This window comes from Choloepus didactylus, chromosome 19, assembly GCF_015220235.1.
Source record: "Choloepus didactylus isolate mChoDid1 chromosome 19, mChoDid1.pri, whole genome shotgun sequence".
Classification (NCBI taxonomy): Eukaryota; Metazoa; Chordata; class Mammalia; order Pilosa; family Megalonychidae; genus Choloepus; species Choloepus didactylus.
Window position 1 is genome coordinate 29,265,255 of NC_051325.1, and position 123,895 is coordinate 29,389,149.

The following is a 123,895-nucleotide window of genomic DNA, read 5'->3' on the forward strand; positions in this document are numbered from 1 at the left end:
AAGTCTTTTTCTTTTCTCCCTGGCTCTTCCCACCACCCCTTTCTGCCTCTCTTGCTTTCTACCACTGCCTCTTCTTCTTACAACTGGATCATAAATCCTGGGAAGATTGGACAGTATTCTCCCTGGGTGTGAAGAAATTCCTAAAATCTGCAGCAATGATCCCAAACTTGTTATATCATGCACCCCAGGAGTAAAAATAAGTAAGTCACAATCCCAGTATTTATTTATACATCATATACATGTATATTACAAATTTTATACAAAAAAGAAATATATGCAAAAAGAATGATAAAGGACATAAACATTTAGTAAACATTTAGTAAAAATTTTTAATACACCTATTAATGAATAGTTCAATAGTTTATTATAATGAATAGTCCCACTAAGATAGTATCAAAATATTTTTATTAATAATATTTTTAACTCAATGTAATTGAGTTTTTTTTAAAAATGATTGGCTTAACAATTTGTGATAAAATTATTTGAAGGCCTCTTTCTTTCAACATGGTTTTGATTACTGTAATAGCTGGAAAATATTTTTCACCAAAAGTAAATGTAGTAAGGACATCATTGGATGTGCTCCCCTAAACTGTGATTCTTATTTTTCAGTCTTTTCCTCCACCAATTATGCAAAGATTCTTGTTGGCACTTGGTGAGTAAATCACCATGTTCCCTGATGTTCTTGCAGACTAATCAGAGGGTGCTACATTTTTATATTTTTAACAGTGGTTCAGCTCAAAACTTACTAAAACATTTCATTTGGAACCCTTTAAAACAGTTCAACAAGTCTGTTCCCAAATTTTTTAAGTATGGCAGCAAGAGAGTTTGTAGATGACCTATTTATATTTCTTTTATTGAGTCATCCTAAATTCTAAATGGAAATTTTCAAAATATTCTCTCCATATATTTTATTCCAAAAAAAATATTTACTTTCTCAAAGATGAAACATTTTCACGAGATTGTGTTTGTTTGTTCACTTTTTATTATAAAAATTTTTATTATGAACATTTTCAAACATACAGAAAAGTAAGAAAAAGTGATGTAATGATCTCACATACACTCATTACCTAAACTTAATTCTTAACAGTTTGCCAGATTTGATTCATCTAAATTTTTGCCAAAATATTTATAATAGACATTAAAACAATCAATAGACATTAACAGACATTTACTGTAATAGACATTAAAAAATTCACCTCAAAATACTTTCATATGCAACTCTAAAAATAGGGAAATCTTCTGTAACCAATAAACCATTATCACACCTAACAAAATCAACAATAACTCTTTTATATCATCTAGTACTCAACTCGTAATTCTAATTATCCCAACTGTTGCCAAACTGTCTCTTGCAGTTGGTGCCTTTGAGCCAAGATTGACACAAGGACTGCACAGTGCATTTGGTTGTTAGGTGTCTCAAGTCCCTTTCAGATCATAGACAGTTGGGACACGGGCCCCTGTTCAGCTCTGCAGCACTAAACTCAGAAACGTGTCTGGACAAGGCTGTGTCAGCCTGGGCAGGCTTAGGGGACACAGAAGGCTCTGGTCATGCCTGGGGACATTGGGATCTGTAATAATACTGTATATTATAAACTCTGAGAGTGAGGAGGTGCTCCTGGCCCAAGTGCAGAATTTCCAGCTAGGCTTCCAGAAGATCTGATTGAAACCTCATCTGTCCAGATCTTATCATCTGACACTGCAAAGCTCTAGGAGAAGATTCAGTGCACAAATCTGTACCTCTGTGTGTTCTAGGTAACGTTTCTAAGATCCTTGCAGTGAATTCTGATGATGCCAACTTCTAATGGATAGATAAGTGAACCTTGTTGATTTACTCATCAGTATTTGTTTCTGGACTTTGTGTCAATCTGAGCCCCGTATTGTCATTTGTCCATTCTATTGACAGTCCCTTGTCTTCTGAGAAGAGTTTGGCAAATTTGAAACATTTGTCTTGTTGTAAATCCATGATTCAAAAAGTTTTCTTAATAATTTCATTTTTTCTTTTTTTTCTTTTTTACCAAATCCTGGTCAGGTCTGATTAGTCTGTCATTGTTTTTAACTTTATAATTTATCCATACTAGGAATGGCAAGTGTCAGCTCCCCCATTTTCTTGTGGTCTGCTTGACTTGCCTCATTAGTATTATCTTCAAAAAACTTTAATGGCAAGAATCTTTTTAAGTCACTTACCCATTTGGAGAGTATAACCCATAAACCTAACTTGGCCGGCATATATAAACCAGAGAAAGTCTGAGGATGCCTCAGGCATCCCCTCCACGTTAGAGAACACCCTCTTTCCTTGGGATCCCCTACAGATGGTTCATGACCTGTGATCCAGCAAAGATGTCAATGCCAATCCATACTGCAGTGTTAGCATGGTTTTAAATACAAACAAGTACTCCAATACTTTAGGGGATCACTGAGCTAGAAAGGTTACCACTGGGGACCCACTGCCTGCAGCTGGCTGCCATCACTCCCTAGACCCCACCAGCACTGAGTCAGCCCTAGCCTGTGGGTGACAACCCAGCCTCCCTCCCTAGAGCCACATCAACAAGAAGCCACCTTCTCTCTCTGCTCTTCCCAAGTCTGCCTCACCCCACATTCAGTATACTTAACCTAACGTGCTCCTTTGGAGTCTCGGGTGCAGCATGTTAGATAATACTTCAGCGAATACTGGCGTTGAAGAAATGATGAGCCTTTAGTCTGGCAATAGAGGAAATTGTAACTTTATGAACTGGAAAGCACCACACAGACACTGGAGCAGTGTTCTCCTTGGGTGCCACCCAGACTTAGTGCATCTGTCTCTGTAGCATGGTCTCGGAATCAGCATTTTTACCCAACTTCCCACTTGTTACATAATTAGACACATTTCAGTTTTGGAACTTCAGTGTTAGACATCATATTACCATGTATACTGTTATTTTAGGGAATTTCTGACAACTATATATCAGAGTGTGTCTTCATTAGAGCAGACAAAGCCATATGATTAGCATCATATTTGTTGAATGAGTAATTCCTCTGGTTTCTGGGAAGATCAGTTTTTGTGCTAATTGTTTAGGAAAGTCTTCATGGGAGAATTCTTCGTTGAGTCCATTCATGACAGACTGTAAAATTTAAATTAATAAAGAGTGCTATAACAGGGAGAACAGAGGGGACGAAGGTGCAGGGTTGGGGAAGACTTGTGATTTTGTTCTTTCCACACTCAATGAGCTGAAAGGATTGACCTTGAGCACCAAGGGAATGTCTTGTGGAAGTGTGTGCTTGTCTTGTTTTGAGTGATAGTATCTGTGCAGTGTCTGAAACGGAGGAAGGATAAAGGAGCATCTGATAGAACATGTGGCCCAGCATGGGATGATGCTGCCAACTCTGGTGGACAGTCCAGATGCAGCCAGCCAGGACTGTGGAGAGGCTAGGGCTGGCTTCTGTGATTATTTCTAGATCGATTCCATTCCAATAGAGATGTTGGTAGCAGTACAGCAATAAAAAGTTACTAGGGTACAGAACTTCAACAATGAATACTTAGGAACTTCCCCTGGGTAGGGGAAGAGGCAGAGGAGGGAATCAAGGAAGGTGGGGAGAAGGCCTCACCACTATGACCAACCCCAATACACTGCAGAGACTGTCTACACAGCAGGCACTGCTGGGCTGAGATCCCTCCAAGCTACCCTTGACCTTCATCAGTCAGGTTGATGGCTTGGAGACATGTAGCATTGTCTGCTACCTCAGAAATGGCTCTGGGTGATCTGTAAGCTCCTGTTCATCATTCTGAATCCAGTGTGTGACAAAGAAGCCCTGATACGGATGGCTGGACATGATGCATGCAAACCTCCAGCGCAGCCTATGAGCTCTCTCCCGTGGGCTAAAGCAAGATGGGACCAAGGCATGCTCTTCCTTGAAGGTTAGAATAGATAATCCATCAGGATGGGCATATAGTAGGGGCTCAATAAATATTTTTTTGAGTGATTGTCTAAGGACTGTACAAGCACTAATACTCTATAAATGAGACAACCAAAGTGAAATGCTGTAAAAGCAAGAAGCTACACCTGGAGGAGCTCAGAGGCTCTGCCACGTGGCTGTCAATGTAGATGATGTCAACTGGAGATGTCATTCTGACTCTGGCTTTGCCATCAGATTTCACTTCGTTCAGACCTGGCTGCTGTTAATTCAAAATGTGTAATCGCATCCTCTAGCCAGAGAGCCAGAGAAGTGCTCTGTTCAGGGTATTCCTTCACATCTGTAGAAATAATTGTTGTTAAGTGCATTTTGGTGATTTCTTTGAAATTTGCAGTCTTAGATTTAAGGCCCTTAAAAGAAGAGACTGAGATAGGATCCCAAGGCATGTGATCTATTGAAGGTAGACTCTGGAGAGAAAGGGAGAGAAGGAAGCGGGAGGGAGCAGGGGCAGGAGCTGAGCAAGGAGGTGATGGAGTCTAGCCGCAGCCTGATCCCACAGGGAGCACTGGAGCATGGATTGCAATGCCGAGTTGGTCCCGCATTAAGGCAAGGAGGTTGATTCTTTGTAACATCGGTAAATTGTTGGCTGTAGGCTGCTAGGAGCAGAGGGGAGGGGGCATAACTTCCTGGACAAGGAAAATTCTCCAGAGAAGGGGGCAGCTGAGAGCTATTAGCAACCAGTACTCAGCAGCTAAGAGAGGGGTACGCTGGCTGATAAAGGGGATCCACCAAGTAGAGGTACAATTGCTAATATGTGTATGGAAGAAAAAGGGTATGTGCCTGGCTATAATCACCTACCTAGCTTAGTTCTCTAAAGACGAGGATATTTAGTTAGCCTGGAAATTTCACCTCCCAACCTTCCTAGAAAACACTAGACATAGTGTTTCATTATTCTCAATGTCCAGAGGCGACCAATAAAAACAAGTTCATCTAACCCTCTACGTCTGTGGAAGCAATGCTAACATTTTGGCATCTCATTGATGTATTTTCCACACCCATTGGGGGGTGGTTTATGCAGCCGGGAAGTCAGCTTTATTTTGCTAAGAATTTTAAATTTGAGAGCTCCTACATTAGTGGTGATTTGAATAACAGTGGGAGAAAAAGCTATTAGACCAGGCACACTCATTGTCTTCTGTTTATAAAACATCTTCACTCCATAATGGCTTTGGGGGATATTAAGACATAATTGATGAACAAAGCCTTTATAACAACACAGTTTTACCCAGAGACTTATTGACGATTGGATTGTGATGGAGAAGTATTCAAATAGCTATTGATTTCTACTATGTGGTGTGGGGAAGATACATTGCTATGATTTTACCATCATCCTATAACAATTGGCAGTGGGTTGCTTTTTGTAAGTAAGGATCTGCTGTAGGTTTGGGTAGATATCACTGTTTGCAGAAATAGAGCTAATTTTTAATTATATTTTCCATAATGGGGACAAAGGGCCAAAAAGCCTGAAATTGCCATTAAGGCAAATTCAACTCTTTCTGTCTCCTTTCGCCAGAGCCTTTAAGCGAGTAAGTAACAATGTTTGCTCCCTAGAGCTTCTCCAGTTTTTATTTCCTCCATCTTTTGACTGGTGGAAATACCAGTGAGGGGGAGAGGTGACATACTCCAGCAGAGATGGTAGAGAAAGAGGAGATGCATATCAAAAATTGGATCATTCAGTTCTCAGTTCATGCTAAGCAGGAGCACTTCAGAGCTTGATTGAGTCCAGTGGTGCAGTGACTCTGGTATTCAGCCCTTCGGTCAAAAGGCCTTCCTGCCCTCCCCCAGCTCTGCTCAGGGCTCCTTGGATGAGGCCCTCATCAAAGACGGCTGCTCAGCATTACCCAGCTGTAACCCCAAAGCTGCTCAGAACCTTCTCTCTAGCTCACTGGTTCTCAACAGGGGACATCTAACAATGTCTGGAAATATTTCTGGTTGTCAAACTGAGGAAGGGTACTACTAGCATCTAGTGGGTAGCATCTAGTGGGTAGTGGGTAGGGCAACAAAGAATTATCTGGACCAAAATGTCAATAGTGTCAAAGTTAAGAAATCACGCTCTATTCTTTGACAAAAACTCCTTGTTCCAGCCTTTACCTGGATCCATCCATCCATCTTTCCATCATCCATCCATCCATCCATCCATCCATCTATCCATCCATTCCATAAACACTCACCAACCACCTTGACTATGCCTACAGCTATACCATTTTTTTTCAAACACACATGGAACAAGAATGATAAAGTCTTAAATTGTAGGTTGGTAACTAATAAGGACAATAAATCAGAGACTTAATTTATTTGTAGATATCAAGGAATGTTTTATGTGAAACAAGGACTTTGGGTGGCCCTTGGATATAATATCTGGAAAGATGAAGAGGAAGAGGGTGTGGTTAATTATAAATGACCACAAATTCTTTACTACTCTTCCCATTGAGAGGTGGAAGCTAAGTCTCCTCCCCTTAGCTTGGACTGAGTAACTTGTATGACCTATAGAATATAGCAGATATGATGTTCTAAGATTTCTGAGCCTAGGTCATAAAAAACCTTGCAGTTTCTGAAAGGCTTGGAAGTCTTGTTCTAGAGAAAGCCAGCTCCCTATAAGAAGTCTGAACACCTTGAGGCCTCCATGCTGGAGAGGCTACATGGAGAAACTTCATGGAGAGTCCCTGAGATTACATAAAGAAAGAGGGATGCTCAGCCACCACTACCTGCTTCAGCCCACAATGCTGAGACTTCAGACATCCTGCAGAGCAAACAAGCTCATCCACACCAAGCCTGCCCAATTGTAGGTTCATGAGCTAAACAAACAATCTAAGCCACTGAGTCTGTTGTGGTTATTAGACAGCAATAGAGAATCAAAAAAGAAGGAGAGTATTTCAAGTAGGGGAAACAGCAGGAGTAAATTTGTTGCTGAGTAAGCACTGCTCAGCGGAGTTCTAGCCTGGCTGAAGAACAGGATGCCAGCAAGGAACTGTAGGAGTTAGAGTTGAATGGGCAGGATGAAGTCAGGTTCCAAAGAGCACAGAGGAGTAAGCGGTCTCCTCTGGGTTGTTGAAGTTGAGAGGCAATTAGATCTGATTTACAAGGATGAGGGCAAGTGAGTGGATTAGTCACTTACCAGATAAACAGAACCAGTAGGAGATACATACTAAGAGATTTATTGCTAAGAACTGGCTCACATGATTGTGGGGGCTGGCTAGACAAGTCTGAATCCACAGGGCAGGCTATTAGGAAGGGTAGGCTGGAACTCTGGGGCAGGAGCTGAAGATGCAGTCTACAGGCAGAATTTCTTCTTCTTCAGGGAAGCCTCAGCTCTTAAGACCTTTCATCTGATTTAGTCAGACTCACCCAGATTGTCTAGGATAATCTCCCTTACTTAAAGCCAAGTGATTATGGACTCAAATCACATCCACAAAATACCTTTACCGCAACACCTAGATTAGTATTTGATTGAATAACTGGGGACTATAACCTAGCTAAGTTGACACATAAAAATGACCCTCACAAGCTGGGGTATTGGGCTTCCCCACCTCGATGATTGCTGATGTGCTCACAGACATCGGGGTCTGGTGGTTTGATGGGCTGAGCCCTCTACCACAGGACTTGCCCTTGGGAAGACTGTTGCTGCAAAGGAGAGACTAGGCCTCCCTATAATTGTGCCTAAGAGCCTCCTCCCGAATGCCTCTTTGTTGCTCAGATGTGGCCCTCTCTCTCTACCTAAGCCAACTTGAAAGGTGAAATCACTGCCCTCCCCTCTACGTGGGATCAGACACCCAGGGTAGTGAATCTCCCTGGCAACGTGGAATATGACTCCCGGGGAGGAATCTAGACCCGGCATCGTGGGATGGAGAACATCTTCTTGACCAAAAGGGGGATGTGAAAGGAAACGAAATAAGCTTCAGTGGCAGAGAAATTCCAAAAGGAGCCGAGAGGTCACTCTGGTGGGCACTCTTAACACACAATATAGACAACCCTTGTTAGGTTCTAATGAATGGGAATAGCTATCAGTAAATACCTGAAACTATCAAACTACAACCCAGAACCCTTGAATCTTGAAGACGATTGTATAAAAATGTAGCTTATGAGGGGTGACAATGTGATTGGGAAAGCCATAAGGACCACACTCCCCTTTGTCTAGTTTATGGATGGATGAATGGAAAAATGGGGGAAGGAAAAAAAAAACAAAAAACAAAACAAACAAAAAAAAGGCACCCAGTGTTCTTTTTCACTTTAACTGCTTTTTTTCACTTTAATTTTTATTCTTATTATTTTTGTGTGTGTGGTAATGAAAATGTCAAAAATTAATTTTGGTGATGAACGCACAACTATATAATGGTACTGTAACAACTGAATGTACGCTTTGTTTTGTATGACTGTATGGTATGTGAATATATCTCAATAAAATGAATTTTAAAAAAAAAGTGACCCTCCCAGTGAGGAAGGGTAGTCAGGACATCTGATAAGCCTCCTGAGTCATTCACGTCTAGCCTCTGGAATGACCCATAAGCTCATCAGAGCTGTCTCTGGCCTTGTGTTGATGGAGCCAGTCCCAGGTTTCCACTTGGCCATAAGAGCAACTGGGTCCTGGAGCAAATGGATCCATGTTTTTCATTTCATGTTATGCATACTGAACTTTACAGCTGACCTATAGATACCTGTTCACCCTGTGAGCTTCTGGCTGCCAAGAGAAAATCCCAGCTTAAAGAGGAAATATACCTAGCTGTGCTTAACAACTTTAATCACACACTGAAACCTCTGCTGCTATGTAAAAGATGGTTTATACAAAAAATGTTACATTGCCAAGGGGCATAGGAGGGGAAGAATTAGAGCCATTTTTGCAATCAGTCCACATAGCATGACTCAATTTTTCTGGTTCTTCTCATTAATCTCGGTTAATAACCATTTCTCACTTTCATCTTGCTTAATCCTCACTCCAATTCTATTTGGATCATCCAGGCAAGTATTTTTAAATTTTATTTTATAAATGCAAAACTTGAGGCTCAGCAAGATAGACTTCTAGCCCAAGGTCAACAGCCAGTAAGTAAGCCAAACTCTGCAAATAAACTCATTACCCTCCCTCCTACATGGGACAAGACTCCCAAGGGTGTAAGTCACCCTGGCAACATGGGACATGACTCCCAGGGATGAGCCTGTCCCTGACATCGTGGGACTGATAATACCCTCTTGACCAAAAGGGAGAAAAGAAATGTAACAAAGTAAGGTTTCAGTGACTAAGAGATTTCAAATAGAATCGAGAGCCATTCTGGAGGTTACTCGCATGTAAGCTTCAGCCAGATATTGCATATTGCCATGGTATGCCAAGCCCCAACCAACAGTATTCCTGAAAACCTTAAAGAATACCCTGGGCTCTATCTAAGACTCAATAAATGTTTTACCTAGAAAGTCTATCTTTTCAGAAATTTAATAGCTCCAGATTGTTCCTATGCTAGATAAGCTCTGAAATCCAGCCCAGAGTTATCAGTCTCTCCCAGAACATCAACCAGTTGTGTTCCCCTACCCCATAAAGTCGACACCCCTTTTCAACATGAAGAAGTTAGAATGGCCATTGCCCAAATATCCCTGAAGACTGAGCCAATGATCTAATGAGAGGGAGGAGTTGTAACAGAGAAGACAGGATTTAACAAATGATTATGACTACTGAACCATTATATAGATATTTCTTTTTAGTTACTAATGTAATAGAACAGCCAGAAGAAAATACCTGAAACTGTGGAACTGTAACCCATGCTATACTTTGAAATTTGCTCTATAACTACCCATTAAACTGTATTTTGAAGTTTATCACTTTTCTGTATAAATGTCATATTCCACAATAAAAAATGTTAAAAAAAAAAAAAAAAAAGCCAGTAAGTGACAGAGGTAGGACATAATAATGGCCATCATGTGTTGAGTGAACACCAAGTGTCAGGCTCTGGGCTGGAGGCTTTAATTCTCACAATCACCCTCTCATGGATCCTATTTCACAGATGGGTAAAGTGACACTCAAAGTGAGCACTTGTCTAAAATCACCCAGGTGATTTTTGAGACTCAACCCAGGACTCAAATCCAGATGTTTCTGATGCCAAACCATCTCTGGACATAACAGAGCCCCTGCTGGACCATGACATGGCCCCATCTCTGTGTTACAGCAGGGCATTGCTGTGGTTGGCCGGGGCCACCTGTAGACTAAAAGCATTTCTCAACTATCTAAGCTGACCCAGGAGCGTGAAGAGCAAGGCCAGCACAGACACGGCCAGCGGTGGTGTGTTCAGACAGGACTTACAGGGCATGATGCTATTTCTTCATAGGGATAAAGGCACAGGGTCAGGGGCCTGGGTCTCGGGTCTGCTGACCCCTTAACAGTGTCCCACCCTTTGACCACCCAGGCCAGCTTAGGTGAGGTGCATTAATATGAAAGACAGAGAAACATCTGATGCTGAGGAAGAGGCAGCCAGGAGAGGGAGTGGTTTTGCACAAACTATCTCTGTCAATACTCACAGAGAGAGGACGAAAGACAGTATGGCTTTTCTTGAAATATTTTTCTATTTATGAAAGAAATATATGGTCAGAGTAAAACTATCAAAACACAGAAAAGGGGTGGGGTATATGGAAATGCTTTTTTTTATATGGAAATGCTTTTTTTATAATATGATTTATCTGTAAACCTACAACTTCTAACTTAAAAAATTAACTTAAAAAAAAAAGTCAAACACACACACACAGACACACACACACACAGAAAAGGCATATACTTCAAAATTCCAAATCATCCCTCCTCCCAATGTACCCATTATGAATATGGCCATGTCCACTCCCCCCAAATTTGTGTATATATAATTTATATATGTAAATGATTTACATGCATGTGTACTAGAAGCATGTGCCATGTGTGTATGAGGTCATTTACAAAACAGGGACCATCCTATACATTCTGCTTTGCAGTTTGCAATCTGTTGGGAACATTTATACATTTAAGTCGATATTTTTTAGCACATGCCTGAAAGGGCTGTGATGTAATCCATCATATTGTCAAACCTTGATCTACTTAGCTGGGGACCAAGGTTGAACATTTAGGTGAAAAGACTTGCAAAGAGCTGGGTTCCTCCTCCCCTCCCCACCCCACCCCCCACCAATCTTTCAAACAAGGAGTTGGTCTGGGGTGGTCAAGTGGAGATGAGGACTGAGAAGGCAGGCAAAAACCTCACTGGTCTGTGTCTTCCCCCTGCCACATCTTCCTCCCCTTCCACCCCAAACAGGGACCCATGGTCCTTCAGTTACTTAGAAACGCTTGGGGGAGCACAGAGTGATGGTAGCACATTACATCTCTCCAGGCTTCATAGAACACAACGCTGTTTGGGACTGTGAAATGCATTATTTATTTTCAAATCCAACTTGCCTCCAGGCAGGCAATCCGGCATTTCTCCAGTCTGTCCGTGCTGTTAGTGAAGTCAAAGATGTGGAGGCTAACGTTTGTGTGTTGAACATTCAAGACAAATTTTAAATTCAAATGTATGCTTGGGGCTGACTGGAATTTGAGGCTATAAGGCAATTTTTAAAATAATAAGATCCCGAGTCCTCATTCTTCCCCTTTCAGAAAAATTCCAGGAACAAACATTACTTTCTTGTACAATTCATCTGAGCCGACTTGAGAAGAGGTGTGGGTCCTGTGGGAGACCTCACTGGAGCAGATGGATCTGGGGGCCCAGGCTATGGGGCTGGAGCCTCTAGTGCAGACAGAGAAGGTCGGCTAAACTGAGGCCAAGGGCCTGTGTGGTGCCTTGGCCAGGGCTAAGCTCATCCAGAAGAACCTGGAAGAGGGAAGCAAATCCAGTAGGAACTGGAGGAGATTCAGAGGTTACACCAAGAGCAGCTCTCCTGCTTAACAGATCTTTCTAGTTTGTCCAACAAGGGTGAGGGCTTTGAGAAGTCTCTGGATATCTTGGAAGCCGGGAAGGCAAAGGAAGCCAAGGCACTGGTCATGGCCCAGAAGGAGAATGAGATGTCACAAAGGCAGCTGAGCAAGACCCAAGAACACTTGGAGGCTCCGGGGGCGCTGGTTGAGAATATAAGGAAAGGTGCGGGAACAAGTCCCTCCTGAAGTCCACAGTCAGACATGGAAACTGGAGGGACAAGAGCTTCTGAAAACCTTGAAGCACTTGCAGGAGGACTGGGATGCCCTGTGCTCCACCACAGAGCTGCTGCAGGTGCAGGTGCAGAACTTTACATACATCCTCGCCCTGTAGACTCAGGATAGATTCCTGAGTCTATCAGGGAGGTCTAATCCTTGCTGAACTGCTGACTCAAGAAGGTGTTTGCTCTCATGATGCAGCCAAAGGCCCAGGATCTGGGGCATAGCTAAGAAGAAGGTGGCAGAGCTGGAAGGGAGAGTTGCAGCCCAGAACCAGGAGGCCATTCTACAGGGCTCCCTGCAGGACAAAGCTGCAGAGGTGGAGATGGAGCAGACGGGCCAAGGCCCAGCAGAGGGAGCTGAGCCGGGCTCAGGAGGCCAGGTGCAGGCAGCAGTAGCAGACAGCAGTGGCTGAGGAACAACTTAAGCTTGTGGTCAATTCTGTGGCAGCTCTCAGATCTGGCTGCGAGCACCGTGGCTAAGGTGAAGAGGCTGCATCCCAGCTTCCCAGCCTCAGCAATCAACTCAGCTATGCTGCCCATGACAGCCACACCATTCAAGGCCTAATGGCTCAAAAAATGGTCCTTGCCCAGCTGCATGAGGAAAGCTGTGTCTCACCCCCACTCCCACCCCCACCAAAGTGAGCCTTGAGTTGCAGCAGCCACTGGAAGAGCATAGCTGCCTGGTTGCAGAACTGCAGCTGAGTCCCCACGTCATCCAGAAGGAGGTGGACCAGGCCTGGGAACTGCTGGAACAGGAGCTGCAGCAAACCCAGGAGTCCCTGGCCAATGTGGGGCTGCAGCTGGAAGTGGCTCGCCGGGGCCAGCAGGAGAGCATGGAGGAGGCAGCCAGTCTCTGGCAGGAGCTAACCCAGCCGCAGGAGATCTATGGGCTAGTTCTACAAGAGAACGTGGCCCAAAGTAGAAACTCAACCTGCAGGAAACAGCCATCAGAAATGGAGAGGAGACTGAAGGAGGCTTGGAGGGAGCACACCCAGGCCGTGGTCGGTCTCCCTGCTCCAGATCTGGCACAAAACTGCCCAAGAAAAGGAACAGAACCAGGAGCACAGGCACCTGGAGGATGAGGCCCAGAAGGAAGAGGGGCTGCAACTGATACGGCTTCTGAAGGAGCTGGAAAGAGACCAGAAGACTGTCATGCTGGCCATCTTGCAGCAGGAGGGTCTCCTCTCCCATTACAAGCAGCAATGGCTGTTGGCAGTTCCTCCTCCCTTACTGGTTGAGAGGAAATCAAGGAGTCCAGCCCCAGGCCTCCAGGATCTTCACCACCTTCAGCTTCCCTGGCACCTTCACTTCCAGCAGGGGCAGCCTCTAGCAGGGGCTCCAAAAAAGGGTCCCTCTGTACCCGGCTCGATGACCTGCAGGGCCTGAGTGAAGCCATTTCCAGAAAGGAGGATATTTGTCCAGAAGATAACCGGACTTGTCTTGCTTCGGTCTGCTGCTGAGCAGCTGTAAGCCTGAGGGGAACCCTGCCTGGGAAGCTGGAGGATGTGGAGAAGGCGGCAAACAGCCAGCCTAGACCTCCCCCCACTGAGGGTGCAGCCACCAAGATGTCTGTGAATTCTCTGGTGCTCAGGATGTGATGCCCCCAGAAGATCCCCTCAGCCAATGACAGAAGCAAGTTGGAGGACCTTCCTCACCCTTAACTGCTGACCACTGTGAGGGATGCTCTCCAGAGTCGCCGATGGGTCCTCAGGAGGATTAAGCCCCAGTTGCCCACGTACTTTTCTGGCTTCCTCCCCTTCTCTGTCTCACCTCCCCACCCACTGCACTCACCTCCCAAATAAACTACTTGCACTCACACCCTTGTCTCAGGATCTGCTTCTAGGGAAACCCAACCTAAAGCATCTGTCTAATGGATTTGTTAAGTTGATTCTTCCTTTTTAAGTCTTCAAGTCTACTTTTTCAGACTCCAGCGTAAACAGGAAATAATTTTCACAGAGGAATTTAAAATATGCAAATGACATTCAAATCCCATTCAGTGGGCAGGTTAAGAACTACAATTATTGCTGCAAACCTTATGTTCACACCCACCAAATGTCAGAATAGGAGAGAGTGCCAAAACAAAGATGACAGAAACAAACGCAGCAGAACAGTCAACCCGGCCAGCATGATGAACACCCAAATGAAAAACACTTTGCTATAAGGAGCTCTGATTTCCAAAGTGAGGAGAGAGAAAGCAAGAGGCGAAGGTCCTCTCCCCTCTGGATCATGCTCCACAACCTTCAGCCCATTATGGTCCCATTTTCTTGAACTTCTCCCCATCTCTGTAACAACCTCTGTCCTGTACTAAGTGAGACTCACAAGAAAGCAATCTCACCCCATCCACCTCTTGGGCAAGGCTAAACCTAGGACTCATTCTTGATTCCTCTTTCCCTCACCACCCCACATTCAATTCATCAGCAAGCACCACTGGTGCTGCTTCTAAAATCTATCCCAAGGGATTCTGAGCCTCTTTCCAGTACAACCAGCCCAGGTCAAGCCACCATCACACACCTGCCTGGATCACTGCAGCAGCCTCTTTCCTGACCATGTTTGCTTCCATTCTTGCCTCCTCCCATGAAGATTAATGACAAAGTTTCCCAGGTTGCGTGTGACCTAGCTTTCACTGTAAGATCAAGTCCCGCTTCCACAGCTTCTGTCATTTCTACTGGTCAACGCAATTGTGGAGGGATTTGGTTTTCTGCAGCAGGGTTAATGGAGGCTCCAGCATCCAGGCCCTAACTTCACGGGGGTTAAGAGGCAGGGCTCAGGCCTCGCTTTGGCCTGTGTTGTCCCAGTAGCTCCCTGGTCTCCACAGCAGGGGCGTGTGTCTCCAGAGCCAGGGGTACAGGTGGCAGCTCCCTGACTGTGCAAGAGGTGGGCAGCTCTCTTGGTAGGCAGCTCCACCTTGTTGCTTTGTAAGTCATTCCTGGAGCTAGGCTAGAATCTGCTTCTCCAGTTCTTCTAAGCACCTAATTCCCTATAGAAATCCCTTTCTGCTTGCATCAGCCAGAGGAGTTTGTTACCTGTAGCTGACCTATCTGTAACCATTGGAATAACTAAAATGGATTTACAAAGATTGCTTGGGTAGAAGTTTGAGACTATATTCAACAAACCCTAGGAGGAAGGCAATTAAAGCTATGTACTATCACTTTTCCCATAGTCACTGGAAAATATATCCAAGAACCTAAATGCTTCCTTGCATACCCCTGCTTTTTACCCTTGTTTTCCCAATCTTTCTATCAGAATGCCACTTCCTAGGCCTGCTGACGAATTCCCACCCTACTTCTGGGATCCCTGTGCCTACCCAGAGGGCTTGCTCTCACCCAGGAACCATTTCTCTTCCCCCCAGAATTATGCTTAGAGGTTCTCGCAGGCATTCCACAGGGCTTCTGCCACTCCAAGGCTGGCAGAAGAGTTGAGAGAAGAGAGCTCAGGTGGGCAGAAGAGTTGAGAGAAGAGAGCTCAGGTGACCTGAGTATCACCGAGCTGCCTGATTTATTTCCAAGACCACTAAAATATAAGTTAGAAATTCACAATTCTACAAAAGTTTATGGCAATTCCTTTCCCTAATTCTCCATTTCCAAAGTAAGCCCCTTTTGGGCCCACTGGCTGGAGGAAGTATTCATTGTTAAGCCACACATTCCGTGGCTACACAGACCAGAAAGATGTTTAACAATTACCTCTTGCTAGGATTGAACTCAACTCTTGGCTACCTCAACTCGGGACTTTTGTCTTGAGAGTTGAAGGATGACTTCAGTCTTTCAGTTATGGTCATATTTAATACACAAGTCCAGGAACCTCATTTTTTTTTTTTTAAGTAACAATGATGCTTAGCAAAGGTACTCGCAGCAGAAAAGACGTTAGATGCTCACTGTTGGCTATTTCTAATGGTTTCTAAAAGGACTCAAATCAAAGTTGAAACATCAGTTGAATCCTGCTGTGGATTTCCAGGAACAAAACCTGGGCGACAAGCTACATGTACCCTTCTGAAGGCAACTGGGAAGTCAGAGTATGCCTCTTGCAGTTACACTCACTTGTTCCCTCCCTCTCTCTCGCACACACTTTTTTTTGAAGAAAAGGTAATAAAGGCCATAATATGGCCACAAAGATTTGTTCTCCTGATGAAAGCAACCTTAAAGAAGATTGGAATCTCATGCTGTCCATTAAATGATGAAACATGTCCTTAGCATTTATCAAGTCCCTACTGTGTGTGCTATTTGTGCTTTCACATCACAGTCTCCTCAAAGTGGTTTATCAGTGTGATAAAGGATGCTCGCTTCCTCCCCAAAGTCATTCACTCCCTTTTCCTTAGTAACAGAATTCCAATTTTTATTTCAGCATATTGCTGGCCAGAATAGAGGCTACTTTAGTGTCCCACCCCTTGATCCTTGCTTTAAGTCTGGTCATACGGCTGAATTCTGGCCAAGAGATTATCTGCACACATGGTACACAGGACTTCTGGAACTCTAAAAAGGAAATCTGCACACCCTTCTGCCTCCTTCCTCCTCCTGCTGCCTGGAATGGAGAGGAGGTGATTGGTGCTTCCACAGTCATCTTGGAACACAGAAGCAAAGACTGAAGGATTAATGATGGGGAAAATTGTGGGGGCAAAGGGCGGCGGGGGGTGGGGAGAGGTATATGGGATCAGCATTTTTCTGTAAACCTACAACTTCTCTAATAAAAAAATTAAAATAAATTTGTAAAAGCCTGCACCATTGGGATGGCAGAACCCAAAACTGGAAGGAGCCTGGGCTCCTGATGACTTTGTGGTACCACTATACCAATCTGACCTTCTTTTACCTAACAGAAATAAAATTCTATCTTGTGTAAGCCACTGTTATTTTGGCTTTTCTTTCATATATACCTAAATGTAATCCTAACTGATAAATTTTATGCAGTATTTCACTCTGGAAACCAAACCCAGAAAGGACAAGTATATTAGTCAGGATTCTCAACAGAAACAGAACAGGATATGTTTGTGTGTGTATATGAATGTGTATGTATATGTACATATATATTTATTATAAGGAATTGGCTCATGCTGCCATGGGGGCTGGCAGATCTAAACTCCCAAAGGACAGGCTGCAAGCTGGACACTCTGATAAAGGTGAGGTTGGAGTCCTTAGTCCAAATTCTCCAGGGGAAGCAGGGTGGCTGGAAATTCTGGCAAGAACCAATGTTGACGTTGAGGCATAAATCCTTCCGAAACCCTCAGTTCTGACTTTTAAGACCTCCAACTGATTGGATGAGGAGACTCCCCACATTGCCAAGGGTAATTTCCTCTGTTGATTGTAGATGAAATCAACTGATGGTAGGTGCAAATCCTATCTATGAAATATATTCACAGTAACAAGCAGGCCTGTGTTTGACCAAGCAATTAGACATGATTACCTAGCCAAGTTGACACAAAAAATTAACCACCATAATAAATAACATATTTTAAAAAAAACGGTTCATGGCAAAACCAGGGTTAGAACCAACATTCACTTGATCACAGCTTATGATGCTTCCCATTGTCTTATATTTATTATTGATAAACCATCAATTTCAGAAAATAATTTGAGAGCCATAAATGTCTCACTGATCAGACAATTACCCTCTTCAACAACTAGCACTATTTAATTAGAAGACTCTAGTCTGAGAAACTGAATTCTAAGCTCATCCTATCCTGGCCGTGTCACTCAGCCTCTTGCCTTTTCTCATCACGGATAGATTGTGGAATCTGCAAACTGAAGAACATCTGGAAGGACTTTAGCTCAACAGCACCCCCTACCCACCACCAAAGTAAGGGTGCAGAAAGAGAACAGAAGCTACTTTTTAATACTAATTTCTATAAAGTAGGATTTAGTAATAACTGCTTGCCTCAGTGTCTTGAGGGTAAATTAATTATTCAATCTTTTAAAACACACTGAGGAAAACATGATACGAAAGTGCAAACATCCCTAATACTTTTACATTTAATATATGGCCAAATAGTGAGCAATTTACACAAATACCTGTCCTCATTTTCATGGCCTGGTGAGAACATTAATTTCTTGCTGAAATGAACCAGCCTGTCTTCTCTATCATGTTACAGAAATTTCAGAGTCTTGAGGATCTTAAAAGGGGTAAAATAATGTCAATTGAGTCCCACTGGTACAGGGATTCATGATTCCTCCATTCTCCTCCTGCTGTTTATTTCCTGCTTCCTTTCACCATCCTTCTCTTTCTCCCTCCCATCAGCCTTCCCACCAGGGGTTATGTCCGGACCCCAGACCCACACAGCTTCTTGGTACATGGTCTGATGTCTGAAGGAAGAGAAGGTGGGGGCTAAGAGATATGAGGAGGACTTTTGCACTGAAGCCTCTCTTTCACCAGCCTTTAAAGGCAGACCAGAAATTTATCCTTTTGGATTAAAAAGACCATTCCCAAAGTGGAGTCCACAGCACATCAGTCCTGAGAGATTATCCCCTGCAAGCCCCACCTCTCAGACAAAGGGGTTTTCCAGGATCAAACACACCTGAGAAACTCTTTCCTAGATCCTGTTTGGAAAATTCAGTGAAGTTCTACAGTAAAACAAATTGCATAACTTGGCTTATGCCAAAGTTGCTCAAAATTCTTTGACCGGAGAGCATGATCATGTACACATCTATCAACCACCAGTGGAACAGACCAAAAAGACCCTGGGAAATATTGGAACATGGTATATTAAAATATCCCACAACCCCCAGGATATATAACATATTTGGCTATTACTAACTCTTAATACAGCAATACCAATTCATCTATCTCCCCACCCTTTCTAATGAGAGCAGTTTGCAGCAGAATCAGGAACATCATTGGGAGGGTGATCCTGCATCCCAATTTAACACTCAATGTCACTCTAGTGTAATTATGAATAGCACCAACTTTTACTCCAAAGAGAGTCCCTGGGTGAGGGATAAAGTATGAGGTCAACCTAAGTAAATTTTGGTGGGAAAGGGGTGGAGAAAGCAGTCCAAAAGCTGCTCAGAAACCTGCAACATGTTTAGAAGGTTCCCACATTTGGGTAGGAAGCCCATGGAAATTTCAGGACCCTGAGGACTGTATAGGAGGTACTGACAAATGGGTGTGGATGTGAGAAGACACCAGAAATGAATTTCGCCAACCTGGCTATTGCCAATGGCTGAACAGACCTGTGTGGCCAACATGTCCAGGGTCAAGTAAGCTCACATCACCAGATCATAGGCACCTTTTCTGCTCTGTATAGAGTAGCCTGCCCCACTGGAGAGAGACACCGGCACGACCGTGGAGGATGTACGGTTCGGCAGCCCACCCAACAACTAGCTGCCTTCAGCTAGAGCTGAAGATGAGTCACTGCCTGCCTCCTCCTTGTAAGGCCATAAAAGCTGCTGCAAGTGGTTCAGGTTCTCAGAACCTAGAAGCCTGTGGGGGATGCTTCTTCAATGAAAAACAATGGCAGAAAGCCAAGAAAGTGCTTCCTTGGTGCCCTGTATGTACAGCAGTCCAGAACATGGTCTGACATGCATCAGCCTAAATCCTGATTCCATTTCTTATATGCTGGGTTTTAACCTAAGGCCTAACTTTCTAGTGCTGTCGTTAAGGGTGTAGCACACACTGACAACTAGAAATATAATGCAAGCCACAAATGGGAGGTACAGATGTCATTTTAAATTTTTTAGTAATCATGTTACAAAAAGAAACCAGTGAATTTAATTTTAATATATTTTATTGAACACATTACATCCAAATATTATCATTTTAACATGTAATCAATATTACATGTTAAATGGGATCTTTTTCCTTCTTTTGTGTACTAAGTCTTCAAAATCTATTATGTATTTCACAGTCACAGCACATCTCAGTTCTTTGGACCAGTCACATTTCAAGTGTTCAATAACCACATGTGGCTAGTGGCTGCCATATTGAAAAACACAGGCAGGCGCTGTCCGTTCCCGACCCATATACTGGACACTAGCAGCGTCTTATTACAAGGGCCTGTGACTCGGTCTTGGGGCTGTCTCTGACCTGCTGGGAGCAGGTTGGAAGTGCTAAGGAATCAATGCCCTGAGGACCATCCCTCAACCAGTGAATGGAGCTGGTAGATAAATATCCCACTTCCTTATACTTAGGGTGAAGCAGGACTACTTAAATTTTAATTAAAATTAAGTAAAATTAAAAATTCAGTTCTTTGATCACATTAGCCACATTTCAAATGCTTAAGAGTCACACTGGCTGGTGGCTACCATACAGGAAAGCCCAGGTATAGAGCATGCCCTCACCACAGAAAGTTTCGGTAGACCATATTGTACACAGTCTCTCAGAGATCACTAGGGGAATTAGTGGGGTTCAGTTCCAGATGCCCATAGTGGTGACTCACTCTTGTTTTTTTCTCTGCAGCTTTTATTAGATGTAATTCACATACCAAAAATTCACCCTTTTAAAGTATACAATTCAATTGTTTTTAGTATGTTCATGGAGCTGTGCAACCATCACCACTAATTTCAGGATATTTTAATCACCCCAGAAAGAAACCCCATACCTATTAGCAGTCACTCTCCTATTCCTGCCCCCCAAACTCCCCAAACCTAGGTAACTACTAATCTACTTTCTGTCTCCATAAATTTGCATATTCTGGACATTTCAGATAATGGGAAACATATAAAATGCGGTCTTTTGTGACAGATTCCTTTCACTGAACACAATATTTTCAAGGTTCATCCAATAGCATGTATCAGTACTTCATTTCTTTTTATTGATAAATAGTAGGCAACTGTATCTATTTATAACATTTTATTTATCTATTCATTAGTTGGATATTTGGGTTGCTTTCAATTTTTGGCAATAATGCTGCTAGCAACATTTGTGTACAAGCTTTTTGAGAACATGTGTTTTTAATTCTCTTGAGAATGTATCTATACTCAAGTGGAATTGCTGGGTCATGTGGTAATTCTATGTTTAACATTTTGAGGAACTGCCCAAGTATTTTCCAAAGTGGCTGCACCATTTTGCATTCCCACCAGCAGTGTGTAAGGGTTCTAATTTCTCCACAACCCACCAACATTTGTTACTGTCTTGATTAGAACCATCCTAGTGAGTGTGCAATGGCATCTTATTGTGGCTTTGATTTGCATTTCCCTAATGACTAATGAAGTTGAACATCACACTTGCTTATTGGCAGTTTATATATCTTTATTAGAGTAATGTCTATTCAGATCCTTCATCCATTTTTAAATTGGGTTATTTGCCATATTGTTGAGTTGTAATCATTCTTTTTTTATTCTGGATAGAAGTCCCTTAACAAATGTATAAATTGAAATATTTTCCCCTATTCTATGCGTTGCCTTTTTCACTTTCTTGATGATGTCCTTTAAAGCATAAAAGTTTTAAAATTGTGATGAAGTCCAATTTATCTATTTTTCATTTGTTGCTGTGCTTTTGGTGTTGTATCTCAGGCTTTACCTAGCCCAAGTCCACAAAGATTTACTCCTATGTTTCCTTATAGGAGTTTTATAGTTCTAGCTCTTACATTTAGGTCTTTCTTCCGTTTTGAGTTAATTTTTGTTTGTGGCATAAGGAAAGACTCCAACTTCATTCTTTTGAATATGGCTATCTGGTTGTCCCAGCACCATAGTTTGAAGACTATTCTTTCCCCATTGAATAGTCTTGATACTCTTGCTGAAAATCAACTCTCCATAAATGTGGGTTTTCTAAATACATGATCATGTCATCTGCAAATAGAGTTCTACTTCTTCCTTTTTTACTCCAGATGCCTTTTCTTTCTTGTTCTTGCTTAACTGCTCTGGTTAGAGTCTCAAGTACATGCTGACTAGAAGTGGTGAAGAGTGGATATCCTAGTCTTGTTCCTGATCCTAGGGGGAAATGAAGTTAGCTGTGAGTTTTTTGTAAATGGCCTTTATCAGGCTGAGGAATTTCCCTTCTATTCTTAGTTTGTTGAGTGTTTTTATCATGAAAGGGTGTTGGATTTTCTCAATTTTCTTCTTCATCAATTGAGATAATCATATAGTTTTTGCCATTTAGTCTATTAATATAGTTTATTATAATAATAGATTTCCAGATGTTAAATTAACCTTATATTGCTAGGATAAATCCCAATTGGTTATGTTGTGTAATCCTTTTTATATACTGCTGGAATTGGTTTGCTAGTATTTTATTGGATAAATCCCAATTGGTTATGTTGTATAATCCTTTTTAATACTGCTGGAATTGGTTTACTACTATTTTGTTGGAGATTTTTGTGTCTATATTCGTGGGAAATATTGGTCTATAGCTTTCTTGTCTTGTGAATGTCTTTGTCTGATTTTGGTATCAGAGTAATATCGGCCTCATGAATAAATTGGGAAATGTTCTCTCCTATTTTTTGGAGCTGTTTGTGAAGATTTGTTGTTAATTCTTTAAATATTTGGTAGAATTTCACTGGAATACATCTGGGCCTAGGCTTTGGGGCTGAGGTAGGTATTTGTGGTAGTTTCTGTAAAGCAGAAAAACATATTCTTAAACTTAGTCCATTCCTGTGGGTGTGAACTCATAGTGGGTAGGACCTTTTGGTGAAGTTACTTCAGTTAAGGTGTGGCCCAACGCAATCAGGATGGGTCTTAATCCCATTATAGAGTCCTTTCTAAACAGAATGAAATTCGGACAGAGAGAAAGCCACAGAAAGCAGGCAGCTGCAGGTCAGTGGAACCAGGAAGAGAAGGGAGAGTTCAGGAGAAGCTTCCGTGTATATTACCATGTGACAGAGAAGCCCAGAACCAAGGATCACCAGCAGCAACCCCAGAATGCCAGTCTTCACACTTTTTCCTAGCTTCAAAACCGTGAGCTAATAAATTCCCATTGTATAAGTCAACCCATGGCACAGTATTTACTTCAGCAGTCAAGGAAAGTACAACAGTATTTTAACTATTTATTCTCTTTACTTGTCTATTCAGATTTTCTATTTCTTATGGAGTGAGTTTCAGTAGGTTTGTGTCTTCTTAGGAATTTGTCCATTTCATCTAAGTTAACTTGTTACCATCAAGCTGTTGATAGCATGCCCCAATTTCTGTAGTGTTGGTAGTGAAACAGTGATGACCCTCTTTCATTCCTGATTCTAGCAATTTGAGTCTTTTTTTTTCTTGGTCAGTCTAGCTACAGATTTGTTGAACTTTTCAAAGAACCAATTTTTGGTTTTGTTGGTTCTATCTTTTTTCTATTCTCTATTTCATTGATTTCTGCTCTAATGTCAACTTTTGAGACCCAAGGCTCCTCATCCCTAGCCCACAGTACAAAGGAAAGACAGAAAGAAAAATGGACGTGTTAGGTCTGGGCCCTGGGTCCCTCCCCTATTTGCCTGTTTTGCAAAACCAGGCTGCAGATCAGACCATGCCTCACATTGCTGCCCACTCCCTTTCCCCATTTTCGTGCCACTTTATTGTCACCTGTCACTGCCCCACCCTCCCTTTCCCTTACAAATTTATTTCCTCCCTCACCTCTCCTGTTCAAATGCACAAACCAAACACTGCCAAAGTTACAGGATAAACTATGTGTAACACCCTATTGGCCAAGTTCACATACCTTACACAGTGTAACCTCCTGACTGACAAAAGGCCCCATAAAAAGAAATCCCACCACCCAACTGCGCACTTTCCCCTCCAAGCAGCCTTTCTGCCGGCGGGGGGCCATCCTGAAGCTTCTCTCAAAATAAAACTTTTCTTTGTTACCTGCCCATTTGGCTTCATTGCCCATCTTTTGAACCAAACTACCTTGGAGGAGGTCGGAAGGGAGGAAGAGAAGAAGAAACACCTCTGGGCCCAGTGAATGATTAGGCTGAGGGTCTGTACAGCAACTTTTCCATTTCCCAAATGCCTTCTGGCTATGTTCTCAGATACTGCCACCCCTCTCCTCCTCTCAGAATCCCAACAGAATCCTAATCATCACTGATGAACAATTTCAAAACCCTACCACCGTGACAATGGGATTGGGAAAGCCATAAGGACCACACTCCACTTTGTCTAGTTTATGGATGGAGGAGTAGAAAAATAGGGGAAGGAAACAAACAGACAAAGGTACCCAGTGTTCTTTTTTACTTCAATTGCTCTTTTTCACTCTAATTATTATTCTTGTTATTTTTGTGTGTGTGCTAATGAAGGTGTCAGGGATTGATTTAGGTGATGAATGTACAACTATGTAATGGTACTGTAAACAATCGAAAGTACAATTTGTTTTGTATGACTGCGTGGTATGTGAATATATCTCAATAAAATGAAGATTAAAAAAAAAACAAAAAAAACCCTACCACCTTGACAATAGAAATCAGCCATCAGTGATGAAGACAAGGCCTGTTTTCCCCCTCTCCCACCCCATTCCCATTCCCCAACTATAAAAAACACCTACGTCTCCAAACAGAAGCTGATCTAGGCAAGGCAAAGGAGAAATAACTGTTATTCAGCAGGGAGACATGCTCTCTGGGGACAATCGGCCAGATAATAGCAGAGCTACTAAAATACAGCCCACCACCCAGGGAGACTTAATAGTTTTAAAAGCTCTTAAGAAAAAAAAAATTGATTTAATTTAAACCAAATGATAACATTTATTAGGATAAGAATCAAGTTTTACTATCATTGTATCCCTCAAAACACAGAAACCTTTATAGTCTAACATTGCCATTTTTAATTAGAGTTAGCCCTTTTTTTTTGTCCTGTTCAAGAAACCTTTGCCTAGTCCAAGGTTATGGAGGTGTTTTCCCATGTTTTCTTCAAAAGCTTTGTTTTACCTTTTAAATCTACAATCCATTTGGAATTGGAGAGGTGGGGAGAGTAGGGGTCAAGATTCACTTTTTCCCATATGGATATCCAATTGACCCTGCACATTTAATGAAAAGACCTCCCTTTACACACTGCACTATCACCTTTGTCATAAATCAAGTGACCATTTGTGTGGGTCTGTTTCCTCACTCTTAATTCTTTCACTGTATTTAACAATTTAAAAAAATTACAACCTAGATTTCTAGTTGCTAGTTGGTTCATCTTTATACAACAGGCATTTAATACCAACAGTACAACTTCTTTAGAAAGGACAGGATAAATGCTTGATTCTTTCCCTTCATATTTACTAGTTTTAGGAATAGCATCCTCTAATGGTAATCAACCGAGGTTAAGTATCATCATGAATTCACATACTTAAAAATATTTGAAATGTTTGAATCCATTGCAGTTATTTGCTTACTGATATTCAAAATGGCCCATCTTTGGGAACCTCTTATTGCCTCTGTGTCATTCTGACACAGCCCTATGTTCTTTGATAGCTTCCTTGCTCTCTGGTATGTTTGAAAGAAATAGCAGATGGAGAGCCATTGGTCAGATGGAAATGCCACAAGATTGACTGGCGGCTCTAGAAAACGCAGTGTGAGCAGCCATTTGTGCCACAGGTGTGTTCAGGCGTAGGGGAGTCCAGACCCAAGAGTAATCGCCCCCCAACAACAGGACCACCTCAAGAGTAATATGAGAAGGCAAAGCAAACAGATCAGGAAGGAAAAGAGAAAAAAAACTGAAATGATAATAGCTAATGTTTATGAGAACTTACTATGTGCCAGAAACTCGTCTAAGCATTTATTCATTTAACTCTCACAATGATCCCAGGGGGAGGGTACTATTATTATCCCCATTTTCCAGATGAAGAAACTGAAGCACAGAGAGGTTAGATAACTTGCCAAAGTCACAAGGTCACACAGCCAGTGAGTAATGGAGTCAAGATTTGAATGCTGCACTCTTCCAACCAAAATGGAAAAGAACGAGACCAAACCATTCCTCCTTCATGGCTTAGTTAAGGATGGCTATTCCAGCATCAAGTGGGAATTCAAACAATGCCATGAAAGGCTCAATCAATGTTCCCGTGTGTATTTTAGTTCCAATTTGCCTCTGAGGTGCCCAAGGTAAGTAAATTCAGCTACAGTTGTAACTTCGGTTCCCATCCCCTTCATTCCCAAGCCTTCCCGTCCTTCTCTGACCCCAGCCTCAAAGTCTAGCCCTGCTCCTGCCATCACTGGAATATTGGCACCAGCTCTTCCCTGACATCTCCTAGAAATTCACTTCTCAGACTGTTGCTGGCCTTGAATTCCTAGGTTCCTGGCCACGCCCCAAGAAAGAATCAAGGGCACAGCACAGAAGGAGCAGCCAGGTAGAAAGTTTATTAAGTACACAGGCAAGGAGGGCATGTAGGCCCTCTCACAGAAAAGAGAGGCAAGAGGTGGGAAGGGTTTGCTTTTAAAGTTCTCTGTTCCTTTTGTAATTTTTATTAACTATTTTACTACCCTCTTCTTCCTCCTTATCTTAGATAACTCACTCAGGCAGGTCTGTTGACCCCAGGTGCTATTTACTGCTGTTCTTCTCAGAGATACCTTTCTCTTTGCAACCTGACTGCTTCTTGGAATTTGCCCTTTGTTCATCAGCCAGCCACTGCCCTAATTCTAACCCTGTCTCAGGACCAAAGGAGTGATTTTACTGTATGTTAGGTTCTGGATAAGTGTTTCACACATTTTCTCAATTATCCCCTTTTTAAGGATGAGGAAGCTGAGGGGTTGAGTGTTTTGTTCAACAGCAGAAAGCTAGTGTATGCTGGATCAGGATTCCAACCTAGTTGTCTTACCTCAAAGTCCTGTGCCTCACTCATGACGCTCTACTGTCCTCTGCCAGGCAATGATAGCACTGTCTCCCTGTGCTGGGCACCATATTTTACCACGGTCTCTGGAACAGCTGCCATGCAGAGCGTTTCCATCAGATGAGGGATGGAGTAAGGGTATTTGTTCCAACCCAGCTTAGCCCCAAGACCGAAGAACATGCCAGGCACGGAGTTAGACATGAGTTTGATAGGACTGACTTACAGGAGATACAGTTCACAGTGGCAGCTGGCTGGTAAAGAAGGAAGTTGGCGCTCAGCAAAAACGGGGTACCAGGGAGTGGTCTGTAAGGGTTAGGATGAGGAAGGTGAGAGAACTGTTTTGGCAGTGTCTTGTGGCACAGGTGTAAGAAAGGGTTAAGTTTAGCTTTCACATAAAGGCAATGTGGAGTAGGGAAAAAAACAAGCAATAACCAGTCACTGAAATGCAAAGGATTGTGCGGTATAATCAAAGGTGGGAACTTTTGGTGGGAAATTTAAACTGGATGAGCTCTCTCAGATAGGCTGTACAATTTAAAATTCCAAAGGTGGGCTAGTTAGCTCTCTCGGATAGGCTGTACCCTCTGGAGTATCCAGCCAACGGAGAAACGGGAGGGACTTGCACATTAGGGTATAAATATTGCTATGTTCTATTGTTTGGTGCGCCTGCCACGTTTTTTGGCTGTGCGCCGTTCTTGCAAGATCGTAGATAAATTCTTTTCTCCTCCACAATCCTGTGAGCCTTATTCTCTTTTAGGTACAATGTTCTTTTCAACAAGGGTGTAGAAATGTGTTAACAACGGTGTTAACAAAAGTGATTGGGGAAAGGAGGTTCAATGCTTTGTTTACAATAGACCCCCTGGGGAGGTCTAAATGACATTTTTCCCCCCACAAAGCAGTGCACTTTATTTATACAAATTTGCATTGAACATTTGCATTTTAAAAACCGTCACACCTCACTTTATCAAAACTTTTACCAATAATAAAGGCATGCTTTATGAGACTATAGTATAGTTCAGGTGTTGGTAAACTTAGGGTGCCTGTTTTCATAAATAAAGTTTTACTGGAATACAGCCATGTCTGTGTTGATTTCTTCGCTACAATGACAGAGTTGGATAGATGCAGCAGAGACCTGCCAATCTAAAATATTTACTATCTGATCTTTTACAGAAAGTTTTCTGCCCTTCTGGTCTAATTAAAAGTTTAACGAAAATGTGGCTTGTGATAGGGGTACAGTTAAAGGCAGCCTGTGTGAGAGTTCCAGTAAAGATACATTCTCTCACCTATATTACACATTTTCCCCAAGCCCTTGTGCAAGTGTGCACCTTATGCCCAAAGACTATCATCTCTAGATAAAAATGCTGTCTAAAAGCATTTCATTTATCAGAATCACAAGGTATTCAGAAATATTTTAATCTTTGTCTACCTGACACATGACATTACAATGCTGTAAAGCAGTAAACTCTATAAAACACCTTTAGATTAGCACCAATTTTTACATTGAAAAGGGTTCACAATTTAATAGAGAAGGGAAAATTTGAATCTTGAACACAGAAATGAGTAAAAGCCCCCGAGGGTGTCTTCCATTTAAGAGGATTATTTACAACTGTACTAAATCCTCAAGTTCACATTGTTCGCACCAGTCTAGATAGATACAGAAAGGAATTTTAAACTATTTAGCCGTCTCTATTCATCTGCACTTATCTCTTGGAAATAACTGCTTTAACAATTCTTAGCCCTTACCTGGGATTTTGGGAAAGACCCATGACATTAGCCATCATCTAAATGACTTCTAATGACTGTCCAGATCAAGCAGCTGGCTACGTGAAATCACTATGGAGGGGAAGGGGCCCGGGCCCTGGGTCCCCACAGTATTTCTCTGTTCTCAAAGCCATTGCAAGGTCTCTCAAATTCACTGCCAAAATACACTATACTTTTGCTATAAAGGACTTTATTGGGATAACTGGTGAAATTTGAATACAGATGCCTAACGGTATGATTTTTTTAACTGATAACATTTTTTATTTCACTTTTGAATTTTTATACTTTTCCCAATTATTCCGTGTATGGTGAAACTAGAACTGTTTAAAAGATATATATAAATCTAGTATGTCAATAACCAGGGATTTTTCTTTCTTTCTTTCTTTCTTTTTTTTTTTTTTTTGCTATACGATTTTCACAACCATGGTTGCTTACTTGGCAATATAACCATCACAGAAACAAATGTTAGGCAGAATACTGGTAAGGGAAAACAAAGAAAGAACTACCAGATATACAGACAGGCTCAGTTCCATATTCACTACTGTGTTTATCAAGTGAGTATTACCTGCACGTTTTTGTTCGGCTAGAAAGGAGGGATTTTTTTTTTTCTGTTTTTGGTTTGTTTTGAATTAGTTCGTGAATTTTTCTTTTCTCACTTCAGCAGATGTACTCTACAGCTACATGGAATGTAAAAAGGTAGAGAGCTGATACTGTGGGACTGACAGGCCTGGCTACTCCTGATTCTTTCCACTGCCGTGTTCACGAAACATCCCTGCATGATAGGGTCTCATTTAAACGTTTCTGAGAACTTAGCTGGATGAGTATATTTGGGGGATCTGGTGACAGGTACTAACAAGCATTATCAGGGCTGGCTGCATTATAGGAAGAAATCGTGGATATTTACAAATACTTTCTTTATTCAGATCTTGGTATGATTGAATATCAACAACTGTGGTGAGAACTGGAGGAAGACAGAGCTATGGCACTGGCAGCTCTTTGCCACTCTTTGCCAGTCTGCAGCAAGGCCTGCTCATCCAGGTGCTCGCTGACTTCTCTCACCCCCTGCAAGGTGACATTCATAAAGGACAGTGAGAAAGAATGTTGAGATTTCAAAATTTTAAAGCCTCAAGCTACGGAAAGTCCAAAAGAATTAAGTATTCCTCAAGGGAAATGTGATCTAATCTCTGTAGAACATTTTTAAAGTACTATCCAGTAAACAGACAAGGCCATTCTTAAGACACACAGCTTTCTTTTTCTTTAGCTTGGTGATTAGAAGGAAAACAGATTCCACTTCTGAAGCACAAGCTGCAAATTGGTAACATATTGCTGTAGGAAAGGGGGTTTCATTACGTGTGTTTTATGGGCACCGGACCTATTTGTGGTGTCATACTCCAGCTATCTGCCACAAAGAATGTCAATTTTGGGCTTCAAGATTCCTCAGAGGAAGAAATTGTGGACATCTGCAGTCATGAGCTTTTGAGTGGCAACAGCCCAAACTGGTCAAGTGTCTATAACCCCTGAGCAACAGGCAGAACCACTGAGAGTTACTATTCAGCTAGAAGGCCAAATGCTAGTTGTCTTACTCCAAGTCCCAGCATCACCATACAATCTCTGTAACATTTTGTAAAACTTTACAATGAAATTGAATTTTGGTGACTATTCTGACATCAGATTAAACTTTCCAAAAGTTACATGTAATTCAGGTCTATTTTTTCTGCCAGTAAGAGTTCTGCTAAATTACAAAACCCCATAATCACAGTGTTCAGGTTTTTTAAAAAGTTAAAGGCATGGGAATTTTGACAATGTTAATCATCAGAATGTCATGGCATTTATGTGACCAATCTGAGTTTTGGCTACAAATACCAGCAGATTATCCCATGGACCATTTTTGATAGGCTGAGGCTGTGAAAAATCGTAAGACGTATGATTCCTTTTTTTTTTTTTAATTGCACAAAGGGATATATGTGGAGGGTACAGAGTGACACTGAATAGATCATGAGGCAAGAGAGGAACTTTAGTATTTTCCCTCCCCAGCATCTCCTTTGACTCCCTGGTTTTCTGACGTCCACAGAGTCAGACTGTCCCAAATTAACTGCACAATCAAGGTGCTGTCGTTACAAGATTCTGCATTCAGTGTATCCAATTCAGCAATCACCTCATTGAATGCCATTTTTACCAGGGTGCAGGCCTTTTTGGGAGAATTTAAATCTCATAGTAAACGACTGAGAAATTAAGTGCCAGGCCAGGTCAAATTGGGTGTATAGGCTGCATTTCTTTCTTACTAATTTCAAATGCTTCCTGGTAAGCCTGCTGGGAGTTCGGCACAGAAGTTTGTTTACTGTCTCCAGATGCCACTTCAAAAAGGATCTAAGATCATCTCCTTTCATTTTCAAGTAGAACACCTTACTTTCTGGTTGTGCAGCATTGGGAATAAGATATTTGTCCAACAGCCCCAGCATATCATTGCAGATGCCCTGCAGTTCTGCCTCTAGCTTCTCCTGGTACCCTTTGGCCATCTGCTGCTGCTTCTCATTCCTCTTGGTTTTCAGTTCAATGTTGGAGATGACACGCCAGGAAGAGTGGCGGGCACCTACCACATTCCTGTAGGTGACAGAGTTTTCTCTTCATTGGTGAGTTTGTGCTCCTGTTCTGGGACTGCCTTCGTGGCTGCAGCCGCATCACAGAGCTCAGCCTGCTTGGCAAGTGTGGCTTTCTGTACCAGCTCGCTTCCATCCACGGTCATTCCTGTGGCAGGCTGCAGGAGGCAAAGCTCTGAGAGCTGTGGCCGCTCCCCAACCTCGCTCCTCAGGCAGCAGCAGCCTAACAGTATGCTCTTAATGCTATTTGAAGATAAAGGGGCATCATGTCTACAACTTTCAAATGATTCAGGAAAAATGTGTGTATGTATATGTGTATAGAAAGAGAGAGAGAACAAAAAAATAAGTATGGTAAAATGTTAACATTTGAGGGACTGGGGGGTGGGTGATGTAGGCTATTCTTTGTACCATTCTTACAACTTTCCTGTAGATACAAAATTATGTCAAAATAAAAAGCTAAACAATTTCACCTCCAGGAAGCCACTGACCATGGCTCCCCAGGTTCCTGGGATGTTCTCCGGTAACCAGAGTCCATGGGAAATGGTGGCTTTATTATCCACAAGGCTCCTCCTTGGATCCTTCGAGAGGGGTTTCGGGTAAGCAGGGAGCAGAGGGACCCTCAGGACTATCAGGAGGAAGAAGCTGCCTCCTGAGCAGGAGCTAGTAAGGACAAGATGGTTACTTGGGGGTCTACTGTTCCTCTAGGACCTCATGAACACCCACACCCCCTCTAACATGAATCCATATTCACAGGCAATGAAAGGGAACCCCCAAAAAGGATAAGCCGTGTGTGTCCAGACATTGTTCAGCAGAGGGAAAAGCTTGGAAGTAATTTCTCGTGCAGAAGATTAAAAAGAGTAAGATGGGAAGCTTGGAAGGAGGAGGCTGGGTGGTGAGGGGAGGGACACCTGAAAAGCCACTAGGGATACCTGTCATGCAAAAAAGGAATCAGACTCAGTCTACGAGGCACCAGAAGACAGAATGAGGACAGGTGCAAGTGAGCAGGTGGCATACATCACTCAGCTCAATGGGAGGATTTTCTGAGGATAACAGCAGAAGGGTCACCTTAGGACACCCTGAGGCCCACACCCCTGGGGGTGTCTGAGACGGGGTGGACTCATCCGGTGGAGTTTCAACCAGTTTCTCAACCTTGGCTTCACATTAGAATCACATGGGGAGTTTTTAAAACTCCTGATGCCTGGGTCCCACCCACAGAGATTCTAATTGGTCTGGGGTGCTCCCTGGGCAATGGGAGCTTTAAAAGTTTCTCAAGTGATTCTAATGTGCAGCCAGGTTTGTGAAGCAGTGATTTAGAGTGCCTCCAAGGCTCTCTGAATCTAAGAGAACTGGCCACCACGTGGATAAGACCAGAGAACCCATCTATGCTGCAGGAATAAAAACTTCAATTGCCTCTGTCAAACTGAGATAAAAATTTACACGGCACCTACCTTTCACCCTAAATATCTGCATAAGTTTCATTAAGGGAAGTGACAGTACAGTTTTATTCCATTTTAGAGTGCCCTGCATTGGGGTTGACTTTGGAACTGGCCATGCCCCTTGGTAAATAGGGGGAGGTGATAGCTTTTGAGTTACTATGTCATGGCCAGGCCACAGGCCCATTCTCTGGGGGCTTTCCACCTCAACAGCCTGACTCAAATAATCAAATATAGAATGTTTTGTTTCTCTCTGCTTCATTCCCTAAGAGACCAGAAAGGTAAGGATGCCATGCCATTCCTTCTCACAGGAAGGACACCCAGGCCCCTAGGATTCTGGCCCCTTTTCCCCAATGGGGAGGAGTTAACAGCTAATTTGCTGCTGTCAGGGGGACAAACTCTATCCAGACCTTTGTCTGAGGCTGGAGGGAAGGGAAGGTTGCCTCGATGAAGGGAGGAAGGGCATGGCCCCACCTGTAGAGAAGTGGATTCCCAAGTCGAGAATGGATGACTGGTCTTTGGACCTGACTCTTCTTAGATGATCTCACCCAGTTTCATCCCTGTAATAGAGAAGATCCATCTACACCCTGATCACTTATCAAATTTCTGTCTAACCCAGACCACTCCTCTGGACTGGATGACACCAGGTAGACATCTTGTAGGCATGTCAAACCTAGTGTGTCCACCTAATTAAGAAGTCTAAACTTCAACCTAAAACCAATGGAAGGCAGTGAAGGGTTTCAAGAGGAGAAAGCTCACCCCAGCTGCAGTGGGATGAATGGATTAGAAGAGGGACCAGGCTGCAGGGAGACAGGGAGATAGCTCGCTGCTGTGGAAATCCTGGTAGGGAAGTGGGGCCCAGACCAGAGGAGTGGTAGTGTAAGGAGGGGTGTGGAGGATTTTTAAAACATAGAAGGGACAGGTCTTGGTTACCAATTAGATCACTCCTAGTTACTGGCTTGTATCACTAGACTGATAGGAATTTAAAGAACACTGGATTAGGTGTAGGGTTAGGATAAGGGAATGGGTTTGGGTTTGGTCACACCCAGCTTGAAGCAGCTACAAGACACACACACTAAGAGGCCTAACAGGCAGCTGGACACATGGGCTGGGAACAAGGACTTGGGGATTATCCCCTTAGCGGGCATGGGAGCCCTGAGTATGGATGGGAACCCACAGGGGGGAGAGAGTTATGAGGAGGGGGGTTGGGGGGGTGCCTAGGTCAGAGTTCCACCATTTAAGGGACAAGCAGAAAAACACACAGAAAGAAGGCTTGAGGAGGAGCTACCAAGGAAGCCAGAGGAAAACAGGGAGGATGCGAAGGCCGAAGGAAGAGCAAATCTCTAGTAGCAGAGAGCGTCAGCAGCATTTGATGATGCTGAGGAGTAATGCTGGTGCCACAGAACCAGCCCCCCACATCCTGTGTCTAATCAACACATCCCTTCTGCACCCTGACTCCTCCCAGTCAAAGTCCACACACAATGTAGAATTTAATATATGTTTATTTGTATGATAGGAACATTCAGGTATATAAATAAGGTAAATACTTTCCAATGTACAGTATATCATGTTCTGACAATGCATTTACAAAGAATCTACATGAATTTTCAACACTGATCAAACAGTGCACAGAGAAAGGTCAGCTGTGGTACAAACACATCGATATAGTGAAACACTAAGGTGGCTAAACAGTGCAGCAGGAGCACACAGGCACATACCTAACTGGGGAGGCCCTAAGGTCACCACATGGGCTCCACACACACCCAGGAGCTGCCTCAAGGTAACCCAGGATCTGAGGGTGGAAAGAAAACAGAATAGTAACACCTAGTCTATGAGAGCAGGACAACTGACTTCCACCTTGACCATACACAAAAAGGGAGGGAGCAGGACCAAGGCAAAATGCAGGGCTGATCTCTGGGTGGTACAACCATCAGCAGGAATATGCCACATGTCACTGCCTGGCACCCCCAGCACAGACAGTTCCCCAAAGGGGTAAGGCCATTTCCATGTTTTGGGAAATTTTCACATTCAGGAGATCCTCAGAGTGGGCAGAACCAGGAAGGATGCCTATAGCTGTACCCAGCTCGCCCAAGAACACCAGGAGTCCCCTGACTCTTCAGCACAGGGGCTTGCTGAGCACCACTCCTGCCTCTATCACTTTGGTCTTCCCCTCCTGTTTTGGAAGGTATTAAAAACATCAATAAAAATTAGAGCCTGGTAAAAAAAAATCAACTCCAGAAGACAATCCATAGGCTTTAAATCTCCCCAGACGGGTTTTCTCAGCCCAGTCAAGAGGTCCCCTTTGCGGCTGCCCTCCCTTGTCCCCATACCCACATGAGATACAGGGATACGGGGCTAGCGATCAAGGGGCTAGCGATCACGTGGCTGGTCTCTGTTCTGCCCTTAACTGCAGCACTCCCAGCACCCTCCTACCCCTGTGCTCCCCTCCCCCCGCTGCCCTTGTGGCTTCTTGGGCATCCTCTTACTCTGGGCTACCCCACCCCGCCCCTATCCCTGCACTCTGCATATGGACGATTTAAAGGAAACAGCACACAAAGAATGTATATGCATTCTGTCCGTTAAAAATCTTAACCCCTCTCCCATTCTGGTGTTTCTTTGCTCAAAGCCAGCAAAGCTAGTACGTAAACTCAGTAGAGGTGGGAAAACAGGTATTCTGATAGCAAAACAGTAATGTGTGTGATATTAGCAAATACAATTTCATTTGGGACAGTATCGCCAGGTGGCTAAACCCAGCTCAACCCTCTGGTCACTATTTACAGGGAAAGTCCTTTCAGGGCTGCAGAGAGCTATGCCCTGCCTAAGTCCCTGGATACCACTGGAGGGGCATTTTTGACCCATAGCCCCTTACCCCTCAGTTGGGAATCTTTTCCTCTGTAGACAAAAAGTTGCCTGGGTCCATCAGATGGAACACTGAGGGCTCAAGTGACAAGCCTGGCAACCCCAAGTCCAGTGGGCAAAGCCAGGATCAGCAGCTGCTTGTAAAAACATCCACGACCATTTTTTTCCGGACTCATAACATAATCATAACTTCCTTAATTAATAGAAGGGTAGAGGCCATTAATTAAATAGTAGCAATGGACATTTGGGATCTGGTCATCATTCCCCAATAAGCCCCAAGAAATAATCCATGGTCAAGCCAGGAGTTCTAAATTATTATTCCATTAGTTTGAGAATTTCGTGGGTCACACAACACCATTCCTTCAAAGTGAAGAATCCTCTACCCCACATACTCTCCATCTCCATTCAGACAACTCAAAGAAACATGTTTCATTCCATCCAGTGCCTTTCATTTATAAATCACCCATTTGACCCTTTGTTAACCTAAAACCAACAGAACACCCCCATCATCTGTTTACAACTGGTCACTTGCTTCTATCCTGTTAATACTTTTAAAGAAGAATAAAACACAAAACCCAAGACTTATGTTGTGAGGATATGGGCAGAGTGCTTAGGCCATGGTCTATATTATACCCTGCTACAGAGGTTTGTTTTCCTCACCTTTCTTGGCCCCTGAAAATGTCAGTTGGTACAGGGAACTGCTGCAGGCTCTTGAGCTGTGTGCAGAGAACAACCCTTGGCCAGAGGGGGCAATGCAGTCCAGAGACAGTCACACACAGGCCCTCAGTGCCCTCGGAGCAGAGGCTCCACCCTGGCAAGGGCAAAGGGTCTCCTCCCCCATGCCATCTGCAGTCAAGATCAGGGCAGCAAGAAGCAGGCAAGACTCTCACGTAAACCACTCTCACCAAGAACAGAGGACTTCCTTTTGTCAGGGTGGCCTTCTAAATGAGGTGTGAAGCACCAAGACCCTATACATTAAGGTTGAACTGCTTTGCTAAGAAAGACAGCATGGTCAAGCTTCCAGACCGTGAGCACGCTGTCTGGGTGCACACTGATGGCAGAGGAGCAGCTGGGAATGCAGTCTCAGGCATCCACTGACCTGGGCTCAAACTACCAACTGAGTTCAACAAAAATACCAACCATTTATTGAGCGCTTACTATGTGCCAGGCATTGTGCTAAATGTTTATATGCATTATCCCATTAAACCCTCACAACAATCTGTTAAGAAGGTACTATTATAAGGCCCAACGGGTCAGAGTGGAGGCTTAGAGCAGCCAAGTCCACTAGACCAGGCAAGAACCGGACTATCTGAGCCAAAGTCCATCTTAACCACTGCTCTCAGACTTAATCAAGGTGCCTCGGCTTCCTCATCAATAAAATGGGGATAACAATACCTAACCAGAGAATGTTTTCTGGATTAAAAGGGATAATATATGTAAACTCTTAGCACTGTGCCTGGCACATATTAAGCACTATTACTATTACTATTTTTGCTGTTATTATTAATAAACATGATGCTGGCATCTCACTAGCTCAAGAATAAATAGAGATAGAACCTCAACAGATAGGCATTTGGTGGAGTAGGAAAAGGGACAGGGTTTTCAAACAAACAGATTTGAAACTCACTGATCATAAAATTCTAGACTTTACATATTCTTCTTCCCCTGTAGTCTCATAAACCATCCACGAGTCCTAGAAACCCCAATAGTTCACCATCCAAGCTAAACCTCCCAAACTGCCCTCATAGCTAAAATCTCTGCCTAGGAAAATATGGTCCCCATACAAACAAATGCAAGTCTTAATCAAGAGGTGGCCCTGGGTAAGCATGAGCAGACCAAGTTCCACCCACCTGAGAGCCCAGTGAGTAAAGAAAGCTTTGACAAACCTGATTAGGGGGATGGGGAAAAGGTAAAGACACCTTCAAATGGAAACACAAAGTTGGCAGCAGAGATTCCGTTCCTCACTAAGAATGGGATCCATCTTCTGAATGGGATGTGGGTGAGGAGTTCAGGACTGAGAGGAGGTGGATCCAGGACCGCTCTTAAAGAAGGCCGCTTCATCGCGATGGGTCCAAGTCCCAGCACCCTATGCAGGTTGTGCACCAAGGACCCCACACAATAAGGAAAACAAAGTCAGGAAGTAGGAGCTGTTAATCCCTTTAAAAACTGGAAGCTGGGCAACTGGGTCAGGGGTGATAAAGGGAAAAGGAAGTTGGTTTTGTCTACGACACAGATGGAAACATGGAAGCTCTGACCAAGAATTAACCCCCTCTCAGGGGACCTGGTAGTTTGTGTCCCAACTCTTCTTCCTGAATGCCATGCTCTAGACAAGCACAAGTCAGAGTCTGTCTGCGGCTTACTGTCTTGTACTGTGTACACAACAGTCACCTGGACATCTACTCCTTATGCTTTCCTCCCTTCCCCTCTCCTCGGTAGAACAGGAACTGAACCTAGAACCCTGGGTCCAAGTGAAATGACCCCTCCCCACTCCACTCTTTTTTCAGCACATCGACAGTGCACAAGAAAGGAGGGCACAGATGTGAGTTACTTTGAAAACAAGGTGATGTAGCCTAAAAGATTATGAAATCAGGAAGAGGTCTGGGCAATGATGTACCACATTTGGTAGAGTGATAAAAATCAACTCACTTGGAAATCAACCTCAGGCTGTCTCCTAATGGAATAATATGCCCGTGGCAAAGACAGGCTGACTGATTTTCCGAGCAAGCAGTGACGTTCTTTGCCCTGAGTCATTCTCATACTCCCTCCACCTCTGTCCAGAGGCAGGGATGGCCCTGAGCTGGCTGGGAGCTCACTAACATTCTGAAGATGTGAACTCAAGGATCCAGAATCAGGCTTTAGCCAACTAAGCTAGTCAACTCAAACTCAAATCACAGGGTCTGTTTAGTCTCCCTTAAAAAAATACATTTTGGAATCTTCTTGCAAAATTTTGGTCAAGTTAGAGGATAAAAGCCAAAGGCGGGGGGGGGGGGGTTACTATAAAAAAAGGTTTTAAAGTTTACCTGTGTGAGGTTAAAACTTACATTTCACATCTTCTGAAAAGAGATAAGTTGCAAGCACACATTATGGAACTATACAGCACTACGAGTAAATATAGTTTAAATGTATTTACACAACGGATACTAAAATGCTCAGAATATGGAACACGATTTAAAAAAAAAAAAAAAAAAGTGAGCCACAGGCTGCCTTAGGAGGGTTTCCATTTCATGAATAAAACATAAATGTGCAGTTAAAGGGGCAGCATATCCAAAGGGGAAAATACTTGGGTCCTCTGTGAGTAATAACAGGCACCTAGGCTCATAGCTGAGCCTCTGCAGATGCTCCCTGGTTTACGTGACACCCTTGACTTCCAACTCCTAATTTCACTTGTTAATGTACTATGAGCAACTTAAAGTCCAACCAGAACCACAGGTCAGGCCTCCATAGATGAGAAAAGAAATGGTGAAAAGTTTGAGGTGCACTTATGCCACTTTCCCAAAGGCCATGGGGCTGGGAGATGACCTTGACCTTGTCCTAGAGGCCAGCATGCAGGATGCAAAGAGTCTGGACTCTGCCATGTGGTCTCGGGAGGCCTTCACTCTTCCCTGGCCCTTAGTTTCCTCACTCTTCCTCACCTCAGTTTCCTAATGACTCTTGCCTGAGGTACCTCAGAAGGCTGTTGTGAGAATGTATATAATGCAGATTAGGAAAAAATAATTCTCTAAAACAGAATTACATATTTATGAACACAAAAACAAGCGGGAAACATAAAACCATGCCTGAGAGTGATGAACACTGAACTCGTGACAAGGGAAGGCACAGAGAGAGCTTCAATTGTTAAAGTCGCATTTTATTTCTGGGGAGAGAAAAAAAAAAGATCTGGTGATGCCAATTAGCAAAATCTGACAAACTGTCTCAAATCTTATCTGTAATGTTGAAATATTTTTAAATAAATGGGAGAATGAAAAACAATGTGCTATATGGACACAAGATGGTGCTGTTCCCTTGGCTACCTGAATAGGAAATTCCTTTTATTTCACCAGAAAGCACGTTAGGAAACCAGAATAAAACCTAAGCTGACCCAGTGGCCTTCCTGCTGAAAGCTCTGGTGAATCTCCATCTTTAGCTTCCTGGGACCCCTACCCCTGCCTCATCAACAGCCACTTCCACAGAGAAACATGAGCCCCATCTGCTATTGCTGGCACCCCAATCCCAAAGGCAGCCCTTCTCAAGAGTGGGTTTCGGCTGCTGGGCCTCAGTCCTGAGGCAACATGAGACAAATGAAGTACCCTTCTGAATCTAGTTTAGGGATCTAAGTTCATTCTTCAATTAGAAAACTACTGTTTCATTATCTATCACTTCATTGTTTTAAGATTTATTGCTGAGATTCTGACTCATCTTAAGGACAAGCTTTTAGCAAAGTGCTGAAGGCACCTGCTTTTTTGGGTGCCCAGGACATGATTCAATACTCTAAGCAGCCTCTAGTGAAATCAGCCTGCTCAGCCAGAATCACAGAATAGTGGAACTAGAAGACAGCTCAGAAAATGGACCAAGAGTGTGATGTTCTGTCCAGGGTCACATGGCCCAGACTAAAATTCCAAGAATACATTTTCTTTTTAGGGCATCTTGGACATGAAAAAAAAGCCACTAGGCTTAACTGGAAGTAGAAGTTCAGAAGAAAGGACGTATTTCAATCCCTCATACATAAAGAGGGTCCCGCAGTGATCTGTGGGCTAAAACACTGCGAGTGGTCTGCCCTCTGCCGGATGTGTCTGGATGTGCACTCACTGAGCTTTCACAAGGCCTCAGGTCAATTAAAAAAACAGCACAGACCAAGGTGCTACAAGCCATTGCACCCTCAACTGGCAATGAAAACCATGGCACAGAATAATTAACTCGGGGGCACCAAGTTTTTATACTACATTTGATTGTTTGCTTGTTGCCTTGGCAAAGAGCTTGTCTTCCCAAAGTCAATCTCACTCCTATATCTAGGGAGGGGGGGGAAAAAAATCAATCACATTTAAAAAAAAAAAAAGGTTCCCCAGTAAAATACAAACGACATTTAAACTGGTTACAGTATATAAAAAGTATACATTTAATCTTCAAAATGGTCAAACCTCTAATCTAGTTACGTTTTCCATAGTTTTAAGCAGGACTTTGTGGCTAAAAGGAAGAAATCATGGTTCAATTGAAATCACTGTATGAAATAAGAGAGATTTTTAAACACAAATACACAGACACAACACAGCAGCCACATGGTGGGTAGGACAAAGGGTGCACAAACCAGAAGCTAATTCCCCCCGCTTCCTGCCTAATGGAAATGCTCCCAGAAACAAATCAGCAACAGTAGGTCTACAGCTCACACATCAATGGCACTGTCCCTGAAAACACACAGTTAGCTGGACTGCCCTATAGCAGACATTTGAGCCTTAAATATGTAGGAAAGAGCTCAGTTACAGTACAGCCTACTGCATAGACTTAAAATATTACAGTGTTTTCCCCCAGACTGTTATAAATAATGTCATACTTTCTTACAAAATTAAAAACTGAAACCTTCTTTCAGTCTGTGATGAAATAAGGTGAAACCATATTATAAAGCAGCATTTACACTCTGCAGAATTTTGGTATAGATAAAACACTTATCTGATTAAGCCCTCACTCCTCCACCCTAGCAGAAGGCAACTGTCCAAAGCAACAAGGCAAGGATTGCTGGAGAAGTAGGCAGCAATCCTGCTTTCAGCTCTCCAGTACAGCAAAGATATTCAAGCCGTGTACCTTTGCCTCCTCCCTGCCGGCAGGCTCCCCCTGAACAGGTCATCTGCACCCACTCTCTGGTTGAGTTCAGAAACAGTTCACTTGATGGAGACTAGAATCACCAAGTAGATGCTCCCACGCTGGGCAACAGTGTCTTCTGGGTTGTTAAATATTTTTCTTTGTTTAAAAAACCCAAATGGTTTTAATCCCTGTGACTTCTTTCCAACTCAAAGCTGTAGTTTACTCACTTAACCCAAATCATAAGCACACGGACTGTATATACAGATTTTTTTTTAACTCACAATGGAAAAAAAAAACACTTAAAAAAAAAATAAAAGTGAGTGGAAGCCTTGTCATTGTCTAAGTCACACCAATTGGGCTTGCCTTGGAAACCTGCCCCTCGCTCAGTCCTGCTCCCGCTCTCCATCTCCTGGCCCCTACTCATCCTCCGTGGCAGCCGTGAGCATCCCCTTGTCAGTCAGGTGAGACTTGAGCGTGTTGAAGATGTGGAGCTGCTGATCTGGCCGCAAGGTCAAGAACTGCTGAATCAGCTTGCTTGGATTAGGACCCCTGGAATACAACGTGAAGAGGAAGCACTGAGCTGGAGTCCGGTCACTTGTAAGGCCTGACTGTCCAAGAGGCTGCTCTGACCTCTGGCTTCTCTGTACTAACAGAAGGCAGTGAGATGACAGAGAATCCATAATAGTAATAACTAAAAGCTGTATGCGTGTTTGGGGTGCTTTTTCACTTCAACTTAGAGCTAAAATTCTAGAATTTCACCAAACTTAAAAATCCACCATCTTTTCAGACATAAAGGTACCGTACCTGATAAAACTGGCAATGTAGACATTGACAAAGGTGGCCATCAGGTACTGGCAGTCAAAGCGATCCATGATGCCTCCATGGCCAGGAATGGTGTTCGCAAAGTCCTGTCAGAGGTGGGGAGGACTGGTGAGCCTCGGCTCAGCCAATGACCAAACCCCAGCCTAACAGTCCCACCCCAATATCCAGGTACTGTCTCAAGTAACTGAAGTCAAGAGAAAGTGAGAATTAAGTATTGATTCAAACGCTGGGGCTATAATAGAACACAATCTTGTTAAATTACAAAATGCTTTTTTAAAGCAAGATGTATTACCAAACCGAAAATTCAACAATTGAATTTTCTTAGAAATGGCCTATTTTTATTTAACATCCCCACTTCCATCCCCAAATACAGTGCATGGGCCAAGAAGAGCACACACTAATAGGGTTTACAGCCTGGTGTTCTGATGGTAGTTCATGGAGAGAAAGGCAAAAGATGGGTGAAGAAGGGTGAAGGGTGAAGATGAGTGAAGAAGGAAGAAAAGAGTGAGATAAGGAGAAGCCTGGATGGGAAACAACAAAAGGAACAATAAGAAGGTTTTCCTACTTTGATTTTAAAGGCTCGTTTGAATCCACTTGCAAAGAACCCTCCAAAGGGGCCAATGAGTGAAGCAAAGGTAGAGAGGGCGATGCTGTGAATCTGGAACGGGTACATCCGGACGGTTTTCTGAGAAGAACACAATTAAATAAAAGTCAAGATGCTCATACGCCCAGCTTCGTGGCACTGTACCATAAATAACTTCTTTAAGAAACTAATTTTTTTTAAATAAAATTAGTGAAAAGAGTGAATGGATTTTTTTTTTTTTCATTTTTGTAATCTCTAATGTCTGGCTTAAGAGAAGACATTAAGACATTCTGTGCTCAATCTGTTACAATATATTGTTTTGGTTTAAATATATGAAGAAAATTCAGCCTTACAGAGACATGTAGTTGAAAAAAAGATGAGTATTTTCATTGTTGTCTCAAATAACTGTGCGTATTCTTCTTTGACACTCTAACAAAACTTGACAAGTGGTATTAAACATTAGGTGCAATGTGGAATCTGAAACTCGATCAATGAACTTTTCGTAGTCTGTTACATTAAAACCCACTGGCCTATCTAGCACTCAGAATCAGTATTTTACCCAAGAACAACCGAAACACCATGCATTGGACATATGGAAAATACTGGTTCACTGAGTTATGTAAATCTCCCAAATACAGACACATTTTACTACATAATGTCAAAAAAAAAACCATATATGTTAACATCACCACAGATCTCATTAGGAAGTCTTTAAGTATCAGGAAGCTGTCAAGCTCAAAGTGGCAGATACAAGCTCTCTAAAATTCTATTTCCCATTTGAATGCCAAATTTATCATTGGCAACAATTACTATCAGTTGTTTTCCTTGAAGTGAAAGCTTACTTCATTCATTAAGAAAATGTCTGCCAAACGCCCAAGTCTGAATAACTATGGCTTGTCAGTTATTTTCAAGTAAAAATTATGCTCCTAGAACTAAAGAGCAATTAGTTGAGCTCACAACTCAAACAATGATAAAAGTGCTTTTCTTCTAGCCAAGCATTGTACTTCTGCATGTGACAAAAACATTTTATGCATACTTTCCATTATGGTACACAAAATATTATAAAAGTGTGTATTCAAGGGTCAAGATTTAATAAAATTAATAATTTTACTATTAAAGACATTCTTAAATGTGTGGCATGAAGACTCCAATGACTTTTAGTACTGCTGGATGCCACTGCCCTAATTCATGCTAAGGCGCCAGGAATTTTACCCACCACTGCTTTTGTACCATCACAGCAAATGTCAACAAAATGAAAAGGGAAAATATTATCACAGTATTATTATAAAGATAGTTGTGACCTCACATAGACCCCCTGAAAGGATCTCAGGATCCACAAGGGGTCCACAAAGCCCAGTTTGAGAACCGGTGGTCTAAATGAATTGAGATAGAAGGAGGAAAGGTCAACTCTTGTCCTCATAATGAAGTGGCTTCAACAATTACCGTTGATCCTGGGTTTTACAGCTTTGGGGAGGGAGGAAACTAGTTTTTATCTTTTCTTTGTTTGTTTGTTTTTGAAGGAGGAGGCAGAGAGGTGAGAAGTTCTTTCTTTGTAGTCACTTGCCCACTAAGGATCTAAGGCTGTTCACCCCAGGTTAGTGACAATGACCGACTCCGACCAGACCATACCCAGCCAATGACCGACTGGATCACCCCGGGAATGTTGTACTCCTGCAGGCGAAACAGGTCAGAGGGTTCACAATCCACAGTGAAGCTGTTGGTATCATTGTTGAACTCCACGGGGCAGACGAAGCATCTGTACCCAGACATCACATAGGACAGCTGAGGATGAAGAACAGAGAGAGAGACAGGCAAAGGAGAAGGTTCTAGCATCCCGCCTGGATGGCAGATACCTGGTTTGGCCATGTTCCTCACAGTGCCCAGCACCCTGCTATCTATAAGCTATGTGCTAAATCAGGTGTTCATGTTTCCCTCTATGTATATTATATCTAAATTAAAAAACAAAGAAGACCAGTTCCTGGCCCACTGAGGTCCCACAGACCATAAATACACACATACTCACCCAATCACCCAGGCCCTAAAAGAATTCAGCAAAGACCTGAAGAATTTGGGCAAAGAACCACAAGGAGCTCCTCCCTATCTGGGGAAAGGAGAGCTGTGGTCTATCTCCCTCAGGACCCCTTCGGTTAGGGATAACTGCATGGGGAGTGGTACAGCGAGGGTAGCCAGCCAGGAGGAAGGCTGAAAAGCAATGAAGGTAAGAGAGGTCAGCACTAACAGACAGCTAGACTCCCCCCAAAAGGAGACAGAGTGGCTTGAGGATTAGAAGTAGAGAAAGGTGCTCTCAATAGGTCTGGGAGATTGTCCCCCTCCAGGCAGGGCACATGTAGGAGAAAACTGGGTTGGCGTAGCATATCCCACACCTCACACCTTACTCTCACCCTGACCTTGAAACAGCAAATGCCTGGACAAGAGCGCTGCCTGCTGAGGGTCACCCTGCCACGGTGAAGCATGAGACAGAGCGCAAAGTGCACACGCCCCTGCTTTTCAACTGCCAAGACCCTCACCTGAAAACTGGAGGATAAAGGACAGCCAGTTACGGGGTGGGCCATGCATATGGCCCTGTGCACACAAGCACACAGCAGGACAGTTCTTGAGCTCGGGAGGAGCACACTCTAGCCTCTGGTCAGACCTCTGAAGGTGGGTGTAAGGCCTGCCCATTCCCCCACCCAGCCAGGAGCCATCACCTACCAGAAGACCAAACACCACAGTGGCAAAGAAACCCCCAATGAAGCCTTCCCAGGTCTTCTTCGGAGAGAGCTGTGGACAGAGAGCAAGCTCTTAGCAAAGAGGATTTTGATCACTCTGGCTCTAGGAACTACGAATACTTACAAAAGCCTCTCTATTATAAAAGCCACAGTTAACCACCTTACCTTCTAAAATTTCCTCAAGCTTGGTTTCCTTGTCCCCTATCTAACCCCATGGTTTCCTTTGTGTTTCGATAGTCATTCAAATATCTTAAATATATATTAAAAACCGTATACTAATTAAATGACAACATTCAAATCCAGACTAAAGCCCCCAAAATGTGCCTATATAATCTGTAAACATATTTTCTTTATTAGCTCTTCTTTTCCTGTGAGTGGTTGTCAATGTTTTCTTTTGGCTTTTTCTTAAAATTAATTTATGACTAGCTCTAGTGAGCCCAGCCTTCCCCCAAGACAACATGAAAACATGGCCACAAAACACACCAACTAGATTTTCTGTTTCCCAAGGTGATGTACTTATACAGAAAGTGCCACCCTTCCCTCTCCATGATATTTCATTTTAGAGTAATCCATTTACCTTGATGAGTGGGGTCCGACCAAAGAAAAAGCCAAACATATATGCCATGATATCATTACAAATTACACAAGAGATGGGGACGATGAACCTAGGAAATACAGTGAAGTAAGGATCAATCCTACCAAGACGACAATACCTATGAAATCCACAAAACAATGCCATACATAAATCACCAAAATAACCCACCAAGTACTTGTAACCTAAGAGGGAATAAGTTACAAAGAAATAAAATACTAAGTAAGCAAATCCTAGCACCTAGTGCCTGGCACACAGGCACTCAGATGTTTACTAAATGAGTACTGACTAACAGAGCCAACATTCTGTAAGTGTTGTTTGTTTTTTCTCATTATAAAATTATATATGTGCATAACACAAATTCAAACTGTAAAGAAAGGAAAAAAATAAGTTTTCCCTCTTTCCCCCAACCCATCTCCATTCCCAAAAATAACCACTTTTAATAATTTTCTTTCTTCTTCTACTTGTTACCTTCACAATTCTAAATAACACATATTACGTCTATTTCATTATTAACTTGACTGCTCCTTTGCCTCTGCTGCTGACCTGGCCCTCCCCACCAGGAGAAGGGGGTGGTTTCAGCATTGGCACCATCTCTCTCCTCTCTTCACTCCCACTCTCTGAGTGTCACTTTTTTTTTTTCCAGTTCATCCATTACTGCTTAACATACTAGAATTCATCTCATTTTTCTGCTCATTGACTGTAGGCACTATTTTCTGACTTCCTGCTTGTTGAAGAAGGGTTTAGAGTATGTGTACTCTCCTCACTCCATTCACCTCCCAACACCCCATAATTTACTCTGTCAACGCTTCTGGTACGTATTCTCTGCTCTGTTCTCCATACTCTCTTCTATTCTAGGGTGATTGTGAAAATCAGTAACAAGAGCTTATAACATTATTCACTGCAGAACCAAGTGTTAAGTCTGGCCCTAAGGATGAGGATTTAATATGCGCTGCTCTTAAAAAATACCAAACAAAAATTCCAAGAGCAGGGGAAGGAGCTGGACAACTCTGCACATCATTATAATTGTGTTAAATATAAAATGCCTAAAACTAACATTTATATGAGCTAGTCTCTGTTCTAAGCCCTTTATACAAATTTACTAATTTATTACTCAGGGGTTGGGTATTACTGCATCCTCATTCTGGGACAGGGAAACAGAGGCACAGGCTGGCATTTTATACACAATTCTCAAGGGCTTCTCATATACATGAGGATGTGCTTTCACCTTTTCATTAAGATCACCCAGCTTCTCCAACCATCCTGCTGATTTCTATCAAGGTCGATAGATTTCCCATTGAAACCACCCTTGCATATCTGGAATAAAGCCTACTCAGTAACAGCGAATTGGAATGGTTTACCTTTAATCATAAAAAATCAGTGTGTCATTCTTATCTTTCCCTCCCTATGCTTTTTGCTTTTGGTAGTAAGGATTAGATAAAACTCAGCTATTAACCAATTCATTCTGGCTCCTTTTTCAGGTGAGATTTCTTAATTTTGCAAGCTCTTGGGTAGTTATTGATATATTCAAGTTTTCTTCTTTGTGATTTTTACTAGTTCACTCTTGCCAGGAATCAGGAAAATTTCCTCTAGGTTTTCAAAAGTGTTGTCATATACTGCAGCATCTCTGATTCTTTAAATGTCTCTCTGCATGTTACTCTAGAATAGTAGTTCTCAAGGTGTGGGCCCTGACCAGCAGCAGCAGCATTACCTGGGAATGTATTAGGGATGCAAATTCTCAGGCCCCAACCCAGACCTACTGAATCAAAAACTCAGGGGTGGGATAGAGTGATCTGTGTTTTAACCATCTCTTCAGGGGATTCTGATGTAGTCAAGGGTGATAAACGCTGACTTAGGAGGTAAAGCAAGCGCTAAGAGCCCTATCTGCACATGAGAAACACCCACTAAGGAAGTAGGAGAATCCCCTCATGGGCCTCCCTCACCAGATCATGCCTTCAAACAAGTTGTGGATAACGAGATGTGACTGGGTTACAACAATCAGTAACGTTACATGGGTCCAGCCAAACTGCAAAAGAAGAAATAAACAATAAGCAATACCTTTCAGTGTACCTTGAGAATAACTTCAAAGAACAGTCAATACCAAATAGAAAACTGCTAAGATACAGATAGGAAAAATATCTGTCATGTTGGGTATGAAAAACTACAGAACAGGCCTCTGGGAATAACCCTTTGTGATCCCAGCCAGACGCCCCAGACCCTCATTCAACCAAAGAGGAGAGTGTACCTACTACCAAGTGAGTCCTTTCATGCTCCAAAAGTTTGGGCACTTTTCATTTGCTTAGCAAGTATTTATTGAGCACTTGGGGCAATCAGAGAAGGGATGTTCTCGGCAGAGGGAATGATCGATGCCAAGCGATACAACAGGCAGCATATTTTATGGACAACACCTGATGCTTCACCTGGAGCCTTGCCTGGAGTCTACCTTCGAGGTCCTAGTGGAAAGGTTGCTTAGGATGTAATGGTTATTGGGCCTAGGCAGAAGTAGAGCATGAAGTCTAAAATGAACCCTCTTCCTTCATGCTCTAGGTTCTGGATGCATAGAGAACAGACTGTGTTCCAGAGTTGATTTATTACAGAAAGTTTGCAAGGCCTATTGAGTTTCTGCACAGAATCTCATTTAAGCCAAGAATTCTGACACACACACACACACACACACACACATGCATTTCCCTTACCATGTAGAACTGCAGTCGATAATGTTTCTTGACCAGACTAAGCACAAACATGCAGAATCCTAGTTTGAGGAGGGAGGAGAAAGGACAAAGTGAATCATATCCTGCATTATCTTTGTCCTCCTAGTCATTTCCTTCAGCTGTGCTAAGGAGTCCTTTGGCTAATTTCTTGGCAGCAATTAGCCAGTACACAATTGGGGAGTAGGGGGTAGTTATCCAGGTAAGCAAATGGGAGAAAATGACTTCTTTAGGACAATCAACAGAAGGCAGTATTTTAAAATCTTGCAGATTACATCAATTTAGGACACTGTTCACCAGATAGGAATGTTTTGCTCCTAGAGCAGGGGTTGGTAAACAACAACCAGGTCAGCTGGCTGTCTTTACAAATACAGTTTTACTGGAACACAGCCATGCCCATTCATTTACCTATCATCTATGGCTACAATGGCAGAACTGAGCCCCCAAGCCTAAAATATTTACTAGCTGGGCCTTTAAGAAAAAGTTTGCAAAGCTCTGTCCTAGAGAATAGGGCTGGGGAAGGGGGTATCCACCTGAAGTAGGGTCAAAGCAAGCCCGGCATCTCTCTCATGCTGACCTAGATGGGGGCAAAAATGTTTGCAAGCCCCCTTTCTCCAGGAGGGAAAGTGCCACAAGTGTGCTGGACGCCTCAAAAGCAGTTGTGCCCAGAAGCCTCTCACTTATCCCAATGAGTGAGCTGCTGTCCCCTGACCTCCCCTTGTGGAGGGCTGCCCTCAGGATCTGAGGCAGGCTCCCGACTACCCTCAATGACAGCAGACCCTGGGCAATGAATTTTACATTTTAATAGCCAGGTATCATTCACAGGGTTGCATACTGCTATCAAACTGATCAAAAACAAGATCAGACTAAAATGAATGATAACAAATTTCTCCTGTGCCTCAAATGGGCTTTGAAGGCAACTCTGAAAAGTTCAGCATTATTAAAATAAATGTGCAGTCTTAACTTGGTTTATAGTAATATAGCACTTTATTTTTTATTATTTATTATTTACTATTTATTTTTTATATCAACTTTAAATGTATCTGATTTAATCCTCACAGTAACCCTGCAGTTTTAGTTCTAGATTACAGAAGAACTCAGACACAGAAAGATTAAGTTCCTGCTCCACCCCACAAACACCCCCCAACACCCCACCCAAAGGTCAGAGACTTTTTAAATCTAAATCCAGTATAAATGTTTACCACACTGCAATGTCTCTCATGGCATCTCCTAAGAAAACTACTCTGAGATAGAAGGTCACTAGGTTTTATACATAAGTTCCTGGATGATTTTTGTCACACTGCAGACTCTGCCAAGAGGATTGTGTTATGCTGTCCTTCAACTGAGAGTGGAGGACAGGACAGGTGACACAAACTACAGTTCCTCCAAAACCATATAAACCCCTCCATTTCTGTTTCTTTTATTTATTAGTAGAGAACTGCTACAGCACAGGCTAAGACAGAACCATCAGCTCTGCTCCCCTGAATGGTCAGAGTTAAGGTCATCAAACTTTACATTAACCAAGAAATTCCCTAATCCTACTCAACACACATTCAAAAACGAGACACACACCTATTGGGGAACCACACAATGCATACCTGTGAGATAGAGAGTAAAGGAAATGAATCGGTGGTATTTACTGAGGATCCGCAAAGGCTCTTCTCTCTGGACCAGAGTGAAGAAGTAATCTGTTACTGTCTCACCATAGAAGAAATAATTTACACACAGTAGGAAGTACCTGTAAACAAAGACACATCTCTGCATCACTGCCACATGGAGACCACAATCCCTCCCTTACAGGGAGGAGGTGAGTCCTACCACACCTCAAGACCTCCAGGATAGCTCGCAGAGGGAACAGGAGATCATGGTTCCCTTTCTATGGTGACACTATCAGTGAGAATTTATCTAGAAACTTGTGGCAGCTTTCATTCATTCTCTGTTCATCAAACTTGGAGCTGAGTTTTTACCCCTCTTGTAGAGTGCTTTTGTAGAGCACTCGAACCCTAAGAAGATCTCCAAAATGTGCCTCATTCTGCCTCCCCAGTCCTATTTCCACTTTCCAATAGGAATCCCTCACTCCCATCAAAATCATTTATTTCCACATTCCCACTGTCTGTTTTGCAGCTGCCCTTTCTTCCTGCCTGGATCATCCTCTCCATTTATCCATTTGTCACTCAAGGCTAAAATACTATTTTCTTCACAAAACTTTGCATAACCTAACATGGTATCTGCCTCCCCTGCCTTTCTATAGCAAGTAGCATTTGCTCATTTCACCTCACAATTAATTACGCCCAACCTCAAATCATCTCCCTCTGTGAAGCCTGGCTGACAGGTAACCCTTCCACTAGTATTTAACTCTTGCCTTGCATATATCCTCTCTCAACTGGAGCTCCTTAAAGGGAGAAGACATAGCTCATACCCCTATGGTCCAATGTGCTTCCAAGGATGCAACCATGCATCTGCCATTCCATACACAAGACAAGGATCCTGAGATGAGGGAAAGAGTGGAGAATTTCTCTTGCCCATTTTTTTTTTGTTTAAGTTGTGGAAGTTCAAGAACTCCCCACTTTAGGTTTATTTTCTGTTATGTCGGAGAAACGTCTTTGGTAAGCAGCTACAGGGTAAGGCTCAGACCTCCTTAGTACGTTAACAAAATGCAAAATACCGCTTTTAGCCAAAGAACAGACACAAGAGAGACCTACACTTAATCCAGACAGTAATCATAGGTTCTTCTGGAGGGGGGGAGGTAGCTAGTGCTGCTGGGTGATGGGGAAGCATCCAAGCCTGGTTTGAGTACGTTGGCTCCTGTGCCAGTTTGAAGGTATTATGTCCCCCAGAAAAAGCCATGTACTTTGATGCAATCTTGTGGGGGCAGACGTTTTAGTGCTGATTAGACTGGAATCCTTTGAGTATTTCCATGGAGATGTGACCCACCCAACTGTAGGGGATAACTCTGATGAGATAATTTCCATGGAGGTGTGGCCCCACCCATTCAGGGTGGGTCTTGATTACTGGAGCAGTATATAAGCTCAGACAGAAGGCGCAAGCTTGCCACAGCCAAGAGGGACTCTTTGAAGAATGCACAGGAGCTGCAGATGAGAGATAGTTTGAGGATGGCTGTTGAAAGCAGACTTTTGCTCCAGAGAAGCTAAGAGAGGAAAAACACTCCAAGAGCAACTAAGAGTGACATTTTTGAGGAACTGCAGCCTAGAGAGGAATGTCCTGGGAGAAAGCCATTTTGAAACCAGAACTTTGGAGCAGACGCCAGCCACATGCCTTCCCAGCTAACAGAGGTTTTCCAGACAACATTGGTCATCCTCCAGTGAAGGTACCCAATTGCTGATGTGTTACCTTGGACACTTTATGGCCTTAAGACTGTAACTGTGGAACCAAATAAACCCCCTTTTATAAAAGCCAATCCATCTCTGGTGTTTTGCATTCCAGCAGCATTAGCAAACTAGAACAGCTCCCTTGGCCAGAACCAACCTGCTGGGGCCCAAAACACTACCCTCCAGCTGGCTAACTCATGGAATCAACCCTGTGTGCTGGCATAACAAGGTGAGAAGGCCCATATCTGCCCCAAGACTTCTTAGCAACACAGAGTGCTCTGGTCAAATGTCACCATGTGGTAACACCATGAACAATAAAGCAGAAAATGTCATATCAGGAAGGGACTCAGGAATCATCTACTCTACAGGTTTTCGTTTTTACTTTAAAGCAACAGAGCCCTTGCCTAGGTGTTCTAGTTTGCTAATGCTAGAGAATGCAAAACACCAGAGACGGATAGGCTTTTATAAAATGGGGGTTTATTTCACTACACAGTTACAGTCTTAAGGCCACAAAGCATCCAAGGTAACACCTCAGCAATCGGGTACTTTCACCGGAGGATGGCCAATGGCATCCAGAAAACCTCTGCTAGCTAGGAAGGCAGCTGGCATCTGCTCCAAAGCTCCGGCCTCAAAACGGCTTTCTCCCAGGACTTTCCTTTCTAGCAAGCTTGCTCCTCTTCAAAACATCACTCCCAGCTGCACTCTCTTTCCTCCCCCCGAGTCAGCTCATTTATATAGCTCCACAGATAAAGGCCCACCCTGAATGGGTGGGGCCATGCCTCCATGGGAACATCTCATCAAAATGATTATTACCCACAGCTGAGTGGGGCACATTCCAAGCAACTCTAACCAGCACCAAAAACGTCTGCCCCACACAAGACCACAAAGATAACGGCATTTGGGGGACACAATACACTCAAACCGGCACACTAGGGAAGAAAGAAAGCAGAGTTTCTATGGAAGAGTCCAGATCCTATCCACTCAGCCTTTTTTCCTACCCACTCTGGCACCCAAAGAACCCCCAATGAACTAGGCTCCAAAATCAAAGTTTGAAAACCACTAAGTCCCAACCATCTGTTTTAGAGATGAGAAAACCAAGTTCCCAAGATGACAACACCAGCACCAGAAGTCTAGTGGGAAGCTGAGATACTACAGCATGGAAAATATAGTGATCCAGGAAAAGGGAGCCATCAGATAGCATCTAAGTAACCCAAATCCCAAGATAAATGTGGCCACAGATGCGGCCAGTCTGGTTTCCTGAGAGGAGGATTCCAGACTCCTGGTATCCAGCTGCAAAGCCTGGTCTATGAAATACTTTGGCCTCAGAGGTGCTGTGCAAGTCTGTGGCCATCATCACTGTAAATACCCACCACAAATCACTTGTCACCCAAATCTGTGAGAGCTTACCAGCTGAGGGTCCTGAACCAGGGCAGGTCATAGGAATGGTACACATTGTAGCCAATAGTGATTATTTCATGGAAACACTTAATCTGGACACACATTACCTATAGGACACAGAAAAATTAGACCACTCGTTTACTCCCCAGTCCTTATGATCTTTATAAACAGAAATCAACAGGTCATGGCTTTTGAGAAAAACCATTTTATTTAAGGAAAACTCCCTGCCTACAGTGATTCTGCACTATTCCACCTTTTTCTCTTTTGCACCATCCCACATGGCAATGTAGCCCTTTATGTCACAGGAAGTAGATCCAATTTCCCATAATAAAAACACACAACTGTTGTTTCAATTAACTTTTTATTCTAGAACCTCCAAGGTATCAATCCTTTCTCTTTTGATTTTGAATACAGATATTAGAAAACCACCTTTTCTTAGCTATCAGTTGTCACTAATCTGACCCTGTGCATGATGGGGGTTGGAGGTGAGACTGAGAGAAAAACACTGTGGACTGAGATTTCTTAATGAAAACATGAAGCTCATGAGTGAGTCCCTAGGAAAACAAGAACAAAACCAAGAGACACACAAAAACATAGAGAGGGTCACCATCAAAACAGTTTAATCAAACAGCTGGAATAATAAAATCGCTTTTGAAAATGAAAAGACATCTTCAACCACAAACAAGTGGCCTGTGCTATTGTCCCTCCAGTGGCTGCTGGGACTGAGAAGCTACCAATGTTCTAAGACAGTGTCTGAGAAACCTAGACTCCCACTAATTCCCAGAGGCAACCTGACACCTGATATTTAAAAGAAGACCAGTTCTGCAGGAAAAACACAAAGCAAAACTAAAATAGTATGCAAATGGCACTTACAATCATCATTAAAACCATTGGTCCCAGGTAAATGATGATGAAGAAAAATGCAATCATGGCCAGCGTCAGGATGCCTCTGACCCACCAGTTCTTCCATCTAGGTTAGAGAAGAGGAGAAGGAGAAAACACAGTGAAGAGCCCAGAAAGGATCGAATCACAAACCCTAGGGGTATAGCTTTTCCTGTGACTAGAGAACCCTGAGGTCAATCCTTTCCCGGAACACCTTCTTCACCCTGACGTGGACAGCAGCCATGTGCTGGTGGGAGCAGGGCCACAAAGCCATCACCTCACCCACAATCAAACTCAGCAGTGTGCCAAGGCCTACAGGAAGATACACCAGCTTACTGTCTAAACAAAGGGAATCAGGTAAAGAACCCAAATGAAACATGGTGCCCTCTGCTTCTGAATTGACTTGGGTGGCTTCTATGGCCCATCTCTGTCTGAAGAAAAAATATAAACATTTTTCCTGCAGCAGAATCCTATATTGTGGTGCCCCTGCAACATCAGAGTGATAATAACATTAAATATAGTAACAGCTGCCACAAACATGCATCAGGCACTTTTGTTAAGCACTTTATATTAACTCATTCAAGTCTCAAAAGAACTAGCTTGTATAGATGAGGAAACAGAGGTGCAGAAGGCCACAGAACTGGCAAGTGGAGGGGCTGGGATGTGAATTCAGGAGATCTGGCTCCAGAATCCAAGCCCTTTACCACTGTACAATATAGCCTTTCAAAGAGATAAGTAGGGAGCACACAAATTAAGTAATTTTAGATAATGTTTTGGGGATATCTAACCACATAGCTGGTGTTTGAAGAGCCAGAATCTCAAATGACAAAAATTCTAACCTTAGATTCACCCAAGGAGTGATGTTTTTCAATTTCTTCTTGTCCTTAATGGATGTGTGTAGGAGAGAGAAAACTAAACTTTAACTAGAATCTGGGATCTGCAGTAAAAAGAAACCCAGCTGTGAATTACAAAGCTGAGGCATGATTTCTCTTCATGTATCCTGTCAGCTGAGCCTCACTCACCACCACTCCTTTGTCCATACTTTTCCCCCAGGCCTAGAGCACCCTTCAAAGGCCAGAGCCTTCCAGGCTGGGCCGCTCTCCCCTCTTGGCCACCCACTGGGCTCACAGTCGCCGGCAAATGTTGAGATTCCGCTTACTTTCACCCCAGTTCTCCAAGTGGAGCCCCAGGCAGAGCAGGGGAGACTGAGGCCAAGGTGAGTGGGCAGGCCTAACCACACACATTAGCATCATGGGCTCTCTGAGGACTCTGGGTCTTCCTCAGCACTTGGACACTGTATGAGGCCCCTAGCGAGCCCTTGCATCAAGCCAGATTACCTTGAAGACAAGTTGGAGAGGGCCCTGTTGAAGACCTCTGGGGTATCATCTGCAGGGGCTGGTGGGGGAGCAGGTTCCACTCGACTCTCACTGTCCGAGGCAGTCTCTCCATCTACCTTTGCTTCTGACTCTGACTCCTACACGGCAGAAACAATCACAGAAGAGGAAAGGTCAAAACTGCTGTGCAGAACATTGAGAAGTGAATGCCTATCATAGGAGATATGTGGGAAAGACCCCAAACAGCCTGAGGACCTGGGTGGTCCAGTGACAAGAAAGAGGGGGCTCCCAGCAACCCCAACACTAGGTGGCAAGCCCTCTGTGGGCAGAGAGGTGTGCATGCGCCCGGAGGGAAGATGAACAGCAGCCACAGTCCCCTCCCCTCCTTAGTGGGGGGTGGGGGAGGGAGAGGTCCTGAAGTGGGACAACCATCGCCAGCAATAGGACACGCTAATGCTCTCTGAAGTGGGATGCATGCAACACAATCCACTGGGGTGTGGGGAAACAACTTATTTCTATTTATCTCAGTCTTCTTTTCTTTACCGTGTATGCTTTATAAAAGACATATTAGTACATGTATATGACTTAACTAGTATGTATCTATTGGGGTACATGTTGAAAAAAGTATATATATGTCAGACACAGTGCTTTGTCAAGGGTCACTGGCTTTTTGTTCACCACTATTCTGAGCAGTGCCTGGACCACTGCAGGCACTCAAATATTTGTTGAACAACTGCCCATTTGTTGAACTCACCTATTTGGCCAAAGTATCTATAGTGCACTGACAGTATGATGAACCCACTCTGATTCACAGCTCAAGGTGCCAGAACACTCGTCCCTGTCTCTTGCAGAGGAACCAGCCTTGTCCCTACTCCCGTCTCCCTTCCTATTGGGCAGTGGATGTGAGGACTCCAGCTCAACAGCTCTGGGACCAGCAAGTGCAGAGAAAGAGGCTGTTCTGCTGCTTTAAGCTAGTCTCAACCCAACTCCCAAGCATCCCCTGCTCCTCCCTTCCTTTTCAATCCAAGGGCTCAGAACAGAGGCTGAGCAGAACAGACCCTGCATCTCAGATTCTAGCTAAACCAATGCCCATCTTCCCACAGTCCCTTAGCCACTTCCTTAGAGAGTTGTATTCTCGGTAAAAAAAAAAAAAAAAACACAGGAAACAAGAATGATGCTTTGGAAGAAGAAAGAAAACAATCCCTCCTTTTGGTTCACTCAGACCCTCAAGGGAAAGGCAGAAGCACTTAGGGTAGAAGATACACGGAGACTTCTGGATATCAAGAGCTCAGGAGCCATCGACATTTTTGGAGAAAATCATGCTAGAAAGGCTTCCCCTATCAAACTTCCAGTACCTCTCTCCCATCACCTTCCCAGTCCAGCCCATACCTGAGGCTCAGAATAGCACACAAGCATTCCTTCAATAGAAGCAAGAGAAGGCAGGGGAACACAGGGAAAGCCAGGTGGGAGGGGAAGTTCCTTGGGGTCACGGTTTGGCTTTTCCAGGGAAGGGATATAGCTTAACCGGGAACAGCATTTGTAGAACTTATTTTCATCATTACTCCCTAGGTGGAAAACTGTTGTTTGGCTCCTGCCCTACCCCCTCTCACTTCCCTTTAATTTCCGTAAGGCCTGGCTTCGGATAAGAATGCTTACTGGGCAGCACCCTTCTGAGACTCCCTTTGGTCATCTGTTGGGCTCAAGGGCCCACCTTCCTACCTCACTATTTCTCAAGACTCCACACTGACACCCACAAGTGGTGATAACCTGAGCTTGGCCAAAAGAAGTGCAGCTGTGGCCCGAGTTAGACGGAAACCCCTGGCATTTGACCAATCCACATGGAAAGCCTGCATTGTGGGCAGACAGGACCAACCCTGCTCCCTACCCCATTTCTTTACTAGATGCCAACTCAGTTCTGTGCTCTGCTAAGAAAAATGTATTAATATTCTGTTCATGTTTGCCTAAGAGGGGCTGAAAACTGGGGGAAGAAAATAAGTGGTGCCATCCCACTAGACATTCTCCTCCTTTTTCATCTTCAAGGACATTTTATTAAAAGATGGTGTTACACCCCCCTACGTGGGATCAGACACCCAGGGGAGTGAATCTCCCTGGCAACGTGGAATACGACTCCCGGGGAGGAATGTAGACCTGGCATCGTGGGACGGAGAACATCTTCTTGACCAAAAGGGGGATGTGAAAGGAAATGAAATAAGCTTCAGTGGCAGAGAGATTCCAAAAGGAGCCGAGAGGTCACTCTGGTGGGCACTCTTATGCACACTTTAGACAACCCTTTTTAGGTTCTAAAGAATTGGGGTAGCTGGTGGTGGATACCTGAAACTATCAAACTACAACCCAGAACCCATGAATCTCAAAGACAGTTGTATAAAAATGTAGCTTATGAGGGGTGACAATGGGATTGGGAAAGCCATAAGGACCACACTCCACTTTGTCTAGTTCATGGATGGATGAGTAGAAAAATAGGGGAAGGAAACAAACAGACAAAGGTACCCAGTGTTCTTTTTTACTTCAATTGCTCTTTTTCACTCTAATTATTATTCTTGTTATTTTTGTGTGTGTGCTAATGAAGGTGCCAGGGATTGATTTGGGTGATGAATGTACCACTATGTAATGGTACTGTAAACAATCGAAAGTACGATTTGTTTTGTATGACTGCGTGGTATGTGAATATATCTCAATAAAATGAAGATTAAAAAAAAAAAAAAAAGCACATTGTTTAATTTTCACATATTTATTAATTTTCCATTTGCCCCTCTGTTATTGATTTCTGGCTTCATTCCATTGTGGTCAAAGAAGATACATTATATGATTTCAGTATTTTTTAAAAATTTACTGAGACTTCTTTTGTGAACTAGCATGTGGTCTATCGTGGAGGGGGATCCTTGTGCACTGGAGAAAAATGTGTATTCTACTGCTGTTGGGTGAAGTGTTGTATGAGTCTGTTAGGTCTAGCTAGTTTAGAGTGTTAGTGAAGTCTTCTATGTCCTGACTGATCGTTTGTCTGGATGTTCTATCCGTTATTGAGAGTGGTGTGTTGAAGTCTCCTACTATTAATGTAAAACCATCTATTTCTCTCTTCAAATCTGTCAATCTTTGCTTCATATATTTTGGGATTCTGCTGTTATGTGCATATATATTTATAAGTATGATGACTTCTTGTTGAATTGACTCTTTTATCGGTAAATGATGACTTTCTTTGTCCCTAAAAAAAAAAAAAAAAAAAAAAAAAGATGGTGTTACAAAGAAGATGGAGGCATAGAGAGGAGTGGAAGCTAGTTTGTCCCCCTGGAACAACTAACAACCAGGAACAACTAGCAAATAATCTGGAATAACTGCGGGGGGGACAAACATGACCGTCCACTCATCATACACCAGCCTGAATTGGGAGGAATGCCCAAGATCGCAGCATAAAATCTGTAAGTAAAAACTGCAGATCCAATCTGGAAGCCCCCCTCCCGCCATGGCCTGAACTGCAAAGTCTGGCAGTGCTGGAGAGCATCACTTTCTGGGCAAGAGAATATAGCTCAGCTGAGCTCCAACTGGAGTTTTAATTAACAAACATGGACTGCTTGATACAAGCTACGAATCCCCAACAAGCAGACAGAGGCTTTGGGTGACAACTGACTTTGGAGAGCCAGAGGGTGGCTGCAGACTGGCCCTGAAGGGAGCTTTCTGTCCTTTTAATGGCTCAGTGGAAAAAGCCTCAGCCATTTTCAGTTCCCAGTGCTCTGACCCAGAAAAGGGTGGAGATAGCATAGACAGAGACCCTTCAAATGCTAATGACCTCTCCTTTTGGGGGGGGGGTATTTTCCCTAAGAGGAAAGAGGTCGGGCCCAGCTCTACTACCCGCCTTCCGTTCAGAACTGGACCCCCAGAGCCTGGGGGAAAACAGCCACAGGCCACACCTGTTTACACCAGTCTGGAGCTACAGGCTGACAGGCGCCACCTGCTGGGTGGAAAAGCACAGTGACTTGAGGCCTCATAGGGTGCACCAATCTTCTAAGACACATCCTCAGGGAGACGTGATACTATTGCCTTCTTCTAAGACCTGAACCCATTCTGGTCTGGGAACATCTGATTGGGGAACCAAGGAAACCAGATGTCCAGACAACAGAAAACTACAACCTACACTAAGAAAAACAAAGGTATGGCCCAGTCAAAGGAACAAACTTACACTTCAATTGAGATACAGGAATTTAAACAACTAATGCTAAATCAATTCAAAAAGTTTAGGGAACATATGACAAAAGAGATGAGGCGTATAACGGAAACACTGGGCGTTCATAAGGTAGAAATCAAAAGTTCGAAAAAAAACAACTGGCAGAATCTATGGAAATGAAAGGCACAACACAAGAGATGAAAGACACAATGGAAACATACAACAACAGATCTCAAGAGGCAGAAAAAAACAGGAACTGGAGAACAAGGCACCTGAAAGCCTACACACAAAAGAACAGATAGAGAAAAGAATGGGAAAATACGAGCATCTCCAGGAGCTTAAGGACAAAATGAAATGCAGGAATGTATGTGTCATGGGTGTCCCAGAAGGAGAAGAGAAGGAAAAAGGTACAGAAGCAATAATGGGGAAATAATCAATGAAAATTTCCCATCTCGTATGAAAGACATAAAATTACGGATCCAAGAAGTGCTGTGTACCCCAAACAGAATAGATCTGAATAGGCCTATGCCAAGACACTTAATAATCAGAATATCAAACGTCAAAGATAAAGAGAGAATCCTGAAAGCAGCAAGAGAAAAGGGACCCATCACATACAAAGGAAGCCTGATTAAGACTATGTGCGGATTTCTCAACAGAAACCATGGAGGCAAGAAGGAAGTGGGGTAATATATTTAAGATACTGAAAGAGAAAAACCACCAACCAAGACTCCTATATCTGGCAAAACTGTCCTTCAAATGTGAGGTAGAGCTTAAAATATTCTCTGACAAACAGAAAATGACAGAGTTTGTGAACAAGACACCTGCTCTACAGGAAGTGCTAATGGAAGCACTGCAGAAAGAAAGGAAAAGACAGGAGTGAGAGGTTTAGAAAACAATTTTGGGAGATAGTAGCACAGCAATGTTAAGTATACTGAACAAAGATGACTGTGATTATGGTTGAAAGAGGAAGGTTAGGACCATGTGGGACACCAGAACGAAAGACGAAAAATAAAGACTGGGACTGTATAACTCAGTGAAACCTAGGGTGCTCAACGATTATAATAAAAGGTACAAATATGTTTTTACATGAGGTAGAACAAATGAATGTCAACATTCTGAGGTGTTAAAAATAGGGTGGGATTGGTGGGGGGAGACAATCAACACAAACTAGAGACTATAATTAACAGAAACATTGTATTATGCTTCCTTTAATGTAACAAAGGCAATATACCAAAGCTAAATGCATATGGGGGGTGTGGGGGTGGAATAGGGGAAGGGTATGGGACTCCTGGCATTGGTGGTGTTGTCTGACTCTTTATTCTACTTTAGGTTAATGCTATCTTTCCTTTTGTTGCTTTCTAGCTGTCATGTTTTGTTTTTTCCTCTGTTTTTTTTTTTTCTTTTGACTCTCTACCTTCTTTGACTCGTCCTCCTTCTTTGTGGAAGAAATGGAGATGTCCTTATATAGATAGTGGTGATGGTGGTGAATACATAAATATGTGGCTACACAAAGAACCAATGATTATTTACTTAGGATGGACTGTATGGTGTGTGAACAAAACCATCTTAAAAAAAATGGGTTAATGAAGAAACCTCAAGGGCACTATATTGAGTGAAATAAGACAGACACACAAGGACAAATATTGCAGGATCTCACTAATATGAACTAATTACAATATGTAAAGTCATAGACATGAAATATAAGTTACCAGGATATAGAACGAGGCAAAGAATGGGGAGCGGTTGCTTATTATGAGCAGAATGTTCAACTAGGGTGAACTTAAAAGTTTGGAAATGGACAGAGGTGATGGTAGCATGTTGTTAACTAACAGTGCTGAACAATGTGTGAAGGCAGTGGAAAGGGTAAGCCCACAGTCATGTATGTCAACAGAAGGAAAGCTGGAGGTTAAAAGATGGGAATGCATAAAACAGTGAATCTTGTGGTGGACAATGCCCGTGATTAACTGTACAAATATTAGAAATCTTTCTCGTGAACTAGAACAAATGTATGACACTATAACTAGAAGTTAATAATAGAGGGGCATATAGGAAAAAATATATATACCTAGTGCAAACTATATACTACAGTTAGTATATTTTAACATCCTTTCATCAACAGTAACAAATGTACCATACCAAAACTATGAATCAATAATGGAGGGGGGTGGTTAAGGGTATGGGAGGATTTGAGTTTCCCTTTTTTTTTTTTTTTTTGGCTTTCTTTCTTTTCTGGAGTGATGAAAATGTTCTAAAAATTGAAAAAAAAATTAATTGTGGTGATGGATGCACAGCTGTATGAGGGTACCATGGGCAACTGACTGTACACTTTAGATCTTTGGATAGTTGTATGGTATGTGAACACTCTCAATTAAAAAAAAAAAGGTGGTGTTCAAGGCACTGGATGGTTATGTTTCCAACAAATATGTCCTTTCCACTGACACGAGAAATTTAGACATTATATTCACGCTTGTAAGTTTCACTTACTGACTCCATAATTTATACAAACTATTTTTTGCACTGCTTTACATGCATGTTGCATACCTTCTCCAGGATGAAAGCCATTAGATTGAGATTAGCCTTTCTGCTAAATGCCATGCCTGCCATCTTCTTAATCGAGTCTAATGGCTAGCTGCTAGGGCAATCAACTCCCCCATTTGAAGAATTACCCTGGAGAAAAATTACTAGAGACAGGTTTATACTTAATCACAGTGTCAGAGATTTGTGTACTTCTCACTGAAAAAACCAAGTAGGCTTTTGTCTGAGTTCCTACTGGGGAAAAAACAAACATATATACAAACATGTTTATATATACACACATACATAGTGTTAGGAATAAAAAAGAAATATTTCTAGGTCTTTCTATTGCTAACCCCATCTGACAAGTTCAATTGTCTGAATAAAAGATAAAAAAGAAGAGAGAGTCCTAAACTGAAAGAGTCAAGAATCATCCCCAACATGGCAACAGCCTGTCCTCCAAAAGCCTCATGCCAATATGATCTACAGAAAATGCTTTCAACTACTCTAGATGGCCTGCTCCCCTTAAAGCACCTCTCAGAGGTCACTACGCTCCATACCAAAGAGCTACTGAGAAAAGATATGAAAAGATGTGTGAGGGGTAGACTCAGCTTTTAAAAACCTAGCTGGCTGTGACTGTTTTGCCTCTAGACAATACTATTTACAAAGGGCCAATGGGCCTTTGAGACACTCCTCCACTGACAACAGTGGGCCCAGACCAGAGCTCTAGTGGAAAGGCAATCATTCCCAGCATAGCCACATTGGGAGATGCCCACAAACTCTATCCCCTTCCCTCCCTCCTCTTTGAGACCTCACTCCATCGATAATCCCCTTCCTGTCCTCTGTTTTCCCACCTCTCCCTCATCACAGGCCCCAACTTACACCCATTTAAGCATGCTCCAAAATAAAGTACTTTTAACAGCTCATGAGACTAAGAAAACACAATTTCTTCCTCACTTCATAGCTAAATCTTTGGGAAGACACCCCTATCTAACCCACCTCCAACCCCACCCTTGGGGGGACTGCCCACAATCCTCACACCACCAGGACCCAGCTTCATCCCCACCCACTCCATTAAACTGTTCTCCCAAATCAACAATGACCTTATCATTAAACACACTAGGCATTTCTGAGTTCTCATCACTCAACCTCTCAGCAGCTTTTGATGCTATTATCCAAGAAACATTCTTCCTTTGGCTTCCAAGCAGCACATCCTCCTGGTTTTCCCCTTGCCTCTCTAGCCAGGCCTTCTTTAGCCAGCCTTCTCTCTTAGCATCATCCTCTTCCTCCGCCTGTCCCTTACTATGGCTCTCTTGTTCTTCTCCTCCTACCCACTCTTTCTGAGCAATCTCCTTCACACTCATGCTTCTAAATTGCTTCTGTATATGTTACTATAACTCCCAAATCACAATCTTCTTCAGCTGCAGACTCATATATTCAAATGCCGACCAGATATCCACTTGGATATCCTACAGCCACCTAAAAATCTCCATGTGTCTAAATACAAATTCATCTTTTCCCACAAACCTCTTCCTACAGTGAATCCCATCTTAGCAGATAGTGCCCCTTCTCTGCAGAAGTCTCAAGTGAGAAACGTGGCTATCACACTTGGTGGCTCTTCCTTCCTTCCCTAGGTGTACCCATCACCAAGCCTGTTCATGTTCTGCAAAGCAGGTTTCAGCTCCATCTACTCTTTCCCATCACCTCTGCAACTCCCTTACTTCAAGCCAACATCATCCCCTCTCTGGGTAACTGCAACAGCCTACTGGCCCCCGTGCCTCCAGCCTCCAGTGGAGTCCACCAGACCTCCACTCTATTCTTTACACTGCAGCAAGAAAGACCTTCCCAGAAAGTAAATGTGATCATGTCTCTTCCTGTCCTTGCCCATAACCCCCCATTGCTTACAGACAGGTCTAAACTCTTTAAAATGGCTTACAAGCCTCTTTAGGATCTGGGTCTTGTATACCCTTCCAGCCATACTGAACTATCATCAGTTCCTAGAATGGTTGTAGTTTTTCATCTTTAGGTCTTTGCACATGCTATTCCCACCTGAAACCCACCTGTCTTCTGACTAATTCCAATTTATCCTTTGGATCTCAGCCAAGGGGGTCCTTCTTTTCCAAACCTTCCCCAACTGCCTATGTGTCCAAGTGTCCCCATTCTTCCTCAATAGCACTCCCCACTCTGTATTGCCTCCTCCTCCAGACCACAATCTGAGAGGACTGAAGCCATGTTGACTTCCTCACCACTGTTTTCCCAATAACCAGCACTTCTAGAACTTAGAAGACAATAAGCAGATCTCACCACCTCTGCATAACCAGCCATAGCCAATTATTCAGAGAGAATCCAGGGTTTACTAGACTGAAAAATCCAAATCAGAGCTTGCTTAATTCTGCAATTCAACATTTTATGCATTCTTAATTGCACTATATGAAGCATTATAGGGTCTAGCCAGTTGTCACAGTGTCTATTCTCCTCTTCTTTCTTAGTCACTGTAATGGAAGCCCTGAGTTTTAGCTGGGCTTAGAAGACTACATTGGCCATTTTTGGAAATGAGACATTAGCAGAAGTGTTGCATGCAATTCTACCATTCTTCCTTTGAGCTGACTAGAATATGGACAGGGTAGGTAGACCATGACGTGAAAGGCACCTAAAGAATGACCAAGGAACAAGATAAAAGGTGACCACGAGGTAGAAACTACATATAGAGGACAACCAAGCAGCAAGATTTTAAAAAACAGCTTACTTGGGAAACCACTATTATTCTGGTTTTTCTGTCACTTGTAGCCAAATGTGTCCTAAGTAATACAGAGGAATTAAAAAAAGGTACAGAATTCATAGCAGAGGTATGTCTGTGAAAGAGTTCAGAAGAGGAGAAGGCTGCCTGAAATCCAACTTTTAGGAATGAAGGGCTTTCCAATTCAAATATCCACACAACTGCCAATCTTATACATTAAAACAAGAATTTGGATGACAAGAAATGAACAGGAATACTCCTTTCCTTCAACACTCTCTCCCAGCTTCCCCATTAAAGCTTCCATCTGGAAGAAATCCATCTATGTGCTAAAAGAACAAGCACCTCCCGGGGAGGAATGTAGACCCGGCATCGTAGGATGGAGAACATCTTCTTGACCAAAAGGGGGATGTGAAAGGAAATGAAATAAGCTTCAGTGGCAGAGAGATTCCAAAACGAGCCGAGAGATCACTCTGGTGGGCACTCTTACGCACACTTTAGACAACCTTTTTTAGGTTCTAAAGAATTGGGGTAGCTGGTGGTGGATACCTGAAACTATTAAACTACAACCCAGAACCCATGAATCTCGAAGACAGTTGTATAAAAATGTAGCTTATGAGGGGTGATAGTGGGATTGGGAATGCCATAAGGACCAAACTCCACTTTGTCTAGTTTATGGATGGATGTGTAGAAAAGTAGGGGAAGCAAACAAACAGACAAAGGTACCCAGTGTTCTTTTTTACTTCAATTGCTCTTTTTCACTCTAATTATTATTCTTGTTATTTTTGTGTGTGTGCTAATGAAGGTGTCAGGGATTGATTTAGGTGATGAATGTACAACTATGTAATGGTACTGTAAACAATCGAAAGTACAATTTGTTTTGTATGACTGCGTGGTATGTGAATATATCTCAATAAAATGATGATTAAAAAAAAAAAAAAAAAAAAAAAAGAACAAGCACACAGCTATAAACTGAAAGGGCTGCAGGAAGTACCAACCATCATCACAAGCCATTATTTAATTCAGAACAGAAACTATCAGAAGAGGCAAAATCACCCTGGTCTACTGAGAGGCTGTGCCCACAGTTCTGTTCTGATGACATCACTTGTTTTTCCATTGTCCTCCAGGATTAGGGCAAAGCCACAGAAAAGTAGAAGTCCTGCTGATGTCTGACAGATACTCTTTATCAGTTCCCCAGTCAGGCATCTCTACTCAGTACTTAAGGGAAAATGAGTCTCCAGCCTTAACTGGAGGAGGAAATAAAATTCCTTTTAATTTCTCTATTAAAATAAGGCTCTAATAAGGAACAGAGTTTATCAACTATTGCCAAAAGACTTAACAAGGTGAGAAAGAAAAGGATATTTACAATCTCAAAACTGAGTAGGCAGACACTCTGCATTGTTTACTGTATTGGGAATATTATATTGTTATATATGAGGTTTCAGGATTTCATAATTAATAGTAATGGAATTAAATGCTAATCAAAAGGATTCTGACATATCTCCCTTGAAGAACCATGAAATTAATAGTGTTCTCAATCCCCAAATTGCCACAGCAGTTGCAGAACTTACGAGAGAAACACTACAAAAGAATTTTTTTTGATAAATCACTAAAAATGCCTGGGAAAAGATGAAATAGTAAATGAGAAAATCATCTAAGAAGTAAATCTCCTAACGACCAAAGACAAGGCAATATGAGCACTAAAAATGTTTGAATATTAATCTGAAAGTGATTTTAAAACAAATACATAAAAAGCTTATGAATTTCGAATAATTGTAAAAAAAAAAAAATCACATTAACCACCTTTGAAAGTTGCTGGGGCACCAAGTCATTTTCTTGAAAACTAGTAATTAAAATGAAAGGACATTTTGCTTGTCCTCCTCTCTGCTAAGAGTGACAACTTCACCTCCATCCTTTTCTGATTAACTCCTACACGTCCTTCAAGACTGAAGAAGTCTTCCTTTTACCACCTTTTCTTCTCAAGATGTTAAAAAAAATTAAGTGACAGAAATAGAAAAGTGACCAGAGAAGAGGTGAGAATAAGTTTGCACAATGAATTTGAAGAGTTAGATACAAGCTGCCTACAGAAGAGATCCTGACCTGAAAACTCAGGCAGAGGAAGATTAGTCAGAAGGAGGGCCTTTGTGGAGGGTGGCTGAAGCCAACAGAAAGACAGAAACTGCCTCATCAAATTCCTGAGAACAGCTTTTTCAATATTAGCAAATGATGTATAAGATATAAATGTGCATTTTCAGATTTTATTTGTAAATATGTTGACTGTTTTCATTGTGAAACCAAAGCTATCTGCTTTTTTGATAATATCAAGCCCAGAAAATGCTTGTACAACAGAAGATTAAAAGTACTATAAAAAAAAATCCATGGATTTTTCTATTATTATTATATAATCTCTACAATTGTTACTGTTATAAACAAGCTGAGAAAGAGGAGGAAAAAAAAAGGCAAGTGTTTATCACACCTTTCCTGTACAAAGGATACATGGAAATTTAGTAAATTCTTTTTTGTGTTTGAAAGTTGCTTTAAGTTGTTTTTTTTTTTAATGAGAGAATTATTTCAAATAAAAATTTTTGTCCTTGGACAAAAAAAGTCTGATCAGCTAGTGCCTTTCAAACATCCAGTACTTTAACAGAGAAAAATCAATGTTGCTTCGATGGGATGTCCCAGTTTCTGGGGACTAACACAAATCTAAATTTCAAACACCTGAAATAAATAAAACAATCTCCATGCAGTGAAATCAGACAAACTGTCCAGCCGTGATCTTACTTATCTCTTGGCAATATTAAATACAGTTGACAGTTTTCTCCTTGAAACATTCTATTCTCACCTTCCATGATATCACACTTTACAGGTTCTCTTTCTACTTGACTGGTGGTTTTCCTGTGCTATGTTTTCCTCTCTGACTTCTAAACGCTGGATTAGCCTAGGCTCAACTGTGGACCCACTATACTGTCTCCTTTATTACTAGCATCCAGTGCCATGGCTTTAATTACCAATTATCCACACCAAGGACCCCAACATTTCTATCTCCAAACCCAACCTCTCTCCCAGTGCCAGACCCACATATCCAACTGCTGACTGACATTTCCACCAGAGAGTTCTCCAAGACATCTCAAATATAACATAGCTAAACAGAACTTTCGACACTGCCCAACACTGCAGACCCTGAAATCTCGCACAGCCAGCTGATGGCACCATAATCTGTACCTTGAATAAGTCAGGAGCCTAAGAGTCATGCTTAAGTTCTCTCTCCCTTTCTTCCCCCAGGTCCCAGACACTGCAGTTGGCTCCCTCCCCAAATCCATTCCACTCCTCATCCATGGTGTGTAGCAGCCTACACAGACTAGTTATTTTAACACCATCCTTTTGCTGTTGACAGGCTCAGGCACAGACATTTAACCCGGGCCTACACCAACTGGCACCCTGGATGATTTGGAGTTGGCACTTGACTTACAATGGTACAATCAAATTAGAGCTCTAGGATCTGATTAGATGGCTATGAGGAGAGACACTTGTTCTCCCTCTGCTCCACCAACTTGAGGGAAAATGGAATAGATGGAGCAGGAGAGGCCCAGGTACTACTGGCACTGCCCTGCACCTCTATGGGAGCCAGTCTTGGGATGATGCCAACACCTAGAAGGCAGAGTAGAAGGACAACTGAGACAGGTTTAAGTCACTGAGCTCAGTGACCTGCTACTTGAAACTGAAAAACAATTCATCCAAGTATCAATAGTTCTATGGCCAAAATACATCTCAAAGATGTCCCTTCTATCTCCTCTGTCATCCCAGCAACCACCATCTCTCACTTGCAAGTTCCTGACTGCTTTCCATTTTCTCCTCACCCCACTCCATCCATTCTCCTTCAAAATAGCCAGTGATCTTTCAAAAACGTAAATCAGTTTATCTGTCTATACCAATTAAAACACATTAATGGCTTCTCACTGCCTTAGGATGCTTTCCCAGGTCCTAGCCTACCACTCCCATCCCTTCCCTACATCACAGTGATCTCCAGGGATGATGGAACTGCAGCCAGAATGGCTTTCCTTCTCTCTCTCAACACATCAAGCTCACTCCTGACTCAGGACCTTTACATTTACTTCAAATTCTCTTGGCTCAATTATTCACACTGCTCAGTCTCTATTCAAATGGCCCCTCGACAGAGAGTACATTTCTGACAAACCTATTTTTAAAATGACCCAACTCCACTTCCATGGTTCTCTATCCTCTTAAAATGCCTCTTTTCTTTATAGCACTTACAATGGCCTGAAATTTATTATTAATATCAACCTTCAGGGGAATGAGTAGAACTCCACCCACTTCTGGTCTTGAAAAACACTTTTCATAAAGTAGTACATATTCCTTAAAGAAAACTTGGGTATGCATCTTTAAGCCCACACCCCTAATATCTAGTCCCACACATATCCCCCTAATTTCTGCCTATATAAATTGGAAAATTTATGCAGTCCTTTTGCAGTATAGCATACCTCCTCCTCATGGGTCACACCTTGTACGTCACGTTTTGGGGCCTGTTAGGACTTCAGGCTAGTGAACAGGTCTGGAAGAAAATAGGGGTGGTGGGAGTAGGTAAGGAAAAGAATTAGAAGTGTCTTGCAAGCCAATTGTCTAAGGGCATTCCATTGCAGTTTCATCTGATTAACCTCTTCAGACAGAGGAATGAGGGCTCCTCAGGGAAGGTGGTTACAGGTTTATCAGGCACACCAGGGGTAATCTCTTCAGATGGAGGCTGGATGGCAGAATCCTCAGGCTGACTGGAGGTCCGGTGGCTGGTTTTACAGGGTTTTCTGGCAAAGACTCAGCAGAATATAGGGTTTCAATGTCCCTACCACCATCATGTCCCCATTCCAATTTTCAGGATCCCATTTCTTTCCAATCAATGGCTTCACAGCAGACACCTGCAAGATTGGGAACTTAGTTTATGCTGTAATTCAGCCACTTACACAATGAAACGCTGTGTCTGGTTTTCAGAGATCGCAAGTCTGCAACTACACAAAATAAGATTTTCTTTCAGGGCACACAAAGAAACTTTTCAATTCCCTCAATGTAGCACTTAAATTGCAAATCTGAAGTCTTGAGTTCATCCCTTTCTTCTGTAACTATATCCAGCATATTTAGGAACAATTAGCCTTTTAATGTCACAAAGCTCGGTTAAGGTTTCAAAAACACTCACCCAGAGCCTTGACTCTTGTAAGCATTTGAATAGCCATATCCATGGTAAGATTTTACATATCTCTATTGCCAACTCACGCCAGGGACTATCAGTGACATCTTGTTTGCTGGAAATAGTCATTAGTGTCTTTGAATCTAATCAGAAGAATCAATTCCAAAAACCCCAGAACCAACCCAGAAATCTCATTGTTAAGATTCTGTCTCTCAAGAACCACTCCTGGTACCAAAGCTGTATTAGTCAGGGTTCTTCTCTAGGGAAACAGACCAATAGGACATATCTGTAAATATTATGAGATTTTTATAAGAATTGTCTCACACAACTGTGGAAATGGGTAAGTCCAAATTCCATAGGGCAGGCCGCAAGCTGGGAGCTCCAAAGGTTTTCAGTGAATTCTCCAGGAGGAACTGGCTGGCTGAAGTAGGGATGGACATTCTCTCTTCTGACTGCTGAAATCATCACTTCTCCTTTTAAAGGTTTCAACTGATTTGATAAGATTTCTCTCATTGTTGAAGGCAGTCTCCTCAGCTGGTCATAAATGTAATCAGCCACAGATGCAAATCAACTTACTGATAATTTAAGTCCATGAAATGTCTTCACAGTAACAATCAAGCCAGTGCTTGCTTGACCAAACAACTAGACACCATAACCTAGCCAAGATGACATATAAATTTAACCATCACAATGGGTTAGGGAATAATTAAGGAGCGATTCTCCACTTCTGTAGGTTAAAATGGTAGACGTAAATGACATCCCATAGCCAGTCTTCCTCAAAACGTCCCCAACTCACTTACCATGTTAAGACAGATTTTGAGGTTCCAGAAGTGGAAGGAATGTGAAACTCCTAGGAGTAAAACGTCATAAGAATACACCATCTAACATCCAGAAGAATAGAGGTGGGTAACAAAATGAGAAGAAAATTTCAAGCAGCTATTGACTGCTTTCCCCTCCAGTATTCTTGCAAAAAGGAAATGCTTGCCTAGTGCAGCTTGAGCTTCCAGAAGCTGAGCGTCCCTCCAAATTGGTTGCTGCTCCAAGCAGGAGCACAGACAAAAGAAAAGATAACACACCATCTTAATAACAAATCCAACAGTTAACTGCTGCTCATTCTCCATTACTGGGAATGGGCTGATTGATGGCTGACCCAACATGGTCTCAGCTGAGGACTGAAATTTGATGGACACAATGAACTCTCACACTTCAGTCATTGGGTATTAAGGAAAAACCTGCTAGTCCATATTGAAATTTCTAGAAAACCAAAACTAACCCTTTTCACCAATATAATGGTTTCATTTTAAAATTTGGGGTACCCAAATCTACCTCAGGAGCACTTCTTTAACAAGGGCATTGTTTAACAGGACATGATCACACCTTTGCTCGACTCTCTACTGTTCTTCCATGTGTGCATACATCAGGAACTAGGGAGCGAAGAGGATTTCTGTCCCTACAATAACGCCCCAGTGTATCAGGGGCTCAGGTTTGAGTCCTAGAGTTTACCTTGCCTCATTTTCAGGCCACTGGCTACTGGTATACACTTCCAAGCTGCCTCTCTCCCAAAGAACTCTGTCAAGGGCAGAGAACTCAGGTGACCAATACTCTTAGAACTAAGCCTCAGCAGAGAATGAATAGAGCCAGTGAACAGGTCATCACCCAAGAGGGCCCTCAGGCTACGACTTCTGGGTATGGACTCTGGAACATCACCTTAGCTGCTAAGATCTCTTGCATCTACTCCCAGAGGAACTGTCTGAAACAACTATTTTGAAATTCCAGAGGCCAGAAGAACACTGTCAGCATCCAGGGAAAGCAGGAAGAAAGGCTGATAAGTTACAGTAAAAAACAGTATATTGCTCTCTGCACAGTGACCACCAGTGTCCATCCCCAACTCTCACTGCACCCTGGCTACTTCACTGATGACAGAAAGGGACATAAAAAATCATCTTCCCCAAGACCAGGGAGGGGTAGGCACAGCCAATCACTGATCATGGCTTTTGATTAGTGACTTCAGATCGCTGAGGACCTGGCTCCGAGGGTGGCCACTGTTCAACATCACCCCAGACAAAGGCAGTGGCAGCCACTGTTTCAAACTACCCCGGACAACGGGGTGTGTGCCAGTTTGAATATACTGTGTCCCCCAAATGCCATTATCTTTGATGTAATCTTGTGTGGGCAGACTTTATCAGTGTTGATTAGAATGTAATTCTTTGAGTGTTTCTTTGGACTGCACCCCACCCAGCTGTGGGTGATAATTCTGATGAGCTATTTCCATGGAGGCATGGCCCCACCCATTCAGGATGTGTCTTGATCAGTGGTGCCATATAAATGAGCTGATGGGCAGAGCGAACTCAGTGCAGCTGTGAGTGATATTTTGAAGAGGAGCTACAGCCAAGAGGGACACTTTGAAGAAAGCACAGGAGCTGAGGATGAGAGACATTTTGAAGAAGGCCGTTGAAGGCAGACTCTTGCTCTGGAGAGGCGAAGAGAGGACAAGTGTCCCAAGTGCAACTAGGAGTGACATTTTTGAGGAACTGCAGCCTAGGTAGGAACGTCCTGGGAGAAAGCCATTTTGAAACCAGAACTTTGGAACAGACGCCAGCCACGTGCCTTCTCAGCTAACAGAGGTTTTCCAGACACCATTGGCCATCCTCCAGTGAAGGTACCCTTTGTTGATGGACATTTTATGGCCAACTTTGTAACCAAATAAACCCCTTTTATAAAAGCCAATCCATTTCTGGTGTTTTGCATTCCGGCAGCATTGGCAAACTAGAACAGGGTGGCAGCGATGGAGACTTAAGAATGCTATGCTTCCTCAGGACTGCAGGGGACAGTGAACTGAAGGACTGCATTTGCTGGACAGGCAAATGCAAAAAAAAAGAAGCTCAACTTCGGGGAGCTATGCAAGAAGCTCTTGGCACCCTTCCTGATTCCCTCCTCAGGGCACTGTGGAGCCAATCTGTGACCCCCTGGGGGCCCCTGGTCCTCTTTTGGCTGGGAAAGACTGATTTGAGAAAGTCTGCTCCAGTGTGCCTCTCCTCCCAGAATCTGCCCACCAGGGAAAAGCAGCTTGACAAAATGAAATGAGTATAAGAAACTACAGAGGCAGAAAGCCTGGGGCAATCTTGCCGACTAAAAACAGATGGAGAGGTCTGTCTCCTATGAAACAGGGGACAACCAAATTCCTGTAAATAGGAGAACTCCAAAACAACTAATGAGCAAAAGCCCAGGACAAGACAGGGGCCCAAAAAAGACAGGAAAACCCTGCACACTGCATTTGCCTTGGGCAGAATTTCCTGACGGGGGGCTGAAGCTCAAGAAAATCTCTGTCGTATCACCAGCTGGTTACAAAATCAAGAAACAGACATCTCAGGGAAATAAATAAATCCCAGAATATTTTAAAATATTAAAATGTACAATGTGCAAACGTGTACAAGACAAAGAAACAGGAAATGATGGCCCATCCACAGGAAGAAGACAAAAATTCAGAAAGCACCAATGAAGAAGATGAGAACATGGACAAACCAAACAAAGCCTTTTAAAAAAATGATCTTAAAAATGCTCAAGGAGATGAAGGAAAATACAAAGAACTAAAGGATATCAGGAAAACAATGAATGAGCTATTGTTCATTCATTGAATCTCAGTAAAGAGATAGAAAATTTAAAAAGGAACCAAATAGAATTACTGGAGTTGAAGACTACAAAAAATGAAATGAAAAATGTCCAGGAGGATTTCAAGAGCAGATTGAAGGTGACAGAAAAAAAGAATCAGTGAACTCAAAAACAATATACTTGAAATGAGTCAGATGGAGGAGCAGAAAGAAAAATAATTATGAAAAGTGAAAACAGCCTAAGATACCTCTGGGACACCATCAAGTGTACTAACATACGCATAATGGGAGTTGCAGAAGAAGAAGAAAGAGAGAAAGGGACAGAAGGAATATTCAAAGAAATAATAACAAAGAATATCCCAAACTTAGCAAAAGACATGAATATTCATGTCAAAGAAGCCCAGAGAACACCAAACAGGATAAACATGAAAAATATACCCCACCAGATATTGACCACATTACTGAATGCCAAGGGCAAGGAAAAGAGTTTTGAAAGCTACAAGAGAAAAGTAATGTGTTATGAACAAGGGAGTCTGAATTACACTGAGTGTCAATTTCTCATCAGAAACTATGGAGACAAGAAGGTAGAGGGCTGAAATACGTAAGTGCTGAAAGAAAACTAGTATCAACCAAGAATTTTATATCCAGCAAGACCTTCTTTCAAAAATGAGGGGGACAGAGGACTCGGGCAAGATGGCGGCATAGAGAGGAGTGGAAGCTAAGTAGTCCCCCTGGAACAACTACAAAAAACCAGAAACAACTAGTAAATAACCCAGAATAACTGCAGGGGGACAAACGAGACCATCCATTCATCATACAACAACCTGAATTGGGAGGAATGCCCGAGAACACAGCATAAAATCTGTAAGTAAAACCTACGGAACCAGGTCGGGAGACCCCCTCCCCCATAGCCCGAGCTGCAATGCCTCGTGGTGCCAGAGAGAAGCTCTCTCCCAGCAAGCGAATACAGCTCAGCTGAGCTCCAACTGGGGTTTTAAGTAGCGAGTGTGAACTGCTCACTACAGGTACGAATCCCCAAAAAGCAGACAGAGGCTTTGGGTGACGACTGACCTTGGAGAGCCAGAGGGTTGCCTTGGACTAGGTCTGAAGGGGACTATTTGTTTCTTTTTCAGCTCAGTGGAGAAAGCCCCAGCCATTTTCAGTTCCCAGTGCTGTGACTCAGAGAAGGGTGGAGACAGCACAAGCAGAGAGAGAGACCATTGAAATGCTAATGACCTCCCCCTAGGGGCTCTATCTTCTCTAAGAGGAAAGGGGTGGGGCCCTTTCCATTCAGAACCAGTCCCCAGAGCCTGGGGGAACACGGCCATACCTCCTCACACCAGTCAAGAATTATAGGCTAGACTCGGGCAAGATGGCGGCATAGAGAGGAGTGGAAGCTAAGTAGTTCCCCTGGAACAACTACAAAAAAACAGAAACAACTAGTAAATAATCCAGAATAACTGCAGGGGGACAAACGAGACCATCCATTCATCATACACCAACCTGAATTGGGAGGAATGCCCGAGAACACAGCATAAAATCTGTAAGTAAAACCTGCGGAACCAGGTCGGGAGATTCCCTCCCCCATAGCCTGAGCTGCGGAGCCGCGTGGTGCCACAGAGAAGCTCTCTCCCAGCAAGCGAATACAGCTCAGCTGAGCTACAACTGGGGTTTTAAGTAGCGAGTGTGAACTGCTCACTACAGGTACGCAGCCCCAAAAAACAGACAGAGGCTTTGGGTGACGACTGACCTGGGAGAACCGGAGGGTCGCCTTGGACTCGGCCTGAAGGGGACTATCTGTTTCTTTTTTGGCTCAGTGGAGAAAGCCCCAGTCATTTTCAGTTTCCAGGGCTGTGACTCTGCGAAGGGTGGAGACACCACAATCAGAGAGCGAGACCATTGAAATGCTAATGACCTCCACCTGAGGGGTCTGTCTTCTCTAGGAGGAAAGGGGTGGGGCCCTTTCCATTCAGCACCAGACCCCAGAGCCTGTGGGAACAAGGCCATACCTCCTCACACCAGTCAAGAATTATAGGCTAACAGGCATCACCTGCTGGGCAGAAAAGCACAGTGACCCGAGGCATCAAAGGGTGGAGCAATTTTCTAAGACACACCCTCAGGGAAACCAGATACTGAATATTTCTTCCCTCTGGGACCTGAGCCTGTTCTGGTCTGGGAAAACCCGATTTGGATAACCAAGGAAACCATGCCTAGACAACAGAAAATTACAACCTACACTAAGAAAAACAAAGTTATGGCCCAGTCAAAGGAACAAACGTACACTTCAACTGAGATACAGGAATTTAAACAACTAATGCTAAATCAATTCAAAAAGTTTAGAGAATATATTGCAAAAGAGATAGAGGCTGTAAAGGAAGCACTGGACATGTATACGGCAGAAATCAAAAGTTCAAGAAACCTACTAGTAGAATCTATGGAAATGAAAGACACAACACAAGAGATGAAAGACACAATGGAAACATACAACAGCAGATCTCAAGAGGCAGAAGAAAACACTCAGGAACTGGAGAACAAAACACCTGAAAGCCTATACGCAAAGGAGCAGATGGAAAAAAGAATGAAAAAATATGAGCAACGTCTCCGGGAACTCAAAGATGAAACAAAGTACAATAATGTACGTATCATTGGTGTCCCAGAAGGAGAAGAGAAGGGAAAGGGGGCAGAAGCAATAATAGAGGAAATAATTAATGAAAATTTCCCGTCTCTTATGAAAGACATAAAATTACAGATCCAAGAAGCGCAGTGTACTCCAAACACAAGAGATATGAATAGGCCTATGCCAAGACACTTAATAATCAGATTATCAAATGTCAAAGACAAAGAGAGAATCCTGAAAGCAGCAAGAGAAAAGCGATCTGTTACATACAAAGGCAGCTTAATAAGACTATGTGCGGATCTCTCAGCAGAAACCATGGAGGCAAGAAGGAAGTGGTGTGATATATTTAAGATACTGAAAGAGAAAAACCACCAACCAAGAATCCTGTATCCAGCAAAGCTGTTCTTCAAATCTGAGGGAGGGCTCAAAATATTTTCTGACAAACAGACAATGAGAGACTTTGTGAACAAGACACCTGCCCTACAGGAAATACTAAAGGGAGCACTACAGGGTGATAGAAGACAGGAGTGTGTGGTTTGGAACACAATTTTGGGAGACGGTAGCACAACAATGGAACTACACTGAACAAAGGTAACTATGAATACGGTTGAGAGAGGAAGATGGGGAGATGTGAGACACCACAAGAAAGGAGGAAAGATAACGACTGGGACTGTGTAACTTGGTGAAATCTAGAGTATTCAACAATTGTGATAAAATGTACAAATATGTTCTTTTACGAGGGAGAACAAGCAAATGTCAACCTTGCAAGGTGTTAAAAATGGGGAGGAATTGGGGGAGGGATGCAATCAGCATAAACTAGAGACTGTAACTAATAGAGTCATTGTATCATGCTTCCTTTAATGCAGATAATGCAGATAAGAGGGGGGGATAGGGGAGGCATGTTAGACACTTGACATTGGTGGTATTTTCTGATTCTTTATTCTACTTTGATTTAAGGTTATTTTTCCTTTTGCTGCTTCCTAGCTGTCATTTTTTTGTTTCCTCTTTCTTTTGCCTCTCTACCTTCTTTGACTCTCCCTCCTGCCTTGTGGAAGAAATGTAGATGCTCTTGCTTAGTATGAGCAGAATGTTCAATTAGGATGAACTTAAATGTTTGGAAATGAACAGGGGTGTTGGTAGCAAGATGTGAGAATAACTAACAGCGCCAAATGGTGTGTGAATGAGGTGGAAAGAGGAAGCTCAGAGTCATATATGTCACCAGAAGGAAAGTTGGTCAAAAGATGGAAATGTATAAAACTGAATCCTATGGTGGGCAATGTCCGTGATCAACTGTACAAATACTAGAAATCACTTCATGAACCAGAACAAATGTATTACAATACAATTAGAAGTTAATAATAGAGGGGCATATAGGGAAGAACTATATACCTATTACAAACTATATACTACAGTTAGTAGCATTTCAACATTTTTTCATAAACAGTAACAAGCGTACTATATCAATACTAGGAGTCAACAATTGAGGGGGGTTGGTTAGGGATAGGGGAGGTTTAGAGTTTCCTTTTCTTTTTTTCTTTTTTCATCTTTCACTTTATTTCTTGTCTGGAGTAATGAAGTTTCTAAAAATTGAACAAAAATTAAGTGTGATGGATGCACAGCTGTATGAGGGTACCCAGGGGCAAGTGATTGTACACTTTGGATCTTTGGATAATTGCATGGTATCTGAACATCTCAATAAAAATGAAAAAAAAAAAAAATGAGGGGGACAAAGTCACTGAACTGGGTCATGACGGTCTTTTCAACAAATGGGGCTGGGAGAGTTGGATATCCATATCCAAAAGAATGAAAGAGGACCCCTACCTCACACCCTACACAAAAATTAACTCAAAATGGACCAAAGATCTCAATATAAAAGAAAGTACCATAAAACTCCTAGAAGATAATGTAGGAAAACATCTTCAAGACCTTGTATTAGGCGGACACTTCCTAGACTTTACACCCAAAACACAAGCAACAAAAGAAAAAATAGATAAATGGGAACTCCTCAAGCTTAGAAGTTTCTGTACCTCAAAGGAATTTCTCAAAAAGGTAAAGAGGCAGCCAACTCAATGGGAAAAAATTTTTGGAAACCATGTATCTGACAAAAGACTGATATCTTGCATATATAAAGAAATCCTACAACTCAATGACAATAGTACAGACAGCCCAATTATAAAATGGGCAAAAGATATGAAAAGACAGTTCTCTGAAGAGGAAATACAAATGGCCAAGAAACACATGAAAAAATGTTCAGCTTCACTAGCTGTTAGAGAGATGCAAATTAAGACCACAATGAGATACCATCTAACACCGATTAGAATGGCTGCCATTAAACAAACAGGAAACTACAAATGCTGGAGGGCATGTGGAGAAATTGGAACTCTTATTCATTGTTGGTGGGACTGTATAATGGTTCAGCCACTCTGGAAGTCAGTCTGGCAGTTCCTTAGAAAACTAGATATAGAGTTACCGTTTGATCCAGCGATTGCACTTCTCGGTATATACCCGGAAGATCGGAAAGCAGTGACACGAACAGATATCTGCACGCCAATGTTCATAGCAGCATTATTCACAATTGCCAAGAGATGGAAACAACCCAAATGTCCTTCAACAGATGAGTGGATAAAGAAAATGTGGTATATACACACGATGGAATACTACACAGCAGTAAGAAGGAACGATCTGGTGAAACATATGACAACATGGATGAACCTTGAAGACATAATGCTGAGCGAAATAAGCCAGGCACAGAAAGAGAAATATTATATGCTACCACTAATGTGAACTTTGAAAAATGTAAAACAAATGGTTTATAATGTAGAATGTAGGGGAACTAGCAATAGAGAGCAATTAAGGAAGGGGGAACAGTAATCCAAGAAGAACAGATATGCTATTTAATGTTCTGGGGATGCCCAGGAATTACTATGGTCTGTTAATTTCTGATGGGTATAGTAGGAACAAGTTCACAGAAATGTTGCTATATTAGGTAACTTTCTTGGGGTAGAGTAGGAACATGTTGGAAGTAAAGTACTTAACTTAGGTTAGTTGTCTTTTTCTTACTCCCTTGTTATGGTCTCTTTGAAATGGTCTTTTATTGCATGTTTTTTTTTTATTTTTTTTTAAATTTTTTTATTTTTCATACAGTTGATTTAAAAAGGAAAAAAAAAAAAGTTAAAAAAAAACAAGGAAAAAAATGTGTAGAGCCCCCTTGAGGAGCCTGTGGAGAATGCAGGGGTATTGGCCTACCCCACCTCGATGGTTGCTAACATGACCACAGACAGAGGGGACTGGTGGTTTGATGGGTTGAGCTCTCTACCACAGGATTTACCCTTGGGAAGACTGTTGCTGCAAAGGAGAGGCTAGGCCTCCCTATAATTGTGCCTAAGAGCCTCCTCCCGAATGCCTCTTTGTTGCTCAGATGTGGCCCTCTCTCTCTACCTAAGCCAACTTGAAAGGTGAAATCACTGCCCTCCCCGCTACGTGGGATCAGACACCCAGGGGAGTGAATCTCCCTGGCAACGTGCAATATGACTCCCGGGGAGGAATGTAGACCCGGCATCGTGGAATGGAGAACATCTTCTTGACCAAAAGGGGGATGTGAAAGGAAATGAAATAAGCTTCAGTGGCAGAGAGATTCCAAAAGGAGCCGAGAGGTCACTCTGGTGGGCACTCTTACGCACAATTTAGACAACCCTTTTTAGGTTCTAATGAATTGGGGTAGCTGGTGGTAGATACCTGAAACTATCAAACTACAACCCAGAACCCATGAATCTCGAAGACAATTGTATAAAAATGTCACTTATGAAGGGTGACAATGGGATTGGGAAAGCCATAAGGACTACACTCCCCTCTGTCTAGTTTATGGATGGATGAGTAGAAAAATAGGGGAAGGAAACAAACAAACAAAGGCACCCAGTGTTCTTTTTTACTTTAATTGCTCTTTTTCACTTTAATTATTATTCTTGTTATTTTTGTGTGTGTGCTAATGAAGGTGTCAGGGATTGGTTTAGGTGATGAATGTAAACCTATGTAATGGTACTGTGAACAACTGAATGTACGATTTGTTTTGTATGACTGCATGGTATGTGAATATATCTCAATAAAATGAAGATTTAAAAAAAAAGTAATGATACATCTATGGTATCAGACATATAATGCACAAAGACATAAGTGGTAACAAGTACAAAAAAAAACGTGGGGGAAAATGTATGTATGCTACTGAAGTTAAGTTGTTTTGAAACCAAATATGATTGTTATATATCTAGGATGTTAAATGTTAATCCCATGGTAACCACAAGGATAGAAAAGAGAAGGCACTCAATATGGTACAACACACAAAAAATCAAATATAAAAGGCATTAAAGGAAGAATTGAGGGATAAAAAGATATAAGGCTAACAAAAGAAAGAATCAAAACCAAAAGTTGGTTCTTTGAAAAGATCAATAAAACTGACAACCCATTAGTCACACTGCTGAAGAAAAAAGAGGATACAAATAAAAATCAAAAATGAAAAAGGGAACATTACTATCAACCTTGCTGAAATAAAAAGGACTACAGGAGGATACTATGAACAACTATATGCTTATAAATTAAGACAACCTAGATGAAATGGACAAATTCTTAAAAATACACAAACTACCCACACTGAAGAAAAAATAGGGGACCTTAACAAACCAATAACTAGTAAAGAGAATGAATCAGTCACCAAAAACCTCCCAACAAAGAAAAGCCCAGAACCAGATGGCTTCACTGGGAAATTCTACCAGAGTCCAAGAAAATTTAATTCTGCTCAAACTCTTCCAAAAAATTGAAGAGGTGGAAACACTCCCTAATTCACTCTGTGAGGCCAGCATCACCCTCGTAAAAAGACAGACAAAACACAACAGAATACTACAGACCAGTATCCCCTAGGAATATAGATGCAAAAATACTCAATAAAATACTAGCAAACCAAATCCAACAGCATATTAAAAGAATTATACACCATGATCAAGTGGGATTTATCCCTGGTATATAATGCTGTTTCAACACTAGGAATGGAAGGAAACTTCCTCAAGATGATAAAGGGCATAAATGAAAAGCCCACAGCTAACATCCTACCTTAATGGTAAAAAACTGAAAGCTTTCCCTCTAAGATAGAGGAAAAAGACAAGGATGCCCATTGTTACTACTACTGATAGTCAACATGTACTGGAAGTTCTAAGCCACAGCAATCCAAATTGGAAAGGAAGAAGTAAAACTTTAACTAATAGAAGATGACATGATCCTGTAGACAGAAAATCCATGGTATTATTGCCCTTTTACAGCTCAGAAATTAAAACTCAAGAGTTTAAAAACATGGCATCTGTACAGTGCAAACACATTCTAAACGATATGCTTTTCCAGCAACTTTGCTTACATTTTGAAACCTGTCCAAAGTTATATTATGTTGAATTAAAATTTTGATTCACACCAAGGTGTCCTCATTTAGAAGTCTCCTTCCATCCCTCCAAAATCCTCAAGAAGAGGAAGAGAATCAATCAACAAAGCAAGGCTTCTGTTTGAAGATTAATTCTTATTCCAGTTCAAAGACTTCCCAAACTTAACAAAACTAAAGAATGCCAAACAGGAAATGTCTTTGAAATAAAGACCATAGCACATTATCAGTAAAAAGGCTGTCAGTCTCAGCCAAAAAAAATTTTTTTTCAAAAAGATTTCCTCAAAGTTATCAAACAGTTGGGATTATTTAGAGATGAATAGTTAAGAGGAAACGAGTTAGAATTCAGTGGTTTCATCATTCTCCTACTTGAGTTAGTGTTATCAGCACATGGATAAATTTCCACAAAAATATGCTTGAATCAATGTCACCACTGATGCATATTTTAAAAGATCATTGCATTTTAAATTTTGAATTTAGTAAATAATTAATTTAGTAAATTTTAGTTTTGAAAAAAAATTTAAATTTCCCTTATCTACTAACCTACGTAGGAATAGGAATTTATGTTTAGCATTTTAATTTTTATGACTTTTACTTCATGTTTTGTAATGAGTCCCCACCTTTTGCATTTGAAGTATTTAGCTGTAATGTCTTTTTAATTTTATAAATTCTAAACACTTTTTAATAAAATACTAGAATTGATACAAAGCACAACATGAGCCTTAACTTAGTATTTCAATACTAAAAATAAACACTGACATAATAGTATTTTCTTTTTGCTCCACAACTGCAGTCATCTAAGCACAATGAATTCCTCATGAATTCCTCACAGCTGATTTAGCACCACTAACCCTCCTGACAACCTATGTGCTAGGAACAGTCAAGAGTGACCAGCGACCCAGAGTATCTCACCAAGTTATCAGGAGAGCTGGCCAGTGAGCTCTGCCTATGGTGCTCTCCTTAAACAGTTTTCCCACCCAGTCAGGAGCCCCCAGGATGAATCAACATGCCTTTACAGAATCAAGAGGGAGCTACAAACACCCAAGACAAGGAGCCCAACTTCAGAGACTTCAATTACTGAGGAGACAGTAGGAAACAGCATCTAATGAGAGCCTGGACAGTCGACTGCAACAGAATTCAGGAGAAGAGAGGGAGATGAAGAAATGCGGTACAAGAGTGCGGTGGATTCCACAAAGGAGGCTGGGGACAAGCTGGCCTCAGGCGAACAGGGCTCTGAGCACCAAGCCTCACTCTGGTGCAGTCCTCTGCCTGCTCTGCAGCCTGCAGGGCCTGCTCTAGGACGTCCTTGCTTCCAGTCTGCAGTCTCCAAAGAACTCAGTGGCTGTTGTCACAGCTTCCTCTCTCCAAGACTGGGCGGAGAGTAGGCAAGGGCTCCCCCACTTCTCACAGTACTGCTAACTGACCCTGAGAAGTTCACAGCTCCTCCTGCTTTAAGGGCTCTTTGAGCAAACTGTGGAACAAAAATGGGTAGGGAGACCAGAAGGCCAGGGAAGGAAAATGGCCACAGAAAAGAGCATGGACTTCAGATTCTGCCCATTTGGTTCAAATTCTAACTCAGTCAAGTTACTGAACTGCGGGCCTGTTTCCTCATCCCTGAAAAGTAGGAGCCAGTACTTCTGATAATCCAGTAATTCCACTTCTAGAAAGGTATCACATTTCTGCATGGTCAGGTCTTGACATAACCTCACAGCCCTACAGAGCATTTCATGAACATAAGCCAAAATCCCTCCTTGGCCATCACAGTGGGAGGATTGTGAAAAACGGATGATCATTTAAAAGGACCTTTAATTAATTAATATGTAATAAACTGCATTATATCTAAAGCCCTAGAACTAATCAGGTGCTCGCTCCACCCATTTTTTTACCCTCTAATCCTACCTGATCTTTAACAAAACATTAAAAATTCTTGTGCTTTTTTGTGAAAGTTTTAAATTAATCAATCTGTACTATATTAAAAAGACAGGAAAAAAAATTAAAAACAGCAATACTGCAGTTTAGAGCTCTACTCCATACCATTCATTAAAACATACTCCAGATGGAGTAAAGATTTCAATGTCAAAAGCAAATTATAAAAACACCAAGAGACAATACAGGTAAGTAGCTGTATAATGGGAAGGAAGGATTAAAAGGAAACTAAGGCCTTTCTAAGCTTGACATCAAAAGCAGAAACAACAGAAGATTGGTAGTTTTATCTACAAAATAATCTAAAACTTATTCAAATGGAAAAACACCAAAAATGACAAGCTGAGAAAAATTTGTAGCATACAGCAAAAGGGTTAACTTCTTCAGCCATTTACAAAAAAAACTAAAAAAGAAGAAAAATGTGAACATGACTGTATTAGTTAGGGTTCTCCACGGAAACAGAACAAACAGGAGTTTATCTGTAAAAATAAGATTTTATAAAAGTATCTCATGCAACTGTGGGGATATATGAGTCTATATTCCATAGGGCAGGATGCACGAGTCCAAGTTCCATAGGGCAGGATGACCAAGTCCAAATTCCATAGGGCAGGCAGCGAACTGGCAACTCCAATGAAGGTGTCTGATGACATCCCCAGGAGACACTGGCTAGCCAAAGAGGAAGTGAAGACTCTCTTCTCCCTTAAAAGCCTTCAAATGACTGGATTAAATCCAGCTGACTGAATTCTCCCATTGCATAAGACACGTCCTTCACTGACGCAGTCAGCCACCGATGCAGTCAATTGATTGGTGATTTAATAAACAGGTTTCCTTGTTTATTAAGCAGACACAAATGTCCTTGCAATAGTGGTTACACCAGTGCATCCTTGACCAGACACCTGGGCACCATCACATGGCCAAGTTGACACATGAACCTAACCATCACAGTCCACCCCTTGTCAACCTGGCAGTTATACACATCACCTTGAACCATAATTAATTTCAAAATGGAACATAATAATAGATACATATTTTGCCTAAAAATACTCAGCTTTCCTGTGTACAACCAGAAACAGACCAAATCTCTCCAGAATAGGGTACAAGTCCCTGGGTAACACTGACTCTTAAACTTGATTTCCTATAACTTAAATACTGCAAAATGAACAATACAGCTTATGTCATATGAAAAGGGGATAAGACAGAGAAGAAAAAGATATTTGTTTTTCAGAAAAATACAAACAAACACCTAACAAAACAAGGAAATATTCATGCCACCATAGTCCTTGTTTCTGTAACTGGACAGAAACTTCATATTTATCACTACCTTCTTCTACTACCCATTCCATGTTCCCTTTACCCTCAGCAAGCACTTCAGCTGGCCGTGGCTCTTTGCCTGGTGAGGTGACCCACACTTTCATTCCTGAAGTTTCTGGCCCATTGGTAGTCTTCCTGGACTGGGCTGTTGCAGTTTTCCATTGACTTTAATCACAAGGCATGGCAGTACTAAGAGACACCCTAGGAGATCTCTTGTATTCCAGGAAAACTCTTCTTTACGTCCATTGTGTAGTTGCATTGTTATTTCCCCTTGATAGGATCAATCACCCCAGCCAGTACAGTAATCCCCTTCCTTGCCTGTTGATTCAGAGGCATGAGAAGCCAAAAGTGGCCAGGTGGCAGTCTTAACTTCCAGTTCAATGGAATTATTGTTGTGTCTCCTGGTGGGAGCACTCATTCTTTTGGAACTAAGATTTGCAGACCAGTAGAGCTTAAGGCTGCAGGGACAGGAAGCAAAATTTTTCCTAGTGAATCACTAGGAGTGTGAGTGAGTGGTGCCACACCCATTTCTGCCCCTTGATTCCTGGACCTGTGAATCCTGGCTATGGGAGAAACAGCACCATAGAGTAGACGCTGATTCAGAGCATAAACAGTCTCTTGGAGAACACTGCCCCAGCCCTGCAAGGTACTGCCACCTGGTTGGCACCGTAATTGAGTCTTCAAAAGGCCATTCCACTGTTCTATCAACCCAGCTGCTTCTGGATGATGGGGAACATGGTAAGACCAGAGAATTCCATGAGCATGTGCCCATTCCCTCACTTCATTTGCTGTGAAATGGGTTCCTTGATCAGAAGCAATGCTGTGTGGAATACCATGACAGTTGACAAGGCATTCTGTAAGTCCATGGGTGGGAGTTTCGGCAGAAGCATTGTGTGCAGGGAAGGCAAACCCCATTCAGAGTATGCGTCTATTCCAGTTAGAACAAATCGCTATCCCTTCCATGGTAGAAATGGTCCAATGTAATCAAACTGCCACCAGGTAGCAGGCTGATCACCTCAGGGAATGGTGTCATATCGGGGACTGAGTGTGGGTCTCTGCTGCTGGCAGATTGGGCACTCAACAGTGGCTGTGGCCAGGTTGGCCTTGGTGAGTAGAAGTCCATGTTGCTGAGCCCATGCATAACTTCCATTTCTACCACCAAGACCACTTCGTTCACGAGCCCATTGGGCAATGACAGGAGTGGCTGGGGAAAGAGGTTGACTGATATCCAAAGAAAGGGTCACCTTATCCACTTCATTATTAATATCTTCCTCTGCTGACATCACCCCTCTGGTGAGTATTCACATTGGACACAAATATCTTCATGTTTTTTGCCCACTTAGAAAGGTCTATCCACATACCTCTTCCCAGACTTCTTTGTTACCAATTTTCCAATCATGTTCCTTCCAAGTCCCTGACCATCCAGCCAAATCATCAGCAACAGCTCACATATCAGCATACAAACGCACCTCCGGCCAGTTCTCCTTTCAGGCAAAATGAACAACCAGCTACACTGCTCAAAGTTCCACCCACTAGGAGGATTTCCCCTCACCACCGTCTTCAGGGACATCCCAGAAAGGGGCTGCAGTACTGCAGCAGTCCATTTTTGCGTGGTACCTGCATGTTATACACAACCATCTGTAAATCAGGTCTGAACTTTTTCTTCCTCAATTGATTGTAAGGAACTTCCCAAAAGGCCATAGCTCTGGGCTGAGACAGAGAAGGTAATGTGGCAGGAGTGGGGGTCATGGGCATTTGGGCCACCTCCTCATGTAACTTACTTGTGCCTTCAGGACCTGCTCAAGCCCTATCTCATATATACCATTTCCATTTTATGATGGAGTGCTGCTGTGCACACCCAACTTTATGGCTTGGCAGATCAGACAACATTCAGCTCATGATAAGCAGCTCAGGTCTCATGGTAACTTGGTGACCCATGGTTAAGCACTGTCTCTACTAAGGTCCAATAGCAGACCAAAAGCTGTTTCTCACAAGGAGAGAAGTTATCTGCAGAGGATGGTAAGGCTTTACTACAAAATTCTAAGGGCCTGTGTTTTGATTCTCCTATATGAGCCTGTCAAAGGCTCCAAACAGCATCTCTATTTGCCACTGACACTTCCAGCACTACTGGATCAGCTGGATCACATGGTTCAAGTGGCAGAGTAACTGGCACAGCAATCTGGACCTGTTGCAGAGTCTCATATTGTTCCGGTCCCCACTCAAAACCAGAAGCAACATATGAGGAATATGTTGCCTCCAAAATCCAAAGAGGCCAATTAGGCATTGTGCCTCTTTTTTGGTCGTAGGAGAGGCCAGATGCAACAACTTATCCTTCATCTTAGAAGGGATATCTTCACATGCTCCACACCACTGGACACCTAACAGGTATTTTTGTTGGACTTATCTCCCATCTACTGACACACAAATGCCTTATCAATAAGTCTAGAGTAGTTGCTACTTCTTGCTCACTAGGTCCAATCAACATGATACCATCAATATAATGGACCAGTGTGATGTCCTGTAGGAGGGAGAAATGATCAAGGTCCCTGAAGACAATATTATGACATAGGGCTGGACAGTTTATATACCTCTGAGGTAGGACAGTGAAGGTATACTGCTGGCCTTGACAGCTGAATACAAACTGTTTCTGGTGGTCCTTACTAACAGCTCTTGAGAAAAAAGCATTTGCCAAATCAACAGCTGCACACCAGTTGCCAGGAGATGTGTTTATTTGCTCAAGCAATGATATCACATCTGGAACAGCAGCTGCAATTGGAGTCACCACCGGTTAAGCTTACAACAATCTACTGTCATCCTCCAAGACCCATCTGCTTTTTGCACAGGCCAAATAGGAGAGGTGAATGGGGACGTGGTGGGAATCACCACCCCTGCATCCTTTAAGTCCTTAAGAGTGGCATTAATCTCTGCAATCCCTCCAGGAATCCGGTATTGCTTCTGGTTTACTATTTTGCTAGGCAGTGGCAGTTCTAGTGGCTTCCATTTGGTCTTTCCTACCATGACAGCCCTCAGTCATGAGTCAGGGAACCAATGTGGGGTTCTGCCAGCTGCTGAGTATGTCTATTCCAATTATGCATTTTGGAACTGGGGAAATAACCATAGAGTGGGTCTGCAGACAAACTGGACCCACTATAAGACAGACTTGAGCTAAAACTCCATTGATCACCTGACCCCCATGAGCCCCAACTCTGACTGGTGGACCAGAGTGACATTTTGGGTCTCCTGGAATTAATGTCACTTCTGAGCCAGTGTCCAATAATCCCCGAAATATCTGATCATTTCCTTTTCCCCAATGCACAGTTACCCTGCTAAAAGGCTGTAGGTCTCCTTGGGGAAGGCTGGGAGGAAGAGTAACAGTACAAATTTTGAGCAGTGTAACAGGGTCCTTCCCCAAGGGTACCCAGCCTTCCCCTCATTCAAGAGGCTCTGCTGTAAACTGTCTCAAGTCTGGGAATTAAGGGGACATGACTCTCCGTTTTTGTAATTCGAGTTAGACTTTCATTTACTTGACCTAGAATTCTTCCACTTATACAGATCAAACAAGAATTTAGTAAACTGCCCACTAATTTACTTCTAGGTACTCCATGATCTACTAGCCAACACCATAAGTCTCTGTGAGTTAGATTATTTTGACTGCTGCTTTGAGCCTGTTTTCCATTATGGTAGCCACGCCCACCTTGTCTTTGGTGATTAACTGCTGCCACATGGCTTCTGCCAACTCAGGATCCAATTATCCCCCATGTGTTTAAGGATTGCAGCTCAGTGACAGCAGATCCCACAGTAGTATCTGACCTCCTGAGAAGGGCAACAACAGAGCTCTTCGGGGATGATGGAGCTAGTCTCACAAATTTATTCCTCATACTCCTGGTAAAAGGTGTGTCCTCTGGACATTCCAGGGGTATGTGAGCAGGTCTTCCATCTCTCTAAGCCTTTGAATTCCCTCCTCTACATTTTACCAGGGCAGTTGCGGCATTTCCACCTCATAGTGTCGGCCACCTTTTGATCCATGTTTCAGCCAACCACCCAAACAAACTGTTAACACCCTTTCTAACCCCTCAAGCTACAACACTGAATGCAGAATCTCTGTTTAGTGGGCCCATATCCATAAATTCAGCCTGATCCAACTTTATATTCCTTCCACCATTATCCCACACCCTTAATATCCATTCCCAAACATATTCCCCTGATTTCTGTCTATATAAATTCGAAAACTCATGCAGTTCTTTTGTAGTATAGTGTATCTCCTCATGGGTCACACTTTGTACTTCACCCTTTGGGGCCTGTTGGAAATTCAGTCTAGTTATAAGTCTTGAAGAAAAGGGTGGTGGTGGGAATGGGTCATGAAAAGAATGAGAAGTATCCCTCAAGACATTCCGTTGCAGTTTCATCTCATGAAACAGGATTAATCTCTCCAGACAGAGGAGTGAGGGCTGCTTCCTCAGGAGAGGTGATTAAAGGTTTAGCAGGTACTGCAGGGTTAATCTCTTCAAGTGGAGGTTGGATGACAGGCTCCTCAGAGCAGACTGGAGGTGGGGGGGTTGGCTATTTCCTCATGGCAGACCATTACAAGTATATCTAGCAAAGACAGCAGAATCCAGGGTTCCAATGTCCTCACTGCCATTATTATCCATCCATATGTCCCCATCCCAAGTTTCAGGATCCCATTCTTTTCCAATCAAATGCCTTTACTTTAACAGCAGACAACCTCTGAGGTTGAGATTTTAGTTTATACTGTAACATGTGCTACTCACACAATGAGACTCTGGGTCTGGTTTTCAGAAATCTCAAGTCTGCAGCCACAGGAAATAAGATTTTGTTTCAGGGCAAACACAGAAACCCCTACACCTGTCATATTGCATTTAAGCTTCAACTTTGAAGCCTTTAGCTCATCCCTTTCTCTTATAAATTTATCCAGTGTATCTAAGAGCAACCAGCCAACATCATTATACCTTTTAACTCCGTAAAACTGTTAAGGTGTAAAAAACACTATCACCCAGAGCCTTGCTTTGTACAAGAGTATGATTAGGAGAATCAAATGGTAATATTTTGTATATCTCCACTGCCAACTCACCCCATGGACTGTCAATGCTATCTTGATTATTGGGAATGGAGTCATTAGTGCCTTTGAGTCTAATGAGAGTAGAAAACTAATTGTAAAAGCCCATTATAAGATTCTGTTTCTCAAGAACCACTCCCAGTACCAAGTTGTATTAGTTAGGGATCTCTAGGGAAACAGAATCACCAAGAGATATCTGTAAATACAAGATTTTATAAAAGTGTCTCATGCAACTGTCGGGATACACAAGTCCAAATTCCATAGGGCAGGGTGCACAAGTCCAAATTCTGTACGGCAGGCCATGAACTGACAAGTCCAATGAAGGTGTTCGATGAACTCCCCAGGAGACACTGGCTAGCCAAAGTAGTGAAGGTTCTCTCTTCTCCCTTAAAAGTGTTCAACTGATTGAATTAAATCCAGCTGACTGAATTTTCTCATTGCAGAAGACATGCCCTTCATTGATGTAATCAGCCACAGATACAGTCAATTGACTGTTGATTTAATAAACCAGAACGCTGGTTTATTAACCAGCCACAAATGTCCTTGCAGTAATGGTTAGGCCAGTGCTTGCTTAACCAGACACCTGGGCACCATCACCCGGCCAAGTTGACACATGAACCTAACCATCACAATGGCAATAAAAAAATTAGCAAAATACAAAAACAATTTACCAAGTACAAATGACCTGTACGCTTAAATATTTAGCTTCACTAATAATTGATAGCATAAAAAATAAAATGGCAATGAAAAACCATTTTTCTCACATCAGATTGAGTGAGTAGATGAATAATTTTCACTTTTGACCAGGATAGGAGAAAACCAGCATGCTCACACAGTACTCAATCAAATGTAAATTAGAACCACCTCTCTGAAGACAATTTGGAAATATGCTTTAAGAGCCTTTACATGGCTCACCTCTTCTCATCTAGTCATTCCATGTTCAGAAAACCACCGTAAGTGAATATCTAGAGAAACATATAACTGATTTGAGGATGTTCATCACAGCAATGTTTCTATCAAGAAACAACCGACAACAGCCTATATGTTCAACAGTATTCTGCCATGATCTATTTAACAAATATAGGAGGGAAGATCAACCAGCTACTTAAAAAATCAGGAAAAAGATCAACAGGAAATGCATGAAAACATTAACAGTTGTTGTATCTGGGTAATGAAATAAAATGTAATTTAAATTTTTTTATACTTTCCTGTCACTTCCACATTTTCCACAAACCAAGTATGATTCCGTAACTTTTTAAAATAACTAAGCATGTCATTCTTCTGTGCTGACACCTCTACTGGCTCTCCACCAAACTCTCTGAAATGGCTTCTGAGGCCTTCCCATCATACTTCAAGTCCAACTTATTCTCTGTCCATCCTCCAGGCACATTCCTGCTCCTTCAGCTCAAATGTCACCATCCTGCCAAGCCCTTTCCCCAGCCCGTCAAAGCAATGCTAAATACCTCAAAATAATGAGCAAGTCCTAAAGTCACACACAAATAAATACATGAGGGAATATGAGACTCTTCAACCCCACCAGAACCAGCCCATGACGCCAGCTTCACAGCCACATGCCCTACACTGATCTCATCAAAGCTACAGAGAGATCAGTGGTCCAAAGCAGGCTGGAAATCCTGCCTCTAACCACTGCTCAATAGCCTCAAGAGGGACCCCCTGGAACAACAAGATGATGCCTGCTGATGAAAAGTCCCTAGGACAGGCTGGTGTCTCTGGAAGTAATGGTTCTTGGTCACAAGTTCTTAAAGTAGCTACCCCACTACTACCACCCTAGATGGCACATTTTTTACAGTCCACAAGGTGCAAATTGAAAATACTCTTGTATAGGGAAATTTGTGAAACAGAAGCGGCAACTGTTCAAGAGAAATCTCAGCATTTGGCTGGCATCCCTGTGAGAAAACAAAGCTTAAGTGGCTCTTGTCTCTCAAAAATACAGGAAGGAGCAGACATCTGCCCAAACACTGCATACATCAGACTATAGGAGGAGATTCTATTCAAATTAGTCAAAAGATCAGGGAAAAGAGGAGTCCTTGGGCTTCTCTGAGCTACCTTCACATTTGAAGTAGGATGGGGACACTGTAAACCTACAATCAAACGGAATAGGGAAGATTTATGCCTTCAGAGTTAGTCCAATGGAAAAAAACTGACCAGAAGCAATCAAGTGTGGGTGGGCCAGCCAGTCTCCCTGGGCCTGTTTCCAGATGCAAAATAATGGGGCTGATCTAGATCTGTATTTCTCAACCTTACTCTTTCACTAGTTTTCCAAGAACTTATTTTGAAGACGGTCTACAAAACTGCATTTATCAATAAGTGATTCATTTCCCCAGAGAAATGTGGTGCTTCAAGCTGATGAGAGAGCCTAACCAACAGCAGAGAAATGGTATCCTCATTATGGAATTCTCCGCAGGCCACTCAGGCAGCAAGATGCCTGAGTTTCAATCCCTCCCCCCAAGAACTTCTGCCATAACCAACAAGTTACTGTTTCAACATCTAGGAAACACATATTTCTGTTGCAAAGCGGAAGTGGGGAAGTGGTACACATGCAATGATAATCTGTATCCAAAAGACTGCCATGCCTTTCTAGCAGTCTCCAACAGGTCATTTCCACACAACTTCATGAGATTTCAAGATTATCATTTTAGATAACAATTACTGCTCTGCTCTATAGAGAGATCAAAAGATACAAATTAAATGATACAGGACATAGAGCAGAGGGGCCAGGTGTTCCTCTACTTTCAGAAAAGTGGAGCTGGACAAACTTGGGGAACTATGGTATGTCATCCTTTGTTTACCAAACATTTACTGTGTAACCACTATATGCCACACCAAAAGATCCTCAACATCTGTGCTCTCTATGACCGAGGAGCAGGCAGCAGCCTGGCACTGCACCCAGCCCCCTCTTTCCCACCCCCAAACCTGCAAAGAAGTCCCCCTTTTCTTTTTGCCTCACTGCCAGTGAATCCACTGCTTGCCACTACAGTGAAGACCCTCATAATCACAACTGGTCTTGTCTACTCTCCTTCTTTATCTTCCAGCTTCTCTTCTTTATTGCTTCTTAGAATCCCTGTCACTTTTTCCCATGGTCTCTTCTGGTGTTTGGAAGTTTTTAAAGAGTGTTCCTTGTCCCCATCATCCACTCTCCTTCTCCACCCCTGTTACAGGAGCCGCAATGCTTAGCCAGACATATGGCCACCTAGAAAGGACACTGTGATGGTTAGGTTCATGTGTCAACTTGGCCAGGTGATGGTACCCAGCTGTCTGGTCAAGCAAGCACTGGCCTAACCATTACTGCAAGGATGTTTGTGGCTGGTTTATTAAATCATCAGTCAATTGGCTGCAACTGTGACTGATGACTCAACGAAGGGCATGTCTTCCACAATGAGAGAATGCAGTTGGCTGGATTTAATCCAATCAGTTGAAGACCTTTAAGCAAGACAGACAGAGGACCTTCACTTTTTCTTCGGCTGCCCAGCAAAGTGTTTCCTGAGGAGTTCGTCGAAGTTGCCAGTTCGTTTCCCGAGGAGTTCATCGAACATCTTCACTGGAGTTGCCAGTTTGCTGATTGCCCTATGGAATTTGGACTTGTGCATAACCACAGTTGCGGGAGTCACTTTTATAAATCTTTTATTCATAACATCTCTCATTGATTCTGCTTCCCTAGAGAACCCTAACTAATACAGTCACTTTCCATCTTCCCTCACAACTAGGCAAGGACAAGTGACTGAGTTCTGGCCAATGGGATGTAAGCAGAAATAATGAGTGCATCTCCTAGGAAGTGTCCTTAAAAGAGCAGGCTTCTTCTTCTTCCTTTCCTCCTTTCTGTTCACTGAAATGTGGATGTGATGGCTGGGATTCTAGCAGCCATCCTGGACCAGAGGTGGAAGCTAAATGCTCAGCATGGTGGAACAGCAAGGAAAAAGGCATCTGAATCCCTGACTCTTTGAAGCTGCTGGAATGCCAACCTCCAGACATCTATTATATGAGCTTCCATCTTATTTAAGCTACTATTGTTGTTTAATTTCCATCTTATTTAAGCTACTATTGTTGTTTAATTTCAGTTACTTGCAATTGAAATAGGGCAGGGAGTACTTTCTGGTATAGAAGTCTGAGATTTTGCTGTCATTTTAAAGAAATGGAATATAAACACAATTTTAGTTATTTTGTAAGGCAGCAGAGGCTAAAACATATTAAGATAAATAAGAGGGAGCTCCCTTCTACTTTCTGAATAGGATGCTGCCCGATTTATTTATCACTCAATAAAGCTGTGAGATCCTAAATTGCATCAAAACTTTTTCTTTTTTTCATTTTGGTGATGAGGACAGGATATGAAGGCAAATGCTGATGGTTCTGGGAGCGAGAAAGACAGGCAACGGCATCCTTGAACGCTTTGCGTTCTCTAGCCTCATTTTCTCTCTTGGATAGTTTTTACTCTGATGCTTCCCTGAAAGCAAGTGCATTTGGCTACAGGCCAGAAGGCTTCATCTTCAACAAAAAGCACTGTCTCACAGACCTATGGAAAGGACTATGCCAGGTTCTCTGGGGCACAGGCTTCTAATGACACTGGCTAAATAACTTTGAGACCATACTGCTGCACTGAATCAAGATCTCCAGAATTCTAGTGGAGACAACAATGGATTCATGAAGTTGCTAACACAAGAATGAGCTGAAGGAGGATTAATTACCTATGACTGAATGAAATGATAAACAATGATCATAGTTTTTTTTTTGATTACTGCTGTTGTTTTAATGTTCTATTTTCTAGGTACAAGGAATCCCTCGCTCTTTTCCCTTAAGCTATCTGTAATTCATAAAACATTCATCTTTTTCTCCCTGCTTGATCCCTCCAGAATTCAGAAATTCTTATTGAATATTCTTATCTTTATGGTAATATAATTATTTTTGATCAGAATCTGTTCTCCTTTTTAACAGGACATAATTGGAGATACTGGTTATATATCCAAGGCTTTGACTGGAATGTCATGTTTGAGAATGATGCTCATTTAATCAGACATGACCAAAGACTGAGGCTGACTTTATGAAGCCAATGCTTACAAAACCCCCTCAGAAAAAAACAGTCTGGTACCTGGCTCCAGAGTTCCCAGCTATACAGGTCAGTAAAGAAGTTATTTTCTGGCAAGCATAGGAACCATATGAGACCTTGGGGATTGTGCTGGTTTAAAACTGTTATGAACCCCAGAAGAGCCATGATCTTTAAAACTAATCTTGCTGGGTGGAAACTTTTGATTGAATGTTTCCATGGAGGTGTGAATCACCCAACTGAGGGTGAGACCTTTTGATTAGATCTTTTCCATAGAGGTGTGGATGCTGCCCATTTAGGGTGAGTCTTGATTAGATCACTGGAGTCCTTTAAGAGAGCTCACAGAGATAAGGAGCTCAGAGAAGCTGAGAGAGACATTTTGGAAAAGCCATTTGAAAACCAGAACTGAACAAAGGACCAGCAGATGCCAGCCACATGCCTTCCCAGCTGACAAAGGTGTTACAGACACTATTGGCCTTTCTTTGAGGGCACCCTCTTGTTGATACCTTAATCTGGACACTTTTATGGCTTAGAACTGTAAATTTGTAACCTAATAAATCCCATTTATAAAAGCCAATCCAGGGGGGAGGCACGGCGCCGTAGTGGCATGCACGCGCCTGAGCGCGCGCCAGGGGGGGGCGGGCCGGGACTCCCGCTTGTCGGTTGCTGGTCTGAGGCCCCGACCGGCTCGCTCTTCCTTCCGCTTCCGACCGCGGCCGCTGAGCCGTGCATGTGCGGCAATAACATGTCAGCCCCGCTGCCCGCCATCGTGCCCGCCGCCCGCAAGGCCACCGCGGCGGTTATTTTTCTTCACAGATTGGGAGACACAGGGCATGGATGGGCAGAAGCCTTTGCAGGTATCAGAAGTTCACATATCAAATACATCTGCCCGCATGCGCCAGTTATGCCTGTAACATTAAATATGAATATGACTATGCCTTCTTGGTTTGATATTATTGGGCTTTCACCTGGTTCACAGGAAGATGAACCTGGAATCAAGCAGGCGGCAGAAAATGTCAAATCTTTGATAGACCAAGAAGTGAAGAATGGAATTCCTTCTAACAGGATTATTTTGGGAGGATTTTCCCAGGGAGGAGCTTTATCTTTATATGCTGCTCTTACCACACAGCAGAAACTGGCAGGTGTCATTGCACTCAGTTGCTGGCTTCCACTTCGGGATTCATTTCCACAGGGTCCTATCACTGGCGCTAATAAAGACATTATCTATCCTCCAGTGTCATGGAGATTGTGACCCCTTAGTCCCCCTAATGTTTGGTTCCGTTACTACTGAAAAGCTAAAAACACTGGTAAATCCAGCCAATGTAGCCTTCAAAACCTATGGGGGCTTGATGCACAGTTCATGTCACCAGGAAATGATGGGTATCAAGCAATTCATTGATAAAGTCCTACCGTCAGTTGATTGACATCACTAAGAGGCCTTGGGTAGAAGTACACCAGCATCACTGTAGTAGAGTAGAAACTTTTAAAATGTGCCCAATCCTGAAACCTCTTGTTTGCAGTGTTAGAATGTTTTGCAAATACGTACCAATGACACAAACTAAATGTCTCCTCATGGGAAATGTATGTTCTTTTAAGTTTCTTTTCATGTATCTGTATATTGTGATCCCAGAGTAATACTAGTATTAAAATAGGTGAAGCAGCTGGCTTCTTTTTCCCAAATGTAATTCAGAAAAATAATAAAATACTGCAACCAGAATATTCATTACATCATTTGGAAGTTATTAGTATGCTTAGAGAAAATTTGTTCAGGTATAAATGAGTAATTAAGATATAAATGATTTAAGTGCGTCATGACTTAGACTATGGATTTATTCCCAAACTGCCTAGTCACCACACAGTGGCTGTATTTTTATGTATGTATTCATATATACATAATAATTGTAATACAAAATAAGGTGGTATTGATATACATCAAAATGATAGTACAAAATGAGATGGTATTATATAATTCCTAATAATAGGGATAATACTTTTAAGTGTTAATGAAAGAGTAATATTGCTCTCCTCAATTAATGCCCTTTTATTTGGGGGACCAGACTTTTTTTCTTATTATTTCCATTTAATACTCTTTTCTCCTTTCTAGAAAAGACACGTGTTCTGCCTTTATTATCCTTCATAGGAGACCAAATATTGCTTCCCTGCCATAGACATCAGATGTTAATAAATGCTGTAATTTGACATTCTGAATCACAGACATATGGTATTTATGATGTATTTATACGTATAATGAAACCAGACATCACTTAAAACTTCTGTGCTACTTATTTCTTTAACTGTTTTTTAGTCCAAATTTAGACTTACTCAGTTATTAGAATCTTTAGTTCAGGGAACAGAATGATTCTGTGGTTTTAATTTTCTGTAATCAACTGGAAGAATGATTAGATCATACTTTACTATGTTCTGAAATTTTAAGACTTGATCTTAAAAATTGTAATTTCTAAGGTGATTTGATCTAAGATGATTCTCCTTGTAGTATAGAGTTTAATTTTACTTACTTTGTACATGTTTGAAACCAGCTACTGTGGAAAATTAGAATCCATCAGAAAATTTTGCTTTGGTTTTTATCTGCCAGTGAATGTCTTTGAAATTTTGACTTTAATCAAATGATATTTTTTAGTTTTTGTGCAAACATAAAAATAGCAATCCTTTGATTTTATATAGTCAGTATTTTCAGATTACTGTAAAATTATTTGAAAACAAATTTCTGGGTAATAAAGGGTAGTCAGAACTTGATACATATGGTATAATTACCACACAGTTTAATATTTAATTGAAGTGTATGCTTGGTATTTTGAATTGCTAGCTTTGGGGTTTTATTCCAACTGATAAAACAATGATGGAATTGCGTCAGTATAAATGGGTGCTAATTGATAAAGGAAATAATTTGGCAGTGTACAATATAGAATGTTAATAATTAAGCCATATGTTTATGTCTGGATTTAAAACTTTTAAACAATCATTTACAAACACATTGTCTTTTATTTTGAAGAATATAAAGTTATATTCAGTTATACAAATAAACATCTTATTTATGGTCAAGATACCTTATTCCATTGAAAAGTTTTGCTGTAGTGTGGGAAAATGTAAATCTTTTTCATGGTTTGTATCAATGTGAAATAAAATTTAATTCTGCCTTTCTGTAAAAAAAAAAAAAAAAAAAAAAGCCAATCCATCTTTGGTATTTTGCATAATGGCAGCTTTAGCAAACCAGAACAGGGAACTTCACCCAAATCTATAGGTACTGCAGGTGAAATCTGGTGTCAAGTTCTTGGCTTGGCTTTCTAGCCTCAAGAAGCTTTAAAAAGTCCAATTGTAGGTTTCTTATGAAAATTTTCAACAAAGAAAACTTAAAAAGGCTTATATGATGTGCCAGTTCGATGTATTATGTCCCCAAAATGCCATTATCTTTGATGCATTCTTGTGTGGGCAGACATATTAGTGTTGATTAGATTTTGGAATCCTTTGGGTGTTTCCATGGAGATGTGTTTCAATCAACTGTGGACAAGACCTTTGGTTGGATAATTTCCATGGAGGTGTTGCCCCACCCATTCAGGGTGGGTCTGAATCAAATTACTGGAGCACTTTATAAGCTCAGACAGAAGGAGCAAGCTTGCTACAGCCAAGAGGGACACTTTGAAGAACACACTGGAACTGAGAGAAGAGCTTCAGCTTACAGGGTCATTTTGGAGATGGCCTTTGAAAGCAGACTTTTGATCCGGAGAAGCTGAGAGAGGACAAACACCCCAAGAGCAACTAAGAGTGACATTTTTGAGGAGCTGAAGCCTAGAGAGGAACATCCTGGGAGAAAGCCATTTTGAAACCAGAACTTGGAGCAGACGCCAGCCACGTGCCTTCCCAGCTAACAGAGGTTTTCCAGATGCCATTGGCCATCCTCCAGTGAAGGTATCTGATTGTTGATGTCTTACCTTGGACACTTTATGGCCTTAAGACTGTAACTGTGTAACCAAATAAACCCCTTTTATAAAAGCCAATCCATTTCTGGTGTTTTCCACGTCAGCAGCATTAGCAAACTAGAACAGCAACCCAACTCATTCAATGAAGCCAACATCACCCTAATTCCAAAGCCAGATAAAGACACCACAAAAAAAGAAAATTACAGACCAATATCTCTAATGAATATAGATTCAAATATCCTCAACAAAATACTTGCAAATCAAATCCAACAGCACATTAAAAGAATTATACATCATGACCAAGTGGGCTTCATTCCAGGCATGCAAGGATGGTTCAACATAAGAAAATCAATGTGATACAACACATTAACAGATCAAAGGGAAAAATCAAATTATCATCTTAATATCTGCTGAAAAAGCATTTGACAACATTCAGCAGCCTTTTTTGATAAAAACACTTCAAAAGGTAGGAATTGAAGGAAACTTCCTCAATATGATGAAGGGCATATAGGAAAACCCCATAGCCAGCATAGTACTCAATGGCAAGAGACTGAAAGCTTTCCCTCTAAGATCAGGAATGAGACAAGGATGCCCGCTATCACCACTATTATTCAACACTGTCCTAGAAGTTCTAGCCAGAGCAATCTGGCAAGATGAAGAAATAAAAGGCATCCAAATTGGAAAGGAAGAAGTAAAACTCTCATTATTTGAAGATGATATGACCATATATTTGGAAAACCCTGAGAAATCGACAACAGCTACTTAAGCTAATAAACAATTCAGCAAAGCGGTGGGATGAAAGATCAAAGCACGAAAGTCAGTAATGTTCCTATACACTAGAAATGACCTAACTGAAGAGTCACTCAAGAAAAAGATTCTATTCTCAATAGCAACTAAAAAAAATCAAGTACCTAAGAATACACTTAACCAAGGATGTAAAAGACCTCTACACAGAAAATTATATAATTTTACTAAAAGAAATAGAAGGGGACCCAAAGAGAAGGAAAAATATTCCATGTTCATGGATAGGAAGGCTAAATGTTGATAAGATGTCAATCCTATCCAAACTGATCTATAGATTCAATGCAATTCCAATTAAAATTTCAACAACTTACTTTGCAGAACTGAAAAACCTAGTTATCAAATTTATTTGAAGGGAAAGATGCCTCCAATTGCTAAAAACATTCTAAAGAAGAAAACCAAAGTGGGAGGACCTACATTTCCTGACTCTGAAGTTTACTATAAAGCACAGTAGTCAAAACAGCATGGCACTGGCACAAAGATAGGCATCTGATCAATGGAATTAAATTGAGAATTTGGAAACAGACCAGATCTGCAGTCAACTTATTTTTGGTAAGACCCCCAAATCCACTGAACTGGGACATCATTATCTCTTCAACAAATGGGGCTGGGAGAACGGGATATCCATATCCAAAAGAATGAAAGAGGACCCCTACCTCACACCCTACACAAAAATTAACTCAAAGTGGATCAAAGACCTCAATATAAGAGACAGTGCCATAAAACTCCTAGAAGATAACATAGGGAAACATCTTCAAGACCTTGTATTAGGAGGTCACTTCTTAGACCTTACACCTAAAGCACAAGTAATGAAAGGAAAAATAGATAAATGGAAATTCCTCAAACTTAAAAGCTTCTGTACCTCAAAGGAATTTGTCAAAAAGGTAAAGAGGCAGCCAACTCAAAGGTAAAAAAATTTGGAAACTATGTATCTGATAAGAGACTGATATCTTACATATATAAAGAAATCCCACAACTCAATGACAATAGTACAGACAGCCCAATTATAAAATGGGCAAAAGATATGAAAAGACATTACTCTAAGAGGAAATACAAATGGCTAAAAAACACATGAAAAAATGTTCATCTTCACTAGCTATTAGGGAGATGCAAATCAAGACCACAATGAGATATCATCTCACAACAATTATAATGGCTGCCATTAAACAAACAGGAAATTACAAATGCTGGAGACGATGTGGTGAAATTGGAACTCTTATTCATTGCTGGTGGGACTATATAATGGTACAGCCACTCTGGAGGACAGTTTGCTGGTTCCTCAGAAAACTAGATATCCAGTTACCCTATAATCCAGGAATTTCACTTCTCAGTATATACCCAAAAAATCTGAAAGCAGTGACACGAACAGATAATCTGCACACCAATGTTCACTGCGGCATTATTCACAATTGACAGGAGATAGAAACAATCCAAATGTCCTTCAACAGATCAGTGGATAAACAAAATGTGGTATATACACACTATGGAATACTACGTAGCAGTAAGAAGAAACGAGGTGGTGAAACATATGACAACATGATGAACCCTGAAGACATAATGCTGAGTGAAATAAGCCAAACACAAAAGGAGAGATATTGTATGTTACCACTAATGTGAACTCTGTGAAAAATGTAGTGTTTTAAAATGTAGAATATAGGGAACCTAGAGATAGTCGGAACCTAGTGAAGGGGGAACAATAATCTAGTATGTACAGATGTGATAATGAGGGTGATCTTAATGGTATAGGAATGACCAGGAGTGACTATGGTCCATTAATGAGATTATAAGTATCAGTGACTCATTGAAGGTGAACATGTTCGTAAATGGTTGTTTAAAGGCAAGTAACCCACAGAGTAGCACCACAAACCTAAATAAGTCTTAGTATGATATACTTATAAGGTATGACACTGCTGCAGAAGGTTAACAACAGAGTGGTATGGAAAAACTAACCATTACGTATTAATGACTATATGTAATAGGAGTATCTCACCAACTCTACACTAATACCAGGATGAATAATTAGCTGACAAGGTGTATTATGCTATGAAAATTGCTTAAAGTTGAGAGTGATGATGACTGTACAACTAAGTGAAGATAATGTAAGAAACTGACCACTTACCTTGGGATAGAATATATATTAAGTCAAGTTAGGAACTCACTACTTAATAAATCAAGCCCTTGACTTGAGACTTGCTCTTGTGAAATTTAGGGTTGTAAATAGGAGGCTGAACCCTCCTATAATTATGCTTAAGAGGCACCTCCAGGCAACCTCTTTGTTGCTCAATGTGGCCTTTCTCCCTCTAAGCCCAACTCAGCAAATAAATTCATTAACTTCCCCCACTCGAGGGACATGACTTCCAGGGGAATGAATCTCCCTGGTGATGTGGGACATGAGTCCCAGGAATGAGCCTGGCCCTGCCAGTGAGGGAATGCAAATGACTACGTGACCAAAAGAGGGAAAAAAAGAAAGGTAAAAAGCTGAGGTCACAGTGGCTGAGAGATCCCAAATAGAGTCGAGAGGCTATCCTGGAGGTTTCTCTTATGCAAGCTCCAGCTAGACATCCCAATTGGCCATAGTATGCCATGACCTTAACAAAAGTAGTCCCCAAATACCTAGGTCCCTACCTGAGATTCTATAAAAGATGCAATCACTAAGTTTTATCTCTCAGAAACTTAAATCCACTCAAGTGTTCCTATACCAGACAAGTCCTAAAACCCAGAGGTAACAGCTTCTTTAATATCAACTATCAGATGCAGCCTCCTTCCCCATACTGTCAACACCCCCCTAAATAAGAACAAGTTACAGTGCTCACTGCCTAGACACCCCTGAGGATGCAGAAAGATTAAGTGAGAGGAAGGCGTAGCAACAAGATTAAGATTGAACAAAGGTCTATAAATACTGAAACTTCATATAATTATATACATATTTTTTGATGCTGGGGTGTTGGAACGGCTCAAAGGAGGTAAATGACATGGTGGAACTGTAGCCTATAGCATCCCTTGAGATTTCTCTATAGCTGCTCGTTGAATTGTACCTTGAAGGGCTTCACCTTTCTGTATATACCTTGTATTGCATAATTAGGAAAGATCTGAAATTGTGGAACTGTAACTCATAACAATTTTTGAAATTACCTATATGACTGTTTGTTGAGCTGTACATCGAGAGATGACACCTTTCTGTATGTATATTTTACAATAATGGAAATGGCTGAAGTTGTGGGAATGTGACCCATGACATTCTTTGAGATTTGCTCTCTATTCATGAAATCATACACTGAAGGTTATCATTGTTATGTATATATGTTAAAGTTCACAATTTCAAAAAATGGGGAAAAAAAAGACATGCTAAGTAAAAAATACCATAAAAAAAAGAAAATTACAGACAAATCTCTCTAATGAATACAGATGCAGAAATCCTCAACAAAATATTTGCAAATCAAATCCAACAGCACATCAAAAGAATTATACAGCATGATCAAGTGGGTGTTATTCCAAGTATGCAAATGTGGTTCAACACAAGAAAGTCAATTAGTGTAATACACCAATTGTGTAATATACAAATTGAAAGGAAAAAACCACATGATCAATCTCGATCTACAGAGAAAAATGTACTTGACAAAATCTGGCATCCTTTCTTGATAAAAACACTTTGAAAGGTAGTAATCAAAGGAAATTTCCTCAACATGATAAAGAGCATATCTAAAAAACCCACAGCTAACTCAATGGTGAAAGACTGAAAACCTTCCCTCTAAGATCTGGAACAAGTCGAGGATGTCCACTGTCTCCATTGTTATTCCACATTGTGCTGAAAGTTCTAGCCAGAACAGTTTGATAAGAAAAAGAAATAAAAGACATCCAAATTGGAAAGGAAAAGTAAAACTTTCACCATTCGCAGAAGACATCATCCTATATACAAGAAAGTCCCTGAGCCAGTTTGGATGTATTATGTCCTCCAAAAAATACAATCCTGTGGGGGCTGACGTATTAGTTTGATTGGATTGGAATTCTTTGACTGAGTGTTTCCATGGAGATGTGACTCAACCAGCTGTAAGTGAAACGTCTGATTGGATAATTTCCATGGAGGTGTTTACTCCGCCCATTCAGGACGGGTGTTAATCAGATCACTGGAACTGTATAAAGGAGTTCACAGAAGAAACTCGGAGCAGCTGTGAGTGCCATTTTGGAGAGCAACTGAGAGTGACATTTTGAAGAGGAGCTGCAGCTAAGAGAGGACAAAACACCCCAAGAGCAACATTTTGGAGAAGGCCATTTTGAAACACAACCTGGGAGCAAGCAGATGCCAGCCACGTGCCTTCCGAAGTAACAGAGGTTTTCCAGATGCCAATGGCCTTTCTCCAGTGAAGGTACCCTTGGGCACTTTATGGCCTTAAGACTGTAACTTTGTAACCAAATAAACCCCCTTTATAAAAGCCAATCCATTTCCTTGTGTTTTGCAAATGGCAGCATTAGCTAACCAGAACAATCCCTCAAAAATCTCCAAAAAAGCTACTAGAGCCAATAAATGAGTACAGCAAAGTGGAGGGGTACAAGATCAACACGCAAAAATCAGTAGTGTTTCTATATACTAGTAATGAGCAATCTGAGGAGGAAATCAAGGGAAAAATCCATTTACAATAGCAACTAAAAGAATTAAATATCTAGGAATAAATTTAACCAAAGAGGTGAAGGACTTATACACAGAAAAACTACAAAACTTTGCTAAAAAAAACCAAAGATGTAAATTATTGGAAAGACAATCCATGCTCATGGATTGGAAGACTAAATATTGTTAAGATGTCAATTCTACCCAAAATGATTTACAGATTTGATGCAATCCCAATCAAAATTCCAACAGCCTACTTTGCATGAATGGAAATGCCAATCACCAAATAATTTGGAAAGATAAGGGGCCCCAAATAGGCAAAACCATCTTAAAAAAGAAAAACGAAATTGGAGGACTCACATTTCCTGGCTTCAAAACTTATTATAAAGCTACAGCGATCAAAACAGCATGTTTTGGCATAAGGATAGACATATAAACCAATGAAATCAAATCAAGAGTTCAGAAATAGACCCATCTACAGCCAATTGATTTTTGTTTGTTTGTTTTTATTCTTTGAATTGAATTGTTCACATACCATACAATTATCCAAAGATCCAAAGCGTACAATCAATTGCCCATGGTACCATCATACAGCTGTGCATCCATCACTACAGTTAATTTTTTCAATTTTCAGAACATTTTCATTATTCCAGAAAAGAAATAGACACACAAAAAAAGGAAACGCAAATCCTCCCATACCCCTAACCACCCCCTCCTCCATTATTGATTCACAGTACTGGTATAGTACATTTGTTACTGTTGATGACAGAATGTTAAAAAACTACTAACTGTAGTATATAGTTTGCAACAGATATACATATTTTTTCCTGTATGCCCCTCTATTATTAACTTCTAGTTATAGTGTCATACATTTGCTCTACTTCATGAGAGAGATTTCTAATATTTGTACAGTTAATCACAGACATTGAGACCTCAGTTTCACCCGTCGGCCAGAGACAGCACCCGGTCTTCTGGGCTCCCCCTCCCTCCCACAGAGGTCCTCCAGCTCCCTAAGGTCGGTCATCACCAAAAGCCTCTTGTTAGGTTGGAGACGTTCAGGAATCCACACAATGCAGAAAGTCATGGTTTACGTAGAGAGTTTAAGGTTTATTAGAGGAAGAAAGCAGGTGGGAGCCAGCAAAAAGAAAGAAAGAAAATGGCTCCAACTCTCTACCTGAGAGCAGCATTTTTTAAAGGAAAAATCCACATTGGGATGGGAGGGTGTTGGGGGGGAAGGGTGCCTGCTGAGTGTGTCCTATGCCTCGATTGGATGTGTGTCTACCAATTTCTGGGCTGATTCGTTGCTAGGGTTCTGAGCATTATTCTTCTTTGAAATGTAATTGTGTTATCTATCTAGGGAGAGCAGGCCTTTCTCTTTGCTCATCTCATGGGCATATCTGATCTTGCCTCATCTGCCCCCTGGGAGTCGAGACGTCACCATGGCTGGAACAGCCCTGAACAGCCTTTATCCTTTAGTTTATGGCACACCTGGTTTTTCTGAGATAAGCTGTAGGGTCCCTAGGTCATAAATTCCTTCTATATACTAGATTCTTTTTCTGGAATCTGACACCTCTGTCTGCTTGGGGATTCGTAGCTTATACTGAGCAGTCCATGTTTGCTAATTAAAACCCCAGTTGGAGCTCAGCTGAGTTATATTCGTTTGCTCAGGGAGTGTACAGCCAATTGATTTTTGACAAGACTGCCAAGTCCACTCAATTGGGAAAGAACAGTCTCTTCAATAAATAGTGCTGGTTAAACTGTATATCCATATCCATACCATCTCATACCATTTATAAAAATAAACTCAAAATGGATCAAACATTTAAATATAAGAACCAGGACTATAAAGCTCCTAGAAGAAAATGAAGGGAAATATCTTCAGGATCTTAGGTTAAGCAAGGTTTTCTTAGACTTTACATCCAAAATCCAAGCAACAAAAGAAAAAAAGAAAAGATAAATGGGCTCTCCTCAAAATTAAAAACTTTTATGCCTCTAAGGACTTCATCACAAAAGTGAAAAGACAACCTACTCAAAGGGAGAAAATATTTGGAAACCACATATCTAATAAGGGTTTAATATCCAGAATATTTTAAAGAAATCCTAGCACCCAAAGTAAAAATGGGCAAAAATGTGAATAGCCATTTCTCAAATGACAATATACAAATGGCATGCCCATACACACCCCACCTCCCATTATTAACACTTTGTATTAGTGTGGTACTATTGTTACAACTGATGAAAGAATATTATGACGCTTTCATCATATAATGCTATTATATATTATAGCATTAACTATAGTCCAATATCTCACCCTATTATTTAACCCTTTGCATTAGTGTGGTACATTTGTTATAATTCATGAAAGAACATTTTTATTATTGCTTTATTATCTATAGTCCATCATTTACAATAGGGTTCACTGTATTGCACAGTCCCATGTTTTATCTTCTAATTTTTATTCTAGTAACATATATATATGATTTTCCTGTAAACCTAGAACTTCTCCAAGTAAAAAAATTTTTTATTTTAATTCCCACTTGGGAGAGAGATGGTGTAAGACACGGCTGTCTCCCCTCTCCCCGCCCCCCCCTTTCTTGTCCTTGTCTGAGGGGAAGGTTTATCTTGGTTATCCTGGCCCCCTTCATACTGTCCCTCCTTCACAATTGTACTTGGAGAGGAGAGGGATGACAGGTAATCTCCTTTTAGTTCAGTTGCCAGACCCGATGAGAATACAGGGCATTGCTCTGTGACACTTGATGAAGTGACAACTAGACTGACTTTCACGCTGTCTCTCGTGGGGAGGAAGTGAATGTACTATTCAAGTCAAAAAGAGAACCAGATTACACAAATACCCCCAGCAAACCCTCTCCAGTTCAATATACCTTGATTCTTAATGCACAGACTTCACAGAAATTCATGAACCTTAATATGATGTTTTCAGTCAATGTTTATATAGAAAAAAATGTATATTTATATTTCAAAAATCCATCAGCCTTTTTAACAAAACAATGTGTGGCAAAGTTTCAAGTTATGTTCCAAATAACACTGGGATAATGTCAGAATCATTACACATTTTGAGAAGTATGTCAAAGTCAAAAGAGATACATATCTCCAAAGCTGCTGGCATTTTGAGAGGCATGTTGGTGAAATACTCTTTGTGAAGATATGACGAGAAGTTTTCTTTTAAAAACTGGCCTGACATCTTATAGAATCATACAAAGGTATTTCTGAACGTAAAAACCAGAAAAGGAACAAAGCTTCGTTCTGCAGTTTTTCCATCCTAAACCATCATGCACAGGAAATATGAAAGCCGTCCTGCTCAGGAAGCTCTACAGCAGCGCCGAAACAAACGTGACTCATTGAGTCTGACAAGCCGCCTGAAATGGACCCCCACTGTTAGGGTGACCAAATAAGGTATCACCCAAACTGGGACACTCGAGAGCAAAAGGGGGTGTGACCCTACGCCCCAACTGGTCTGCAACACCATCTTCCACTCCCATTGACAATGAGTGCTCCAACCCTCCTCCTCCTTAGTGAATACTACAGTTCACTAGGGCAGCAGTTCTCAAACTTTTTGGTCTCAGACCCCTTTACACTCTTAATTATGAAGGACTCCAATAATTGTTTATGTGGGTTATACCAAAAGATACTTAACATATTAGAAACTGAAATTGAGAAATTTCTAAAATACAAGAAGATTCAAGTACATCACATCATATTGACTAATCATGCTGGGCACCTGTTGATAAGTTTACTGACCAGGTGAATTGTCCATTTTTCTATTGAGTTATCTTTCCATATCTATTTGTTTTGTAAGAATTCTTATAGATTATGGATGAGTCCTGCGTCAGATATATTTTTTGTAAATATCTCCTGTCCATGGCTTTTCACTTTCTTAGTATTAGTTTCATAAACAGAAGTACTTAATTTTAATGTATAGTGACTTTTAAATCCACTATACCATTATCACGCCTTAAGCAATGAACAATCCCTTTGTTTTAGACACCCAGTATTCAAATTAACCTAATAATTTCCATTTTTTTCCTCTTTAAAGCAGTTTGAGTTAAAATAAGGTCTAGGAATCATTAATATGCCTTAAGTCTATTAATCTATAGGTTTCCCCACCCATCAGTACCTTTACCCCTCTCTCCATTCCAGCGTCCTTTCTCCCTCTTGTGTGTGTGTGGGGGGGGGGGGAGTGGGGGAGTATCTCCTTTTATTTATTTACTAAAGCAACCACAACCAGGTCATTTGTCCTGTGCTGTTTTTGCTTTTCAACGTGCTCTTCTGCCCCTTGAATTTCCTGTAAATTCTAGTACTTAGAAATAGAGTCTTGATCAGGCTTGCATGATTTGTTTTGAGAACCACCTCCTTCAAAGATAATGTTGTATACTTCCAACAGGAGGTACACAACATCTGGTTGTCTCTGTGATGTTAGCAGCATTGAGGAGTATTGTCTTTTTCTATGAATTCACCGGGTGTTGGAAAATTTTAAAATTCTCATTTTATCATTCCTTTTATAGTTATGTCTGTAAAGAGAAACTTCTCTAATCAACTATTTGGTCACTCTAAACTAAAGTCTGTCTAGAAAGGGAACAACCCTATGAAATGGATACAATCACCAACCCCGTGGTTCAGATGAGAAAACTGAGGCAAATGAGCACTGAAGCCAGGCAATGAAGGAGGCAGTCCACGTCTCAGGTCTCTGCCTGCAACCACAGACCATGGGCCTCTCCGAAACTCAAGAACATGAGTACTCAGTATGACTTTGGGGGAGAAGGGGTCACAAGGACACTTTCATGTAGTTATGGTAGCTACAAATTTAACACACGAAGGAAATAAATTATTTGTATCTAAGCTTAAGCAATGTACATCTGCTTTTGAGTCAGCAGTTCTAAACACAGGAACTTATTCAAGATATTGTGCATGGTCAGAAGTTTTTTACAAGGCTACTTTCCACAGCATTGCTCACAATGGCAAAAAACATAACACAACTTAAATGCCTTGTTCAGTAATAAGTTGAGATACAGCCATAAAATGAAATAACACACAGCCATTTAAAATGACTCTGGGCTAGAATGCTTTAAGACCTAAAAATACGTTTAGAGCATATTCTTCAGTGCAAAACAATGGGTTATAAAACAGGAGAACATGTAGTGCAGGAATGTGTGCTTTGTATAAAAAGAAAGGATACACACCAAAACATTACATGGTATCTCTGAGTGGCAGGATTAAGGCGATTTAGCTTCTTTTTGGTGCATCTATAATGAGTATCTTTCACATTCATCTGTTTCTTTCATAATGAAATATAGTCTGAAATAATGTTTGCAAAGAAGCTTAATGACTTGGGAAAATGCTTCTTACAACATAAAAAGGAAAGCGGTCAGATCACGTGGCTGCAACTATATATATTTGGACTTGTGTAGCAATATGCATACAAAAGATACATCCCCCATTTTTAAAAAAATAACTTTCTCTGAATGACAGAACTGTAGATGAATTTCACTCTCACTTGTACACATTTCTGTGATTTCTACAATTAAATTTTTGTCTGGATCAGTTCCAGCTGGGGAAGGTCTGATGGATTTTTCAGCAAACAGGACTTAAATACATAGAGATGAGGAGAAGTAACGGAAAAAGCAAGCACATTTCAAAGGCTGGAAATAGCAAGAGGCAAGACCCCTGACACAAAGGCACCAAGCAGAAGGATGGGCCAGTTAAGAGAGAAGGCTATAAAGGATCAAGTTTAAAAGCTCTGAAAAAGAGGCCAGAATTTTATCATTTTTTTTCTATAATTCATAGGATGGTTTCAGAGCAAACAAATCAAAGCTGCAGAAGATACCCTGGACAGATGGATTAGAAGGGGCTGAAACAAATCACAAACCCTGAAGGGAGGAAGATCAAGTAGAAGGGTTTAAAATAGTGTAAGCATCAACTTGAAGTAGGAAAAATGTTAAGACATAGAAGAGCAACCAGTAATGAATCCAGGTAACATATGGTTAGAACCTGTGACCTGGACTGAGTGAGGCAAGAGGAAACAAAGGACTAGAGGATTTCAAGCCCGAGTAACTGAGAATTGTGTGACTCTATTAGCAGAGGACAGCACACAGAAGGAGAGTCAGTGTAGAGGACAAGAGAAGTCAGATCTAAGGCAAAGTAGTTTGTGCTGAGGGACATATACTGCCAATGTTCTGCAGACCACTGGAAGCACAGGACTAGCAGGCCATGGAATATGGGGTCATGGCTCTACGCGTCACCCACTGAGGGGACTGGAGTCAATGAGAGACACCTTCTCAGCATCAGACACCCAGGAGCAGAGTGTTGCCAGTAAGTCCCAGACCCTGAGAGTTCTCTGAAAACCTCAGCAAAGTCTTCACAGAGAAGCCCTAGGCTGGCCCTGTAGTGACCCTAATACCAAGGAACAGCCATGAATGGACAGCAATCAAAAGGACGTTTGATTTTTGGAAAGACAGGTCAGGTTCTTCCATACCAACAGCAAGAAGACACAAGGGTGGCAGAGGGGATACCTCTGGGAGGAAAACTAGATAGGAGGGAGGAAGGCTTTCACATTATATACCTTTGCTCCTCTCAAATTTTGAACCAGGTACTGCCTAGTCAAAATAAAGTCATAAAGTTTCACTTTCTTTAAAAGGACATTCAATTTAGTGGGCCATATGCCATCCCTACTGTTGCGACAAACAATAGGAGAACAAAGATCAGGACTGGCAGGATGAGTTGGCTGCTGAGGACCAAGTCTGCTTCACAGAGACTGGTGGGGGGAGGGGAGGAGGACAACTCATAGCACCCCAAACAAGTAGCCACCATGTGACAAAACTTGGAAGGCAAAGCACTCCGTCCAATGCCAGGAACAAATTTTCATTCTGTCAACAAGATCCTGGCAAAATTAATCATCAAGGGGCAGAGTATCTCTGCCTCCTTTCCAAATCCAAGACAACACTGTGCATGAACGGCTGCATTTTCTCTCCCCTACAGCCTCCAGCAGCAGGTCAGTTTAGAAGTTGGTTAATAAGCTGCGCGTAGGAGTTACCATACACAAGGTATCTGACAAGCCTAATGGAATTTAACAAATTTAATACATACCACCTATATTGATTACAGAAAAGATAAAATACAGAAACCACATATTGATGTTCAAAATTTTTCAGACAGTTTAAAGGGTGATTATCTGCACTGTGAAATCAGCTACAAGATTCGTCTTAAAAGAGTTTCTCAGATACATTCAAAATGATATGATTTTTTCAAATCAGTAGAGAAAGAAAAGATTATTTGGAGCCAAAATTGGTATCTTAACATCCTGGACATTCAGCTCATGAGCACAGACATGCAGCCTCTGTCAGAGCTGTGGAGCCTGCATATAGCAGACACTGGACTCATTAAATGTTCTCAGGAGAAGGAATGTTGAGTACTAAATGAACTGCTATTGCCAGAACAAACAGTTCCAATACTAAGAATCAGCCTCACATGCTGCTCTGAATGAGGAGCCTTCTGGTCTCCAAGCACTGCACTGGGAGCTCCTTTGAAGATACCCAAGTGGCTGGTCCCAGGGACAAACTTCAAATGATATGAATCAGCAAGTCACCCAGTAACCAGGAAAACTGAATTTTACCAACTTTCTGTACCAAAAAAAACACACTTTTTTGCCGAGCCCTCTATCTCGGGACTTGCCCTTATGAAGCTCATTACTGCAAAGGAGAGATGAAACCTACTTATAATTGTGCCTAATAGTCTCCACCTGAGTACCTCTTTGTTGCTCAGATGTGGCCCTCTCTCTCTAGCTAAGCCAACTCAGCAGGTGAACTCACTGCCCTCCCCCCTACGTGGGATCTGACTCCCAGGGGTGTTAATCTCCCTGGCAACATGGAATATGACTCCAAGGATGAATCCAGGCCCGGCATTGTGGGATTGAGAACATCTTCTTGACCAAAAGGGGGATGCAAAAATGAAACAAAATAAAGTTTCAGTGGCTGAGAGACTCTAAACAGAGTCGAGAGGTCACTCTGGTATGGGCATTCTTATGCACTATGTAGATATCCCTTTTCAGGTTTTAGTGTATTGGAATAGCTAGAAGGAAACACCTGAAACTATCAAACTGCAACTTGGTAGCCCTGACTCTTGAAGATGAATGTATACCAATGTAGCTTACAAGAGGTGACAGTGTGATTGTGAAAGCCTTGTGGATCACACTCCCTTTACCCAGCAAATGGATGGAACAGTAGAAAAATGGGGACAAAAACCTAAACGAAAAATAAGGTGCGAGGAGGGGATGATTTGGGTGTTCTTTCTTACTTTTATTTTTTATTCTTATTTTTACTTTTTCTAGTACAAGGAAAATGTTCAAAAAATAGATTGGGGTGATGAATGCAAAACTATATGATGGTACTGTGAACAAATGATTGTATACTTTGGAAGACTGTATGGTATCTGAATATATCTCAATAAAATTGAATTTTAAAAAAACATACTTTTTTTCTCACAGAATTGCCACACTTACAAACAAGAGCTTACTTTTTTAATATTTGACATATTGAAAGACATTTTGCTATTTTTCTAATTTTGTAGCCATATAAGAAAAATAGGTGATATTTGGCCATTTTTCCTATCAAAGTTAATCAATGCAAGAACTCTTAGTCTGTGAATTAATTCTGTACTCTCGAAGGCAGCATTGTGCAACAATGTGAGTAAAAGCAGGAAACAGAAGACCTTCATACTATTAACTGCTCTATATCTAACCAGCTCTGTGACCTTGTGCAAGTAACAAACTGGGTCATGGTATCCTCTTCTATGAAATAACCACCAGTAAGACCCCTTCTAGTTGTAACATCCAGTGAGATCAAATTAGCATTTTAAAAAGATATTATTTGGATGATTATCTGGTATGTGAATATATATCAATAAAATTGCATTTAAAAAAGATTAAATTCTTCTATTGAAATGTCATATAAATCTGGGCAAATAAAACATTTAAAGCAACACTAGCTTTTTAAGAACACTACTTTTAAATAGTCATAAATTAGGAAATAATTGAGTTTTGAAAATAAAATTATATGGTTTGATAAACACAAATGAACTTCACGGGTTATACGACAAATCAGTCTTTCACCTCTTCTGCCCACTTATGTCTGGGAACCATAATTAAGGTTTACCGCTTTTTCAATTCCCAGGTTATTTCACAAGGTAAAAAAAAAATTATGATACCAAAAATATAGCATTTTCTCCCACATCTGAAGTAGTTACAGCTCTTAAAATAAGACATTATTGCTTTAGCAGTACATTCTCTAAGTCTATCAGAAAATCATTTTTAATTGTTCAACAGTGTCCTAAATTATAGTATAGCTGGTGTTATGAAGGGAAGATAATTATATACAGTGATGCCCAGTGCTCCTTCCAAAATTAAAGCTTGACTGTGATTCTGAATATTGAAAAATTCAGCAAGAAGATTAACTGAAGAGATAGGCCACAGAAGGCCATAACTTTCTACAAAGCTTTCCTTAAAATATAAGGAATATAAACAGATATTCCAAACACTTATAACCTGAAGATTCAATCACCTTTCCAAAGTGGAGGGTGGATACTAAAGGTTTTCCCTATAAAATATATTTTAACCAGTAACAGTTTTTCCCTATAAAATATATTTTAACCAGTAAGAGTTATTATATCAAGCCCTGCCTTAATTGCATAATATGAATACTCATTTAGTTCACATAGATCCACCATGAAACAGATGCTATTTTATCCCACCCCCATTTTAAGGATGGGCAAACTGAGGTTTCAGCAAGTTAAGTAATTTGCTCAGTTACATGGCTAGTAAGAGACAGAACCCAGGTTCGAGATCGATCTAGCTGACTCTCAAGCCCCAGTTAACCACTATCTTCAGATAAAATTTAAACTCCCCTTTCTAAATTATGCCACTATTTCTTTACCATACTGGTTTCACCTATCTAGAAAGAAAGCATGAAACAAGTAAAGTTCTAATTTAACTAGTACTACAACATCTAAAGAAAGCAGAAACCCCAGAGTCTTCACTATAATCTCCAAAACAAAGTCTCCAAAACTGCCCACCCAATCATAAGTTTTAAGATGGCAGTCTGCAGCCCACATTTCATCCTTTTCTTTCCTGAGAGCCTTAGGGAAAACATGGTTGAGTGGGAAGGGGATCATTCCCAATGCTTCAATTCCAAGTTTCTTAGTTTGGCAACTATTCTGCACTTTGGAATTTTAAAATTATAATCACAGTTCCCAGAGGAGAACATTTCCTTTACAGCAATTGGCTTTGAAAATTCTATTCTAGGATGCTAAATATAATAAAATAACTCTGACTTAAAAACATTTTCCAGATTATTTTGAAACTAATGATTGCTTATTTACAAGACATTTTTGCCACAGTAGTTAAGCAATTATAACAATTTAAGGATTCTTTCAAATGAGTGCCAGTTCTTTTAAGGAACTGACCTGAAATTGTTCTCTGAATTTTTCTGCCACGATGTAAGTGAATTCCCATTCCACGATGCATTGCCCTAAAAAGACATGTTTGTTTTATCACTTCTAATTGCTCTGAGTTCTACCATAAGGATATCAGCAAAGCCAAAATCATAGAAGCAGGTTTTTTCCAAACTGTGAAACAGAATAAATCAGGATTAAAAAAACTAATATATCTATACATCAAAAGCAAACAATGCTTTTTCACAGTTCTTAAAAATGTGTCCTTATTATTAAAAGTCCCATACAAGATAATTTAGAAATGCTGAGTGATGGCGAGGGAGGGCTGACTGCCTTGCTCCACTCTAATGCTACATCTGGCTTTTAACAGAATGCAGTAGAGAGTGTGTTTCAGGGAAGGACATCCAACTAGAGGACCTCACAGCCACAGGCGTTCTGTCACTGTACACACGGTTTAAGTGCAACTGTAACTATCAAGACACCTTGAGCTGGACAGCTCCTCATGTCCTCCCTACCTAAAACTTGGGATGAGAAAGTATTTAAGAAATCAACTAGCACTCTATCTCTAGCAGATGGATCTAAGATGGGGGGAGGATCTAAGACGGGGGGAAAAGGAGGCTGGGAGAAGGCAAAAACTTTGTTTCACCTCATATCCTATGTTTCTTTGTTGCCTAGGTTTATCTAGTTATCATAAATAGCTTTCAAAAATATAATCTACCAGCTCTTAAACCTTTTGTCTTCCTCTTCTCAAACCTCTAGGCCCACAATGTCTCACTGACATCAATTACAATCTGTCACCCAGAAACTAAATCAGGCTCCATAGCCTCCAAGGCATCTGAATAGTCACCAGGTAGGCAGATGAGTACACAGTCCTTTAGGGTGAAGCAGGATATTTAACCTGAAGATTAGCGACTTCAAAGTACCTAGTCTCTGCGAGTGACTCCTAAATCTGCATCCCCAGTCCTATATTCTCTCCATAGTACATTCTAAAAACCAATATGGGCAGTTCTCCTGGGATAACCACCATCAACAGCAACAACACAGTGGTTTAAAACCCCGTTATCTTTCCCCAAAGCAAGCTCCTGACAGTGCCCACAAACTCGTCCTTTCTCTTGTCAACACTCCTCCTAGTTTCAGTGCTGATGACATCCTATCAGCAAATCCTGTGCTTTCTTCCTTCCTGATGTCTAACACCCCTTTCCTCCAGCAATCAAAAACTACAGGTTACATGTGTGCCATTGGCCAGATGTTCAACAATAGGGATTAGTAGCAACAACTGTTCCTCAGTTCTAGCCAATTGTTAACAGGTGGGAATGTGATGATAGAACTTGCAATTATCAATCAGACAAGAAGTTCAGATTATTAGGCGAAATCTTCTGATTTTTAAAGCAATATATGGGCCAAAGCAAACAATGGGCCCTGAGTTAAACAGTCTCTTTCATTCTGGTCCAGGCTCCCTCCAGTCCATTCTACACATCACTGCCAGATTAAGTTTTCAAATACGCTGCTGCTGATCACTGCTAACTGGAAGAGCACACATTTTAAGACGGAGTCCCATCCCTTACACGGTTATTCAATGTTCTCCATAACACAACCTCTGTTCACCTGCCTCAACTCCCCTACACAAACCTCACATTTCTGCCAAAGGAGTTTATTCCCCCCACCTCTCGTCCCCCAACCAGTTGTGTCCCCGCCAAGATGGCCTCCTGTTTACCCTCCTCTTCAACACCACCAAAGCACACACTTGGAGCAGAAAACAAGCCCATCCATTCGGAGTATACCCTCCAACACCTCCTGACAAACGAGCTGGTTCACTGCGTGAGTCAAGAGACCTTTCTGTTCAAGGCCAAAGGATTTCACTTTCAAGAAGGGACTTAAATCTCCTAAGAGGCAAATCCTATCGTCTTGCCTTGATTTCCCATACCCCCACCACCCATCCCCCAAATAATAAAAATAATAAAAAATTCAAAGGAACAGAGAGCCTAAGCAGCGCTCTGAGGAGACGCAGCCTAGAGAAGGCTTTGCGGGGTCTAAAGGTCTTCACACCTACAAAGGCCTCGGGGAAGTGAGGAAAAGGAGGCGGACCCCAACCCGCCATGAGGAGCAGGCGGCCGAAAGCAACCCTCTGCGAGCTCCTTCTTGGGCCGCGGGGATACCACCCCCCCACACACTTCCCCCTCAACGGACCCCACAGCCATGTCAGAGAGTCCGGGCGGCCGGATCTGCTGATGCCAATATGCGGTTCGCGGGGACCCCGCACCAAAGGACCCTCAAAGCTGCCCAGGCCGGATGCCGCCGTCCGCGGCGACAAAGGGTTAGAAAGCGAAAAGACCCCTACGCGCGTGCAGCCCGCAGGGGTCCCCGCTGTGCGGGGCCGCGCCCCCCATCCTGAGACACCGCCTCTACCTTGTCGTCGGGTGGTAAGTCCGGCTCGCGGGCTGCCCTCTGTCTCAGCTCGGTCATGCTGGAGACCCCGGTGCGACGTAGCCGCAGGCGAGCAGCGCAGCCGCCGGAGAAGGCACCTCAGCAAGGGCGCGCGAGGTCTCCGCTCCGCCAGCCCCGCCTCGCCTCGCCTTGTCTTGTCTTTCGCGAGAGGCACGCAGCTCCGCAGCGGTTCGCAGGCCCCACCGCTACCCCGCCGCCAGCCTTGGAGCTTGGCCCCACCCAACGCCGCCGCCCTTTCACCCAGGCAGAGCGCGGTCAGCCTTCCCCCGCCCCGGCCGGTTCGCTCCTCCTCCGGGCACGCGCACCACCACCATTACAGCCTGGCAGATCCACCAATGGCGCGAATCCGCCAGGAAGACCCGGCGGCGGTGGAAGGGGCGGGACCGAGTGGCGGGTAGAGGCGCGCATTGGACAGAAGCATGAGGGGGCGGGAAAGGCGTGTATTTCCGAAGGAGACTAGCCAATGGGAGCTCTGACCTGACCGGGACTAGCGGACCCTGGCGCCTTGGGTCCGCGTGATAACAGGTTACGGAGGGCCAGAGGCAACTTCCTGGAGTCTCCACCCCGAGAGTGTTTCTTGTCCTCGGCTTGGTGTCTTCCGTGGCCAGGGCTCTTTCCGCATATACAAATAGGCGCTTAGTAGGCCCAGAGTGGAGAGGCCAGGTGAGCCGACCTATGTAAGAGGGGGAGGCACGTGATTAGGGAAAGCACCCAAACTTCACTCTGCGTTGCTTTGCCAAGCTGTTGCTAGTAATTATTGAACACTAATTATGTGCTAGGTACCGAAATGAGCAAGGATTTTACCTGGTTTATCTCATTAAACCGACACAACGCTTGGAAGGGGTACTATTTTCGTTTTACAGATAAGCCCTTCCACGATGTATGAAATTTCTTATCTAACACTGTTTACTTTTTGGACAGGAATGCTGTCAACTTTGTTCACTGCCGGGTCCCCTATGTGCCTGACATAACCTAGGTATTTGTTGAATGGACTTTAAAATTTTCCTATACTGCATCCCTGAATTCACTGTTACACCTGTGTTGCTCCAGCATTGCCTTCAGAACTTCTTCCCTGCCTTGTAAGAAATCTAAAAGAAGTATAAAATGGGATCCTTGTCCTTAAACATATTGTAATCAACAAAGAGAGACTTGCACACATAGAATGCTACAGCTTTGTGTTAGTAATTTTGGCCTGAGCTGTGTGTTCTTGGGAAAGTAGTGGGCATTCCAAGAGGGGCGTTACATTTTCCTGATTCCTGTAACAGTATAGTCCCATGTTCCTTTATCAGTGCCTCGAAGTGAAAGTAAAATAGGTTTGGAAGAGCACTGAACTCAGGGTTTATCTTTCCATTTAACTCCTTACACACACACACACACATTTTGGAGAAACAGAGACCACTCCAGGCCATCATTTATTTAGAGAAGGCTTTGCTTTTTGTTGTTTTGTTTTGTCTTTTGTTATTTATTTATAAAAGGAAATATACTGGTAGTGATTTTAAAACTCTTTTCATCTTTTGAGGATTGTGTGGCCACCTTTTCGGCCAATTTCAGTGATCCACTGGTGATCTAAAAACCAGAAACCTCTTGGGTATATTAAGCAAAGTTTCATATCTAAAGAACCTAGAATATCAACACAGAAAAATGAGCAAGGTCATCCTCCAGATCCTTATTTTGGGGGCATATCTTTGTGAAAAGTGTAACCTGAGTGAGTGGCGTCACATCAGACCTGGAAACTTAACTGTGGCCTTTCAAACCCAGCCTAATATAAAGGAGGCTGGAGAACCAGTGCATCTAGGTCAGAGTTACAGAATGTGTGATGTGATTACTGGGTAGAGAGTCTCCTACAATTTAGCCTTAACAAACTTCTCATCCATCATACTCAGCCCACCCTGGATGTCTGAGCTCTAGGTCAAGCAGTGCTGCGGAGAAAAGGGACCAGGTACTCAGATCACATACTCAGACATCTCTGGAAGTCAGGATAACAGGCCTTTAGGCCACTTTTAGGGTATATCCCTTAATTGTAGAAAGAAGTTAAGAGTAGAAATCTCTCACACCCCCAGCCCTGTTGAGTTCTGTTCTCTTAAGGTAAAGACTTTAAAAATTTCTGAGTTTTGTAATGATGATGATCAACATGCGAAATAATTTGCTTATATCTCTATTTCTTAATGTATACCTCTAGGCAGCATATATAGACGAGATCTCACTATGAAAAAAAAAAAAAAAAGGAATTTGTTTCCTTCACGTTACCTTGCACCTCCTCCTCTACCCCTGATTCTCTTCTGTTCCTTGTCATTCTGGGGTCATTTCTTCCATGCCTGGAGTATCTGGTATATAGTGATTTATTTTCACTGCACTCAAACCTTGTTTAGCTCCTTTATTTTTAGATGATATGTTGATTAGTAGGCATAAATAGCATGGGATTCCTATTTCCATGGAATGTGCAGACTGACCCAGGCTCAGTGTAAGGCGGCAGCTACTGCTATAATTATTATTTCATGATGAGCAAAAAACCTTCCTTCATCTTAACATTTGAACATTGAAATGGTACAAGTGACCCAAAAATCCTTCATTTCCCTGAATGAGTGGTTTCCTCTCTCTTACCAAAGGATTGTCAATAAAATAAAATAGGTTTTATCTATTCTTTATCTTGCCCTTCATATTCTTTCTAGTTTTTAGTTTGACAAGTGTTCTCAGATAGATATGCTTCTTACTCAGTTTAATGAGATGACATGTGAAATGTAATTAACAGGCTATGCAGAATTGTCAAACCTATTAAAGCTTTAAAAAAAAAATGTAAATCCTGCACTCCCACAAACTCACAGCTCTATCAGTCACTAGACATTCCATCTAAACTATATGTCAGTCTCCTCTCTGACAAACTGGGTCTTTTTCAAAACAATATTCTATAGGGAGAAGCAGGAGGCTTCAAGCACAAATATTCATCTATTGATCACACACTATTTTAACAGTGCATTTCAATCCTGATTATTCATTAGAATTACCTGGGAACTACTAAAACAAACAAACAAACAAACAAATGGAAAGGGCAACCCAGTTTCACTATATAAGAAATGGAAATAGGGCCTAGAGTGAAATTTTTTTTTTCTTTTTTAAAAGCTCTCCAAGTGAGTCTAATATGCAACCAGCATTGAAAATCATTTTGATACATTATCACCTTGTGAAGAAATTTGCTGGAAATTATGCAAAATAGTTTATAGCCTTTTTCTCTCCCAATAGTCATTAACATTTTCTGATCAATACATTTTTACTGAAGAAAGTTTGGAAAATGCAGAAAAGTTTAATGAAAGAAATTAAAATCACTTGTGGTACCATCAGCCAAAGATAATTACTGTTTACATGAACATTCTTACCTTTCCATCCTCTTTTCTATGCACATACCCCCAGATATAGCAATTCAGAAGATTGTGATTCTGTGGTTCATACTGTTTCATTACTCGACTTTTCTCTCTATCCTTATCTTTATTTCTTTATCTCTTTATCCTCTTTGAGAATGATATTTTAAAGGCCATATGGTATTTGATCTTAGGAATTTACCATAATTTACCTAAAAAGACCATTTTGTTCGATGTTAAGGTTACTTCCAATTTCAGTGGAATTATTAATTCTGTAAAAAACATTCTCAGACAAGCTTGATCTTAAATACTTCTAATTATTTCCTTAGGAAAAAATCCTAGAAATTTGAATTTCTGTGTCAAGAATAAATACAATTCTAAGGTTTTTTGATACACATTGCCAAATTCCCACCAGAAAAGTATACCATTTTATACTCCTACCTGCAATATATGAAGGTGCCCATTTCATTGAATCTTTTCTAACTGTGTTAACACAATTTTTATTAATTTGGTAGGATAAAATTAATAGTAGGTTAAAATTCTGTCTCCCCTTAATTTACATGTCTTTGCTTATTAGTATGGCTAAACTTTTTTTTTTTTTCCCCATATATTTATTAAGACTGGGCCTGGGACACTGGAAGCAAGATACTTCTTTTTGTTTTGGTGAACAAATTTCTCTTTTCTCTTAAGTCAGTCTGAGTTGGGTTCTCTGTCACTGCAAATCCAAAGTATAATAACCAATACAGTGCTTTTAGACATACTGAAGCTTTAAAATTTATGTTGTCATGTCTTATCTGTTATGGCTTTTTTCCTTTGCTTTTATGTTTAGAAGCCCACAGCAAGATCTCAAAAATATTTATCAAAATTTTATTTTCCATTTATTTGAATTTTAACTCTTTATCTGGAATTTATTTTAGTGAATAGTTATTAGAAAGTCTGTAACTTTATTCTTTTCTAAAATTTTAACCAATTGTTTGATCATCTTTTACTTAATTCTTTCTTTGTCCCATTGATTGAACTAGCATCTAGCTCTTAAAGTGATGTTCCTAAAATGCAAATTGAATATGTCAAACATCTGCATTTGGTAACTTTCCCTTGCACTTACAGAAGGCCTACATTTGTGAAGTCCTATATGATCTCACCCCACCTCTCTCTGCAACCCAACTTCGTAGCATTCTCCCCATTGTTCAGTGTTTCTGGACACATCAATCTTTGAATACCATAACAAACTCCTTCCTGTTGAACACCTAGCATGATATGCTCTTTAAACATGCTATTCTTTCAGCCTGGAATGCTCTTTATTCCATGCTCCAAATGGCTAGATACTGGGAGTGAAATACTACCTCCTTAGAGAGGCCTTCTCTGCAGATCATAGCCGTTCATCTGTCCTCATCTCAACTGATTGCTGTCACTGTGGATACCACATGGGTCAAGTTTAATTGCCATTTAAAATGTTTTCAGAATGATTACACAATGATTTGGCATTAAAACAAAATGTTATTATATAAGCAGAAAGCACAGAAACAGTAGCAAGCATGCATTTGTTATAGTGATGCAGAGGCTTGGAAGAAATTCTGAAGACAATGGAGTAGCACTCAAGAAATGCTGCATAATCAACACCCTTGCAACACAGAGTATGACACTATATGGAAAACCAAGTTTCAACAACTATGTGGGAAACTCTGAATGCAGAGAAATGTTAGGAATGCCTTAACCAATTTATTTTGCTTATATTTTCCCTTTTTATGTAGCATAAGAGTGGCATGTGGTTAAAAAAAAACTTTACAAATTTAAACGCTCTTTCAATAATTACAAAATGGAAATTCTAAATGACAAAGTGTTGTACGATAGTTTGACAGCTTTTTTTTTCTTGTGCTATATAAAATAATGGTGCATCTTACGGTTAATGATAGCTTATATTCAATGAAATAGATATGTCTAACAGAAATGTCAAGGGAGAAAATAGAATAAGGAGAGGCAATATTTGTAAGCCAAATGTTTGAGAATATTCTAGATTTGATGAAAAACATGAATCTTCTGATTCAGTACGCACAGAATGACCTGAACAGGATAAATAAAACTAAATCCATGCCTAGACACATGGTAGGAAAAAACTGTAGAATGCTACAGACCACGAAAAGATATTAAAAGCAACTAAAGAGAAATGCCAAAGCAAAAGAGAAACAACAAACATATATGGGAGGGGGGACATATATGTAATATGTAATAGGTAAATTACTAACATATTTAAAGAGCTCCTTTTATCAGTAGGAAAAAGCAAACAGTTTAATTGAAAATGGGTAAAGAAGAAAGAAGCAATGGTCAGCGTGATTGTGAAAACCTGTAACTGACACTCCCTTTATTCTGTGTATGGGCAGATGAGTAATAGAATAAAGACAAAGGATATATAACTAATAGGCGGGGATAAGGGGTAGGGGGTGTTTTGGGTGTTCTATTTTTATTTTTTTCTTTGATTTTGGAGTAATGAAAATGTTCTAAAATTGATTGTGGTGATGAATGCACGACTATATGATGATATTGTGAGCCATTGATTGTATTCTTTGGGTATGAATATATATCAATAAAATTGCACTTAAAAAAATAAAAAGAAGCAATGGTCAAAAGATACGAAAGATGCCCAAACTGTAACAATTTTTAAATACACAAATTGAAATTTTCACACAAATAAGTAAGATAAAAAACAAGATTGCTAATATCCATAGCTGGGAAAATAAGGGGAAATGAGCATGCTCACACACAATCTCGACTGGAATGTAAATCGCAGTATTTTAGCGGTCAATTTAGTGACATTTACCAAAAATGTAAATGTGGATGCTCCACGACACAGCAATACCACTTCAAGAAGTTGATTTCATAAAAATCATCGACGAGCCCAAAGATGTTTATTACAATAGGAAATTAATTAGATTAGGTTACCCACATGGAATGGAAAAGATGTCCGTAGCGTAAGGTTAAAAGGACGTTAAGTGCTTTGCAGAAGTGTTCACGGTGTGAACCAATTTTTTGTTTTTAAAAATGTGTGTTTCTATAGAAAAGGGGGGGGCGGAAAGCTGTATACAATAAAAGATTGAAATGAAGCTTGGTATGCGTGCGGGGGAGGGGGCTGGGAGTTGAGATAACTTTTTCTGACATAACTTTGTACACCTCTAT

General features: G+C 41.7%; 1 protein-coding gene and 3 pseudogenes across 1 annotated transcript; 2 read left to right on the forward strand and 2 right to left on the reverse strand.

Annotated features, from left to right (window-relative positions):
- Nucleotides 1-13,532, forward strand: part of LOC119515252 — a 17,533-nt pseudogene extending 4,001 nt beyond the window's left edge.
- A 17,134-nt stretch (nt 13,533-30,666) lies between these two features.
- LOC119515253 lies at nt 30,667-31,207 on the reverse strand (annotated as a pseudogene).
- A 2,771-nt stretch (nt 31,208-33,978) lies between these two features.
- CDS2 (CDP-diacylglycerol synthase 2) lies at nt 33,979-117,592 on the reverse strand. Its single transcript, XM_037810988.1, has 13 exons — nt 117,333-117,592; nt 55,509-55,645; nt 54,163-54,259; nt 53,299-53,396; nt 50,161-50,300; nt 48,548-48,606; nt 47,795-47,877; nt 45,837-45,924; nt 45,243-45,311; nt 44,160-44,312; nt 42,513-42,632; nt 41,930-42,033; nt 33,979-41,674 (listed from the first exon to the last, which is right to left on the reverse strand). Exons 1-13 carry the CDS (start codon nt 117,387-117,389, stop codon nt 41,542-41,544), a joined length of 1,338 nt encoding a protein of 445 aa, XP_037666916.1. The 5' UTR covers nt 117,390-117,592; the 3' UTR covers nt 33,979-41,541.
- Nucleotides 95,860-96,930, forward strand: LOC119515176 (annotated as a pseudogene).
- Nucleotides 117,593-123,895: the final 6,303 nt, after the last annotated feature.

Excerpts from the sequence above, each read along its gene's own strand:
- CDS2 (XM_037810988.1), bottom strand. The coding sequence starts at position 117,389 with ATGACCGAGCTGAGACAGAGGGCAGCCCGCGAGCCGGACTTACCACCC. Across the intron at positions 44,313-45,242 it reads CTGTGGTGTTTGGTCTTCTG|CTGTCCTATGTGATGTCTGG; the intron begins GTAGGTGATGGC and ends CTTCATCCTCAG. Across the intron at positions 42,633-44,159 it reads TCCAGTCGGTCATTGGCTGG|AAAACCGTCCGGATGTACCC; the intron begins GTATGGTCTGGT and ends TGTTCTTCTCAG.